Below are 130,003 nucleotides of genomic sequence, written 5' to 3'. Positions count from 1 at the left end.
GATGCAGCATGGATGGTCTGACTTGTGTCTGTGCTCCCTTTCACCCAGTTTGTGTGTGCGTTGTTTCTGTGAGTCCCTGCATGCCATTCCAATGCAGAGCAGGAACAATACAAACTCACACAGAGAGGCAGCTGATGAAAAAACATTTAACGGCTACAGTAAAATAAATGCTGCCATTAATAGTATAAAAAATTTGGTTGAAAGCATTATAAGTTTTAAATGGATTTTGGTGACCGAGCCTCACTTGTGTGTCATGTGGAAACTGCGGCCAATGGAAAGTCCTCATTTCTCCATAGATATTATTAGTGGCAACTTTCTGCCCCCTCAGCTATTAATTCCACTCTTGTTAATCACAGAGATGCTTTAACGTGATACGTACGTCATCAGTGCTGCATTAACTAAAGTTAGCGCATTAAGATAAGAAATCCTACAGGATTACTCCAGATTTTTTCACACTATTGACTGTGTTGAATGACTTTTTAGTGTTTTTGAAAATCAGACAAACAGGCTTTTACAGAACTGCGCTCTCAAACTGAGGTCTTTTTCTTGGTATTTCACTCGTGAAGAATAGTTTGGTATGACTCAAAAAGACATGGGTTAAGCCTGCATTTGAAAGGGTTATCAGATTCCTGGCAGACTGCCTCACCATGCCAGCATCTTCCTTCAAAAGCCTACAAAGATGTCAAATCTTCAGTAAGACTTCAATCTCTTCAGGAGCCCAACGTGCACAGACTGCTTCCTCTGAAATCATTTATTTATGCTTCTTAAAAGTCTCCTGTGCCTGTATTCAACTAAACGCCAGGTTTTTAACTCCATTATTATGAAGTCTTTCCCCTGATTAAAGCGCTGTTGTGACAGGCTCTGATTGATAATGTGCCAGTGCAATATCATTTTGTGTTTCAGCGCCGTACCTGTTCTTGCACTGCTGTGTGTTTATTTCCTTCCAAATGTGTTGAGTGGCTTTTTGACTAAGCTGTTTCTTGCCTGAGGGCGTATTTCACCATGGTTTGAAAAGCATAGCATGAATCACCAGCACACACACCCATCCTGAGTTATGTTTTTGCCTGTGCCTGGCATTGTAATTCGGCGTTGATTAGCTTAGATTTACTCTTGTTTGAGTTGCAGATTAGCTACAACTCTCCGCTCCACTCCATTCAGCATGAGAAAGCATAATTCCACCAGCCCTCCTGGTAATCTCCCACCCAGAGAATGTAAGAGGTCTCTTTTGTAAAGTTTCACCATAGAAGGTGGATTTTTTGTCTTCAGAGAGGCTGCTTAAGAATTTACGAAATTCAGCCCCCAGTGAATCAGCAGTGACAGCTACTTGCCCTGTGGGTGGCCTTTTCTTCTGTCTTCCAGATCAGGGGCATTTCTCCCTGGATGAGAACAGACGAGCAAGCTCAAATAAACAAGTCTCGGTGTTGTAACGCCGAACAATTAAGCACATGCAGTTTTTAAGCCTCTTTAGATAAAACCATAAGATCATGTGCTGTTGGTTTTTCATGCACAAAAGATGTGACGTACTTGTGCGGAAGAAATGTTCTAGGTGATCCATTTAAATATTGAAGCAGCCATGCTGTCTGAGCTGCAGTGAGCTGTAACAGATGAAAAGCAGCAAGTCCATCTGTTTTTAAAGGAAAAGCTTGGCATTTGGGGAAATATGCTTATTTTTTAGTGCATTCTGGTAAAGAGTTGGATGACTAGATACAGTGGTTAAATGTGAAGCTACAGACAGAAGCCAGTTAGCTTAGCTTAGCTTAGCACAAAGACTGGAAACAAGGGGAAACCGCTAGTCTGCCTTTAACAAATCCATCTGATTGCACATCTAAAGCTCACTAATTAATTAATTATATCTCATTTGTCTAATCTGTACCAAAAAAAAACAAGTGTAAAAGGACAATTTGCCATTTTTACAGGGAATTAGTTCCTTGTTCAGGCACAGAAGCATTGTTCAGAGCCAAAGCTGCTCATAAGTCACTGTGAAACCACAAATATCATTAAACTAACAGATTAAACAAGATATTAGATGTTAATCAGTGAGCTTTAGAGGTGCTGGAAGCTAGATTTTGTTACCTTTGGACTGAGCAGGTCTACCTGTTATGGCTGTGCTTTGGTCGCTTGGTTTTTGTGTTTTGTTTTGCTTGTGTTTCCTCTCTCTGCTTCTCAACCGTTTAGAGCGAGACGGGAGTTGTGCTGAGTGGTCAGCGGCTACGCCGCTGAGACGCACCTGTGCCGCATCAGCGCTCATCAGCGTGCGGCTTTTTAAGTCGGCTCCGCTCTCTCTTCATCGCCAGATGATTACTTCGTCCAGCCGCTTGTGTCTCTCTGAGCGTGGTCTCTAGCTATTGAATTTACGAGTTATTAGTATCGCTGTCTTCTCTAGTGTTGTCCCTGTTTGCAGGTGGATTTTCTGTTGTACGTACTCTAGCTGAGCTTTTTTCCCTTACGAGGTGATTTTCCGTTGTAACTTTGTTTTGTGCTATTTTTCCCCACGTGGAGATTTTAGTTCTGTCACCTTTTACTTTTGCCTAGGAACTTTTTCCCCTTGTGGAGATTTTTGTTGTATTATTTGTTACTTTGTGTTTGGACATTAAAATCACCAAGCTTCTTGTCACTGCATATTGGGTCCTGGCCTTTCTGTGTCTCGAGTCCGTAACACTACCTGTATACACCTGTTTCCTGTCTTTGTGCTATGCTAAGCTAACCAGGTGCTGGTTCCAGCTTCATATTTAACAGACATAAGAGTGCTATCAGTCTTCTCATCTAACTCTCCAACAGAAGCCGATAAGCATCCTTCCCAAAATGCCAAACTTATCATTTAAATCATGCCAACTTACTATCAGCAGTGTCTCTGTGTTTGGTCAGTGCTTCTTCTGCCGTATGACAGACCAGCCACCCCGCTGTTTGTGATGGATGGGGGAGATGGACAATCAGACTGGATGAAGCATTGCAACAAGCAGGGTGTCATCCAGTTTTGAGCACCACAGCAAAAATTCCTGTCCCCATCCTACTTTCATCTGGTTAGCTATGGTTTTAAATTAAATGAGACATGAAAAGGTAATGTATTTATTCATCATTTGGACTGAAAAACAGGACCAGCTGAATTTCCTGATTGAAATTAAATGCAATTGATTCCAGTCCAGCAGTATGCCCTCCTCACCATTAAGCCAAGTTTCCAGTTGTAGAAGCAGCAGGACCTTTGTGTGCTTGCTGAGAGACTGATTGGACTGAGGACGCAGGGTCCCATCCCCCCATCCCCACAGGCCTGGAAGAGGAATTAGGCCTTGGAGCACTTTAGAAGAGGTGGCGGCAGGCTGGGGAACAATACAACCTGGGAGCAGCTTGTGGCTCATCCATCTCATAATGTGTCACAGAGCACTGCCTGGGTGAGCCAGGGTGGATGTACAAAGGAAATATTTAGAAAAGGATGGTGCCAATCGTGGCTCATTGAAGACAGCAGAATTCACTGCACTGAAATGATCACAATTATCCCTCATTCCCACATCTCAGCACTTCACACATTCACAGTTTTCAGCAAGCCAGCAGAAAGCACGCTGCAGAGCTGTCGCTCAGTTAAAGGAGTAGCTCTTTGAAGCATGGTCATTCGCTTTCATACAGAAGATTGATTCGACTCATATCAATAAGTATGCCATCAGGCAGTTAGCGTAGCTTAACTTAGCATAGCACAAAGACTGGAAACCGTAAGCTTGGCCCTGTAGTTTTTACTGTACATTTTGCATGTTGGACAGGTCAAACAAACAATGTTAATTAGTAGGTGATTTGTTCATTTTTAACAGGGTTGTGTTTTTTTGGTCATTTTCCCTTAATATTTGTGCTTCTACCATGGGTAAGTAGGCTTTGTTTGTGCGGTATTTAACTTAGAAAATTTACTGGATTCTCCATCAAAAAGAGACTTGGCGCGTACTCTCCATGGAGCCGAGCAGAGAGAAGCTTCTGGGATGCTTCTGAAAGGCAGACGCTACGCATCCTTGGAAATGCACTCAGCGACAGGGACCTTACAAACCCAGTGGATATTAGGGGTTAGGGCTGGGGTAATCCTCATGGGTCTGGGGGTGTATTTTTAGAAGCAACAGATGCAACTGAATGATCATAGAAATGTTACAAGAATATTCTAGGAATACTACAGGCAGCAGTGTGTCTCTATGATCCTCCGGCACTTCCACGACAACGCGTTGCTACTTGTCACTTTGTCATGAAGGTGACACAACGCTATAGAGTATATGGACTGCAGCATAGCATAGAATTGAGTATTTATCATAATACTGTAAAGAATATTATAAATTCAACACTGAGTAAAGGGCAACAACTCCTCTGGCCCTGCACTCTCTCTGCTACCAGAGGTTAACAAGGCTTCCCTGCTCAAATCGCCTACTGGACGAGGGAGATTTTATTACATTAGGACAGAGCCAGGATAGCTGTCTCCATCTATGCTAAGCTAACTGGCTGCTGGCTGTATATATATTTATCAGAATATGATAAATATTATAATATTATTATAATTATATTAAGCATGCAGACACAAAAGTAGTATCAATCTTCTCATGTAACTCTCAGCAAGAATGCAAATAAGCATATTTCCTGAAATGATAAACTGATCCATTAACAGTCTTTGGAGGTGAGCTGCATCAAACTCATTTCCTGATCATACCTACGACTGCCTGATAGGATACCTCAGAATAGGAACTAGGCTTTTTAGAGCTGAGCAGAATTCCCTCCACGCCTGCCTCCAGAGTGTGTCATGGCTCGTCGACTTTGGTTAGTCCAGAAATACGAGGTGGGCCCCTTCTGAGGAGGGGAAGCACATGAACTTTGGAAAGCTTTCATCCCTCAGGGCAAGTGAGGAAAATGCAGACAGAGATCTAAGACATGGATGCCTCTAAGTGGTCTCTCTTTATGAAGACCTAAGACCTGTTTGCCCTTGAAAGGTTTGCAACTGTAAATATTAATATCTGTTCTATAAATTCCCACAAATGATTACGATCAAAGGAAATCTGTGTTGTGCAAACTGACTTTACAAAAGGGTTCTGGCTTGACAAGAAAATGATTCAGAGTCCTCAGTAGGAGAGCAGATGCATAAATTCAATTAAACATGGATTTCCCATCACAAATGGCTTTCACTCGCTGCCATTCCTAAAGATCCACTGATAAGTGATCAATTTAGTCCATGACCTTTTCACCTTGCTGAATGAGACGGTACCTGTTACGACACAAATGTGGACAGTGATTTTTTAAAATTACGGCCACATCAATTTCCCAAAGAGGACACACAGGAACACCCAGTGAAATAGCTGAAACTGAAAGAGACTCGCTGTGTGTTCATGTTAGGCTATAATGACAGTCCACAGAAAGCCCCCCACCAGGGCGTCTTCACAGCCTCTCAGAGCTTTTTAACACACATGACGCCACACAGAAGACACTCCAGATGATAGTCTGTCTTCAAGGCCTCTCCTGTCATGAGGGGTAAATCTCTAAACACAGTGATTTGTCAAGCTTTAGTCTCTTGAATATGTAAAATAGCCCCTTCCAGGCTTCTGTTTTCTTCAGAGCAGGCACTGTAACAGATACATAACATGATTACTGTGGATTAACTATTAGCATATTGCTATATGATAGACAATAAATACAAGCCAATTTTTGCCACAGGCTTACAAAATGTGTTGTTACTCTTGTGACTGTTAAACTGTAAAGATGTGACAGATGGGTAGACATTTGACGGCAAAAGAAACTTTACAATCACCAAACTGATCTGAAGTCTTTCTTTCTTTCTAGGTGCATTTCATTCAAAGATATGTTTTACAAATGCTTCATCACTGGTTTGATTTCTGTTTGACTAATTGGGTCAAAACATCAGTTTGTCCAAATGAGAATTTAGATCATGGAGTAAAAAAGTCATTACTTCCATTCTTGAGCTCATTCTTATCCAGGGAGCAATGTGGATCATGTGTGGAAAAGACAAATGGATGCATTTGAACAATCCTCAGGTTTTTCTGCTTCCTTTTGTTTTTGCCTCTTTGTGCATTATTCAAGTCACATGTTTGGCTTGAGAGGACACCAGGAACCAGATCTGTTTATTGACGTCACCGTTCATTGTTGATTATTTCTTGGCTCTTGGCCAATCTGAGGGTCAAGAAAAATATTCTCTCTTGAGTTTTAATGCGTGTTGTCTGCATGATTTCCATCCATTAAGCACTAAATGGTGTTTGCATGGCTAAAACCAGGTGATCAAACCACACAGTAAATAAAAGCATCCAACTCCTCTTCCTGTCCTTCTACGGACAGGAAGACTACGGCTGAGTCTAAAAGCACTCCCTCATTCACTGGAGGATTGAACTATGGGATTTGGAGCAGAAAGTGCTGTCCAGGCCACGGATATTACTTTTTTGGACCAAGCTAGTAGCTCTGTGAGGCTGTGCTTTGGGCTAAGTGCTAACATCAACATACTAACATGCTCACAATGACAATGCTAACATGCTGATGTTGTCTGGGTGTAATTTTCTTTTTATATTAGCACCAAACACAACGTACAACTGAGGGTGATGGGAACGTCATTTGTTTTGGTATGTGGTCAGAAACCAAAGTATTGGACAATTCAAAACTGGTGCTAAATTTGAAGTTCACCAAAGATCACCAAAGTTATGACAATTCATCCTGGGGGGGGCCATGAATTTTTGCACCAAATGTCATGTCTGTCCATCCAATAAAATAAAAAATAAGGATAAATAAGGAAAAATAAGGATATCACCAAAGTTACTAAAGTCATCCACTGGGGACCATTAATGTCTCTACAAACCTTTCACAGCAATCCACTTAAATTTCAGCCAAAACCACAAATGGCAACCTCATGGTGGCACTGGAGGACAAATCAGTGGATCGGCAGTCACTAGGATTCACCCTCTGGGAACCATGAATATCTGCACAAAAGTTTCTGTTAGTCCATCCAACAGTGAGACATTTCAGTCTGGACCACAGTGATGGACCGATCGAAAGACATGCAGCTTATGTGGCCAAAAGCAGGAAAACACAAGTTGATATTGATGATAATAGTAAATGTAATGCAGAAGAAAAAATCTAACCTCTGCAGGGATTCACTCAGCTTTGTTTGAATTGGTTCATGGTAGAAACTATTTGCAGAATCTATTAATAATGCTTCAATACTGCATCCCTGGAAGCTGTTTGTCCCTGCATTCCTATATGTGTTGTTTGCTATCACCTTACTCTACTGCTGACACGGATCTTTCATTTAAACGTGCTGAAGCACAAGTCTCTTTTAAATGGGTTTCAAGCCTTTACAGTTTCTTTTATGGAGTAATGGAAAGATGATCACACAAATCGAGCCAGCCCCTCTGTGATTCCACATGGCTGGCTGATTAGCCCTTTCTCACTGATGGAAAACACATGGCGTCCACACAGCTTGTTCAGTTCAGGTTTTGGTTGGTGCTGCTACACTCTGCGGCAAGAGCACTTGGTTTGGAGCCTCAGCCTTGAAGGGCAGTCATCATCAGAAATCTGTCCCCTCCGGTCCCCACTTGCCCCTGACTGTTATTTAGCTTTCCAATGGAGGCCGGCTTTTCCCTTGGGAAGGCATGAGTGTGCCTGCCAGCAGGAATGCATTGGAGGCAGCAGAGGAAGATGGAGGATGGATGGAGGATGGTGAGGAGCTGCTGCTGCTTTTCCCTCTGTGTGAAAATGAGTCCATTAATTCAGCCCCCTCCCCTGCCTCTCCCCCGGCCCTCCCTGTGCCTGTTGTCTCTGTTTGTTAGCGAGATGATTCCTTCTGTCATGTCAAAGGCAACATTATCATATTCTTGTTGCCTGGGAAACCAGCGCTGAGAGAGACAACGACTTAAAGCCTTCGTGGTGTTTGAAGCTGGTAAACATGAAAGGTTATCCGCAGTGCTGTGAGAGTTGGAATCCGAACATATCTGAAAGGGTCTTATTGTTGAATCTTTTTTTTTTCCCGGCTCACTGAGAGATTCCCTCTTGGTTGTTTGTTAATAGATTCAGTTCAGTTAAATTGGAACATGGCTTCGATTGTCACAACGGTAACGTGTCCAATTTGCACTGAAGCGTCAAGCTCGAGTTTTGACCTCCGTATTGTTTTCTTTTCTTTAATCAAGAGTATTTAAAGATTTGAAATTGTTGACATTCAACACAACGCACATTTGACACGCATGGAAAAAAGTGAACCAGCAATTATTCACAGATGATATCAAGGACTGCTTTAAAACAAATGTCTCCTTTGGTTTGTCCATGATTACATTCAATCCCTAAACCAAACACAGTTACAGTTTGTGACATATGAAGCTTCATGAAGTGTTTATCATAGGCTGCTTCAGTGATGTGGCTTTGAATAACACTCTGTTTATATCGGGTTTCTAAACCGCAAATAACAGCTTTATTAATGTTTAATACATCATCTACCAGTATCCTCCTCCTGCATGTCACTTGCTTTATGTTTTTAGAGAAGCTCTTTACTTCATCAGGAAGACCACTCTTCCTGCTTTGCTCTGGAAAAACTCAAAATTCACCCACTAATAAGAACATTCACGACTGCAGGCTTGGATTGTTGTAAAGACTTATTTATCTTTATGTCTGCAGCTCAGATGACTTATGACAAACTGAGGAGCCATGAACATCTATCATTGATTAATGGATTAACAGCATTTATAACTGCATTATTAACAAATAAACACCACCACACAGCTTTTTTTTGTTTTCACACAGCAACCCCCAAATTTTTCTTAATCAGTCTTATGACTGATCTATAAAGCAAGTAAATGCTTATTGACCATTAACAAAACCACCAGCTACAACTTATCAACAGATTATAAAGGGTGCCTTGTTAGAAAGTGGTGTCCTTGTTATTATTCCTTGAATCAGGACAATAAAGGCTCAGTGCTTCAGTAATGTGGCCCAATAATATTCAGCTTGATGCTTTTCCAGCTGAAAATAACACTTTCAGTTTGACTTCCCACGTAGTCATTATGAACTACACAACATCATGTGTGCTTTTCTATACCTTCACAGTTATGTAACCTAATCAGAATCTAAAGATGGGCTATTTGGTATAGTGTGATTTTTTTTCCTCGTATTTGAAGCAGCCATAATCATTTTAATCTTTTGCACTGCTTGTTGCATTTGGAAATCGTGATGGATATTTTACATTATCCTCTGATACTCTTTGGACAAAACAATTCATCGATTAATTGAAAAACAGTCTGATTAATTGATAACTAACTTTGCATTTTTTTTACAATCATCAATTAATCACTGGCTGCTTTTTAAAATTGGTATCATGAAATTTTAATCTGACAACTTTTATGTGAAACAATACAGAAATGAAACAAGGGATTTTGCATTTCCCCCTTAGAATTTCATTTCTAGCAGTGTGGCGAGAAGTTATTTTTGGTGTCCAGTCGAACTGCGCTCAGGATTTGGAGGGGACTGAAATCTTGGCTACGGCCCTGCCTCTGACCACCAGCTACCTGGCTCTGAAACTCAACACTGCCGGTGGGTTTTCCTCTTTGACAACAAACAAATGAGTTTAATCACGGTCCAGTCAGTGTGCTGAATCCAGTTCCGTGTCTTTAGCCCGCGTGCCGTGGACTGTGACAGTCCAATCCGACTGGAACACCTCATCCTGGATTTCCTCCCCGCTCCCGCTGCTGCTGGTTGGCTACATTGTATCAGTTCCCACACGAAGAACCACTACGGCGCTCATCCAGAAACGGCGAATACGGAGGAATTAACCTGGATGGGAAGCTCTTCGCTGTGGGATTAATCGGCGTAAGGTCGCGGAAGAGGACTGGACTTGTGTCGGGCTTCAGACCGCACCGATAAAATGCGCTCCGGACTCGGTTGTTTTCGATGTGGACGGTATCTCGAAGTGTGATGGCAGAAGTCCAGTGAATCGCTGGCCTCCCCTCCTCTTGTGTTGGATGTCTTGGGGAGTGCGCTGCCACTGCTTTCTGGTACTTCAGATTTTTTTAGAGGTTTTACTGTAATTCAAGCCAATTCCTCTGATTTGTTCTTTTTATGGAGTGCACACCACCATGGACATACCAGGGTTTGGAATAGGAGTGGCTAGCTAAGTCGGTAAGTTAGTACATTTTTCTCTTTTTTTCTCTCTCTCTCATTGTTGATAGTGCTACGACTCGTTAGCCATTTAACGTTAGCCTTCCGTGCAAGGCGAGCTGGCTAGCGGTACACCATACAAGTAGCCAACACAGCATGCAGCAGCAAGCAAGCAAGCAAGCAAGCTAGCCAAGCCTGACTGCACTCTGAGCTCATTGTTTCACTCTGCCAGCTAGCGTACTAGTCAGATTAGCTCATTACACCAAGCTAACTTAGCTCTGTTAGCTTCTTGAACTTCAACTAACGTGTAAACCCGTGAAACTGCTAACTTAGCCTGGAACGCAGTCGCTAACTAAAACCGTTTAACTTGAGTACGCGGGTAGCAACCAACAGCCATCACATCGAGGAGGAGGAGGACAAGATGTGTTAATGGTTAAAAAAAACACACTTTTTGGTACAGATAAATGTCATGTGAAGTGAAATTTAAGGCAGCAGAACGTTACGAGGGAACCTGAGTTTGGCAGAGTTAAAGCCGCAGATTCCACCAGTGCGACTGTTGGTGTACAGTGTTTCCCAAGCGGGGCACCGGGGACCCCAGAGCGACCGTCAGAGGCTTTTTAATGATCCCGAGAAAAACAGAAACGGAAACGTTTTTCATGATCGTGTCGCTCTCGAGGTTTCAGCTCAGAGTGAGAATATGTGACACTGACTATTTGAACCCTGCGTTTCACTTCCGCTGCTGCCAGTGTAACAACAATGTTACCCTCCTGTAACAAGTTCTTCTCCAGGAGACAAGATCTCATGAAATGGTGGTTTGTGGTCTAATAAGCCTCGAGTTTGAGCTTTCTGACGGGGAAAAAACATTTGGGACCCTTCTCTCCAGATTCTTTTCCTTGGCTCGTGTTGTTGGGGCTGTCCCATCTCAGTGAAATGAGTCATTCAATTAAAGCACAAAACATTTTTTTACAAGACCACTGTGGGCTAACCCTGTGCTCTGCCCTGTGGTCTGTGCTGCTCCACAGAGGATGACAGTGCCACATTAAAGACCGGCCAAGTAGTCTGCAGCCCCAACACCCAGCATTTTGATAAAATAGCTCCCAACTTGCAGAATTTCATCATGTCCATTTATGTTTCATGAAAAACCCCAAAGGAGAAGTTTCCACAAAAGGTTTGCTTTCAGCGGCAGTATTCGTCTAAATTTGAATTAGCCACATGAATTAGCCGCATTGGCAAAATGATGGGTTTGTGGCAACAAAAGTATGAGATTAGGTTTTAATCACCATTGTGCGGGCAAGCTTTGGAGATAAAGTTATCACAGGTTTTGCACAGCCTTGTTCATTGTTCCCAGTGCACTGCCACTAACAGTTAATCATACATGATTGGTTGTTCACTTGTAATTTGTGTTTCTGTTTGTACTAGTGCAGCTCATAAGTGCTGACACTGTAACTCTTAATATCCTCCATCTGTCCATGAATAGACATGGAGTCTCAGGGAGCATTTAGCATTACCTCATAGGGACATATTTGAGAGAGGGTCAGCAGTGTCCATGAAAAGGCCAAATTCGGTATTGCTAAGACCGATGAATTGGCCAGGCTGATACATCTGTCAATAGCTTATTGCAAATTTAGCAGCTTTGGAATATACAACAGCCAATAAGTTGCAAGAAATGGTGGTACAGCAATGTCAAACTAGTTTTGATGTCATCCAGAAACGGGGTCATGTTTCCATAGTTTTTCACTGAGTAAGTCTTGCTTAGCATGTCTCTCGATTATAGTTCTTTCCAAAAAAAAAAATATTTGGGATCCATCCCAGTTTTGTGTTTGAAGGTATGTAAACAAAATAGTATTATGACATATAGTTATTGGATTTTTGAAAACATTTGATCAGGATTGGCCTCAAAAATCCAGTATTGTTTGGGCTACAGAGTACACTCTCCACCCAAGGACCGGCTAATGTTGATTACTAGAGGTGAGAGCTGCCATAAGATGTGTAATGACATGCTGAAAAGCTTCACCTGTTCAGATAAATCCACCAGTCACAGAGAGAGAAAGGAATTTTGAATATTTGGCAGTAAAATGTGTTACTTGTTCCTAAAGAGCCTCAAGGGTTCCTAGCTAGTGCTGCAGTTAATTTGAAATATCAGTTTGGCAGCTCCTTTGTCGGGGTGTGGCAATAACTCTGAGGCGACTGATAAAGGAAAACCTTAACATTCATGCAGGCGTAAGATACTACATGCAACCCGCCAACACACAGTTGTAGTAATACGTCACCGAACTGTTAATCCACTTTGTTCCAGTGCGTCATGCAATAAACATGGATCATTTGCACCATGCACTCATCCAGTGTTTTGGATGTTAGAAGTTCTTAGTGCAGCATCCAGTCAGCTTGCCACTGACTTGTGGTTTTGTACTACTTAACGCTTTGTCACAGAGGTCAGTAGCAAACAGCAGTTGGTTTGCTTGAAGTGTGGCTTGGTGTGCTGTAGAAGTCGCTGAAGCCAGACTTGGTGGTTGGTAATGATTTCAGGTGTCGTACAGGAAGTGATGTTAACACAGCACTATAAGTATCACGCTGCTTCACTATTTGGTACTTTTCACCATTTTACTCCTCCAGCAATAGAAGGCATCTTAAGACCAGGGAGCAGTGAGGAGATCAACTTCACTAGAGCTTCTGTAATTTGTCAGCTGTGCCTATAAATGATTCAAGCCTTTCACTTAGCCCGTGAGAGTGTTTGGTCAGTATTGATTCATTACTGACTTTAATGTATTGATGTTATACATGTTAAGGGTGCTTTATGTTGAGACCTTTTATTTCTCATTCTTCTCATTTGCTTGCCATACAGAAATAAATCCTAGAGATAGGAAAACAATGCTGTCGAGCCCAGAGGATTCAAGTTGCCAAGGATTTCTGTCCCAAGGTTGAAATAATGTAGCTGACAAAATAATTATTGGAGCAGCAGTGTTCCTGTTTGTACTTGGTTGTTATTTGTTCTTTTCTATCTTTTCTAACAAGGAAAATTCAGCACCAGCTCATTGCAAGGCAGAGAGCTGAGAGCTGGAACTGCTTCCTTTCCAGCTGACTACCTTTTCAAGGCAGTTCCTCTCCGTCTGATTACCTTCTTTTTTAGTAATAATTTGTTCTAATCATTGTAAGGGTGTTAAGAGCCTTGTTGTAGCACGTCAGACACATTTTCTACAATCTGACAGGGCCATCAATTGTAGAGTAAAATTTAAGACTCTGAGCTACACATAATAGCATGACGTTGTATAGTTGTCAGAGATGTGTAAATTTGTGCAGCGCCTGGATAAGAGCCCGAGGCGAACATGAGAGCAATGCCAGTTGAAGAAACTGCCATTTCCTAATCCACCAGTTTGATTTTTGTGCTAATCGAGCTGCTGGGATGTGACCCCCATTCCATTGATTAATGTATGTGCTGACACTGTGACTTTCAGTCAGATATGTTCGTGTTGACCAAAAGGAAATACTAAGTCTTAAGGATTTGCAAAAACCAGCGATAGTTTTCTGTTATGTTTTTGTGTTCATTTCGTCCAGTTTTGTGTGTGTCAAAGGAACCGTGTGGAAGAAGAGAATTTAACAGTGTTTGTTTCGAGGTCCAGGCCATCAGATTAGTCCAGGACAAGGGGATTATGTTGGTTTTGTAAGGCTCCCGTCATCTCATCACAGCACACCAGCTGATTGCAAAGTAAGGAAGCATTTAACCTGTATCCTTCAGGGTTGCAGCTAATTTGAAGGCTTTCAGCTACCTTTAAATGATTTGGAACAAGTAATTTACTTTGGATTTGGATGAATGTATGCCGCCGTATGCGCTCATATTCTTGGTTTGTATTTTTCAAAGAAATAGAACACATGCGAAATGAAAAGTATGCATTCATTAATTCCCTTTGTGCAGTGGGGAGTCTATATTAAGCTTCATAATGTAGTTACTGTCATTAGACAGGTTGAGATGAAATGGAGGACCTTTGTAGTTGAAAGCATCGTACAGTGTTTCCTCAAGGTTGAGATTTATTTGAAGTGGTCCTCCCTACGTGGTGGGGGTTGGGCTTGTTTGAGCGTTGGTGGGACGCTCCAACATCTTAAGCGTGCAGAAGAAAAGCTTTACGTGACCTTACTTCCTGGTAACAGTCAGCAATTGTAAATTCAAGTCAGTGCAATTGCACACAGCAGACATTTTACTTACTCATCTGCAGATTCAGTTGCAGGAAACTGGAAGACATTTAAAAGGAAGAGTTAATGCTTGAAACAGGATTTCTCTGTCAAGTCCATTATTCTGATCTTAGCCCTCTAGACACAGAGTCAAACAATTAATCAATTTGTCAATCAAAAGAATATTAATGTACAACTGTAATTGTTGAAATTGTTTTTTCCAAACATTCTCTCATTTAAGCGTCCTTTAAGCTGCCTCTGAACGTTATAGATTAAGTATCTTTGGGTTTTGACTGTTTGCCACTTGATTGCATCACCTTTGGTCTCAGGAAATTGTGACGGCCATTTTAACTGTTGACTTATGTAGGCCACATGATTAAATGAGACAATAACTGGCAGATTAACTGATTATGACAGTGATAATTATTTGCAGCCTTAATATAGGCTCCAGTATTTTTTTATTGTCCTACTTACAGCTGCATATTGCACACATGCCCTAAAGTAGGCTTACATTAAGATTAGTTAAGTGTTGTGGATGCATATTTTAACAGTTGAATAGGTCTGCATTAGAAAAAAAAGCATACATCAGAGCTTTCTTGTGTAGTGTTTTGTATAGTTGCCAGAGAGTTGTCATCTGGACTGGCTGTGTCAGAGGTTCGGACTTAATTTTGATCACCTCTTCATCACCAACAGGAACAATACGCTGCAGTTCAAATGCAGCTTTCACCCAACAGCAGCGTTTGAGAGGCATGGAGACAGACTCCTAACAGCTCACTTCATGCACAGACTCAGACTGCCTCTGTAAATATCATTAATTAAAACTGCTCGTTGCTGTTTTATTTGCTTGTTAAAAAGCACAGTGAGGTGTGTTTCTGACATCTTGTGGTTTACCTGAAATGCGGCGGGTCAGAGTAAACATCTGAAATGGATCTGCATTCTTCCCTTCAGTGTTGATCCATCTGCTCATCCATCCTGTAAATTTATCTGGGTTGACCACCAAAGTACATTTTATTTATGAGAACTGTTCCGTTCTCTGAGAATATTACCTAGAAGTTGACTAGATGTGACAGTTGTCATTTGAGCTGTAAAGTTGTATCAAAGAATATGCAGCTCTGCTTGAGTTTTTATGGCGATGATTGGATTTCTCACTAGTGAATTGCCAATTACAGCAGAAACGAGCACACTTTGAATTCTTGATGCACAGTTGCTACTTTGCCAGAGACTTGTGATCCATCTTTTCCTGGGATGCGAGCCCAGGTTACACTCAACTCTCCCCCACACAAGCTATAAAGATATTGTCAGCTTTTGCAGCACAGCACAGTCTTGAGTGCTACAGAAATGCTGTCTCATTTGCCTTCGCTTTGAAGTATTATCCTCTGTGTTCTTAGAAAGAAAGGCCACAGAACTTGTGAGTCTATTCAGGCTGGTTTTGAAAGTTGAATTTTGGGTGTTGTTGTAAGAACGAAGCCCTGTCAAACTGCATTATGTTCAACATGCTATTGCTTTCGGTACAGTCTTCATTCATCCACTTATAAGCATCATGACCTCGTTTATCACTATCGCTTCACTTGTTCCTGACACTGGTGATCTTTTAACTGCAAGTTACAAATGACAATCATCCATATGTAAACAGCTGGTTAATATACCGGTGTGCACAGCATGGTATGAAATCGTGATGTTTTGAAGCTGTTCTCCAATTTGATAACCTAATTTGTTGACAGAAAACGTGTCTAATGCCCTCCCGGATGCCGTAAGCTTGATTTTAGCTGTACGAATGCCACAGCGTTTTATAGAGACACATCTTTGAGTCGAGCTTAGTGTAGAGCATGAAAGGTCTATGAAGATGTGATGTGTGGGAATTCCTCAGAGCACATCAATACTTCAGCGTGGTGGCAGTGAGTGGGTGGTTCTGTCCCCATTGCCCTAATCACACTGCAGAATCCACTGTCATCTGCAGAATCAAAGAGAAACAGTTGTCTCCCTGGGATGAAACATGCCGCACTCGTGATATTGACAAGTAAATGAGAGAACATCTGCAATTGCGGCAGTCTAAAGCGGGAACACATGATCAAGTGGAACTTCAATACAAATGTCAATACTTTCTGATGTCGCCCCCCCCCCCCCGCTGTCTGAGCACATGTGGTAACAGATGTACAGAAGTTTTACGTCCGGTTTAGTTTAAAGCATATCCCCATCAAACTAGCTCCTCTTTATAGACCACTGAAGTGTTGCCATTTCAGGCTCACGCTGCTCATGTCCAGTTCCTTTTATTGAGCATGGATAAAGAATTAACTGGGATCAAAGGCTTCAGCTGTTTGATTCTCCAGGACATACACAATAAATATCACAGGGCTAGTTTATTAGGAAATATGTGGTTTCAGCTGTTCAATAATGAAAACATTACCAAAGAAACTAGTACTGGTTGTTTTAGCACCAATGGTATATTTCTCTTTCTCTTTTGACCTAACATTTTATAGGGTGACTTTCATTAAATATGCAAATTGTAACCAAATAGTCCATTTTGGCATGCATTTACAGTTACAGGCCCTGAAGGTTGGACGGCAATGGTTGGCCCGTTGCTGTCGGCAACCACATTTTAATCACTGTCAACCATTTTGTGTGGTCTGGTTGCTGTTTTTGGTACCCAACATGCTGTCACTGCTAGAAAATCTTGCACATAGGCAAAGGAGTGCTGCAGTTGTGTTATGTTGGAGATGGCAAATTTATGTGAAACAAAGAACCACATCTTTGATAAACCCAGAACACAGTTGCTTACCCTGTTAGTAAGAGAGTGGAAGAATTTGTCAATCGACAAAAAATTAATTGGCAAATGTTATGATAATCAATCGTTTCAGTTATTTTCCAAGCAAAAATGGCAACGTTTGGTTGCTTTTACATGATAGTATCTTAAACATCTTTGAGTTTTGGATTGTTGGTTGAATGAAGCAAATCGTTTGAATAAATCACCTTGGGCTGTGGGAAATTATGACAGGCATTTCTAAAAACAATTTTTAACTAAATAATGATCAGATGAATAAATATAAATTTCAGATGAACGGATAATGGAAATGTTTCAATTCCATGTAGGTAGGGTGTGATTAACAAGAGAGGGGCGCTAACACACGGCTGGAAAGCACAGCACAACACAACATACAGAATGGGCAGTATAGTTCAAAATATTAATTCAGCAAATCTGGACATCCTGGGAAACCTTAAACAATTAACAAAACTGTAAAGTTAGAGTGCAGATCTCCACCAGGCTTACATTACAAAGATAAAAATTAGTGCTGTCAAAAATATCCCGTTACTAACGCGTTAACGCAAATCAATTTTAACTGCGTCATTTTTTTAATTGCGAGATTAACGCTCTTTGTGACCTAGTGAACTTGTAGTTTTTTATGAGCTGTGGCCACTGCTAGTAACGTAAGAAAAACTACAGGATCTGGTTGTAAACCAGAAACAAAACAATAGGCACGCCCCATGCACATGTTTGGCCTTGTCCCCTCGCTAGCTGTAAAAGTGTAGGCTACCGGTTTGTGTAGATGTCAAGCGCGAAATGCCGAAATGGATGTGAACAAGATTCTGAATGGAAAGTTTAGTTTCAAAAAGTTGCCAGATGGGTCGACTTGAGTTATCACCGTAGCACATCCAGTCTGAAATACCACTTGATGGCCAAACACACGACTAATGTGAATTCTCCGCCTCCTTGTCAAAGCCAGGTGACAATGGACGGCTTTCGATGGAGGCATATGGATGCTGTTATGTTTCAAAGGAAACTTAAGAAAGGAAAGTTTAAGCCATGGTTTAACTGCACTATAGCCTGAGTCCTAGTTTACAATGATGTGCGCTTTATAACTTTATCTTGTATCACCTGTTTTGATCCCTTAGAAATGGTTGTTGAAGGGGCTTTTTTGTTACCAAGTATTTATTTTTTTGTCATCTGTTTATTGAAAGTGTTAAATTGTGTGAGATTTGATTCATTCAAATGCGAATGACTGCTCAAAGTGAGAATGTAAGTGTGAAATATAACACTACACGTTGTTGTTTTCAATTAAAAAACATTTGCACAAAGCAAGCCGATCCACTTTTCCATGTTGATAAGAGTATTAAAATGATAATTCAAGGGACATTTAGAATAGATAAAATCGCGAGTTAACGATGACATTCATGAGATTAATCGCGAAAATCAGCAATGTATTCATCTCGTATCAAGCCTAAATTCAGTGGATCATAATATATCAAGTCTTGAATCAATCTGCTCCGGTTCAAGATAAGACCAAACGTTTCTATGGATGTCAGTTTTTGAGCCATAAGAAAGACTAACACATGCCTGCATCAGATGAGCTAAGCATTGCTTTTATTCTAGCTGACTGCTGGAAAACAGCAATCTGAAACTGAAGCAGTTGTTGACCCCTTGCAGCCCCTACTGGTTGACTTAAGGAGTGAGGAATCAGCAGTAAACGACTGTAGAGCAGTCACTAAAATAGGTTTTTCAAAAATTGTGAATCACTGCAATCACGAGAAGTCCTTGAACATGCAGTCATAAATGTGCCCAAAAATATTAGGATGATTGGTGCATTGTTTTCTTCTGGCTTCAGTGCCATCGGCGTCATGTTTACTGCACAAGATTAAAAACATTTGCAGAGTGGACATTTGTCCAAACAGTCGAGAAGCAATCTTGTCGCTTCAACATAAGTGGATTGGACTGTCCTGACTGGTTTGGAAAAATATGGATGGGTTTCACTCAGCAGCTTAAGCCAGATTTATGCCTCTGTGTTGAGATGTTGTGGTATCTACGTGCGGGGCAACGGACGGACGCAATATGGGCTACATGGAGACTGCAAGAATTGTAACTGAACAGCTTGGTCTGGTCTCCTACATTTTTCCACTGCCGGTGACATTTGTTGATATGGAAGACAGCACGGTTGCCCAATAATCCTCCCTTTCAGTAGTGTTAGACAAATGTGTTTTTTGTGATCTCACAAAACAATTTCCACTGAAAGCCTTCCTCTAACCACAATCAGCTCCGTCTTTAACAAAGGGAATAAATGAAGGTAAACCCAATTACTTTGGGTGCATAACAAATGCTCGACACTGATAATGCATGTACAACCCATCCGTCTAGTGAGGTAGCACAGCCATGACAATCAGCGGGTTAAATCCTACACCGAACCATAAATCAGTTTGCATGCTGTAAGGCATCCGCAGCAGGAGCGGTGAAACAACTCAACAGAGAATCATAAATTCAGCTTTAGTGTTATTAGTAGTAAAGTGAAATATCGAGATCCTCCAAGCTGTGAATATATCAGACTAAATATGAATATGTAGTATGACACTGCTGGAAAAAAGAGTACTTGCGCCATTGTAGGTATAAGGTGAATGCTTCTCTTGGGTTTGACTGTCACCATCCTGTAATCTAACAAAGAAAATAGATTAAACACAGACACAAAAGGGAGAATATGATGTCTGACAGTCTACCTGTTTGCTTTGCATTTTAATTTGGCAGGCACTATAAAACAAGATGGACGATTCTGGGAGAGCAGGAAAGCTGACAGGCATGTAGAGTAGGAGATGCAGATGGATAACTGAAGGAAAGGAGTTTACATTATTTACAGTCTGAGGGAAAAGCAAGCAAACCGGTGCTCTTAGTTTTCAGGGTGACGGAACATTTTAGCGCTGACCTAGCTAACTTGCAGTTTCGCAGGTGGACGCACATGTAATCTTGTCATTTCCTATAATGGATGATCAGTCAGTGGCAGCAAATATGTAAACAGACGTCAGTATAAGGCAAGCGTACGTAAACTAACATTAGACCTCCATTCAGCTTTTCTGTTTTGCAACATGGAGGCTGTGGTTGTTGACAGCAGAGTGTCGTTCAGGGGTTTAAGGCCACGTGAAACGGAATAAAGAGCTCGGTTTGTGCTGTGTCTAAAAAATGTGAACGAGGGATAATGTGAGTTGAAAAGTGGGAGTGAAGCTTGGTGAAAAGGTTAAGCAAACATCCAGCACCAACAAGCAATTATGCTTTATTGGAGTAGGAAAAAATTCGAAGCATCGTAACACACAGGTTGAGTTCTATCACTTTATGCTGGGTGTAACTGGATGGGGACGTTTTACTATCAGTGAAATGTAGCATGCTGCTCCTCCCCTGCCTTACATGCAGTTTAGCGTTTCTAATGCTGGCAATGATTGAGTGTGTACCTGAGTGTCAGCACTCACTGTCAGATGTTACTGCTTACTTTTGTGTTTTAAGAAGCTACAATTCAGTTGCACGACAAAGCCGCATGCGGTGGAAAAAGGAAGAAGGCCTGTTTAATGGGATGTGATGTACACAACAAGCTGCAGCAGAGATATTTGATCATTATTTGAGAACGCTCTGTCAAAAACCTGCAGTATTCTGATAAATCCTGAATTAGGTCTAAATTGGTGCTTACTCCTGATAGTCGTCACTTTCTGAATGTGACACTTGTGCCTCTCAGGAGCAGATCACTCTTGCATTGATTCTGGAAAGCCACCATGTGAGAGTGACAACGCTATTTGGAGCCCGGCTTGTTGACTCGGCCACTGTTAAGCAGCTGCTGGAAGAGAGGCAGGCAGTTATTTGAGGTTAATGGTTGTCCATGCCCTCTCTCTAGTTAGACATTCACATGGCAACACCTCAACTGTCCACGGAACAAACAGTAGTGCAGTGTATTAGTCACTCAGCAGCAGCCTTGTAGTTAGTCTCCCGACTGCACAGGAGCAGTTAGACCTCTGCTGTCTGTGGTGCTTTTGTTGCTGTGTTACAGATTTCTGCAGGTCAGTCATTTGTAAGGTGGTTGGTTATTAGAAGATTCAGAATAGATTAAACTAGTCTGATGGTTTGAAATGCCCACAGAGGTTACATGTAGATATTATTAACTTGACTGAATGTGTTCTGTGCAGATGGGTGTTTCAGATTTCAGAAAGAATTTGTTGGAATCCTGCCTGGCAGGCTCCCTGTGCAGGAATGCATGTAATAAACAATACACAAGACCGAAGCGAAAAATAGAGTCTTTATCTTATTCTATTACGCGCACACAGGCCCATGAAGAGACACACACACACACACACACACACACACACACACACACACACACACACACACACACACACACACACACACACACACACACACACACACACACACACACACACACACACACACAGAGCAGTGTTAGACAAGGGACTGTCTGCTGCTGAGCCTCAGGCCTTGTCCTTTCATAACTCTTCCCTCTCTCTCATTTGTCAGTCAGTATTTAAGTAGAAAAACAAGCTTACTCTACCCCACATATTTATCTAACCCCTCTCCTGTTTACATTATGGATTTTTTTTAGCATGAAGTTGATTGATGGGGAAAATATTTTTGAATAAATGTTTACTTTTTAAATTTAGTCTATTTTTTTTTACTTAATTTATCCACAATGAAATAAGGACCACATAAAGGGTTTTTTTTTGCAGATTTTTTGTGCATTGTCTTCTCTCTCTTTAAAGTTTCCACCCATAGTCTCCAACAAAAAGCAAATGGGCAAATGCTTGACTTATGTCAAGAAAGACGGGAACAAATTGAGGGAGCCTGAAAGAAAATATAGGATTTCTGAGCAAACGTGTACTCGCAAGCAAATGGCAGTAAAGTTCAGGTGTCAAGGTGTAAATAGAGTTCAGCAGCAAAATCTGTACAGTAGGCCCATGGCTGTGAAGTTGCTTGTTGATTTTCTCTTTATTCCACATGCACCTGGATTTAGCTTCTTACAGAGAAAATGTGGCACAACTATCGCTCATCTGTTCATCTTAAAACCTTAACAGAATCCTAAATTTGGCATGTGATGGTTTACAGGAAGTGTTGCTGTCTCTCTTCAGATGTGCTGCTTGTCATGTTACTTGTGTAATGGCATCTGATTCGGTCTTCTTTGCAAGCTCCCCTCTGTAGTTTTTAATTTTAAGTGCAACATAACATGTAAGCGCTTTGCTTGATAATTAACAGAGTGTTTGTGGTAGCTTGGGAAAACTCTGGCATATACGGTAGTGAAAAAATAAACATGCATTGATGGTTTAGCGCAGCCGCGTCTTCACCTAAATTAATAATCTTGACTTGAAGCCTGACTTCAGTCGAGCTAACTGGAGGCAGTCTGGCGCGACAGTCACGCTGATTATCCTCTCATGAAAAAGAGCTTGAGTCTGTTGAGCATACTGGCCACCCCAACCCCCAACATCGCAGCTAATTCCAGAGTCTGATAAAAATCAAATGTCATGTCAACATTGGAAGTCGACTCCAAGTCTGGGTTGTTTACTTTGAACAGTCCAGTGACTGAAGATTGAGACCATCCCAGGAAAAAGCCAATGAGGTGCTGAAGGGTGCCCATTAAAAAGAAATTATTGTATCATTATAGATTGCATGAGTACAAGTACAATAGCAAGGGGAGGCCTCCTTACCAGGAAATATGATAGACTTATATGGACTAGACCTATTGATAAACAGTATTATAGTATTCAGGTCATGCTGTTGGTGATTTTCATCATTTGGCCCAACATAGCTGTTGAGAAGTCATTGTGATATTTCTACAGTAGTGTTTTCCTAATGGAGTTCCTGGAGACTCAATACTCACCTTCCTGCTATACTTATCCCACAGTGCTAAACCTGTTATATCACATATTAACAGAAGACACAACCGCATCCACAGTTATCAGCACACACCAGCATCACCTGCCATTTGCCACCTCCAGAAAACATCATTTTTAAAAAGAGACTCTTCCCTCCTGCGGCTTCAAATGATCCCAATTACCATATTTTGCCACTAAAGTAACTATTTAATTAATTTAATTTGCTTTGCATGTGACTATGTTGTGCTTAACTTGCTTTTCATTTGCATATAATACAGTGGGTTGTTCCTGACAGCTGGTGTAACGAGCACAAAACACAAATCAGAAATTTATTGGACTGTTTGGAGCTCATATGAGCAGTGATAGAAAGCATCTTACTTATGAATAAGGCAATTGTTCCTGTAGTAGTAAAACCATCATACAGCCCCCCCTTTGACCTTGTCTGTGTAGTCTGAGTAGCTCCCAGACAGCTGATAGATAAGACCTGGTATTGTTTTTCATTTTCCTACTCACAGTTTAATATCATTTTCCATTGTCAAGTTTCAGGACATTCACAGGTGTAAGACCCAAATCCAGCTAATGAACGGTGAACAGAGCGCTGCTACCAAATGTACCAAGAAATGGCCCTTTGCAGGTATAATAATCCCAGGATTACAAACTGTCACACCCCAGTGTTATACAGTTGGCATGTCATTTACTGACATGGACGCAAATGTTGTATTCACTGAACTGATGACGTTTATTAAGACGACACACATGAACATTTCTCAGGAGCAGAGCATGAAAAGCATCCCTCAACAATAAATATGCCATATTAGTGTTAAACCATACTCCACCACATAGATGGATATAACGACATATTAATTTAAATTCATGACAGATTTCAACCTGAAGGCTTTCCACAGAGAGATTAAGTACTCGCTCAGTGAGCCTACTTCACAGTTGCCCACAAACGCGAACAAGTGTGCCACAGTGGATGCTGCTGTTACCATATCGACTTGCATTGAGACAGAGTGTCTCAATTATGGAAGGAAGTGAGCAGAGATAATGAGAAGTGTTTTGAGAATCTTAGTGACTGGCTTTTGTAATTCAGAAATCATGGCGGAGTGGAATGGCTGAGCATGTTAATGGAGCTGCTCTTGTTTCTCCGCTTTGAGCACAGGAAAAATCAATCTGGCACCCTGTCTGGGTTTCAAGATTCAGGTTTGCTTACACTCTGGCCACTGTGTGAGACTTTTCATCCTCTGCATCAGCTGTCACCGCAGACAAGCCGCAATTTGATTATTTATTGGTACTCACAGGTGGGTCGAATTCCCAGTTTAGACTGGTCACCACTATTTAGGCTTGACAAAATTATGATTTTTCTTTCTACAAATATTGGGGAATGATGTTGAGACTGTGCTGAAAAGGAAATATTCCTTAAGTCCTCGTCGTGGTTCATAGAAAATTTGTTCTGTGTGACAAATACTGTGTGTGTGCGTGTGTGTGTGTGTACTTGATAGTTTGCATGAGTAAGTCATTTACTGTGGCAAGCATTTCCACTGTCAAATGACATAATGCACTTCATTAAGCTGTGATTCATGTGAATGTTTGTTTACTTCCAACAATTCAACTGTGATATTCATCTCTGTTTGAGTTCACACAGAGATGTCAGCTGCTCAAACCTTTAGAGCAAGATCTTTGTTACAATGGAGGAGGTTATGCCTACGGACCTGTTTGTTGGTGTGACGGTCAGTAGGATTATGGGAAAACGACTGACCCTGGTTGGAAGGGTGTAGCTTGGGTCAAGGAAGAACCCATTAAATTTTGGAGCAGACCCGACTGACAGGGCGGATACAGGAGTTATTTTTTCACCTTTGTAAATTTTGTAAGATTGGACATAATATACCGTACATCTTAAAATCCAACAGATGGTAGTTAAGTTAATTAGTGATGAAACAGCCACATTTAGAAATATAATGGCTCCATATCGCAATCCACTCTTATAAGCAGCAGTAATCCTCTAATATAGTCACATGTAGTTGCTCAAACTTCGTGCAGATGGTTATTTAGTATTCAGTGACAGTGGTTTCATGGGAGAACTGGTACGACAATAACATCACTTCTCCCTCAAACTAAGGTGTGGCTATAACAATGTAAACACACAAATCGTAATTATACTCTCTCCTTACGTTTGATTGTGAATTGTCTGCTTTAAACTCCCCCAGAGATGTTGAGAGAAAACGTTTGAACTTAACGCTTCACGAGAACAAGCCTTTGTACATTTGCATATCAAAGAAGCGAGGACCATTGGCGTTGATGGAGGTCTGCGCTCTCATTTCTTTCATTGAATCTACTGATATCACTATCAAAGTGTGTGTACGTTGGCAAGGTAGAAAGACGGCTGATTCAAGATTAATGTTGGGTGAAAAGTAGTTGGCCTCACCCAAAAACGTGTAGTTAATTGTTAGTTAGGCAGCTAATCTGGATTTTCTCCATAACATATTTCAAACTTGACTTTTCTCGTGCTGAGGGATCATCTCCATAAAAAAACTTTTAAGTATACAACATAATTACAGTGCCTTTTTACAAGTACGAGGCAAGTACATCTTTATTTATGTCTATAGCCTTCAGTTGAATTTGTGGGCAGTTATCTCTATTTCTCCACCATTAAACATGTCACTTCAAGATGTCAGCTGCCTTCATCCCCCACATTTTCCTCATTAATGCAGTTATCTGTCTGCATTTAAAACTTAATCTCTCTAATAAGATTTGTTTTTAATATATCTCTTCACACTCTAACTCATACACTTTTGGCCCTGTTTACATGGCAGCAGTTAAGTTTTTATAACCATCAGACATTGAACTATTTAGATATTTATTTGAGTCGACTCAAGGTTAGACGAGACTATTTGTGCTTTTGTTTATTCGCGGTGTTATCCTACTCAGCTGCACCTGACGTGAGATCCTACTGGCTGTTTGAAGACATAGCATGTGACACAAATAATGCCAGTTTTGCACTGTTGATTGATGTACTGATGTCGTGGAGCTAGTTCTAGTGATAAAACTGAGCATTGTGTATTGAAGCCTGCGGAGTGATTCAGTTCACTGATTCAGGCACAAATGTCCACTTTCGTGTCACTGATTGAAAGTGACACGAAATGTTCTGCAAAAACACTTTCCTGGCCATTATTCAACACCATAAGTCAGAACCGAGTTCCACATTTGATCAGACACTGAATCGTTGACACTGATCTTTGGCGTTCACCCTGAAACTGGGGTGACTGTATAGATTGAATTGAAGGTCTGTGTGTGAAGCATCCATGTTTTAGTTTATAGCTTCTTTGCAGCAACATCCATATTTGAAGTGTTGTAGTCCGCCACTGGCTGATTGATTCTGCTGATATTGAGCTTCAGGTGACTGTTGTTGCACCATGTCATGAAGCTCTCTATCAGTCCTCTGTGCTCCTCTGTACAAAATAGCCACCTTTAAGTGACGACGGCATGTTTCTCACTGAACATTATTCACTTTAAATACATGTCAATACGGTGTAAACTTCCATTTCACCAGATAATACACTGAATTCCCTTTATTAAATTCCCTCCACTTTCAATCACATTTATGCGTATCTTGCTTTTATGTCTTGTCTTAACGCCTACTGTGTCTTATGTAAAGCACTTTGTATTACCTTGTTGTTGATCGGCACCTCACTGGCTTCAGCATTGGCTGAATTAGATAAGCACACATATACACCACACATGCCAAAGTCAGCCACTTAGCAACTGAGGTCTTGTTCATTCTCAAGTCTTTTTCAGTTAAAATAACCAAATGTTAGCCAGGCTGGATGTACTTTGCTGCTGACTATGGACCCACTCTGCACGTACACTCCAAAGCAGCCTTTGACAGGAGATTAGCTGGTCACGTGAAAACACATTAGTAGCATTGCATGTAGTGTAAACAGTATTTATGTGCCTAGTTAGCTCATAAGTGCTGTCATGTTTGACACCCAGCCAGCACGGTAATGTACACGTGTATGTTTTTTCCTCGTGATGTCATTACTGCCTAAAAAAAGCAGACAATAAACTTGATTTAAATGGAGTTTTAGAGTAGAGGTCCCAGAGGAAGGTACCATAAAACTGTTTGAGATTGGAGTTGTACAACTAACTGATCAGCAGGGACTTTAGCCACCTCCATGCTAACGGTGCTAAATTTGAAAAGTGTCTTTTTTTTATCTGTGTTTTGCCCTTTAATCCACAGTCAGTCTTTGTTTTTCACATCAAAAACAGAGCTTTTCAAACACACTCTAGAGTTGTCATGTATCTGAAAATGCTTATGTAATAAGGCTGATCAGACGTGGTGAGGAGCTAGTGGTGTCGAGAAGCCTCTAAATTTCTGTGATCACTCATTTTGAATGTCATAGCTGATCACATACTGCTGTTCTAGTTAACCTGCACCGCAAACATAAAATAGTGATTCGCTCGACAGTCTGTGAAGCAGCAAAGGGATTAATCTGGTAGCATTTATGAACACCAGTGTGGACACAAGTCGTTTTAACTCTGCTTAGCGATTTATCCACCTCAGTGTGGATGTAGTCTTAATGTGAGAATGAACACAGCATGCATACTGATAATTGGCGGGGATCAGTCACCTTTTTTATCAAAAGAAAAAGAGACAGACTGCTGCATTTCTCTTTCCTGGAAAACTGCCGTGGAGGATGATGGTCGTGCGGTGTGAGAGCTGTGTGTTTTTTTGTTTTTTTTTGCTGCAACACACCAGAGCCTGGACATTAGGACAGGACAGCCTAATCAGCCATAGAGCAATTAGCATATTTCACACTTCTTTGGTTAATGTCGATTTGAGTCATGCAGCTGCCAGTCCAAGAGATGCAGAAAGCTGCTGCATTCAGGGATGAAAAAAAATACCATTTGGAAAGAATAATTTAACCCTTTGTGTGTTTAAGGAGTATCAATCAAAAGACTTCGTTTGGGCTGCAGTTTAGGTTGAATATAATGTATTGATTAGATGTAATGGTTAGGATAACCAATAAAATCATCTTTGTAATGCACAGCCATATAAGGCACTCTGAGCTTCAGTGAGGTGGCACTTTGCTGGAGATCTTTGCGTCTCTGTTGTTGACATATTTACTGATAAAGATGCCGGCTGACCCACAGACTCCTGATTCCCATCACCTGGATTGGCTGGGTGCATTTCTATTTTGGTAATCAGCTCAAGCACACAATCCAATTACACGGAGGTTACTGGGCTCTCTGGATTGGTGCATACCTTTTAAATGACCTGCAGAGAAAATGATGCACACTGCCAGACTCGACATTCAATTCACGTTTGTTTTTTTCTGGCTTACATTGGTGCCACAGTTGCTTTTTAATCTGCTAACAACTCGTATGCTTTGTATTCCGGCCGAATGACTTGCACACAGAGGGCATACAGTATCAGATGGATTTTGTAACTGCTCACCTAGTGTTTATGTTGGTGAGTACGTACATCTCTTGTTCTTATTCTTATTCACATTATTGTCAACCAGCTGATTATGGGAAGTTATGTGGGCGTGATTATGGGCAGTTCAATAGCTTAATTGTCATCATTTTTGTCTTTAGAACAAAATAAATAAGAAACAGAGCTTAGGTCGTAAAGGTGCTTATTTTGTCTGACCAAAGTCAAAAAGACATGAAATTGACTGGAAATAAACAAGCCACCTCCTTGCTTTTGCCATTTGGTTTGTTGTTTTAGTTGTGCGTGGGGTGTTGGCCCAACCCCAGTGCTCCTGGATGTTCCTCACTGTTCAACCAGTCAGCGCTTGTTTGATACACAGAGCCATAGCTATGCAGGGCATGTAGCTGAGATTTCCAAGGTGTTAAACTCTCCTCTGTGAGCTATGACAAACCCACACTCCCTCCCTGCATTGCCGCAAGACGATTTAAAGTAACTTTGGCGAAGCATCTTTCAGCCCTTAAATGAGCTTTGGAGTATTGGGAGCAGAGATGAGACAGTAATCATTACAGCTGCACATGTACCTCTGTAAAAAAATGAAAACATCATGGCACAATGTAAGTTTTTATGTTTATAATTACAGCAGGAACAATAAGAAACAATGACTGGGGACCAGTGGCATGCCGATAAATACCCATTTATCGTGGTGACAGCAGTGCTTATGGCATTTATTGCTCTAGATGAATGTATTTCCTTAAAACTGCATTTTAAATGGGAATAAAACAAGTTCTTCCATTAAAGTAGCTGTGTTTTTAATACTGTTTGAAGACATTCATCTTACTTAAGTAATTATTGCGATAATATCATGTACTGAGTTTATTCTGGCCTGGATAATCACACAGTGAAATGTTCATGTCAACACATGCCTAATTTGAGGGCATATGTGTCTTATTTAAGCCTGAGCTGAGAAGCTGTTTTTTATGTCTGCTATTGAAACTATAATTACCTGTTCTGCTCTCTGACATATGGGGCTGGAAACATATGTTATCCATCACATGCTGTTGTTTTTGCTGCAGAAGAAAAATGTATGTTTGGTGAATTCCATGTTTCTTCGTGAGTTGCCTGCCTTCGTGTTGCTAAAAAAGGGCATGTTGATGTTTTAGCATTTTTAAAAGCTAAATGAAATTCACAGTAGGAATCACTTGTAATATTCCCCCTTGCCTCTTAATATTTTTCTTTGCACGTCACCTCCATCCACACCTTTGTCCTTCATATATGAACAGTCAGCAAAAATGGCTAAATAAGTCCAGTGCTGTGCTCTGTGCCTGTACAGAGTCGGTGCCCAGACGTAGCCAGAGCTCATCTGAACCCCACTCTAATTTCTATTTTATGCGCACATGGTGTTCCTAACAGTCACATGCAGAAAACTACATTACGCCAGGTCTGATTTAGTTGTGTTCCACAGCAAATTGACCAGAAATCGCCTTCCCCTATCCTTTTCTGCACTTTCATTGCAGCTTATGTGGCCTCTGTGATAGATGGCTGAATGAAACTGGATCTGTGAAAAAAAGGACAAGCACTCTGGGAGTTGCACAGCCTGCATGCCTTTTGCTCAACGGGGCACTCGCTGGGACATTTCCTCAGTGGGGCTTTTTCAAAAGGGCTTGCGCTGCAGTTCCAGCTAAGGGCAGTACAGTAGGTCAACTGCCGATAGAGTTACAACCTCTCTTTTGTGGAGGTGTTGGACAAATTAGACCTCACAACTGTTTACCCAGTCAAACAGGGACAGCTGCATCTCTCCACCCTCCAAACCTGCCACTGACTGTTGTTCCTTTGGGGAGCCATCTGTGAGGAATAAGCAGGCACAGCGATCAAATGATTGTTCAACAGGTTTACCTTTGTCACTACTGGGGGTGATATAAATGGCCCCTTAACTGAATCAACATGAGCTTTGTGCATTATGTGATCCAGCTGCCATTTTGGACTGCCGTACTAATGAGGGCAGAGTAATGGTAGATGGTGCAAAATGACTGCTTTTTCTATCCGTCAGTGGGAACAATCCATTTTAAAGACTAGAGCATTAATGTGCGTACTGGAACAGATGCACTAATTGCATTTTACATCTCTCTTAGACTTTATTTCCAGAGGAAGATAAAACTGGGCCTGTGAGCACAGGCTGGTATGTGGTGTCATAACTGAACAAATGGGCATATAGAGTGTTCCTTTGAGCTCTTCCATTATACAAATATTAATTTAATAGTACTACCAACAATAATGAAACAGAAGATATGCCAATTACCCCATAAAATCTCATTGGATGCTGTCATAGTTACTTGAAAAGCTTCAGGATTTGACTTGATAAGCCCATCAAGATGAGCCATATTTACACAAGGCTAATAATCTTGCGGTGAGAAGGGAATTTTTAATAATTTCAATATTGTGCATATTCCTAATGTTTTATCAGTCGTTCTTCCATTCACTTATTTAATTGTCTTTAAAGTGTGTGCCAATGCCTTCATTTTAAAGCCGTTTTTACTTAAAATGTATGTAAGCAATTTGTCAATTAACAGTAAAAGTGGGAATTTGGGTAATTTTCTCTTCTGAAACAGTGTTGGTGGTGGATTCTAATCAAGGATTCGTTTTGAATTGAACCATTTAAACTGGAAAATACATAAAAAAAAACATGTCCTGAATACTGACACGTTTATCAGCAAATGTCTGCAAGTCTCTCTCCAGAAAATATGTCAGATATAAACTAAAAAATTTAGAATTCAGCTGTAAAACATAAAACATACATACATTGGCTATGAATCATAAATAAGAACCACATACGCGTACGCCGTGTGCTGTTTGGCTGTATTTTGTCAAGTCGAGTCTCTGCAGCACAAAGAGAATCATCAGAATTCATGCTTGTTTGAGGCAGTATTGATCTCATCACCCTTAGCACCACTCCAGAGTCGTTTGTGCTCAGGCTTCCTTATCCTTCATGTTCTTTATAGAAAAGAGAGACGAGAACTACAGACATGTTAATTATTTACCTGCGTACATGGAGTGAGCTCTCGGGGAACTGTCAGTGCAAGGTTTTCAGAAAATGGACTCTTTCTGGTACCAATTCATCCTTGTGTTCAAAACCAGTTTATTCTGCCTCTGTGGAGTTACATTGAACCAGTGGTCTGAATATTCTTCAAACCTACATAAGGTGCAATGATACCTTTTTCCCCCAGAACATACTGAACTATGAGGTGTACGGCAAAATGAAACCGGTACATGAATATACACATAGGTAATGCAAATTTGTACCAGAATCTATTTAAAACCCTCATTGTGTCATTTACCAGATGATGCATTGTAATTGCGTTCTCAATTTTCAGTATTCACCAAAATATTTTAGGAATCACCGCTCAGAAGGTTACCATTTAAAACGGCGTTGGTTGAGGTTTTTAAAATTGACAAACTAATTGGTACATGCTGAAGGCAAAAAAAAAAGAGCAGTCATGATGCAGCTGCCAAGGCAATCTGTATTTAGAAAGCACGGCTTATTCCCGAGGGAAGCTCTATGTACTTTACATTTGAAATTTTCGTTTCAATATTGCATGTTAAAGAGACCTCTTTTCACAGCCGCTCGCTCATGACGAACACACAAACAACAAACAAGCTGGTGTTACATTGATGCTTACAGTTGCTCCCGGTACTGGTTGCAATCAATCACTGTCTTATTTTTATAGAGGAAGCGTTGCCAATATTGAGATCCAACAAGGGGACCTTCAGTATTATCAAAACCCATGCTAATCTTATTCCGTATTTGATCTGAATCGTGAAAATTAAGCCCACGTAACCTTAAATTCATGAGGTTCCATTTAAAAGATATTGATCTTTTATTTCCATGTGAGTATTCAGTATGTCTAAAATGGCACCAGGGATCTGTGCTTGAATTTATTTTCTGAAAGATATGAAACACGGTGACCTTTTTGGTCATATTGTGTAAGCAAATACACCAAAGTGACTGTTCTCCTGTGGCACACACTGGTTCATTCATGGCTTTAAGCTCCTCTGTTAAGACAAGATTACCATTGTGTTCTCGAGTTGAAAAGGCACGGCTCCACAAACCGTGCGGGGGTGTCTGAGGCCAGCTACTCCTTATTTATCAGCAGTGACACTATCAGCAGCGCCTTGCGAAAAGAGAGCCAGTCATTCAGAACGGTGGGGCCACCTTGGCTGTCAAAGCAGGATTTAAGCTACATTTCCCACGGTTGCCATGACAACAGTGGGAAGTGATTATGAAGAGAGGGTTTCGGAGCAGTGCTGTCACACCAGTGGGTATTACCATAGTGGTTTGTGCAGTGATCACCAGAGAATTACTGGCTCATCAAATCAGATCAAATGATTTTTTTGTGTTTTGTACCCAATGAAATACTCTGTTTTGGCAGAGCTGTAGTACTACTATTTATGTCCGAATTATTCGACTAATTTAACTCCTTTCTCTTTTCTTTCAAGGGCAAAATGTGGATAAATGGGACAGGGACGAGTAGACCGTGAGGATTCTCTAACCCTTGCCCCTGAGTCCCAACCGTCTGAGAGGGTGTCGGACCTCACTGAGGCAATCCTGGGCCGTTGGCACTAAAATGTCCCTAAGTGGTGGCACTGCAGGCGGGAAAGGTGTGGACTCTAATGCGGTGGACACTTACGACAGCGGGGATGAGTGGGATATCGGTGTTGGAAATCTGATTATTGACCTTGACGCTGACTTAGAGAAGGACAAACTTGAGATGTCTGGCACCAAGGACGGCATGGCGGCACCACCCAGTGCAGTGGCAGCATTGCCTGACAACATCAGGTTTGTTAGTCCAGTGTCTGGCTCTCAAGGTAAGGAAAGCAAATCCAAATACAAGCGCAGTAAGAACTCTAAAGACAATAGTAGCAAAGCTTCAGCAGGAGATGGGGGCAAAAAAGAAACTACAGGACGGACTCAAGGCGAGCCAACAGGCACCGCAACGGGTGCAGGAGCTGCTGGCAACAATTCCACCTCTGGGAAGAACATGGAAAAAGGGGGCAAAGCCTCCAGAGGTGTTCTGAGCGGCAAAAAAGAGAAAGAAGGAGCTAGTGGGAAAAGTAAGAAGGACAAAACAGATGGAGCCCCAGTCGTGGCAATAGCTGCTGCGGAGAAGGATGTTGTGTCTCAAGCCCAAGTTTCTTTGGGGAATAGTCGTAATACGTCCTTTGAGAACACACAATCAACAGACTTGGCAGAAGCCAATCAAATGGGGAATATTGCACTTGAACCTGTTGGGATAGTACCAGCATTGACCACAAAAACTGAACCAGAGGAGGTGGAAAATGGTAATAGTGAATGCAAGACGCTAAAGAAGGTGAAAAATGAAAAGGTAGGTTTTTCTTTTTGCTCTTTTGCTGCTGCATGGATTCGTTTGGTGTTGTGTCACTCTGTTTCAATGACTAAACTTTGGTGATATTTGCATGCCAAAGGAAATGAATGACTCCAGGTTTCATTGGAGACCTGCCGTTGTCAATTGGCAGTCTTACAGTGCAACATGATCCTAATGTTTGTAGAGTTACTGTTGAAAATCAATAGTTTTATATACAATTCAACATAATGTACAGTTGCATTAAAAAAGTGGTAATTAGTCTCTTATAATCAACATACCCACATACAAGCAGAGCTGTGTTTCAAAAGTTAAACTGGCTGGCTAGCTTCCCAGTGTATTGTGGAGGTTTTCTTGTGCGTGCTTTAAAAGTTTACTTGTGCCCTGAACTCCTTTTGAGCAAGCACAGTTGTTGCAATGTGTTAGCAACAACTCAGTCATCACTTTCTCATGCAGGAGCAAGACACGAATAGCAACTGTGGAGTTTGTTTGTCTGTGAAAAGTATCTTTGAAACAAAACAGGCTTTCATCTGCCGAGTTATCGTGGTGTGAATTAATATAATGGGACACAACAGGACCGAACACTGTCGGGTTCTTCAAGTTGTGCTTTGTGATAGCCTGTCGCTTACAGCAGGCTTGGAGATGCACTGTATTCCCTGAAGCTGCCTGAGATGTGATGCATAAAAAGACCTACCACTGTTTTCTCTTTTATTACCACACAGTGAATGAGGGCACCCTTGACGAATATGATGCTGAGACCAGCTACAGGAAATAGTCTGCACACTAGTGTTTTTCCAATCCCCCTCTTGACAAAGGAGGCTTGATTCATCTTAGAATTGTGCATTCATGTTTTAAATTGTATTTTGCCATGTTGAAAATTAATACCAATACCAACATCAATTGCAAATAACCATGAGAGTATTATGTACTGTACATGAGTCAGTGAAACCAAGCACAAATGTCAAATAGGATTATAATAGACAATGTCAGCCATATACATCGCATCACGCCTGTGAAGTGAAGTAAATGTCACATCGTGTTCCTTTTTTTTTTCTTCACACAATTTCAGCACTGACATTATCTTACAAGAACAATATAAAGATTTGTGTATCTATTCACCCACACTTATCTTGTTCACTCATAGAGTTGATCTATCACTGTGTCTATTGTATGCCTCATAGCAGCCTTTTCATGCTCTGGCAGTATAAAAGACAGCAGAGCAGGGAGGTGCTGAGGACTGTTTTTGTCTGTCATCGTGTTCCATTCTTAATCCCACAAGCCCCAGCAATGCCTGGTGGAGCAGAGTGTGGGGGAGGGAGCTGGTGCAAAGCACGCCTTCGTCGTTTTTCCTGCTGCTCTGAAAGTGGCGTGGGGGATGGGCTGTGAGGAAGCCTGTTTGATTCCTTAAATCCAGGACACCCAGTCATGAACACAAGCTGTAGAGTCTCCTTGGGCTGACTGCTATGAAAGGAAATTTCTGGAAAGTCTTTGTAATCATAATGTGTTGAGAATGAAAAGGCTTTTGAGGGAGAAACCACATGAATTGGTTGATGGCACTGAATAAAGGAGAGAGGTCACAACTGCTTTCAAATAGCTGGTGAAAGGTATCCTTGAAAGCGTGATGGGAAAAATACCGTGATTATATTTCAGCACACATCAACTTTGGTTTGAATAGCAGTTTTAAGGTTGCCAACCTCAGTTAATGGATGCAGTAAAATGCGTTAAAAGGTGCATTTTTTCTGCCTAATCCAACAAAATGTCTATGAACACTAAGTCAGTATGCCATGCTTACCTCAACATGGAGAAGCTGGATTGTTTCATCACATGAGGAAGAGGAGCAAAAGAGGTCAAGCACACCAATTGTAAGGATGGAGCCAAACCTAGTGTTGACACCAATGAAGTTGACTACACATTTGAATGACCACAGCCTTACGGGAATTGGTAAAAGGCAGCGTTAAGGAGAAGTTAGATATTGCAAGAAAATGAAAAGTGGTGCACCAATCTGCTTTTTTTCAGTTCTTGAATCTGGATGCCAATACCAATCTTAATATCTTCACAGTGTGGAAGAGACTGGGATCATTCTTTTATGTGTAAGGCAACATCAGGCTTCACCTAAACATTGCCTCCCCAACTCAACTTAATCAAAATGGAACACATATGAGGATATCAATGTACTGAAATAATAATCACGTACCAGCAACTTAGTCGACAGTCCTCAAAATGAACAGGAATTACAATTCAAGTGTAAAACTTCTAAATGCAGCAACAAATTGGTCAATAATTAAGATTCCAGTGAAACAGCTGAAATCTTGTTAGCTCCTCCTTCGAGCAAAATGGCCAGGTTTCCCGTCATTTGGCGTAGCATGCCTATGAAGAGGTAAACATGAAATTGAATTGAATATATCAACCCCATTGTCACCAATACATGATCCAGCTATCTGAGGCAGTTTTGAACCGATATCTGATATCGGCATCGGAGTGGTACATCCTTAAAAATGAATTGTGAATAAAGAATCCTGGTTGTAGAAAAAGAACTGGATACTGTATTTTAAGAAGCCAATTTGCTCCAATTTGCTCAACAAAATCATAAACCGGTTAGTTTCAAAGGAATTTACCTTGCGGGACATAACAGTCAAAATATACAAAGTAAGAGAAAAAACAAGTTCTGCAAAAAGAGAACCAGGCACATAACCCGTAAAGGTTCCTAAAGCTGCCATACTGTACTAATACGGGCCTTTGTGGCTTTGCATATTTGGCCCATTGGCTCAAATTATGATGTTACACTCAGAAAAATGTGTCTGTTGTTTTCCAGGCATATATTTTGTAATGTCTGCAAATGGAAAAAACTAACCTGCAGTACCAACTGTGGCCACTACGCACACATCGCAGTTCCTTGGGGTTTGGGAGACTGACACTTTGCTCAGTATGAGTGACAAGTTTGCTAACACTTCTTAAAAACGTGCATTGTTTACACTTAGCTAGCGTACGGACTGTATTTCACAGGCTCTTTGAACTGAAACTGCTCTGTAACAGATATTCCCTCTGGCAGCAGTAAAGGTTTCGCAGCCATGTGGCCGAACAGAACAGCACCACATCAGTCTCATACAGACTCATTCTGGCTGTGACATCTCATCTTGCGCTCCACCATAACATCAGCCAGAAACATAATCCCCGTGCCGAGAATGAACATTTCACATGACTGTTTTTTGTCACAGATGTGACAGTAGAACCCCGTTCAGCGTCTACAGGCGAGACTGTTTGGCATGCAAAGAAAAAAAAAATATCTTGATACTGAATCTAATGAAAAGAAGAGGCCAAAAATGACTACTGACCTCATTCACAACTTCCCATCAGTGCCCTGTGGCAGGATCAGGGGATCACACTTTATTATGTGATATCACACCATTTTGAGGATTGAAGTTAAATATTCTCAATGTTTTTTATCCTTGCGGCTTGTAAAATGTAAACTCAGAAAAGAAATGCTTTCAGATTGCTCTTTAAGGACCTTTCAGCGATGTGACAGAATTATACCAGGGAATATGGAACTTAATTACACTCCAATCTCTGTTCGAAAATTTCCGTTTGCTTTAGATATTGTGTTTATGATGAATAAATTAAATAAAGCAAACCAGCATAATTTAGAAAACAATTACTGTTGGGAAGTAGAGTGGGAAATTTTTCGGCCTCATTATAACTTGATTTTGATTTAAAAGAACTAGCTGTCCCATGTCCAGTGTAATTCATGCATTAATCAGTATATGTCTCACCAGCAATTTGTTCTCCATGGTAGAGGTGTTATAGCAAGGCCACATTGTCTGTCCTAAGTTAAAGCTCCCCAAAGCATTGGCTCTCTGATGCTGAATAAATCATCTCTACTTCCTTCGTACAAGTGCTAACCACCTCTGAGTGTGTCTCACTCTCCCACCTCTCATTATACAAATCTAGAGGAGTAAGGCATTCGTCAGCTGCCTCAGTGTGCCACTGGCCTTGATAAATGGACCAGCTCTCATGGAAAATTACATTGGCAGTGTTACTTTGAAGAGGGGGAAGAGAAAGGAAAGGCAGCGCTGAAATGAAAGAGCTCAGCCACCGCTCTGCGTTGCCGCTGATGTCCGGCTCGGGGAGTGGAGGGATTTCATCAGAAAGAGCTTGAGATCTTTCTCTTTGCCTGTGCCTGCCTGACTGTTGCTATTGTGTTACAGCTCATTCCTTTAAAGTAGTGCCAGGGCTGGAATAGAAGAGAGGCTGTGACTTATTTTAAGAAGGGAAGTAAATTACATCAAGGAGCTCACTACATATTGAGGCTTTTAGCATACCTGTCCGTGTGCTGGTAAAACTCGTTGTGTGGAGATAAGCAGAGCTGTTGCTTTATGAACAGAAATAATTAATCAGCAGGATTAAAAAGCATCTCATTCTCTCAGTGGACTAAAGAGCTTGTGTGATTGTCCAGACATGTTTGATCTCCTTTATGTCTTGCACAAACATGTGTCTCAAGCTTTAGATCTTACATACAACCCTGATTCTGGAAAAAATGGAGGCGCACCGTGTGAAACATAAATAAAAACAGAATGCAATCGCTTGGAAGCAAACTGTGTGCCAACAGTGGTTGAACGAAGTGCTCCTAAGCCCAAGTAGTAATATCCTGTGGTGAACCTCACTCCATCCTTACTTATGAATGACCGAGCCTTTCATAGCCAATCATGATACTATCACCTGGTACCAATGAATGTTTTTGTTTGAAACATGTCGCTGTATCAGATTCAGAAACCAGCATATGTTTACAAAAAATCATTGAAACCGTTGAGGTAACACATTAATTATCTTGTCTTTTTACTGTCTTAAATTGAGCATATGTCAAAATGGATTAGCAAAATATCATATTGTGTTTTATGTTTTACACAACATTTAAGCTTCTTTGTAATTGGGGTTGTATATTTATTTACAGTCATTAGTGATGTATGAAGCTGCCTGTACGCTCGTGTCAAAGCTGCTTGTCGAGTGGTCTAATAGCTTCGGAAAACCTTGTCCCCTCACATCTTTAGGACATCAGATTAGGTTGATCTGTGTCCGATAATTTCTGTCCAACGATCCGCAGTTTACACCCACTTCACAACGTGATTGGTCAGCTATGCAGTGCTAAGAAAGCTACCACAGTTTGAACTTCTCTCTTGAGCGCTCCTGTTTCTGCAAGTAGTGTGTGATTTCTTCCGTGGTCGGATGTCTCATCTGACAAACTGTTTCTGCTCGAGCATAACGCAGCCCTTGCACATATCAAGAGAGGGATTGTATCTGGATTTCATTATAGAGTGTAGCAATATGGTTGAACTCAATATGAAATAGAACGAAAAAGATTCAGTGCTGTTCCTCAGGATGTTGGTATAAATAAATACACATAAAATCAAATTTAGGTTCAATGCAATGATCGCTGAATAACTCCAGTTTTAATCACATTTGGGAAAGAGAGTTTTAAACACAACATATTCATGTGCTCAATGTTTGAGTCCAATAAAAGTTGATGAATTATCTCTTAGCGTTAGTTCACTGCTGTTGTGATTTGCTCTGCCTGCTTCATACGTTCACCCTCAGGGAGTCCCTCACTACTACAGGAAGAAAACATTTGACACTAATTGTTTTCCACAGCTGCCATTAGCCGCTGCCTTCATAATAACATGAACTGGTTTGAGCTTGTAGGCAAAACAAACACTACATTACAGAAAGTATAAAAATCAAATGAAAGAAGTTAATAATGGACCATCGAGTTCTTTTTAATCACTGAACAGCTGTTAGAATGCAGCTTAAAATGTCATTGCAGCAACATAAACATTAGATGTCACTTTTATATTTTCTTTAAATGTGAACGTCCATGTCCCAGGGATACTCCTTTTTTTTAGCAGACCAAGACACATACCGAGCATACCACACATTTTACAGTCTTTTATCCCTCACTGACATGCAACTGCAAATCAAAACTGCTTGTAGAATCAGCGGAAATCAAAATAGCTTGTGTAATTTGAGGGTGGGGAAAAATAAAGTACAGCAAAGTGCTGATATTTTCAAATGTCACAGTTAAATGGCAGTTGCAGAGCTCATGGATAGTCAGGGAAGGAAACACCGTTTCATCGGTTACTTGGTATCCATTATTTAAACCTTCACACTTTCACAGTTTAGTGCGTCTGATGGAGGCCCCTCTCACATTCGGGCACCGCTCCTCCATGTTTACGATGCTTTACCAGAAACGGAAGTAGCTTTTCATTTAATCCACCAGAATATCTGACTACGATGTGGTTGCACTTCTGAGAGTTTGTCGAAGTGGTGAGGTCTTGCTAGCGCGCTGCCTCCCTCTCCTCAACATTTTTTAAATAAATTGTATCCACATTGTTGCAATTTCCATCATATTTCATGTTGTACAGTTGATTCCATTTTTATGATAAAATTCCAGCATTCTGTCTGTACTTTCTGTTGCACAAATCACAAGGCCGTCATTATGTACAGTCGATAGGTGGGGGCTTATCTGATGAACACAACCTCCCAATAGTGAAAAGGAAATTGACTGTGATGATTTTAAATGCTTCCATCTCACTTACACACAGCATCCAAGATTAGTTGGCTCGCTCTCGTCGTTTGGTACAAACCCAGAATGCTGCCAAATTAAAGCAGTTTCAGTGTTTTTAGCATCCAGTTTGTTTGTCATTGGAGGAAGACCAGTCAGTGATGATGATGAAAATGAAACAATTGAAACATATTTATCCCAAATACAACCACCCTCAGTCTTACATTTTGCATTTTGTTCATTGCTGGGTGTTGAAAGACAGTTACAAGTCCTTGTAGTAATTTTATTAGCATATTTCCTTCACATCATGTGGCTGACAGTGTTTAAATAGGCCATAGGCCATTCTATAGCGATTCTTCACTCAGCTGCAGTCAAGCACCTTTTGCATTTACAAACGTTTTCAGATTGCTGTATAGACTACTCATCAACCTTAACCCGAGAAATCCATGCTGGAGATTCATTACAGCATAAGCCACCAGTATACCAGATTCCTCAGCCCACACAGCAGACCACATATTCAGATATTGAATTAGAAGAAGAATGCCACGGCACACAAAGTTTATAGCCTTGTTGCTCAGGAAATCCTTGTCCAGAGGGTTTTTGTTTGGAAATGTTTAGTACTGGAACCAGATCTTTCCAGTCATAAACACAGCCTGTAGTCACCTTGACCTTAGTGAGCCATTGGCTTGATTTGTGTCCCATCTCACCGTTTCCCGAAGGCTTTTGGGATTTGTTATCACTTTTGATATTAAGTTTTACAGTAAGCTTGCTTTTACCGCAAGTGCTGCAGAAGTTGCAGAGTTGTGGTTGGAATGAGTGCAACTGGTCTTAGCAGTAAAAGGATCAAATTCTGCCGTGAGAGCCTTATTGGCAGTTTTTCGTCAATCCTTTTGATGTTTTTTCTTTTTTCTTCCCCCTTCAAAATTCTCACTAACAGGCCGTTTCCTCGTCAGTTATGTTATCACTTACTATTCATTTGTCACGTGGGCCTGGAGGCATGTATTACATCCATCTAGTTGATTCATGGATCTTCAAAAAATGGGTAATATCTGTCTTATCACAAGTGTTTTTCATAATAGGCAGACTTAATCAACAGAACAGTGTTTTTAATCACACCTGACAATTTCTCCAAAGCTAATTAAGGTGCATATAAACCTGGAGACTCCATGCTGGGAGTGTGAATGCCATACTGTTGCTCTTTTATTAGAAAAGCTTGGTGATTCAATGAGTAATAGCCCTCTGTGACTCCCACTTTCAAGTCTTTTGCTTTCATTAGGTTTTCATATTCATAATTTGAAAACCAGCTCTTTTGTGTTTTGTGACATAAAAGATGTGAGATTTCTTTAATTAGTCTTTATAATTGTATTAATGCGTCAGGTTTTTTAAGATTTTGATCTCTGAAAAGTCATAATTGATGGTTCAGTTTTATCAGTTCAGACATTATTGTTGTAATTTATTTCATGAAGTGCACCAGACGTAAGAGGCTCTTGTCTTGAAATATACTGGAACCCCAGATATGATTTTTGAATGCATTTCAAAAAATACGTAAGCGGGGGTCATATCTGCAGTCTGTTACAGCTTCCAGCCCCTTGAAACTTGATCAGAGTTTATTTTAACATCAGTATCATTTTAGAAACTTCATTTTACATTCCGTTTAAAACAACAAACAACAAAGCATAACAGTTTAAGAGTTGATGTGATGGTTTCCTACCGGGACACGAAACATATTGGGCTACTTTTACGAAAAGAAATCACAGATCTGTCAAACAAAGCCCCTGTCATGCTTTGTCTTTCCCTCCCCGTCGTTCCCTCTCCTAAGCTTTCCACGAGGTGTGCTGCTGCGTCTGGATCAGCTCGCTATGAGGGAGGCATGTGTGGGGGGAAGGGAGCGAAGGCTTGTACAACTAATTCAGCTCATGAAAGACTTATGCAGCAAGAGCAGCTGTCTTCCATTGTCAGCCTGCAAATTTCCAGTGTGCCTCATTTCGCCTCTCAATGCGTGAGTAGCTAGAGAGCCAGGGAGGGGAGAACAGAGAGGAAACAAACCAAAATAAGAAGGGGGGGGGACAAGCAAGGGAAAGAGAAAGCCAAATATCAAGACTTTCATTGCGCGAACTCGATGTAGGCTTAGTTCTGTTTCTTCTATTTAAAACCGTGGTGGGTGTGTGGTTGGACCATGGTCTAATAATAAACCATGAGCCTATTCAGACCCAGTGTGCAGTATGCAGATAGATAAAAAGGACTGTGCCGTGGTGAGAGGGGAGAGAGAGGGCATATGAGGGGTAAGGGGAGGTGGAGGTGGGGGGCTAAAGAAGTGCCTGAGATTAGGAGAGGAGGGGAGGGAGCGTTGAACAGTGTTATGAATGGATAGAGTCTTTAACCCCCCCAACACACTGAATAGTTTGTCACAGGCTGCTGCGGCTGTATGTGGAATGAGAGGAGCTGGCTGAGAGCTCTTGGATTCCTGAATCCTTGAGGCATGTGGTCTGATTAGCAGAACAAAACCCACACAGTGGGGAGGAGCAGACATGCCCCCCCCCCCCCCCCCACTGGAATTTTCTACCAGCGAGGGAAGAGGTGGCTCGAAGTTTGTACCGACTTGCTACGGTTGTAAAGGAGTTTGCAGACTATGTTTGGGGATTTCTCAGTCGTCGCTGAAGGCTTTGTTTCTGCACCATCTCCATTGTTTTGGCCACGTGAAAAGAATTTTCTCCCCTTGATTCTGTGCTCATAGTAGTTTTCTGGTGCACATGTTAGATTAATTGTCGGTATCGAAACAGGTTTGACCGTGAATAGCTTGATGAGAAAACATTAGCAGCTCCAGAGCTGAACTGTTTGTGAAGGGTTTTCAGGTTTACAAAGAGGAAGTTAACAGCGAGGCAGTGTTTGAGCAAGGAGTGATTATAGAGGATTACGTGTCCTGCCCTCCCCCCACAGTACGTTTCTGAGAGGATTGTTTGCAGCCAGTTTGTTGTTAAATGGAAGTTCAGAAATTCACTAATGATTCTGCTGTAAAATTCTTTACTTCTGTTTCTTTTTGTCAAGCAGTATTTCTTTCTACTGAAGCATAGTTTTCACCACTTTATGTTCTTTGGTTTGAATGCTGTTAAATGTTTTATTCACATGGAGTACAGTGAAATTACAAATATGTATTCTGAAGCTCATCGTAGACCTCCAGTTTCATTGGTAATCTGCCATCAGAAATTCAGAATCCTTCAGTTGCTGCTGCAGAGCGTCAGTAAGTTCTTTCTGCCGTAGTTTTAAATTGAGTACATGAGAACAATGACATTAAGCTGATTTACTTGCCCATTCTCTCTCATTCACTCATTATGGTCCATTCTTCATTATCTCATCATGAAATAGTGAAAAATATTCAATTTACTATAATGTAAGACCAAGAAAAGCAGCAAATTCTTACATTTGAGAACCTGGAGCGATCAAATGTTGAAAAATGACTTAACTGAATACTTGATCATGAAAAGAGTTACTAATTTTCTTTTGAAGAATCAACAAATCATTGCATCTCTAATAAATAAACCAACTCTACAATAGTTTGAGCTTGGAAACAAATGGACAGATTCTGGCTTGACTTGTGTTGGGTGGGCTGGGAAATAAGGAATGAGATCATGTTAAGATAACGGCCAAATGCCACAATACATGTAATCTGGAAAAAGTCATTTTTTTGCATACTGAAAGACATTTTAGATGCTTTGAACCAAACAGGCTGCTCAAGTTCACCGTATAGTTTAGTCAGATTCGTAGTTCAGCTCTGAGCACCGGCTCCCACAGTGTGATTATCTGTAATTGTCCTAAAAATACCACTAGACTGGTTGTGTAGTCTTTTGGGAAAACAACACATTTGTGTGTGGCTTGTTCGGTTTCAGTTTTGGATGCTTGCAATGTGGTTTGATTGGAGTGTCTCTTCTGAGACACTGGACAGCAGAAACTCGAGTGAAGTGAAGTGTCCTCAGTGTTTTTTGACTAAAACGAGGAAAGGACGTTCTTTTCCGGGAAGTCTGAAAGATTTTGACTAGAAAGCCATTTCTTAGTGAATGAATAAAGCACAAATGCGAGGTTTCGCTACAGTTTTACAAACCTCATTATTGTTTAACTTCCTTAAAATTTGGTGCAATAAAACCATAATATCTTCTAGCTATATGAGATATTTATGCTCTTAGTTACAGTCTTTTTAGTGTCATCTCCTGTCACGCACAATTAGACTCTTTGTCATGTTACTGTCAGTTAAACCCTCACAAAGGTAGACAACTGAGCAAACACACATAATGGCTAATCCGTTTTCTTATCTGTCAGATGATGTTGTTTGGGGGGTGTTTTTCTTCTGGCTATTTTCTGGCTGAGGATGTTCTCTGGGCTTATCCCTCTCGTTACATTTTGCTGTATGTCAAAAGGCTGCCAGCCAAAAATAGAGCAGCAGTCCACATTTCAGCATGAGAAATCGGAGAAGCAAGTTAGATCATGCGCTTCATCTTGCCTAAGAGCCAAACTGAGAGGTCAGCCTGGAGAGCAAAGCTTTTATATGAGCCTTTCTCTAATCCAGTGACTACCAGGCCCATTTTGAGCATAATTGAATATCATCTGTTTAAATATAAATAACTGCCTCTTGTATATTAATTTGACTTTATTTTGTGAGAAGTATACGTTTGAGGTTTGCTGCGCTGTGTCTGTGCATGGGAGAGTGTGCATGCCTGCTTCCAAGCTTGGAAGTACAGATCTGAGATGAAAGGATTTTCTTTCCCATTCTAATCCACACAGACAGCTAGGCCCTTGTGATTATTCCCGCCCCCTTCTCTCCACTCGTCTCTTTGAATGCAGGGCCTTTCTAATTCACCCTAAAAAGGGTTTCAAAAGGGGATTATACCGCTGATAGAAATTAAAGGGAGAACACGTCCGTCCTTTGGGACCAATGTCAAACATTCATGAGTCGACGGATGCTTGCACAATATAGGGCTGAATTTTGGAGCTGGTTTGCATTTCACAGGGCTCTTTTTTCAGTGCTGATATAACTGTTTATTAATGTTATTGTGGTTGCTCGTTCTTAGTGAAAATTTTCTCAAAGATTAATTTATCCATATCATGCAGACAGCAGCACCACAGCATACGCTTACATGTCATTTGTTTGGTCTGCAAGGCTCCCCCTTACATAAAGAAACAAATAGTATCCTCCAATTAAAACAGTTTTCCTGAACTCGTAGATGTTCTATTATTCACATTATGCAAAATTAACAAGGAAATGTCATCATTATTAAAAATGACTTTTTTTATTGGCATCCTCTGAGAGTATCATAAAAGTTGACAATTATGGGGAGAAATTATGTTCCAGTCAATTTAAAAATTATTTTAAATTACCATAAATTAAAATGTCATTATGGTATAAAAGCAAGACATCAATACTTCATTAATATGAATTAGAAAATCTAGGCAAAGTGATTTATTTAAGTCTTATTCCTTTTGTTTTTTACTTCTTTGGAAAAGGGGGACTCTCATGAGAGTATTACATGGACACCCTTCATGTTAAACATTTCGGGGAAAGAGGGTGTTTGAGAATGAGGTAGAGCATCTTGTGTCTCACTGACCTGGGCCTCAGTCCAACAACTTCACGCTTCATCACCACTGAATCCCTTAAATCCTCACACCAATCTAAAGCTCTTCAAGAGAAATAAATAGATAAATAAACTATATATGCATTAAGTGTACAAGCGCTGTTGGACTGTACTGTTCTGCTACCTTAGCTGAAGTGTTGTGTCGCTGCCAAGTCCTTTCAAACTCGATGACATGGAACTATTTGACTTTGGCATCGAGGAGTTGGTCACTGTTTACACAACATTTTAAATTTATGCATCTGGCAGAGGCCCTTTGACCAGGGCCAGGCTCGAACCATGAAGGGGCGGAGAGGACATTAAAATAACAATATATAAAGAGTTACGATGACGGTATTATCAGCAGAGAGACCATATAAACTCAACTCGACACTGCAGATGACTCAACCAAACATTAACTTCAAACTGCGTGTTAAGTTTGGGAAATATTTAATGCCAAACCAGAGTCATAACAGTCAGAGCCTAGCTTGTCCCCCATCCAGTATGCAGTGAGTTCCTAAGCTTTTTATGGACTAAATGTTAAAAAATAGTGGAATTAAAATATTCCTGTTTCCTCCTCTTTGTCCCGCAGATCAAGTCTTTCTTACACTGCAGACTTTCATTCCAGACTCTGTGTCCTTGTGTCTTATAGATTATCTGTATATACGTGATTTACTACATTAAAAGCTTTAATGCCAGAAGTGATAAATATAGGTTGTCCTCTACTTATACCTCTGCACAAAAAATTGGTTGTTTGCCAATGACTTTTAGAGTCTCAAGTGTGAGAGGATTTGATTTTCTCATGCTGTTTCTTTTCGTTAAACAAGAGTACCACATGCATCAAAGTCACCCCTGCCACAGCAGCCCTCTTATGAATGCTGATACGCTCAATGGAGACTGCATCAGTGTCCTTGAATACAGAGGCGTTGCATTATCTGTTGTAGGCAGAGAAAGACTCCCCTGTCAAAACGATGTTCATCCTATTTGCTGTTTTTTTTTTTTTTTCCCTTCTTCCCATCCCTGTTCTAAGCCCATTTGGTCAGCAGTGTTGTCAGTTGGTTTTTATTTATTGCAGTTATGGGTGAGGCTGTGATGTGGGAAGTACTGCTGGAAATAATTGAGTAGCTATAATCGTGCAAAGGAAAACATTTAAGAATCCAGGTGGATGTTCCTCTTTATCAGAACCCCCATTGATTGACACCTCAGCAACTATTATTCTTCCTTTCATTTTCAGTTTTATGTTCCCCAATACACTCAAAATTAATGTCTTCTGCAAGGGGAGAAAAGCAGAACCACCTGAAAGAAACGCATGCAACACAGGGAGAACATGCACCATGCTGTATCCTTTGCTTCAGCCCTTATTGATTTCAGTGGGACCAGTGGATCGACCAAGGGGGCAAGACCATAGAGAGCTCTGGAAAATAAAGGCAAAGTCGAACCTGACTCAGCTTTTGCCCCAACACAATGCAATTTGATTTGGCAACACACCCGAACAGTTGCCGTCAAAATTGTCTATTTACTTCCACTTCCTTGAACATGTGGAACAGAAATTCTAGTGCCCGAGTTTTAGAGGGAATGTTTTGGCAGCGCACACGCTGTTGTGTATTAGCTGCCCCATGCTAATCATCTTGTCGTGTCGCTGCTTCAGTGTTTTCCTGGTTAGCTGCATTAAAAATTAACAAAGTTTTGCGTCAAACATTGTTCAACCGAAGTCGTTTGTCTGTCGAAACGCTTCAAACACGTCATTTATGATGCCGTCACCCGAATGTGACGATCAGCAGAACGAGACGAAAACATCCTGGAGTGCAAGTTCTTCTTCCCTCAGTGTTCAGGCAGCCTTTCACCTCATATTCAGACCAAAGCAGTAACCAATACTGTTGGAGTTTATATCTCTGCAGGTACATTATGTGAACACTCAGTCTCAGGTAAGCAGGATTTCAGCATATGGTCAAAGGGCTTCAGCTCTGCTGCAATGCTAGTCCGTTGTGCTGTGAGGAGTTATTTTTTCTGATTGACAGTATTAGTATTTGAGTATTTTGACTGTTTAATAGTAAGAATTATGGACAGTGAGCCACACTTGAGTGTTGAGTGCAACAAATGTTATTTTCTACACTTTTTTTTGTTTTGTTTACCGAAAATGTTCCTAACCGTGACTCTAAAACGGAGCTTCGTCCAGAGCTGTCAGTTTGACCATTACACCCATATGGCACACTGTTACCCCACTGAATACTGACATGTACACATTCTTCTTAGATTGCTTTGTTATATGAATGTTTTACTGTTCACTTACCGGTCCTTGAGTTGGAGAATAAAGGGATTGTTGTGTGATAACTTTCCAAAGTTGTAAAATCCTGCTTCATAGTTTTATTAACCTTTTGTGCAGTCTTGGCATCTGACAAACTCTTGGATGAATCACTCAAACTGGCCTTGCAGATTGTACTGCGTTGGTGTGGCTGTGAAGCCAGTGAAGCAACAACCATGCTGTTGGTGTTTCTGAATCGATCGCTGTGCATCTACAGTGTTCAATAAAAACTCAAGATAAAGATTTAGAGAGGTTATGTTGCTGTTTCAGATTTTTACCATGTAGCTGACCATCTTAGTTTGCCACATAAACAAAACCTAATTACTTAAAAATGTCTCCTTTTGTAACTCCAGTTTATACTTTCCACATCTGCACGGCAGTTAAGGTCCATGTGACATTTTGTCATCTGCTTATGTTCATGTCCAGCCCAAAATTTGTGACCGTGCAAAGTGTGCAAGCGAATGGTACGCACTGACAAACATGTTTGAACGTGTGTGTATACAAACACCCAGTGCAGTATAAGCAAAACTGTGCAGCAGACGTGGAGCATCTGCACCTTTGGATCCTCTTGTTGGAACTGTGAAATCGTTCTGAAATGTAAATAAATCAAGTGGACAGACTGGCATTTAGCTGGGTTACTGTTTTTGTCTCAAGGTACTTCACTGGTGCACAGATGGGCTGAGTGGTTGATTGCTTGGCATGTGAAGAATAGAGATTATTTCCCTGCAGCTTGATATTCAGAGCAAGCTTCGTCAGTTCGTGGTCGGTATAGTTGTGCTGAGATGACTTTTCACCCCCCACCCAAAGAATGCACAAACGCTTATGTATACACTGTTTTTCCAATGATAGTTAAATAGTTGTAGTGCTTTTTACCCCTTACACCATACGATTTCTAAATATCCCAAAAGGACTTCAGGGTGTTTGTGTAGCACCAAGAGGAGAGGATGTGTGAGTGGATCAATAAAGGTGAAGTTAATATGGAAATGAGTTCCTCTTTGTAGTGGAGGCTGGGGAGTTGTTTAGTCCTTGGCGATGAGCTGAGCTCGCACATTCAATTATGTTTCGTAAGTGGGGCCTCTCAGTCCATCTGGAAAACTAAATTATACTTAATCATATCCATTAGGTTTATGTATCCCTTGAAGAGTGAGACATTTTGCTGTTAAATCCATTCACTTGGGTTGTATGTCATACTTACCATGTTGTTTTTTTATTGTTGATATATAGCTGAGGGTATTACTGTAAAGGTCCTGGCAATTTGGTTATTGCTGAATAATGGGACATTTAATAAACTAAAAAATATGGCAAAAGAACTCAGGCTTTGTTTGTGTTCTGCATGACCTTCAGACTGGACTTCCCTGTCATTATGATGTGGGGTTTTATCCTCATCTAGTTCAAATGAATGTCAAAGCTGTTACCTCAACGTATCCACTTGGTTTTTGAGGACCATATTTATATACTGTTCATTGTATTAGATGTGCTGTTGTTAGCCACTTCCAGGGCTTGACTCCTCCGAGTGGAAATCAAGAGTAAGCATGGAAAAAAAAACCATCAATGCTGGGTTTTTTTTTTTGGAAGAATTTCTAATAAATACTGTGAGTTTAATTATTTATTCCAATCTCATCTCAAATCTAGCATTGGGTATGAATTATTCAGCTCTAAAGAGGCACAGTGGTGGGAATAAATGTACTTGAAAAACCTTAGAATAAAAGCCAAATATTGTGTGAAATTAATCTTTTTGCCTAGTGGCTAACTCATGTTGAAAACAAGGCACATACGCAGTTTTGTGATTTTTAGAATATTGTAACTCATTCTTAATTAAATCTTGAAATTTCTATATCTAATATACATAAGTCACGCTCTCTTAAACAGCATTTATCTTTCACTTACAGTACATAATTCTGACCCTCTGGCTCTTAAGATCCCCAGGATAAATAAAGATGGAGGTATCATCTGTGTTTATGGATAGCAGCTGCAGACAGGGAGGAGGGGGGACTACAATGACTGCACTGACTGTTTATTTTTATCAGGGCATTAGCAGATTAGGCACTCAAACTAACAAGGTCATCAAACTCTGATGGCTGCGAGCAGCAGACCTCTGCTAAGCGGCTGGCAGAGTGAGGGGAGATTTGGCGTGTTATAGCGGGTTTCACTTTACTCCTGCTCCCTCGACATCACCACAGCCTCACTTATTAGTGCTTTTAATGATCTGAGGGGCACAGAGATAATAATTTGTTTAGAGATTCCCTACCAGCGGCCGCAGCGTGATGGCTTACTGTATTGTGCTGACACGTCGCCACATGTCCTTTGATTAAGCAGGTGTCTCAGGAACATTTGAGGGCTCAATCTCCTTCTGTTGTTATGCCAAAGTGCATCCACTGAGTACTTTCAAACAGCTTTTAGATTGATTTGATACTTGCTAAAGTAGATTGATTTCCAGGTCGGCCTGTTTTGGCAGGTTTTTCACTCCAGAAAACACTTCTCACATAACTCCCTGGATTATACTCAAGGCAGCTCCAGACTATAATTATCAAAACAAGTCATAGGCATGCTGCTTGGATCAGAAAATAAACTCCGGTGTAACTTACCCCGCTACGCTCTTCTAGTGATCTGCCTTTACAACTATTTTTCCTTCTCGCCAGTAAGTGTTGAAATGTCATGTGGTGCGAGCTGCAGCATTCATTGCCCCAAGGTGTATTAAGGTATAAAAGTCTATAGGGCTTTGAGGCTGTAGTCCAGGAACTGCTAGCACTCAGTAATAGTGCACATCACTGTCCATTAAGATAGACATGGTTCAATAGGAGCTCTGTGAGACAGCCAGCAGTAGAGGTCAATCAGAGTAGCAAGTTCTAGTTAAAGTGGCAGCATGAGGGACAGCGCAGTGAGTGCAGCTCAGGCACAATCTGCAGAACAGAGCGCAGTGCACTCCTCCACATGTCCAAACACATATTTCTACTCCTACAGTCATGGCCTTACCCTCCACACCTTTATCATCTGCGTTTCAATCTGAACAGCTGAAACCTCTGCTGCATTTTTTACAAGTTGACAAGCCCAGAATAGATTTTGGAAGCCAGTCAAAGGGATTTGCGATTATCTACTGACTGTGATGGAAGTATATTGGATTGGAAGTAGCATTTTATCAGTGCTGAGTTATTTACACTTAGCCATATTGCCAAATTCAAGTTAATTTGTCTTCCTAAACTATTTTAGTCATACACAAATTCCCACGATCGGGAATCCACAGCGAAAGTCATCAGTCCATGTTGTGCAAAGCATAATATTCCTTGTTTTCTCTTGCTTGTGTCAGTCCCAGAAACACAAAACAAGAAAAGTAATTTGGTATAATTCAGTTAAAAAAACAAAGTATCTTCATTGATGTGTGGCTTAGGATTGTCTTTCTAATGTTTGGAGAAGGCACCACCCACAGAAGAGCGTCAACACAAGGGAAACAGACTAACAGAACATCTATAAATAGTTTGAGGTTAGGGGCTCTAGGGAAATCTCACAGCCTGAATAACAACTTGTTTTCCTTGTATAATATGCGGAACTAGTAGAATATCCTTTGTTGCTTAGTTGGTAAGGTTTCTGGATCATATGTCTAGGAGCATTTATTTTTACTCGACTCCTTTAGGCTTTTGAATTCAGGAAGGTAGGTACCTGAAACTGGAGTTTTGGTCACGCCTGTCAACGTTATAGTGAACTGTAAACATTAAGTATAGTACACAGGGAGCTAGATTTCTTTCCAGCCGGATCTCAAAGCCTTGGTCAAAGCCTCAGACTTGTAAGACGACAAATAGTGAATCATTGGTATTTGGGCGGGAATCTAGGTGGCTGAGCTGTTGATGACAGCCTCTCAGTTTGTTGTCAGGTTTCCCTTTGCTGTGAGATAAGATTTATGACTATGGAGAGGGCTGGCGAGAGAGAAATCCTCCTAGGCTCAGCTTAGTTTATCTGGATTTCTGCTTCAGCGCTGCCTCTCTCCCCCTGTTGGACACAAGTGGGTGACCTTGGCAAGAATGTGGCTTATTGTTGTAATGGATACTGTTGTTGTCAACTGACCTGTGGTCAGAGTGGGAGGATGAGAAAGTGGAGGAAGGGAAAAGGGAGAGGATCCCGGTGGCACCTGGCAGAATCACCACGCAGATTAACTTCAAATCTGTCCCGGCTGATGACGGTGTAAGCATCTGACATGTTGACAGTGTTCTAATGAATTGACGGTATTCAGTGTTGCACTGCGGTTAACTCGAGTTGCAGTGTCACATGTAGGGCGCTCTGACTTCTGCAATACAGAAAACACAAACTGAATTGTGGAATTTGATGATAAAACCAGAATCAGTTGTAGAACACTGAATGTTGAGGAAACTGCCAAAATATGGTTGCAATTTCTAAAAATCAGGTTTGATGCTTTTCTTTGTCGCACATGATAGTAGACTGAGTATCTTTGGAATTTGAACTACTGGTTGCATAAAACAAGACATGTGAAAGACTCATACTTTTTACTGTTTTCTGACATTTCACAGATAAAGCGATAACTTGATTAGTTCAATAAATAACCATCAAATGAATAGATAATGACAGTAACTGCTAGTTTCAGCCCTACTTGCCAGTATTCAGTCTTGCACAACAGTAGGATGTGTTATTATATGTGTGTGTATTTCATTGTGTCGCAAGAACATCCAGCCACTAACCGCTAACTGTGCAACCACAAACGACCTTAAAAACCAACCAGGCAAAAAGAATAGTTTCGTTCCTGTTAATGGAGGACAGATACAGTGTGTGCAGGCAGTTCCTCATGTAGGCAAGCAACATGTTTTATCAGCAGTTAACACAAAGAGATGCTCAGGTTGCCCTGCTTCCCTGTGAAGAGCTTTTAGTCCTCATGATACCCAGCAGCCCACCCCTGAGCACTTCTAACCCAACCCCCACCCTGTCATCTAACAAACAATAGCAGGCGTAGGCTCAAGGGAGCCGGCTGAGTCTGAGAGAGGAAAGGAAGGAATTAGGTTGACAAGGTCAAGCTGAGAAAAGTGTACCAAACCACCTGCTGTGTGTAAGGCAGTCAACAAACTGGGCATCCAGCCTGCCTGCCAGCTCTTTGAGCTAAGCAGGTACCACTGATGAGAACTTCTCTTAGAAGGAAATGTAGGTAATCTTTCCAGTTATTACTTGTTTGGGCATTGCCTTGTAACCGAGAGAAAATACTGACTCCCTCAAGGGGTCATTTACTTTTATCTGTTTGTTAGCTTAGCTCTGTTCATAGCATAGCTAGAGATGAAGGAAAGTTTTAGTAAAACCTACATGATATACAGGGAAATTAATTAACTTGTATTAAGCTCTTTACCTGCTTCATCAGAGAAGCAAAGTGCTGGTTAAGTAAATTGGTTAAACCCCTTTCATACCGGATGAAAAACCCACCAATACTCACTAACACATAGTTTTTGTCAATGGTGAGAAAGGGTAGAGCCAGTATTCATTCCCAGGTCAAATGACTGCAGTAGTCACGGGTATCAGCTCCTGCTCAGCACAGCAGGGATGGAAACATGACACCTGGGTGGACTCGCTAATTTTCACCCCTTATCCAGCACAATGCTATTGAAGTTGTGAATGATGCCGCGTAACTAGCCAGAAAACTCAAAACACTCAAAATCTTTCAGTCGGCGTTGAGATAATTTATATAGTAACCAAGGTAGCATTGTCACTGGCCTCCGAGCTGCTTTCTGTTGTTCCCTGTTTTATGCTGCGTTTGTGATGTTGAACATGACCCACCAGGAAAAAGAAACAGAAAGGCAAACTTGTCTACTGGCAGCGAGAAAGGAGTCAATCGCAGTTTTTTAGCGTGTTTAGCTGCATTTAAAAAGCCTGCATCTACGTGCTAATTTTGGTGTTAAACTGGTGTCAGTTGTCATCTATCTCAAATGCACTTTGTGTTTTTTGCTAATTAGCAAACTCTAGGATGCCAACACACTAAACTAAGTGAATGGTAAACATGTTTTACATGTTTTAGTTAAACATGAGGTCATTAGCATTTGTTAGAGCATTAGCATGCAGACATCTGAGTCCTGAATGAATATGCGAAGGGGACATGCTCAAGCTAAAATAGGGTGTTAAGTTTCTCTTTAATGCTCAGCTATTTTTATAATACACTGAAAAAGCATTTTAAATTCAGGTTTTTTTGTAACAACTTTATTTTCTTAGTTTCTACATTGCACTCCCTGTTAATTGCTGAAATCTTGGGACTCTGCCAACCACACCGGGGATTCAAGCATTCAGACAGTCACAAAGGTTGTAAACAAACCCCCAGTTTTACCAACCATATTGGTCTAATTTGACTTTTGCAGTTTGATAGCAGCAGTAAAGGCAGAGGAGTTTTTCCTCTGTGTGACTTTGCTTTACCGGGCAAATTAGGCCACCGCTTCATAAGTGAGCAAATTGGTAAGCTCCACTTATCTTGGCTCAGTCCTCTCCCCTGCGGTCCCTTGTGCCTTCTGTCTTTTTATATCGCTTTTACTTCCCATCATGCTGCTGGTAGCTGTAGGAGCAGTCTCTTGACTAATGTATGTTGTCCTTTCATCAGCAAGTGCATATGTCACCACAGGTGAAGCCTCCCCTGCTCTATGAAAAGGTTTCTCTTTGACAAAGCCTTTTGTACTTCTTGCCTTCAGTATAACCAAAGGCCTCTGTAAAATAGTAGCTCTGAAAGTGAATGAATGTGTCACACTTAGAAGATATTAAACTTGATTACTGCTGCAATTTACAGCAAACGTGAAAGCATTTCTTGTCTTCTTAACAGTTAAGCTGTGATTCACAGCTGTTGTTAAAGGCTGTGAGATGAAAGTTTTCGCGGTGCTGCATGTGAAGCTCTTGCTTTTACAGACGTTTTTCATCTTTATAGCTTCGTCTTTCACTGTTCTGTTTCTGAACTCGGAGGTTGTGTTGCATCATAAAAGTGAGCTGTAATGTTAAGTGTAAAAATGTGGGCTGACACTAATCAGTATTTCCTGGAGATGTCTAAAAAGTTATGTTCTGTAAAGGTTGACTGTTTTTAGGCTTTTTAAAGGAAAATACATGTGTGTTGCATAGATTTAAATGTAATTCAGATGCTGCTAGTGTGTTATATGAAAAATGTGTCATTTATATGCATGACATAGGCCTGTAATGTTAAAGAGTCACTTGGCAAACGGCTTCTTTGCCAGACAATAACTGTTTCCAGCGAGATCCTGGCTTACTCATTATGGCTCCAAAGAGATTGTAGGTCGTGGGTGAGCGACTTCATCACAGCTTAGTTTCCTCTCTGTATTATTTATGTGTGGTTATACTTTCCTGAAAGCACAATTAGCAGCTAAAACTGAGAGGAGTTGCCTAGAAACTGAGTGCCTTTCGGCAGCTGGTGGTCTACAATAGATGTCAGGTGTTCCCGATTGTGTTTTCTCTCCCAGTTTCTCTGATTTACTCTGAGCTTCAAAGAAAATGACAGTGTGGTTTTAGTGAAGGAATTACACCAGTGTGCAGTGTTGGAAAACAATCGGATTGGCTTTCACGACTTGAAAAGGAATCCAGTCATTTTAGACCCTTTTTTTTGTCCTCTGGCTGATTTGAACATTTTAGTCATCAAATTAGATGAGGCTCGTCCATTTGTTTTCAATTGTAGCTTAATGCTAATAACCATGTTACTTCAGTCCACTCAGTAATACAGCTCACTTTAAAAGCTGATTGCATGCTGATAATCAGACTCTGCATTGCGATTTTCTGGACTGGTTCGAATTTAAATGCTGCTCTTCTGAAATTCATTATGTGGATTCAATGATGTAGTACAGATTACAAGTCCTGACATTGTTTGTATGACAGCTGCATAAAGGACTTGGATCCCCTTTTTCTAATGTTTCTTAACAGTGTCAGTGGTGCTGAACGAAGCTCCGACCGGAGCCAGTTAGAAGTGTAATCTCCACTGGCCTTCGACCTCACTAACTCACCAAAGATGTTCGCAGGGTTTGCCCCCGGTGTCAAAAAGAATTACATAATTGAAGCGGGAACACTGAACTCAGCCAACTAAGAGCACTTCAGCAAGGATTCCCTTTTACTTAATAATGGCACCTTGTGTCAGGAAGAATTACATTTTCTCTTTTCAAGACAGATGTTTTCTTTCTTTTGATGTTGGAAATGATGTTGAATTTCCCACGCTTTATCAGGCTGCCAAACCTATACTGATCAATGGTTCAGCAATCAACGGGAGCCAATTTAGATCAGTTATAGTTTTTCTAGACAAGACTTTGGTTCAGTTTGCTACGATTCAACCGCCAAACGATTTTCAATGAATCTGGATATGCCACAGTTTTTGATTTCCTTATTTTTTTTCTGTGGAAATCATATAATCATTTCTCATAATCATGAAAAAAGTCAGATAAATGGGCAACACTTTCCTTTACGTGTCGATATTTAGCATTTATAGGCAGCAGACACATTTAATAAATTATGACTGCCTATGATTTAAGTAGATATAGGTGTTAATGTATTTGTCAATAACTGACTCCCCATGTGGGCTCCTTTAAGTGGCGGCTGGTATGTAAACAGAAAATTAATGACAGTGAAGGAAAGCAATCTTCATAAATGTTTATATACTGCTTGTAAATACTAAATAATGGAACTTAAAGTGATGAATCTTCCATTATCACCTCTTAATTGGGCTGGGTACCAAACTACTTTAATGGCACCAACTGAATTCCTTCAATACTATCAAATACCGACAAAAATGTGTCTCATTCAGTACCAAATTTCAGTACTTACCTCCTTGAAGTGAGCAGTTGTACTCTTATGTGTAATGTCATCTTCTTTTTGTTAAAATGGATTTTATAAAATTGGTATTGGAAAAAGTATGGTGTAAGAATTGGTACAGAAGTGTATCGGTACTGGTATTGAAAATCTTTGAACAATACCCAGTCTGACATTTTAATCCAGCATAAGTATACTAATGGGCAGGTTGGGTTAATCCCATGCTCCACGCTCTCAGGAAGTGATATTGAATTCTGTGCCTTTGTAAACTGCACGTTTCAGTTAAAAACAAACTCGACCCGTAAAGCACTATTTAAGATGGAGAGTACATTGTTTTAGGAAACAGTTTTCCCACCCCTGTTTCATTCAAAAACAGATGATAATCCCTCATCTGCAGTCAATCCAAACAGTGCGCATTACTACACTTGACAAAAGAAAGAAAGCATGAGAGAAAGAATCATAGGAGAAAGAGAAACTGCTGATGGTGCTGATTGCTGCTACCTACTGATGCATAAACAGCACCAGAAGAAAATGGAGCTCTATGGTTTAGCAGTGATGCGTATTGAGCTGCTGTTGCAGACATGATTCTCTGTGACCTGTGACAGCAGCCACATATGAAACTACAACCCCAACACGCATCCATTAAACATGAGGTTTGTGTGTTAAATTGAAGGCGGTGCATTGTTCAGAGTGAATGACGGCTTTCCGATCATAACCATTTAAGAAACGATAATATCTGTAGTAGCCACATGATTTTGAATCCAGAGAATAGATACAGTTCACTGGGTTTATTACTGTCTAATGACTCGAGATAACAGCAATCATCTTTTGGCTCCATTGGTTTTCCTTTGTTTTCATTGTTTTTCATCACTCAGAATTTCTGATGCATGATTAACAAGCTTATTTTCAGATGTTGTGGAGAATACAACGAACTAACTCTACCAGACCAAATCAAATTACAAAGCAAATCATCCAGGTCATTACTTGTGACATTAATAGTAATTTCTCTATTTTTCCACATCTGTATTTCAACAAGTTTAATAACAAGTGGAGTAAAAGCGTGTCAGCCATTTCAGTGGTTGTCAGAGTCAAGTTAAGGCACTTCCACTGCTGCCTTAAGTACGACGTACAATGAAAGGTTGGAAGCATAATTTGGTCAGCTGTATTCTAGGTCCACACCACCTACTTGAGTGTAGCCAAGACAGGTGTCTCCGTATGACACTGCAGTATAATCCTTTAATGAGCCTCACCCAAGATCAGTGCACAGTTTCTTAATCCAAACTCTAATAAAGAAGTTAAAGCTGAAGTTAATATGTCCAGTAAAAAGTGCAGCATGTGTCTGTCTGTCATGGACAAGTTACCATCCACAGTTCCTCCTCTGTCAGCATCAGATTCATGGGATTTTTCTCAGTCAGTTCAACATTATTCATGCCAGTGTGGCTTTCTCAACGAGCTGGCATTGGGTTTCGGTTAAGGGAAGGTTTGCGTGACACTCAAACATTGTGGTTTTGGTGGAGATGTTCGTAAAGTCTCGCAAGGGGGGAAGAAATCATGGAATTTGGCATCATCTGTGTATTGGATAGAGCCTTGTGTGATCTGACAAGTTGTGTAGTTCAGTCACATGTGGTTTTCTGAAACCCCGGACAAGACGTCAGGCATTTCACTGTGTGGGTTTACATTCTGCAGCCCCGCAGTGAAAGTCCTTTTGTTCACTCATCCATTGATAGAACTTGGAAATAGAGCACCACTGTTCATGCACATTGTGCACTGGTCCCATTTCCATTGTGATTCTATTCTAATTATTTTGTACCCTTGCATAGTGAATGCTTCGTTTATTGTCTAGAGGCATTAGACTGGCCTGTCTTTTATTTGTGACAGTTGAAATGGAATAATTCTCCTGTCTTTTTAACTTGCTTGATAACAGGATTAAAGTGGAAACAATAAAGTCAGAGCTCATGCAGACGTGGTTATACTCAATCTGAATTTAAGATAAGGCTGTGAAATTCATCAAGACGATTTGATCATAGAGATTGTTAACCTTCAGAATATGGGGGGTGGGGGATTTCTCTGGGAATCAACAGTTTGGAGAGTTTGGAGGAACAAAAGGCTTCTGATACTAAAGCTTCACATGGAAACCAGTTTGAAGGGTTAGAGTTTAAATCACGATGGTACCCTACGAGATACGTAACCTGTTCTTTTTTTCTTAATTCATCCAAATGTGATGAGCCTCCTGTCATCTTAATTTAAGGTTTGTAACTCATCACCTGGTTGTCACAAATGCGTTTTGTTTGAGAATCACAGGCAATTAGGTCTTTTGTGTCAGGCTGAAGGTGCAACAGAGTCGATCGACAGAACCTAATTGGTAACTATTTTGCTAATTAATAAGTTGCCTATTTAATACTTTAGAATGATTTTTTTTTAAGCAAAAATGCGCAAAATTCTTTACCAGCTTTTCCATTGCCAGTCTTTGCTGGTTATGTCAAAAAGGACTTTCCAGAGTGACATTTCTGAAAGTATTGATAAGCACCGCCCACTCCCAAGCAGCTAAGACTGAAACTGACACTCTGAATTTAATAAAGTGAGCCTATTACTCAACCTAACTGTTTCACAAAGGATAGGAGGTTATTTCCAGGTCATTGTTATGTGACCTAACCTTGGTCACAATTTTTCACAAAACGTCAGTTCCCAAAATGTCAGTATAAACAGTTTGAGTTTGAGGAGTTGAGTCAATTTAGAGGAGGCTCCGCATGAACCTGTTTGCACCTTTCTCCGTTTGCTGTCACTCTGAAGCAGAGTTTGATGTGTGGTCTCGTCTGCGGTTCTCTGTGTCTCCATAAGGCCCAGGAACAGTGTGTGGTGACAGCTCGGGTGATTACCTGTCCTGTCTCATTCACTCAGCCGGCCCTGCAGCTTGGCCCTATCATGCATCAGAAACTGACACACAGTGATTACGATGTCGTTAGGCTCGCCTCTCTGTCGCTCTCTGCACACATTAATTTGCTCTTCCTCTGAGCACCGGGAGAAATGTGCTATCCACGCTCAATTCTGTAAACCATGAAATATGATGCTTGGGCGATGACAAGTCTTGTGCTAATATTAAATTTCATCAGGGACTAATGTTTGGTTTTCAAAGCATCGAGTTCATCACCGAGTCAGATTTCTCACAGATCACAGATTCAGTGATTGATCTGAAATGTCTCAGAATAGTTCATGGCAGTATTGCTCTCGAAAAATTGGTTTTATAAAACAAGATCATTTTTTATGAATCTCGAATAATGAAATCAAATAAAATTCTATCAAAAATATTGTTCACCTTGAGCAAAATGTAATAACAATAACATGAAATTGCACATTCAAAAATTACATCTTAAACTGGAGACACAAGTATAAAGTAAGAATTAAAATGCAAACCTTTCTTTTCTTTTATGTCGTAGGTCATCATAGCAAGCCTTTGCTCGACTTGCATAGTTAGTACTGCAAAGTGTGACTTAATCTTAAAAGATTTCAATCCTTATACCCCCCCCCCAAGAAAAAAGATGGAAAAGACAAAATAATAACTACAGTAACCCATTATACCCTCTCCCCTCAATACATGTCAGCTCTACTGGCTGATATTAAAGCAAATAAAGACAAAAATACTTTAAAGCAAGCATTTACAGTCATGCTAGTCACTCCTCAAAGCTATATTTGAGCACAGTGGTACTTTCAGCGGCATGCTAACGCTAGCATGGCTAACTGTGATAGTGCTAAAATGCTGTTGTTTAGCAAGTATAATGTTTACCATGTTCACCATCTTTAGCGCGATAGCATGGTAACATTAGCTAATTATCCCTAAATACAGCTGTATACGAAGTACTGCTGAGGCCGATGGAAGTACACTTAGTTTTGCAGGTATTTGGTCAAAAAACAAAGTACTGGTCAAATGGAAAGTAGGATTTATTGTCTGGGAAACGTGAATGTAAATTTTGTGCCAGCCCATCGCAGTACATGCTGAGATATTTCTCAGTATGAGGAAAACATTTGACCTGCAGGTGGCGCTATAGGAAACGTCAGTAATAAGTAGTTTTAGCTCCTCATCGTACTCAGTTTGGAGCCGTGAGTAGATTAAAACAATTATTTAAAGGGTGTACAGGCTTATAATCCAATGTGTCAGTTGTTATTTTGTCTTCTCACTCTAATTGGATCCAGCATTGGCAGCATATTCCTGAGCACTGAGTGGTTTATGCCCAATTAATAAATGTGTGTTGTTGGCTGCAGCGGCACATTCCTCCTGCAGTTCATTGCTAATGATTTGGAGTGCTTTAATGTCGACTGCTTTGAATGAAGAGCACTAAGCCTGGTGTCACAGTGGCTCTTAAATCACCATCAGTCTTCCTTTCTGTCTCTTTGCCGCCTACACACTTTTCTACCTCCACTTCTCTCTCTTGCACGTTTCCCCTCATCGTCTCCCTCCCCTCCTTGTTCTTTTCATTTTTGGTTTTCACGTGGGCCCACTGTCTCTTCATTGCTGTCACAGTGTGTCAGAACAGGTGGAATCAATTACTGACCCTCTGCAGCCCGCTCCCCTACCACAACTAGCTTTTTAATTGAGGGAATTAATGAGTGATCGGCCTGTGAGATGATTTGGTGTCACGGATCTCACTCGGCTGTGTGCGAGGGAGGAAGGTTGGGGAAGGGATTGTCTGACCAATCCTGCATAACTAATTCTGTCCTTCCACAGAGGCAGTCGAAGCAGTTCACGTCTCTCCCTGCCTTCGCTGCCTGCTAATCACCTCTAAGGTTGAGGAAAGACACATTGCTATATTACAACACTAACTGCTGCATCACTCTTTTGCTGATTAGGACTGCTCTCAAGGGCCACTGGTAACCAGGATGACTTCCACGCGCTCAGCGCTTTGTGACCCCATTGTGGCGTCCATTGGCCGTATCTTAACTTCTGCTCTGTATGTGTTTATACAGTAGTTCTGAAGTGTCTCATGTGTTTCTCTCTCTCAACCCCCACTTCTTTCTTCACAGATGGAATCTCCTGTCTCCACGCCAGCACCTCCTCCCCTCCACCTCCTGGCCACAGTAGGCAACAGTGAGATCGCCTCACCATGTGAGCAGATAATGGTGCGCACACGCTCAGTGGCGGTGAACACATCCGACGTGGCCCTGGCTACTGAACCTGAGTGCTTGGGGCCCTGCGAGCCGGGTACCAGCGTCAACCTCGAAGGCATCGTGTGGCAGGAAACTGAAGACGGTAAGTGAGGCGGTTTAACCTGCTGTCAAGCAGGGGTGGAAGTCTTCAGCGCATTTTGAGTAAAACCGTTCCCACTTTTAGTCCACCAAATCAGAACATGAAATATAAAATGTGAAGCTAACTGGTCTCGCTGAGAGAAAAGTGTGTGGATTGTGGAACCACAGCCTGTTTTATTTTCAGTTGTTATGATTCATTGTACACATACAGGAAGACTTTGCTAGAAAAATGCATCGATCTAAGCTAAGCTAAGCTGTCATGTTGAAACAGATTTATATTTTTTTTTAAACAAAATTAGGGCCTAGGGTTATTTTCTTCACCTGATCAGAAATGGGAAAGTGGTGCACTGTGTGTTGGTTTGATGGTGCCGGAGTTCGGTGCACTGCTTCATTAATGTTAGCCTCTGGGTGACGGCGTCCTAGCATACTTTGCCTTCATCTTGCAAAGCTCACATGCTGTTTGTCAGGTCGAGCCCGAGTTTTTCGTGTCTAGATGTCTTCACTGCAGACGGGGCTGGTTGGATTGAATCTTCTTCTTCATTGCAGCAGAACTCTTGCTGTGCTATTAACGGTGTAGAATCGAATTTTAGAATCTATGAATTGAACCGAATCATCGCGAATAAGAATCGCAGCTCTGTACCTGAATCAGTTTTTCCTCCACCCTCCTGTTTGGTGAATCTCCTCCCTGTGAAACAGCTCAGTCCTGGATTTTGCCTAAAAGTCAATAAGCTGGAGACACATGTGATAGTTTATTTTGTACTTTTGTTTACATAGCCAGTGTGGTTGCATTAATGCGTCGAAGAGGGATGGGTTTGTCAACACTTTAATGAAGCCTCTGTTGTTTAAAAAATTATCATCATGCTGTCATTACCATACATATTTTGTCTGCTAAAATGTAATTGGATATGCCCCGAGTGCCTCAGGAGCTGGTGGTGGTACTAATGTGTGCTTTAACAGCACACATGCTGCATAATATTGCCAACAAGAATAGCAGTTGGCAGGCAGTTCTTAGGTGACCTTGATTTGTTTTTTTGCTCTGGAGTACGCAGACAGGAGTTTGTTGCACAGAGATATCTGGTCTCAACAACAACATGCCTCATAACACAAAGCACTTTTTTGCAAGTGTGCCAGTTGGGAATTGAGTTGGCTCCTCTCCTGCAGCGCAGTCCAAGTGAAATCTTAGACCCGTTCAGTTTTCCTGCCTTTGATCGAAACCGCATTCAGCTTATTTAATTTTAAGATGTATCACTAGCACTATCAGGTTTTGCTGGGTCTGAAAAACTGCCCTCTTTTTCTGTCGTGCATGTGAAATAACGCAAACACCTAATCTTCAAAGCAGCTCGAGCTCAGTTGCTCGGCGGGCATGCTGAGTACAAATCGCCCACACATCTACTGTGCTGCTTGTTGGTTCACTCGGAGGAACCAAACAGAAAAAGGTCCCTGCCTCATCAACATTCCCAAAGCACAGTCCCTGCTATTGAGTCCCCCCTCCTCCCTTTTTTTTTGATTTTTGCTCCAGCCCTGGGCTGTGTCTGATTCACCCCTGTCCTCCTCTCTATTGCAACTCTTTTCTGTTACCAAGCATCCAGCCAGTCACCCCTTGACTCTGTTTCCAAGCAAACGGGGAGAGAGCGAGTGCAAGGCAGGGGGTTGGGGCAGGATGGGGGGGGGGGGGGGGGGGTAGACAAGGCTACTTCTGTTAGTGACACAAACATGGCTCAGAGCCAACACCAGTACTATGTTTGTGCTCCCTCATTCTCTGCCTCCCACAGAGTGATTGACCCTCCCCCTCGCCCTGCCCCCTTCCCTTTCCCCGTCCAAGTCTGTCCTTTGCCTGCACTCACTCTCTCAAAGCTGCTATTTTGGCTGAAAAGGTAGTGGTTTGGCCTGATGGGGCTGTGTTTTCTTCTGATTCTACTCTATCTGGCTCAGTGGGAGGGGGCTGGTGGGAGCTTTGGAGTGGTTTTAGAAGTGGAGAGGGGAGGTGGCGGGAGTTTGTATGGAGGGAAGGGGGGGGCTTTGCAGGTGTAGCACACAGGTTGTTATGGCCATTGGAGCTGTGAGGCCAGTAGGGTTTCCAGAAACCAGCACATTTTGTTCCTTTGAAGCCTTTTTTTATCCCAGACAAACCTCCACCAGGGAGGTATTCAGGGAGGAAACCATGTGATAAAGGATGAAGAGATATATTTGATAACTGCAACAGTGGCCCTTGGTCATCTGACACCACTGCTCGTTCAATGCTGACAAAATCAGCTATAGTTGTGTGTGTTATTCCTTAACAGATATGTGATTGTCAGTTTTTACTGTCACAAATGGCCATCAGTGTAGCTGGTGCTCTTAAAGAAAAGGTTGAATCTGTATCTGAGTTTCTAAGGAGGAATTTCTCAATGGCCTCCATTGTATTGCATTTTGCACACTACATTAAGCAACACAAAGATCTGTATTCCTTCTACTGTACATCATTGTAATGGTACGAGCCCCTCACAGCCCACTGGCTAGTTTTACAATGAAAGAGACCCAGATGCTGCTTACTTCAAACTGCACTGCCATTCTGCTGTTTTTCCCTAAGAGACCTATGACAGCAGACTTCTCTCATTGTGGGGCATCTGAGCAAATTAGAACCAAATGAGGAAATCAAGCAAATCCAGACAGAGTACCAAGGAAGAGCAACAAACAGAGGCCCCAAAGACATAGCAGAGGCATCCTGATTAGCAGTGAAGTTGAGCAGTCCCCCACATCTCTGCATGACAAGTCTCATACAGAGCTGTTTAGGCATGCACTGTGTGTGTGCGCGCGATTCATTTAGCATGCCAACCAACAGCTGCTTCATCACCTCCGCCTTTCGGCCTTGTGGGAGTAAATGAACAACAGGCTTTCAGTAATTGTCTGTGCCTCACCCGACTCACAGAGTGCCAGAGAAAGAAACAGATGAGGAGGAAGCAAGCGGCACCTGACACAATGCGATCACAGGAGCTGAACCTTCGGTCAGAGCTGACAAGAATCTCGTCTGATGAGGCCGAATAAATTTTTCATCCTGTGTAATTTGAGCGCAGATGTTGCAGCCCGTTCAGCCGAATCTGGATAATGGCGAGATCTAAATAGCAGCCTGAATGTATGTCTGGATTACTGAGTGGACAGAGTATCCCACAAGACTTTAAAAAAAAACAAACACACAATTTGGTGCATTTAGTCCTGTGGAGGAGAAAAAATGATAATATGAGGTGAGGTAAAGTGAGTCTGTGTCATTCAGTCAGTCTGGGGGCGAGTGAAGCGTAGACAGGAGGAAGGGGGGGGGGGGGGGGGGCAGAGCTGTGGTATTTTAAGGCCCGGCACTGACACAAATCCCCTCAGCGCAGACGAGGCAGTGGCAGCTCCCAGGGTCGTGTCAGCAGAGCGATGGGCCAACCCCTCCCAGGCTTAGCATGCTGATACCTCCAAATGTCATCTCTGAAATGCTGGAGAAGTTTATTGCTCTTGAAACGCAGCCCAGAATGCCTTGGCTCCTGCTCCAGGGTAGAGGGAACACAGAGGGGGCCCCTTTGGCCAAACACTGCAGCTCCAAAGTGCCAGTGAACTCCCCTCCACCCCCCTTCCCCTCCAGCCTCACACACACACACACACACACACACACACACACACACACACACACACACACACACACACACACACACACAGACCCTCCAGTACACAACAGTCTATTCCCAAAGCTGGTCCCACAGCTTCTTAAGCTCCCTAATAGATAAATAATACAGGCTGTTTGTGATAAAATGTTTGTCTCATGGATTATTTATGCAACACACATTACATCATTGTAGCGCTGGCTTTAGCACAGGAGTTAAAAGCTGGCTGACATCTGAATAGAAGAGAGGTCAGTGTGAAACATATTCCTGTATAAACATTTGAGAGATGTCTTTTTTCCTCTATTCCTGCAGCCCTGTCAGTGAGTGGAGAAGGGGAATGCTGTATGAAAGGAGCACTTGGCTCTGTAGCTCACTTGCCAGCTATGCTTCCTTGCTCTTTTGAAGACCACCTGTCAGTGGCCTCATTGAAATGTTTTTTTTTTTCTTTTACAAAGGCGAGCACTGGCTGCTCTCTGTGAACTCACCATAGAAACTGTCCTTGAAATAAGAGTGAGCTTTCTCAGGAGGCCTGTAGCCCTCTGCCAGGCCAATGAGCAAGAAGAAGAAGGAGTGAGGAATCAATCGTGAAAGGACCAACTTCGGCTGACAGTAGAGGACGTAGTGAAAAGAAAAAAAACAAGCGATGCGCATTCTTCCCTCCCCAGCCCACATTCTGGAGATTTTCAGATCCTCAGCCATGTTTACTTTCCAGCCTGCCCAGCCAGTCTTCACCCTCATCGCTGTTAACTATGCAAGAGTGGAAGTGACCAATTTCCAGGGAAAAACACTCCCATGTTCCTAAATATGTGGTTGAAATAATACTCTGCAAGGAAATTAAGATAGCTGAACTGCCATTCCTTGAGGGGGGAGGCTGGTCTTGTTAGTCCCAAATTTAGGACCCTGGGTGGTGTTACCAAGATGGCGCCTGAGCGAACCCAGATCTCTTAAGAGGGAATTGGTTCCTGTTCATGCTGGCTGACAACTGCATTTTTTCAAGCATTTAAATGGTCTTGAAACATAATTCATATGCCTGGTGGAATTGTAGGCTTTGCCAGTGGTTGTCATAAGATATCATGTTTGCTATATACACGTCAGCGAGAGCTTGAGTAATGCGCCTTTGGCAGGCTTGTCTCTTAATCTCAGCACCATCTCCTTTAAGGGAAAACACCAGAGGGTTTGTTTTAACAGAGAGATTGTAGATTTACCAAGATGACATTTAAGGAAACAGCTCCTTGCCTCACTACAAGTTATTTACAGTAATAGATGCACATGAAGTTGGTGGAGTTATTTTGTTGGGAGCTACATTTGTTCAACATGTTTTGTGACCTACTACCGCTGTAGGAGCAAACATGTAACTGCTGCACGATGCTGATAATGCTGCGACGATGTGGAAGGCATACTAATGCTTCCTACCTTTGCCTCTCAGTGGTATGAGAGAACTGACCTTCTCACAGGCTGTTATTCTTGTCAGTGAGAGTGACTTCGCACTTTTACCTTGTGTGAACCGGACTGCAGCGTGAACTTTTCCGATACGGCTCACTCTAAAATTCAAAATATGATGACCAGGAGTTGGTCTTTGAAGCCTTCTCTGGAAACATTTGTGCAACTGTGAGAACAACAAATTCATGATAGAGATTACAAAGCAGAAAAACATGATACCATAAGCAAGAGTTGGATCTAATGTATTCTAAAAATGAAGGATGGTAACAAGGAAATTAGATTTACGGAAATATGAGTTATTCCTGACACCAGGAAGCAACACAGTATCAACACAGAAGATCAACATTATGTCACCATAGGGAGTACAACACAGTAATTAATCGAGGAAGCATACGCATAGATTTCACAACAATGAAAAGCAAAGGTAAAAAGAGTAAACAGCCCAACAGTAATTAACATCTGCTTTGAATGTTGACTTAGCAACATATTGGCCTCTAGTGTAAAGGCTAGGTTGGATAGCAGGAAGCTGATCCTGGAAAAGCTAAACCAACAAATGCATAACAGCTGTTATAGTAGATACCTACTGTTAATGCTCCAAGGGCATGTGGGGAGTAGTTAAAGGATTCCTGTCAGTATTTGCTGCTCACGGATCTGACAAAATGGTGGATGCAATGACACCAATTAAACTGCTGTAGAACTGTGCCGGTGGTGGTGTTCAGTGTTGAATGAGACTGACTGCTGGTGGCAGAATGCCCACAGTGACGTCTTCAGATTGTTTGTTTTGTCCAACCAACAGTACAAAACTCAAAGATACTCAGTTTACTCTCATATGAGACAAAACTGCAAATTTTAACATTTGAGAAGCTGGAAATTCAATTTAATTTAATCTAAACAGCTGCAGATTAATATTGGATTAGCTAATCAGTTGATGCCACCAATCATTACATGCAGTGTAACTTTGACTATTACCTCCACTTTAGCATAACAATTAAATGCACTGCATTCGACTGTATAACCAGCATTCCTCATGCATTTCGTCCTAAATTCCTGTCAGCCTCGGATTTAAGAAAAGGTCAGTCTTAGGTCTTTGTATTCTGACACTGACATAGCCGGACAAGCTCGGCTTCATTTTATGCACCACGAGTGCAGAAACACTCTTAAAATGGACTGCTGGAAACATGCTCAGACACTTGAATGCTCAAACGCTTCATTTATCAGTGTTACAGTTATTGCTCATGGCAGCACCCAGCTATCTTTTATCTTCTCTGCGTAATGAATACTGACACTATTTTTCTCATTGTTCTCACTTTCATGTCTACATGCAACCTTGATGAGTGCTACTTTGAGTGCAGAGAAAATGGAGATGAGCAAAGAGCTGTTTTCTACTAGGATACAAAGAGGGCTGTAAAAGCTGTCAATAATTGCTTTAGTATCTGACTGTGCAAAAGGTGATGATTGCAAGTGCTGTAATTGCTCACATAACTATTATTATCACTTAATCAAGACTTGTGTTGTTTTAATCAGAAAGCTCTTAAACGCATTTAAAGATGAATACAAACCTTTAATTTGATACTCGCAAGAGCAGTCTTATAATGTCACACCGTCATTACACAGGAGTGAGCTCCCATTTTCAAAGATAACAAAGGGTTTTTGACAAGGTCAGTCAGTGAAAATGCCGTTAACCCCACTGAATTCCTGTTGAGTTGAAGCGGAGCAGAGGTCAGCCTGTGAACCCACGGCCCTCACCAGCAGCACAGGACCTGATATTTTGCCCCCACTGCAACCTAATGAAATGTGTTAAGGAGGGAGGAGGGGGGTTGGAGGGCCGGAGGGGGCAGTCACCCATGCAGTCGACGACCTACTCCTGACTTAATTTGTCCCCCTACATTACCCTCTTGTTCAAGTAATCCTTTACAAGTACGCGGTGGAGTTTGCTGCGCAAGGAGGGCTGCCATTTGTTGTGCGACAGCATTGAAAGGGAGTGAGTGGTAAAATTGCAGGCCTATTCCTCCCAGTGATGTGGGCTTCACTCAGCTGTCATGAGTGACCCTAATAAGGCCGACAGAAGGGGAGGGGGCGGGAGCTGGGTTTGCTCCAAATCAGTCTGTTTCTTCCCCAGAAATAAATCTAGTCAGTATAGACAGAGATCATGGCTCACACAGGCGCTGATATGTAACTCGCCGTGTGTAAACAAATCATCATGCATGGAAAGTCATCTCAGTTTCTTGTGTCATTTGCTTTCTGCCACAGGGAAATTTGTTTGGGTTGTTTTGTCAAGGGCTTTCTGTGTTTAGACAGACTCTGCCTTGACATCTTTGTCCCAACAGCTTGAAAATTATTCAGTGGATGAAAGTGTACAGATAATTCAAATGGCTTTCAGCTTTCAGCATTGAAACTTAATCTTTTTGAAAACCCTTGAGCATATTTCTGTGATAATGCCAAGAAACTCTGATTTCACATCCCCCTGTCAAGAGACTTTATTAAGTAGTGCAGTCAAAACAATGTGTTGTAAATTATGTTAAAAGTAGATTCTGCATAGAAACATTTGAGTAGCTAATTTTTACAAAATTTAGTAATATTACCAATAATTATTAAAAAAAGTCTCCTCATCTGAAAGCGTCCCATCATATTTAATCACCACACTCAGAAAAGGAGTGATGGCTTCCCCCAGAGAAGTTGTTAAGCCAGGTGGGAATTATCTGTTTGATAACCCACGCCCACATGACTCAACACACAATGAGGGTAAAGAGCACTGATCTCAGACCTGCTCCTGTAGTGCATTCATGTTTTAACCAACAGATGTTGCTGGCGAGCTTTCGTGCCATTATATCTATGTTACCAACCAAGCCGCCCCACTGTAGTCTAAAAAACATCTTTAAAATACGCTGCATGGAAAGACAAATCCTGGTGCTTAGGCTTGGCAAGCTGGATGTGCAATCGACATATCAGTTCATTGTTTAACATGTCAGTATCAGCACAGTAATAATAAAATAAGTTGCTTAATGAGGAGAAACTGTCATCTGAACAAGGTGCATCGTTGATGAGAAAATCCATCTAATTTTGTATGCAGTAGGGTAGAACTGATCGTTCTACTTCACTCAGAAATAATCATTATCTCCAGAAAATAATCAGTATGATTTAAGGAAAGAATCAGGTAGAAATGACAGGATTGCAGTAACGATGCAAAAGGATTTTCAGGTATCTGTCATTATTTCTACTCGTTGGAATAATTCAGGCTCTGTTTACCTCCTTCTTTTAAGTCATGCGCGAGATGAGGAGTATGATATGATAACTTGGTCTGTCTGTTTCAGTTTCAGTTCAGCGTATACACGCTGAAAGCCTTGAGCAGCATTAATTCTGCTTGTCCTTTTAAAACCAATTAAATAAACATGAAGTGCTGCAGCATTTTTGAGTTAGTAACCACGTTTTGGTTTTTTTTAGCACCATTCCCATTTGACTTGAGACGCATCCAGATTTCTTTGAATGTCCTTGAGATGTCCCACATAGTGTTCTGGGAACTACTTTATTAGCATTCACAGAAAGTATTGCAGAGGCAGAGAGATCTGAGGTGACCCAGAAGCCTAAAACCACTCTGACAGGATTACAGAGTTCCTTGGCTTCAGCATAGGAGGGTGGCCAGAAGGATTTCAATCTAAGGAAAAAGCAAAGATTCTGAAACTGAAGCAAAGAAACTGATGTAGTTTAAGTTAAGCTATTGGTCTGTAATGTTAACTTTTCAAGGTTTTCTGTTGCATACTTTTTAGTCATGTGGGATGGTGCATGTCCATTAGCAGTAGCAGTTGTTAAACACATTTCCTATGGCTGCCCTATCCATTAATTAGTTCAAGGGTGCTTGATGATTGAGCTTTTTACTCACCTTTTGCCCCGATGAGAAATAAAGTATTATTTAGAGTTGAAATGCTCAGCAAGATTGATTGATTTGGGACCTGTCGTCCATTTTTGCATGTATGAAGCTGTTTGCAACCTGACGCTGTGGGCTTTTTTATACTGGCAAGCCCGAGAGTTGTACTCAAGGGAAGTGCAGGTAAATTCAGATTGTGCTAAAGATCTGTGTTCCAACAGGACAGCGATCCATATCGCACAGCTTAATACACCGTGGAATTTCTTCAGAGCAAGATTGTGAAAGTCCTTGATGACTGAGCCGAAGGTCAGACTTGAGTCATGTTTAAAGAAAACCTTTGCAGCGGCTTGAAGATGGTTTTTGAGATACTCCTGGTTCTGCTTGACTGAGCTTGAGTAAATCTGTGGGAACAATTACAGGAAATCCAAAAATACTGATGTGCTAAATTAACAGCCATAGCTACGAGATGGGCCAAAGCTGCATCAGTGTCACCTTTGGTTGAAATACCAATTTAGATGTATGGACTACTGTATTGTCCAGAAGTTTTGGAATAAAATCCGGTGTCCATTTCTAGTTTGTTGTTATCAAGTATGAAAATTAGGATCCTTAAAGAAGTTGTGAGACATTTTGGGCAATGTGTTAATTGCGTTCTTGCCGAGAGTGACATGAAAACCACTCTTGTGTCTGTCTCTTAAATACAAAGCTACTCCCAGCAGCCAGTTATCTTAGCTTATCTCAGCAGTAATACTAAAATTCCATCCATGCTCATCCATTGTCACGGCTACTGAAGTGAGGAGACAGTCTAACATAAAGCCCCTAATTTAAAATAAAATGATTAAAGACTTGTAACAACTCCTGGTATAATTTCTAAACCCCTCGCTGGAGAAAGCAGGGAAGACTATATCCTGCACATCATGAAAGGCTACTCATTCATTTGCCCTGCCTTGATTTACATCCTGCCACAACCAGCTGCCAGAGCCATTTTGTGTTGGAGTGTTTGGAGAGCTTAGGGGGGCGGGCTGTTAAAGGCGTTTTAGAAAAGGTCTGTGTTATTTTAATGTGACAGAAATCTGAACTGGAGAAGCTCTCCACTGCCCTGCACACACATCAACGACATTCGCAGTCGGATCTAGCCTTGACCAAGTGCTCGTGTTTTCAGGCCATAGGGTGAAGGAAGAGACTTGTGGCCAAGTGTCAGCAGGTTCCTGTAAACATATATAAATGCCTTATACTCTCGCTGTTTTATGCCAGAGGCAGCGAGAGAAAAATGAGGTCTGAACTGTGACTTGTGTGTGGGAGGGAAAAAGATTGTAAGCCGGGGATGGTTATACCATTGAAAAGAGGAAATGAGGGTGAGGGTGAAGGAGAGAGGGAAAATGGGGTGAGCAAGAGAGGTTTCCTAAGCTAATAAAATGCTCGGAGGGACGGAAGCTGCCAGCCAGCATTCCTGTGCCATTAGATAAGTTAGCTCGCTGCAGCCTCCAGTTTCTCTGCAGTGCTGAAGTGGCAAGCTAAGGTCACCACTGGGGAGTGAGGGGGATGGTGGGGGCAATAAATTCAGAATGCTTTTGTGCACGGTGGTGGCTCCTAATCCTCTGAAGCGATTTGGTTGATGATTTACTTTTGAATTTACGGGCAAAAGCTGCAAATTAACATTCATCTGTCTCTACCATGCTGTCCATTTAACATGGCCTTCAACAGCAGCCATCCTGTGCCATTTTTTGCATTAGCATAAATTGTATTTACTGCATTTAAATGTCCACAGTGGAGCATGGTTTTTAGTTTAGTGATTTTGTGCAAATTTGCATAGTTGATTCTGACATTTCGATGACAAGCTCTTGCCAGATGAACAGTATTTGGTTTCTGAAGGAAACCAATACATAGAGAGTTGTGCGGTCTTCTGGAACTAATTTTAGATTTTAAATGCGAGGTCAGGTTATCACGCTCGGCGCAGGTCGGATTGTGTAGCTCACACTGAGTGCTACCAACTTCACGCTAGCCAAATGGCAACACAGAAGCTTCTAAGTGTGACAGATTGCAGCAATACCGGAGAAGTCAAGGAGCTTCTCTTGCACACTCAGTTACAGTCTGTCAAACTGAAACGTTCACGTTGAATTGGTTTAATCCAGGATCTTGTTGCTTGTTTTTAAAAAGCTGTTGTGTGTAGATCCATATTCTCCCCAAGGTAGTACATTTCTGGGCTGCAAAGTGAGATAGAGGACTGAGGAAAAAAAAATTACTTCCAAATAATTCTCCTTTAGGGAAATCGTCTGTGCTCTGAGAAAGCTTATTTAAATGGAAAGGGTGTTCAGTGAGTATTCCCCAGTAACCTCAGTGTGATCATTCTCAGTGAGACCTTCTGCCAGTATCCAATATAGGTTCTACAGCACTGACTGCAGTTGAATCTGTCCCAAGTCATTTAGAAGATATCAGTCAATCTTGGCCCTACGGCTTTACTGTGTGAAGAAGATTAAAAAAAATGATCTTTGACTTGTATAATTGTCTTGCATGTGGCCCCCTTTAGCAGAGATCAACACACTGACGCAGCAGCCATGATGGACGGTTATATATGAATCTCACTGTAAAACATCCTTTGCTGTGTTTTTTTTTTGCATAATCTCAATCACTGTCTGAGTTAACACAGAGTAAATGACCTCTCTGATTCCTTGTGTCACAGGCATGCTGGTGGTCAATGTTACTTGGAGAAACAAGACATATGTGGGCACCCTGTTGGACTGTACACGACATGACTGGGCTCCCCCCAGGTAAGGAGCATTGTTTGTATTTCAGCTGGAGAAAGCAGGAAAGCATATAGATATATAAATGTGTGTCACCTGATCTACCATTGTTCTATTAATGGTCCCTCCCTTGTTTGGTGTTGTTAAGACTAAAGCTACACGCACTGATTTTGCACAATATGTGCACTTTACAAGGACTTCGCTGTCACATGTGGTAGTTTTAAATGTCAAGGTAGAAAAGAATTCATGATTGCAATGAATCATTGATGCGCTCTCTTTATCCAAGCTGCACTTGGTCTCTTAACCTTTTCATATTCTGTGTGATATGAATCTGCTGTAGTAGCATCAGCTCAAGGATATATGGCCCAATGCACCAATTCGCCTGTGTGCAGCTGGACCTTCCAAGTCCATGTTAGTCTTTATCTCCTGTCTGGGGAAACAGGATTCATTGGCAAACGTCTGATGTCCCAGGAGGTAGTTGTGGAAATAGAAAGCTACTCTAACAAGCCAGATTGCAGAATCCAATTATCAGAGTAATAGCTTTTCCTCAGCATTGTATAACATTCTCTATCACAAAGGCTGCAATTTCTTAGATCAGTGTTATGTGGGCGGTAGCTTAAGGTGTTTGTAATTTCTGGGTATTTGCCTTTGTTATGCAAAATACACAAGTTGTGCAAAATGCATCTACAAGCACTTGCTTTGATTTAGAACACCTGCACTTTATCTAAATGTAAATATAAATCTAAATTTGAAATGCATGGTTAAGTGCAATATGAAAAAATCAGGATTAAAGCAGTGCTAATGGAAAACAAGGACAGGCTGTATCACACTAATGTATCACAGAACAGTAATGTTCAGTAAGTGCGGTTTGCACAGTAAGTGAGGTTTGCTGGGCTGTATTTGCACCAAGATAGTCTTACAGTTTGCAGCACGACTACATTAGGGACACACCATGAATAATTCAGAAAGCTTTCAACGGACTGAATATAAACTTGGGCTTGTAATGAGTCTAAATTCCTCTACCACTGTCAGACTACGGATGTATTCACATCCCCTGCTGGGGTTGAAATTGTTTGGAGAGACTTGTAGAGGAAGCTGTGAGTCATACCAGCCCGGTGTCTCTCTTTGTCACAGATTGCTAACCTTCACTGCTGTGCAGAAAGATAATTACATTACTGTTATAGAGAGATAAGGCCAAACTGCTATTTTAAGTATTTGAATGACTCTATGTTTTGATTAAAAAGCAGCCAGAGTGTTCACTGCTGTCTTTTCAAATGATGTTTACGTGTCCTTCATTTGGAAAGACATGTGGCTTTGTTTAAAGAGTTTACTCACTGATAGTATACAAAATATCCAATGGGTATGTTATGAGAGGACAGGGGCAGAACAATGGTGTACATATTTTGATATCATTGCCATTGTTTGTTATGGGTTTGGAACTAAAAAGCACTCAAACCCTGCGTAGTCTCATCATTGGTGTTATTGTTATGACTTAGTTTCTGTTTTCTGAATTTCTTTTAGACAGTATGTAAATGTGGTATGTTATTTGGCATATCATATCTGGACTTTCCAGTGTATTTAATAAGATAAGGTCACATCTTGATTGCACACAGGTGATCTCCATTACAGTGAAAACAATTGCATGCGTAGGTAGATTTAGGTTGGTGATTGTAATGAGGTTAAATACTTAAATACATTTTTGTTTTATGTCTGTACTTATTAAGGTCAATTAGTCGAGATTTTATGCCATTTTTCGTGTTGATTATCGTCAAAAAACATGTTATGTTGTACAATAATAAAATGATTTATAGTAAAAAGTCCAATGGGGAAAATAGATATATGCATTACATTATTTAATCCACACAAAAATGTTCATTTTAAAATAATGAGTAGGTTATTTTCCATCAAATAATTTCAGAACTGAAACTAAAACATGGAGTTGTATTGAAATCAATTGATACTTTGATATCACTAATTCTTATACTCAAATTTTGACACTCTTGCAGGTTTTGTGAATCCCCTACAAGTGATCTGGAGATGAGAAATGGCCGTGGTCGAGGTAAGCGAATGAGACCGAATAGCAACACCCCTATCAACGAGAACAGCAACTCATCAGACAACAAGGGCACCACCAACAACAAGACGCGTGCTGCGTCTAACAGCAAGGGCCGGAGGGGCAGCCAGACGCCATCAGAGCGCCGCACCCCACCTAACAGCAACACAGAGGACATCAAGGCCAGTCCCTCCTCAACTGGAAAACGCAAGACCAAACCAGCCTCAGACATGGAACCTAATTCCAGCTCAGAGGACACCAAAGGCAACAAACGTATGCGGACAAACTCCAACAGTGGAGGTGCAGGACCAACAGGTCTACCTATCCCTTCTATTAAGACTGAGCCACTTCCACCTCCCCTCGATCGCAGCTGCCCCTCTCCAGTTCTTATTGACTGCCCACACCCTAACTGCAACAAAAAGTACAAGCACATCAATGGTCTCAAGTACCACCAAGCCCGTGCCCACAATGATGATGACATAAAGCTGGACTTAGATGGAGACAGTGAATATGGAGAGGACTCAACTCTCCACCCTGAACCAGGCAACTGTAATGGAGCCTCTATCTCTCAGAAAGGATGCTTGTCTCCCGCACGGTCTGTTACTCCAAAAGGCAGGAATTTTGATGCTCAGAGTCCTTCCCCGTCTCCTGGCAAGTTTGGTTCAAAGCAGAGTAAAAAGAAAATGGCCGAAGCTGATCCAGAACTTGTGGGTACACCGACAGATGGGTGTGAAGATGGGCTATGCCTCACTGATGAGGCCAGTAACGATGGAATAGATGACAAGAGAGGATCAGACAAGTCCAGAAAGGGTAACGCTGGGACAAAGGCTGACAAAATGTGTCAGAAAAACATGAAGTCGCCACGGCCCATTGGCCCTGGCTCTACAGCGACCCAGCAGATGTATTCTTTTCCTCCTGGAAACCCAAATTCTTCACCGGGGCTTACCCCAATGATACAAGGAATCCCCAAAAGTCCCCAAATGAAAGGCACGCAGCCTAAGCCCCCTGCCATTGGAGATCCTGCCTCAAGTAGCTCCAAAGACAAGAAGAAGAAAGACAAGAAGAAGAAAGATTGTGGGAAGGAGGCAGACAGCCCCAAGCCTCCGGGAAAAGGAGGAAAACTGGAGGAAGGAAAGCTTCCATACTCTGAACCTTCTGAACAAGGAAATAAGGGGGAAGGACTCCTCAATGGCTCCTCAGATCCTCATCAGAGTCGCTTGGCCAGTATCAAGGCTGAGGCTGACAAGATTTACAGCTTTTCTGACAATGCCCCTAGCCCATCCATTGGTGTAGCTAGTCGGATAGATGGCACTGGAATGCCACAGCCTCTGACGCCACTTCACGTGGTGAACCAGAATGGTGCTGACAATTCTTCAGTCAAAACCAATAGCCCAGCATATTCAGACATTTCAGATGCTGGTGAGGATGGTGAAGGGAAACTCGAAGGTGTTAAAGTCAGGACAGAGGACCAAGCCATTAGGGAAAGTGTCAAAAAAGCACTCTTTCCAAATCAGACACCCAGCAAAGATTCGCCGTACTACCACGGCTATGAGACTTATTACTCACCCAATTACGTCAACCCCAGTCCTGCTGGGCCCAATGCCGGCACATCAGTGCCTGAAGGTCAGGTTAAGCTCAAAAAGGATGATGACCAGGACCAAGGTGAGGAAAAAGTCAAGGTTGATGTTCATGAAGACCGCAAACCAGACAGCAGTGCTCCTGGTCAGCAGCAGCAGCAGCAGCAACAACAACAACAGCAGCAGCAACAACAGCAACCCTCAGTTATCCAACAGCGATCCAACATGTACATGCAACCTCTGTACTACAACCAGTATGCTTATGTCCCGCCATACGCATACCATCCTGATCAAGCCTACCATAACCACTTGATGAACACCAACCCAGCCTACCGGCAGCAATATGAGGAGCGGCAGCGACAGATGGCTGAGCAGCACCGCGCTGCTGAGAAGAAGTCAGATGTAGCTATAAAAGAACGAGAGGCCTCCATGAAGGAGGAGTGGAAACAGAAAAGCCCAATGCCGCCAAGCCTCTCCAAAGCCCCAAGTCAGTCAGATCTTGGGAAGACGCCGCAACCCCCAAGCAAATCCAGGGACTCGCCCTCTGAGCCGCCCTCCAAATCCCTGGGAAGCATAAAGGGGGAGGATACAAAGTCCCAGCAAGCTGAAGGGCTGAAGATGAAGCTGACTGAAGTAGGCCACCATGGAAAGGAAGACTCTAAACAAGCATTGGAGTCCAGAAGTCAGGCAGGGATGGAGCAGGCCATGTGGTACAGACAGGTAAATACTAGTCCTACAGGTTTAGATATATGCTTTTAAATCTGCTGTGGGAATGGTTATTGAATTAATCAATACGTAGATGCTGATTTTTGCTGACTTGATCCGTCTTTCTTGCCTTCAGCAGTACCCTGAGAGCCAGAAGCCGCAGGCAGAAGACGAACACCAGCAACAACCACCTCGATGGAAAGATGAAAGGGACAGAGAACGGGAACGCGATCGTAAGTTAAAAGAAGACAGGCCCAGGCCCAAGGACAGTCAAAGTGGGCCCAAGGAGGACGGCAAAGAGGGCAGTGATCCCAGAATCACTTCTGAGGACCACCGGGTCATGAGCAAAGACTCTCGTTCTAATCCCCACATGCAGTTTTCATCACCACTAGCACAGCACCAAGGCTACATGCCCTATATGCATGGTTACCCCTATGGACAAGGCTATGACCCCAACCACCCTGGATACAGGGGCATGCCCTCAGTCATGATGCAGAATTACCCAGGTATGCATGTATTGCTTTTTTAAAATACAGTGGCTCTAAGGATTTGTTAATGCTGCTTTAGATTGTCCATCAGACCTTTGTTACTCCAGTCTCAGCAGGACCTCAGAGTGCTTCTGTGATAATTTAATTCAGAACTGACTGAAATTTCTGCATGAAAACTCGGGTGTAATTTGAAGTAATTCTTGTGCCGTTTTGCTGGAAATTGGAGTAATATTTGAAAATTGTGAAGCAGCATGTAATAATGATACTGTGGAGGTTATTGGGGGAGAACACAGCATGGGAGGCATCTGCAAATAAGTTAGATAGGTCAAGTCAATCAAGGGATAATTTTGTTTGACCTATTCTGAAAAGGCTTATTATATATGGAAGACAGCATACTAGAAAAAATTGCAGGCATCCTGCTATTCTTAAGCTGTATGTATTTGTATTTATTTATACATATATTTTTAAGGGATTGGAATAATGGCAAACCACTGGGGAGGCTACTGAGAGTGGTTGAATTTGTGTTAATCCACATATTCTTGAAGCGTCTGATATATGTGGCCCAGAGAAAATAGTATGCATGTATAGTAAATGTGTGACAATATAAACAGTAGAGTTGTTATCACACTAACATAACTGGTGATTCACCACTAGATATGGCAACTACTACTACTACTACTACTACATACTACCGATAAGCTCCTTTCCTTTGTAAATTAAATGAAAACACCAGAGTTGGGCCCACTGTGGTAGCCACGTGGCAATGTTTACGGTGTGTGTTTTTATTTTCATGATCAAAATGATCCCATGTAGAGCAAATATGCCAGTTCTAGACTGTTGAATTCTCGGTACCTGGATATAGGAGCACTATTAAGGAGATGATGTGACATTTTGTGCAGAAGTCAAAATTGACTGGTCGGTGCTCTGAAATCAATTGTGTTGACGATTAAGCTTGATTGATGTGAGCATTAATGAGAATAATCAATCATTAGTTGTCGCATTTGCGTTCCATACCAACCTAAATTTGAACCATCAATTTTCTTAATCACTTTTAGGTTCGTATCTACCTGGAGGCTATCCGTTTTCTCCATATGGCAGTAAAATAGCCGGCGGTGAGGAAGTCAGTGACAAATCTCGTGCTAGCCCTACTGTCACCAAAACAGCAACGGACTCCAAAGCCCTGGATATCCTGCATCAGCACGCCAGCCAATACAAGAGCAAATCCCCCACAGTAGGTGACAAGCCACCCCACGACAGGGAGCGGGAGCAGGACAGAGGAGCCGGTGGAGACAGAGACCGGGAAAGGGAGCGCGAGAGGGAAAGAGAAAGAGACGTGGACCGACCACGATCCTCCCCCTCCCAGCGCATCATGCCCTCTCACCACCACCTGGGATACCCCCTGCTCTCAGGCCAATATGACCTGTCCTACGCCACAGGTCAGTCAGTCCTCAGTCGTCCCACCTCTGCTGCTCGACAGCGGATTCACTTAACTTTATACTGTTCTGACATGCTCAGTAAGGTACTATACGTGCAAAGCAGATTAATGCCAGTTACTTAAATTAAAAAAGGCCCACAGCCCAGAGTGCTTACTGTAAGTAGATGCAGACTGTTAAATTATGGCAGATCAGCGATCTAAGTTCAGAACCTAAATAGGAAATATCACTGATAGCCGTACATTTTCCAACTCACCATAGGTCTCTCCTCATCAGCTATTGTTGCCAGCCAACAAGCAGCAACCCCCTCCCTCTACCCACCACCACGGAGGTGAGAACGGTAAGACCCCCTTAGTTGGAGAGACATGCAAAAGGCTGACAGTGAAACAAAACACAAGCCTAATGAGACACGGATGAAATGCGAACAGTGTTTGCAAACCTGACAAATACAGGTGGCAGACGTTGTGTTTCACATCGACAATGTACATATTTGTAGTTAAAGACATTTAACTGATGAGTTGTGAGTCCTGGCACAGATGTAGATTGTCCATTTGAGAGTAAAACCCAATGTTTCTTTGTCTTCCGTTTATTTGAAGGGAAAAGAGCTCCCTGCTCGACACTTTCTGTACAGCATTTATGTTGCAGACTCAGTGGCAGCAGCCTGTAAAGAAAACAAATCCCAGCCAAACAAAGCCTTTACTACTCTGCTGCAATCTAGCACAATATGCAGTGCAGCATTTAGCCCCTCAGCTCATCCATCCTAAGTAGGTCCTCTGAGGACAAGTGGATCACAGTGTTGATAATAGAGACATGGAATGAGCCCGCCAAGACACTCAGCCAGAGCAGCCTGCACTGACATCTAGTGAAAGCGCTTTCAAATTACAGCTCAGCATTTCAATAAGTGTACTTAGAGCAGCCAGTTTGGGTACTCCTGGCTAAAACGAATACAACAGTCCAACATTAGCAAGGTGCACTAATGAAGTGGTGGAAGGAATTTTCAGACCCTTCAGAAACAGCACAGAAAATAGTCAAATGTCGTCAAAAACAGCACTTTTTCTACTCACATGCAACCCAAAGTGTTTCACAGATTAAAACAGCAATAAATATAAGTCTGCAAGAATACATGACAGTCAATAAAAAAGATAAACACAGTGATTAAAAAGTATAAAAACCAGTGATTGAGACTCAAACTGAGGTGAGTTACAAGTGAAAGTCCTCCAGTCAAATATTTAAAGTGAAAGTACTCATTATGCAGAGCACTTCATTATTGTACATATTATACTACTGTGTCACTACATTGTATGTGTTAATGGGTAAACAGCATTTTAGTGTTGGAGTTGGTAGAGTGGAGAAAACAATTTCACATAAAAATCATATTTTTAAGATATTTTGAATGTAAAACCTGAATCTACTAAGTAATAAAAGTTGGCTCTCATAAAACTCATTCCATCTGAAATGTAATGAAGTACAAATACCTTCATTCAGCGCAGCCTACCTCATGCAGAGAAGATCTTTTAATAACCGAGTGTTTCCTTTGTATCTTCCGCAGGGAAACCTGACCGTCACACCTCAACCCTGCAAAGATTCATGTGACTGGCTCACATGCGAGCAAAATCTCCCGGGTGTTACCTTTTAGACATCAGTTGAATGGTGTTTATATCTATATTTTTAGTTCTTCTGCCCCAAGGCGAGGCAGGTTGTCGTTTTTTCCCCCCCTCCCCTCGTAAATGACCCCAGATTTTCCAGACCTTGGACTGTAACAGGACTGATAATAACCCAGGTTCAAAGCCATCACTCTGCCTCATCACGCAGAGGAAACACCGACCCGCTGATTATCTAGTCTTTGCACTGTCAACAAATACAATGCAAAATAAGACTATTGGACTGCCAGAACAGCTCTTTTCTTGTTTTGTTTTTCTTTGACTGCATTGTTTTTTGTCACACGCAGAAAGAAATTGGCAGGGGATGTAGAGTGGCTGATGGGAAAGGGGAGTCAAACTAAATTAAAGACTGAAAAAAAGTGAATCATATTGAAATGATTTCAACTCTCATGTCTTTGGCTTATTGTATGCCGTGAAACAACAGTATATCCTTAACTTGACAAATGTTTGGCTATATTTCGTGGGGAGAGGGAATATGGCAACAGCTGCTTTCATCAGAGACTTAAGAGCCTGAGACTGAAGGTTTTTGTTTTTTTCATCTTCCATCGTCATTGTTGATTCCCATCCTCTTTGAACCCTCAGTTCTTGTTTCAGGGATGATGTCGTCATGTTTCGCGAAGGGACCGCACACACCTCAATGGAGAATAAACACTATTCATGTTTTTTTTTCTTCTTCTTCTTCTTCTTCTTCTCTCGATGATACTTTAGTCCATATCATTGTGTTCATCCTTGAATGTGTCTGACGCTGGTGTTAGTCCAGTTTTTCCTCACAACGAAAGGGTCTCTGTCTTTACACTCACTCAAACGGTGAAGCCACATCAGCAAGCGATGAGTTCAGGGGGCATCGTCATCCCCGCATTCGGCCGCCTGTGAGGGTTTTGGTGTTTTACTGTAAGATTGTGCTTCGTTCAGCTCGTCAAGTTTGTTTCTGTAAACAATGTGAAATATCACTCGACTCATGTAATTTTCTGCTGTAATATAGACTTTTAGCCTACTTTTATGTGCATAAATGTTTATATTTATCCCAGCACGCAACTGTTTAAGAAGTGTCACTGTTAAATAGCTTTTGGCCTCCACAGAGTTTTAACATTATGTGCTCGGACATTAACGCTGCAGAGTCCCTGAACGTCTCACTGTGCTTCTTCTTCGCCCCAGCTTCGATTTGATTCACTTCACCTCTATCAGCACATCACGGGCTTGGCTCTCATCTCCATCCATCCCAGCATGCAGTGTGCACAGTTAAGACCGGTTCCAGACCTCTGGATCGCTGTCCACATCTCAGATCTTTATCAGCCATTGAGTGGCAACTCAAACTTGATAATTCAGTCAGATTAACTGAAAACCAAACTGCAAATCGGTCTGATTTTTGGTGAGAACATCTCATGGTGCTTCATCTCTTGCTCGTGTGGCTTCACCATGACACACCGTCACCTCGCACAGTGGTTAGCATGCTCCCCTCACCACAGCAAGCTTTGGATCAGTCCTGAACTGGGCCAGTGAGTCTGCTACCTCAGACAGCACGTTGCTTTGTTCAGTTTGCTGCCTGTGCTGTAAACGCAACTACTGGCACATTATACACACGTGCATGAAATGACCCAAAACATCTTCCCGCTCTCACTATGACAGAACAAACACGAACCAATCAGATGCAGACAATGAGCTTGAATGGAAAGGAAGGCTGAGCCAGCGCAGAGCTTGGAGCAAAAGATAAAACGAGTGAATCATGCCCACAACTGGAGTCGGCCAATCGGCTGAAGAGAAGCACGTCGCTCGAGGCTTTCCTTTGGATCTCCAACTGGTGGTGCCACTCTGTAAATTCACCCAAGTCTTGTTAACTTTAAGCGACTGTCGGCACGGCCGGTTCTACCAGAGGGACCCTCTTGGCTTTAAATTACAGTTCTCTTATACCTCAGGGGTTGCAAGTGAAATTCTATCCATATGCTGTTTGCATTGATTTCAGAGGGCTTCTGTTTATAGTGTGAGAAAAGCACATTTTCTGCTCTGAGCTGGAAGTGCTGCAGCGGTTCATTCAGAAATGATAAATTGGCTCAGGATGTGGAATTATTAAAGGTTTTGTGCCACACCGTGCTGCTGTGTGTGGTGTTGTGAACAGTCTTTATGTTCCTCCGATCCATAATAACGAGTAGAATATTGACCATGTTGTCATTCAGTTAAATTGGATTGATTATGCTTTTACAATCACTCTTAATGTTCCCACTGTTGTAGGTTTTTTTGTCATTTAATACTGTGTGTGTTCAAGTCCATAAGCCACCGGTTGCTCTCGTCTGACACCTCTGTTTGTTGAGACACTACTTATGATTCTGAAACTGCAGCTCTTCATTTTGAGGTTCTCGGACATTCCCAGTAAATAAGTTGCCAGTTTCTCGTCCCACGGAAGTTCACAAGATGGTATCTTTTGACTTTTTGCGCATTTTGAAGAAGAATGGCTGACATGAATAAGCTGAATGTGGTGGTGTTTGACTTGTACTTAATCTGTAAGGGTAATCTAGGCAGCTGTGATGTTGTCATTAAAGTCAGTGGGTTTTAGTACCAGCAGACTGCATACAGTACATATAGTTTTATCAGACAATGGTTGTGACAAGTGCATTTGTTCTCTCTCTGAGAGTAGTAATGTTATCTCAGTAGTAAGCAAAGCCCAGTGAAAATCATATATACTAAAGTGTATGAAAAGCCAGAAAAGTAATGTTTGCTATCAACATATTGGAAAGTGCTTGGCTCTTGTATTTTGCAGGACTGTATTTGTTTCATGGTGAAGAGTATATTTATTGGCCAGCAGTTGTCTCAATTGGTGCCTAGTTGAACATTCTTCTGTGAAAACGCAGAGACACTTGCTCGTTTGTCTTTTCCTGACCCACCTACTGTCACACAAACCCCTCCCCCCAACCCCACCCCCACCCCCCCAGGAAAAAAAAAAAACAAAAAAAAAATCAAGTACCAGTTCTGGTGCTTGCAAGGATGTTTACAATGTCTTCATTTTCTTTCTGTGTGAGAAAATTCAGAACTCTTTGCCCTCTCCTTTCTCCCGCCCTTCAGGAGTTTGTGTAAAGTGTACATTACCATGGTTCTTTTTTATACAATACTCTGTAACTTGCCTTTGTAAATTTGGGCTGGAAAAAAATAAATCTTTTTATGAGACAATCTGTCCTGGGAACTGCTCAATGGCGTCTGCTCTGGAGTGAAGCTAACACTGTTAAATGATGCTGATTTCAGTGTTCCAGTGTGTTTTTGCTGGTGTTATCTTCCAAAAACTAAACTTAATTTCTGAATGGGTCATGGACAGTAAACTGATTTATAGTTTAAGTCACCAGAATGCAGGAAGTGTCCAGCATTGCTCTCTAACTTAACTTTCCTGGAGAAGTTGAGCGGATGATGATCTCAGTACAGGAGCTGCACTGTGGCATTTGGCCACAGGGGAGCAGCGTCTCTGAAGAGTCAAATGTCACATTTTAGCCTGTTTTAGGGAGTTTTACTGCCAATGCACTCACTGTCCCTGAGGAGGTTTGCTTTAGCACAGTGTACACACCAATTTCAAACAATATGCAAGCTGCTGTTGCTGTAAATGGAAAAACTCTTTTCCAGCTAAACTGTTGTTACTCCGCTGTGCTGAAGGATGCATGCACACGTCTGTCTTCATGTTCTCCTGCGCTGTGCTCACTGTAAAGGGGCCCTGCGGAGTTTAGTTATATTTAAAATGCACTGCATCTTTGAGGTCTAGCAAACGTGTTGAGGGCATTTCCTCCATGCCGTCTTCTTCACTGCCTTTGCTGGTGCACTGCAGCATATCTTGCTGTGTGATTGTCACAGCGGAATCGTGTGGCACCATTATCATAATCAAATCATGGCTCTGTGGTGCTACTCAAGGTCAAAAGCTCCATGGGGAACCTTTACATGTGTGTTCAACATGCACCAGCAGGATTTTGTGCCAGTCTCCATTCATAGACTCTAGATTTTTTAATAGGAAGAATTGGGGAGGAGTTAATGATATTAGTGAGTGTATGTCTCAATAAAAACCCCATCAGACGAATTAGTATTCAAAGCAGAGTATTTAAAGTCTGGAAACATGTCTGAGGGCGTTCGCTGAGTCAATAAACATGCAAAAATGCCGAACATTTGCATTTAAGCTGTATATACTTTTAAATTGAATATCTTTGAGTTCTGAACTGACAAATTAAGCAATTTTAAGATAACCTCAGGCTCCAGAAAACTGATGAGCATTTCAATTAACATAATGGGCTGAAAATTAAAACGCTCATGAAGCTGCGAGGCTTGCCGCACGTCAACAGTTCACTCTCTTCAGAACATCACTTCACGCGCACGCTGTTCAAACTTTATCTGCACCCGCTGCTGTGCCATTCACGTCTATCAGTCACCGAGGATATTTTTAACTGCCCCTAATGCTCCTGAACCGAGAGGCCGCTCTGTGCATTAGCATAATGCAACACCAGTGACGGCCAGCGATTACGCCGGGGATGATTTTGTTGAGTGTAAATGTGAAATCTGATTATCCCCTGTGCTCTCGGCTCGGCAGAGGGAGGAGGGCCGGAGAGAGGGAGAGAGAGGGAACGAGGTTGGCTGGAGGAGAGATTCAGATGGGAAGGAGGGGTTAAGATAGCAATGTGCTGAGCCAATGGCTTTTCCACAGAGCAGCTGGCTGGCATCAGCGCAGGACGGGCCGCTCGGAGGAAGGATACCTTGAGGACGGCTCTTCTCCGCTCGCTGTAGGACACTCGCTGAGGGTGACTTCCAGGAGGTGTTCATGGGATGCACTATCTACGCAGCCAGCCCTAAGGCCCTGCCTGCCGACGAGGCCCCAGGCCAGGACAGATACTGCCAGCTTCCCCACTACCGCCACCCTCATGGTAACTGCAGTCAGAGGATAGCAGCCAGCAGAGCCAGGTCAGTCAGCACCACACAGGAAGTGCCCTGACGGTACAGCATACATGGCATGCTTGTCATGAGTTAGCCTTGCAAGCTGAATCCAGGTAAAACTGGCGGCCTTTATTGCACCTGAGCCAGTGACAGAGGAGGAGATGTGATTGGAGGAACTCCCTCAGATTTGTATGTTTCTAAATCAGAACAAACATTTGGATTACAAAATAAGACAAATTTACAAGTAGATATTTTACCCTGAAGTCACATCCTCCTGATTTTTATTGATTTTCACAGCCGTAGTTTGTACGTGCAGTGTGGGTTTGCAGCTGAGGTGTTTTGCCTCTGGATCTCAGTGCCTGCATGCACAGGAAGGAGACCAACACTAAATCACCGCTGCAGCATCTGCCATCTGTTTCATTGCATCGTCTTTGTCAGCAGTTTGCAACATTTTCTCATGATATTTCCAGACTTCTTCTCTTTTACACAGTCAGTGTTTTTGCTACACCTGCAGTCTGGACACAGGTGATTCAGCCGTGATTGGAACTTTATTTAAAACACACAGTTTGTGATTACAATGCTGCTTACTGGCACAATGGGTCACATAAGACTCTTTTCTCATTTTACAGTTTTTTCCCAGCACCGTGTACTCGTCCTGAGGATGAAAGCTTCTTGAACCGCGTCTCTGTCTTTTCACCTGAGTACTCTCTTCAACATGACAAATGGCTGAATGAATGAATGAATGAATGTTTGCAGCGGTGCACTGAGAGAGGAGGTAGTTCTCATACTGTGGGCACGACTGCAGATAAAGGTCTTTACACATTAGCATTCAGTCTATGATGTGTGCAAATGGTTTCCCACTTTGGACTGCGGCTGCACGAACCTCGTGGTGGAATGTACTCAAATGCTGTACTCAAGCATTTCTTCTTTCCGCTACTTTATACTTCACTACATTCCTTATAGATTCACAGGTAAAACATATGGTTGATCTGAGAAATAAGATGCATTCTTACTCCAGTCAGCTTTTGAATGCAGGACTGTAATGGAGTACTCTTATAGTGTGTTATTAGTACTTTTACTTGCTTAAAAGATCTCAACAGTGGAAGCATAAAAAGTCCAACATTCAGAATATCACAGTAAGTATTATCACCAAAACATACTTCAAGTACCAAAAGTAATGTTCCATTTCAGAGAGATTTTCACCTCATCTCTGGATTCTTATTATAGATGCATTAATGCAGAAGCGTCACTAATGTTGCAGCTGGTAAAGGTCATTTCAGCCTCTTTACATACTTCTGCTGAATACATCAGAATTTATTTTAGTAACTTATTTTAGTATAAATAATTTAAATCTGCAAAATAACTACAGTTATCAAAATGAATAAATTAGTTGTTTAGTCTCTAAAATGTCAAAAATATGATGAAAAATCCTCAGCAGAGCCCAAAGTGACACTTTCAAGTAGCATAAAATGGAAATCACCTCAAAATTGTACTGAAGTACTGAACCTGAGAAAGTACTTTCCACCACTGTCAATACCTTTTATGGATAAACTGACCAATCAGTAACACCACAGCAAATACTGAGACACTGCCTTCATGATTTTAGTTGTAAATAAGAAAAATAGTGTATTTTTACACACTTACAAATAAATAAAAATAAAAACCCCGACTTGCGCTGCACTAATGGGTTCATTACTGTCGGTAGCCCTGATCTCACTGTTAATCATCAAACTGCAAAAGCTCCCGCTAGTCTTGCAGGAGTAGTGTAAGAGCAGTGGTTGTGTTATTCTGGGCGTCTGTGGGAAGAAAATAGCCGCCGTTTAATCCCCTGGCAGTGAGTAAACAGCCCACACTGGGCCAGCCTGTAGGTAAGCTCAACCCACCTCTCACAAGACGCACTGGAGAGGAGGTCACCGCTGCGCCTGCACCACTCTCTGCTTTAGCTTCATCATTTGTGTCGGCCTCGACTTTTCTGTCCGCTTTTCGTGGATATAAAACATAAAATGACTTCACCGAGAGATGCAGCACAGACCTGAGGGGTGTCCTGGACCCACAAGGCGAAAATACGGTGGAAAAGTCGCGGCAGTTTGTGAGCTACAGGTAGGAGCCGTGAAGCGATGTTAAGCTAGCGAGAGGAAAAGTACAACTTCCGGTGACGATTTCAAAATAATAGCACTCGACGAATTCGGAGTGTTGCCGAATAGCAGATTAGGCATAGCAATATTGCCTCTAATTATGACACTTGGTGTTTTGTAGTATATTTAAACCAATTGTTATGATCTGGATTCATGCTGAAAGTCATAAATGAAGAGTATTGTAGACTAGTTATCACCAATGAATTTTATTAGAATAGAATTACGCAATAACAGCCTCTCTATTATATTAAGTGAAACACGATTCAACAAAAATTAATTATTGTGTTGCCCCTTATGCCCTGTTACACTGTTAATATTTTTTGCAAAAATGAATGATTTCTAGATTTTGAAAAATTGCTTCATTCCGCATGTGAACCTGGTTTCTTTTGAAAAACTTGATACTGTTTCTGTTTCAGTAGTAAAAAAAAAAACAAAAAAAAACAGCATTTGTTCAAAAAGACTGGTGCAATCGATGCACTGCACATACATTTCAGAATAAAATGTATATTTGGCAATTCATATTTAAAGTGGTCTTTTATAGTGGAGAATGTATAATGTAAAGTATGATGGCTTTTGTACTGCAGCATTGCGTTTTGACACAATAAGACAGTCCTATAGTTTACATCAGTCTGATCTTTACTTAAACCTGTGGAGCTGCAGAAGTCTTAATATGTTTTAATAATGGACAAATAACTTTGTGTCTGATGTCTTCATTAGGCAAAACAAACACTTTACAAAACTAAAAGTATTTCCATGAAATACCCCATGAAATCCCTTTGGATTTCACACCAAACAGTAATTACCGTGCTCCAAATAGTCTTCAGTCATTACATTTGGAGGCTTGTGGCGGCTTAACGACACACGTCTGTCATCAAAGGCTGTTTTGAGGTGCTTACACAATGGGAGGATGTTTCAGAAGGTCTCAAGCAGTGGAGAGTGCATAGTCCAAAGTCAGTGCGCCAGTAAGAGGTTCGTAGACTGTTTGTGTCTGTTAAATGAGGACCAAATAAAGATAATCTACATCAATAAAGGACAAGAAGGAGCGTCAATACTCGGAAAAAGAGAGTCACAAGAGCTCTGAAAATTATTTACAGAATATATTACAGCCATCGTTTCCCTTTTTGTTTTTATATTTGAATTTCTTTATTTCTCACAAGCACGCTCAGTTTTTTTCCCACCCACACGAGAAACCTCCCATCTGGACTGCTCCTAAGATCGCAGACAACTCTAATTTTCTCTGATAATAAGACAAACCCACCTTCAGCTTTGCAGACAAATTAAACCTTTGCTTCTACACTCCCACTGTGAACAAAGCTGTGTGCCTGCTGTCGCGTTGGGAAGCTTCCTTAAAGTGGAGACTCAACAATCTAACACACACAAAAACTTCTACACTGTTTATTTTAGCTCATCTGCTGAACTTCATGGCAAATCTTGGAAAATCTGTTGACTCATAGTGACCTTGCCTGAGTGAATGAAGACTCAGCTGCCGTAATATGCCGTAATATCTCTATTAAACTGATAAAAGAGCACCTTCATTCAAAGAGTCAGAGTGATAAGTGATAGCGTCGGTAGATTGTGCTGTATGTGTGCGCGAGGTGGGAGGTCATCGCGGCTATAACAGATATAGAACAGCTTCGCCTCCTAAACTAATTTGGACTTTAGATTGTGAAATTATTATGATGTGATCATAATGACATGCATCGGACAACAACGTCTTAATGGCACAGAGGTACGGGGAGATAAGTGACCGGAAGCAGAGAGAGTGCTGTGACTCAACAATTCCAGTGGCGAGCAACCTTAATAAGATTACAGTTTATTGGATTAGAAGATGTCTTGTGACAGCACAAAATGCTTGTCTCCTGAGATGAAGAAGGACATGGAGGAGGAGGAGGAGGAAGAGGAGAGGCATGTAAAATCCAAGATCCAGCAGGAGAGCATGAGGGAGGTTCGAGGGGCTGTGGGGTTCATGTGTCGCTGAATGTCTGCTGATCTCTCTGTTCATAAACATAAAGCCATTGTTCGCTTGTTAGTTTTGGAGAACAGTCACAGCGCCGCCATGCTGGGTCGTGCATGTGTGCATTGTCTTGGGGAAAAATGCAGAGTTGCTATAAGGCAACTTTAAACCCTGAGCGTGTTTAGAGGAGCTGCTGCTGACAACAGATTAATCATCATTCCTGTTCATGGAGACGGAGTGAAGCTTTCATCTGCGACTGTTTCCACCTCGCTGCTCCTGCTACACTGCCTCTCTGTTGCAGCTCGCATCCGGATCAAGACTCTGTTTTAGTCTGCAGGGTAGTGACAGGAACTGCTGCTTTCTACATGAAACCCCACACGCCAACGCAAACACTGGCCATGCTGCGGTGTTGTATCACCAGCAGGCAGACAGGTGACTGCCCAGAGCTCCCAAAGCCTCCAGAAACCAGACTGTGTGGCAATTCTTAGTGGTAATTTCCTCAGCTCAGTCAGAATGTAGCTTGAAGATCTTCATTTTTTAAAACTGATTTGTTGAAATTTCCACATAGCAAACTTGCTTCAGGAGCAAGAATGCAATGAACAGACACTGAGGAATGGGGGATTAGCAGGGGCTCATTTTTCCCTCTGTGGGACCCGGTGGTCACTCATCTCAGTCAAAACCTTCTGATTCAGATGACAGGGGGACAGTCCATGCTAGTACTGACCAATGTCTCATTTCTTTGAGGGACTCTCCTTATTGGATGTGTGCTTTAGCAGCAGCATGGCATTAAGCGTAATGGCCAAGCATCTCACTGCTTTTATTTATATTCTCTCTCCGTCTTGGTCTCCTGACCAACAGCAACAGTAAAACCTAAATGGCTGTTTCAGGTGCAGACAGTATTATGCTGACGGAGAGGAAGTCACAGGTTGTGATGAAGCTGAGGGAACATTTTGATCATTTGTTTAAATCCAATTCCTGCAAATCTCATGTAATGAGAGGCCTGTTCTGCGAGCAAACATGATGTGATCAGGGTAACCAGAGAAGCATCTGAGGACACAGTGAGGCCTCCCAGCTGTCAGCTAAAGGGTCATAAGGAGTTTTTTCTTTTCTATCTAAATAGAACATGAGGTGACAAACTGTCCACTATCTCGAGCAAGTTCTTCTGCAAGCTGGTTGTCACATGAAAGTGAACCAGTGGCTCATTGGAAGGCAGAAAACTCATCTCTGAGCTCACAGTGTGCTTTAGAAAATGGGCAGCGGTTGTGTAACAATATGTGCCTTCTAGTTTTTGTAGTTTGCATCGTCCAAAACATTCACCACTCGTTGGTACGGCCCTTGTATCTGAGCACAACTACAAGCACCTTTTGAGCATTGTTTCCACAAGGCTCCATTTTGCCCTGAGGGCCACACATCTGGGATCAGATACGCTCCTGAATCCCTTAACCTCAGGCTTAAGGTGAAAAGACCCCACAAACCCTTCCCTTATCTCACACAATAGGCCCTTACCTCCCATTCAAGCCTCTGTGATCACAGATAACCAGTCAGATGTGAAACCTGTAGGATCAGGAAGGCCCTGTTGTTTGAACAGGTCAGTGGCTGATGCCAAGCTTCAGGCCAATTAGAGATAATACATTGGAAACCGCATGCCGCAGCCTATTTCCATCAGCACCTGTAATTAAACCAAGGCAGGTGGTAACGACTTCCCCTCTCCCACAGGAAAATATGGCACAGGGCCAGTGGGTGTTTGTGTATGGATGCATGTGAGGAAGAAAGAGAGATTTCATATGCAGATGAGAGGAAGAAACACAATAGATAGTGTTTTGTGACAACACTGCAAAGCATTTGGAGGATAATTTCAGCTTTTTCTTCTTCGGTATCATTTAAATCAATAACTACGTTTACATGCACAAAACACTCCGTTTTTTACCCTTTTAATCTGAAAAAAGACAACACTCCTTCTCAGCTGTTTACAGTGAATATTCCACTAATATTTCCATTACATGCAGCTGTTCATGCTTCGATTAACAAACACAGCCTCCCTCTTTTATTTGTTCAACCACGTTGCGATATTTGTGCGTATCCAAGTCTTTCATGATGTTTGAAAGCGTAGATTCTGAATACTGTCATACTTAGAGTAGTAATGAAGTATTAGTGCACATGTGAACATAGTCAATGGTCTCCAACCAGGGGTTGTCACACATTGTGGCCATGGCCATAATTTTACGTAACTTTGAGCCTTAATGTAAGTTAATGAGTGAAATCCGTCCAGTGAACACATTAAAAACATGACGGGTACTCGAGCCCGTCCGAAGATTCGGGGGTACGGCATCATGCGATCCAGTCTCATCGCATGATGACGACCACTCGCCTGTTTGTCGATCGCTTTTGTGGTCTCATTGTAGACGGAGGCCAGGCTTGTTTTCCCTCCCATGGGAAATCGTTTGCCGCCATTCATTTCAAATTGTATGCAAAACAACGTCACCAAGCACCCAAAATGAGCTGAACTATATAATCCATCTCAGTAAACACTGAAGTGCTTTGATTTGATTACCTCTGAGTGTTTTCATATCAGCGTGCGTGGTTCGTTCTTTGCACCGTAGGAGGAAATCTAGGTCTTTGTTTGAAGACATACCCTCATCTTTCACAATTTATCCTTGTTTTCTCCTTCCTTTGGTGTCCGTAATAGTTAATTCTGAGAGATGTTTTGGTGCTAAAAACATTCAAAATATTTGAGGAAATGTTGGAGTCAGCCCGCAGCAGCACATCAGGTCAGCCATCTGCACAACCTCGGAGGTGATCTATTTCTTTGTAGACAGTGTGGCTGAGAGCAGACACTGACCTCATTTACACAAGCAGAACGCAGCCTTTTTTTGCTGAGCAGAGGTTTTTAATGTAGTGTAAACCAGCAGAATCAGACTTTGAATGTTGCATCATCGCTGTGTTGATTTTGGAGAGCCGGACCTCTTGTTTGCCCCAGAAACTTTTTGGAGAAGAGCTCTCTTTGAAGCCAAACTGGACACGAAAACAAACATGTTTTTTTTCCCAAGCGCACATGAGTGTCCAGCGGAGAGGCGGGCGCTGTTAACATGGAGCTGTGTGTTTGTGTATTTAGGGCCAGGAGCATGACTGAGCAGCAGGAGCAGAGCGAAGAAACAGGCCTGCTCCCAACACAGGACCTGGACCCCTCCAAAGACGACGACACACACGGCCACTTCAGGCAAATCTCACACACACGCTGTTCTGCAACACTTGCTGTCTTTCCATGCTCTCCAACCCCCCCCCCCCCACACACACACACACCATCTGTATCCTGTGCATGGTCATGGCTTGCAGCCGTAGGAGATTTATTTTCACAGCACTTATGTTGTGCTTTTATTTCAGCCGTATTTGATGTCAGACAATGGTCAAATGTACGCACACGAACACAAAGAGACCGCAAACAGAGGTTAAAAAAGGACGTTTATTCTCCCCCCCCCCCAAGACCTGCAAAGTAGATATGTGATTGGAAAATGTAACTGCTGTAGTTACATTATGAAAAAAGCATTTTAATCCACCTCAACATATATTTCATGCATGCATTCATATGCACAGTGTCTGAGTGTGTCTACAGCCAGAATGCGTTTGTGTGTTATATAAGAAGGATTCGAGGCAGCGGCAGTGTAATCCCGAGGAATCTGTTCTGGGATGGGATTTAGCACTGAAGCATGGTGAGAGACTCGAATGCTTTTTGTACACGTCAGGCTTGCAGCACTCAGCTGTGTGTCCCAGTGCCTAACACACTCCTGTGTTGCTGCATGTCATAGCTCAGGTTGGAAATATTTGTTTACAGAAATATTTAAAGCTGCATTAATGGATTTGTGGCCACAAGAGGGATGAAAAAAATCAAAACAAGCCGTCAAATAAGCAACCGCCACATGTCTTTGGTTCATGAAGTTGTAATGGCTGGTGAGTTTACAAACAATCGGCCTTTCACACATCCAGCACTGGCAAAGAAACATTAACATGATATTGAATTGGAGCGTAAGTCTAATATTCGTGCTCCTTTCAGCTCTGTTTTGGTCTCCACCAACTTATATTTAGCATCTAGCTCTTTAATTGCTCGTGTTCAGTTGGCTGCCTATATGTTGCACAGGGCTGATCGAGCCAGGCAGGAAGTCAGACAGAGGACCGGCAGACAGAATCCAGTAACTTTTCAAAATAAAACACCCTGCGCACACTCCCAATCATACATCAACAATGCACACAATTAAAACAGAATTAAAAAAGAAACCATTTAACTACAAAGCCCACTTGTCCATGCTAGAGGCACTTATATCAAGGAAAAAGGATCAAACAGCTAAATTTGAGCAATTCAACAGAATCAGGCAGGCAAATCGCTCCTGGTGGAGTGTGAAGCTGCGTGGAGGACGAACAAAACTGTGCAGCATCCATGCCCAGTGGAATCTCCCGATCAGGCATAAATGTGCTCAAAACCAGAACTATGAGCTAAACGAGGCTAAAAATCTAGATCTTAAGAGTCAGGTGATGATTCGCTGAGGGTTTGTCACTATGAGCGACCACTTTCACGTTACACAGAATCATTTGACTCAGTGTTCACAGTAAAAATCGTATTACATGATGTGGGTTAGTAGTTTGCCTCTCACAAACACTACACTTCAGTTTTTTTCATGTGGCAGACAGTCTTTGGGCTGCACTTACTCTTGAAATATCACTAATAAGGAAATTATGACGCGTACTGAACTTTTGTTGTCCCAACATTTTACCATGAAACTCATAATAAGCATAATGATTTTCCCTGCATCTGTAAAAAGAGCAGCTCTGCTCACCTGTGCAGGTTGAAACAGGGCTGAGGTGAAGCTGCAGGTGCTCACTCAGTGTGTCTCGGTTGGCTGTACAAACAAAATATCAGCTGACAAAAGAATGACTTGATTTTCACATCTGTACGAACTGTTTCTCTCCATGTTTGATTTGAAACTGAGGAAACAGTTCGCAGTTTCCTCTCCTGCTCTCGTCTTCTCTCGTGGATGCTTTGAAGTCTCATCGTGAGTCTATCCACTTCTGTCTGGGCTCTCAGTCCCAATTTCTTCTCCTCCAGCTAAATTATTGACTGGGAGTCCACTTCCACTCTGGCCACCGATGGGAGGTGTTCGCTTTCTAATTTAGGATTCAATTTAGGATTCTTTGAGCTTGTAATTAGTTTCACTATTCAGCCTCGCAGCCAAGGGCACTGAGATACGCTGACAGAGGCGCATGCGCATACACACACAAAGCAGGCAACATTCTGCTTTGCTCACGGGGGTATAAGATGATGTGCAGATTTAGTTTCATTTCTAAACCAGATCAAAGACAACTGTTGTTGCCGTGTGAGGATTTCTGGGTTATTCTGCCTCATTATACCTCATGCGCAGGACTCACAGGCTCACTACATGTGCACGATGTGATCTGCGGTCCACTGAGGGCACGCGGCACCTGGAAAACCACCTTATTTTGGTGTTGTTGCTGTGTGAAAACCCTACAAGGGCTGCTCGAGTGATTTTCATGTTTTCACTTCAGCTGGAAAATTCCATGGTTCCTCCTGGGCCTGTGAATTCATGCCCATCCCTCTGAATAATATCCAAAATAAACCTTTGGAGACACTTTATTAATGCTAGATTTCACTGCTGTATCTTTGACAACTGTCCATCATTTCCCCCACGCTTCATCCCAGTGTGACCTTGTTTATACCCTTTGTGGAAAAGAAGAAAGCTTTACCTTGACACACCGCGTTCACAGCTCTCCGAACACGGCGATGGGAATTGCCTGAAGCAGTTTTCTTATTACACTCACCTAGATGCACCAGCAGTATTGATTAAGACCTGGATCTTGTGTAAAAGAGAGAGACAGATGGAGAGCGAGGACTGGAGAGCCGGTTAGTCCCCACAGAGCTGCCTGTGTTTTTAATAATCACTCTCTTCTCTCCACCTGGGAGTGCAGAGCCACTGTGGATCCTATTTATAGGCAGCAACCAGCAGGCAGAGCAGCACACATGCACTATTGTTCATAACATGGTCACAAGATAATGGGTTTGCTTTTTCTAGGAGGGCGGCTTTAATGAGGAATACGATGAATTTGCACATCTAGGACAAGCCACATGAAATGATTAAATGTTGGAAAGGTTAAACAGAGGGTAGCCTTGGACACCTCTGATGACCTGATTTCTGCTGTAATTTAGTTTGGTTGTGGATCACTTATTAGATATCCAGTTTTTAAAATTCATCTCAATTGCCCTGAAATTGTTGAGGAGTTCTGACCTTTAGAGGTTTACATATTTACATATTTACATTTATTTACACTTATTTTCACTTATTTAATGTACACGATATGTGGCTTTTCTATGTCAACACACCACAATATGTGCAGGGAAGAGACTATTGTGGCATTGTGGAGGATGTGGACGGGTGCAGGGTGGATTTTCTTACTGCTGTTTTGAAGATTAATTGTGATGTAAAGTGGAGGATGTATCACTTTAAGCGTCTGTAAGGTGTCCAGCAGGAGAGCTGCCACAGCTGCACTGCTCTGCTGTAAACAACAGCCTCGTCCTGCTCTTACACAAGCATGCACACACACACACACACACACACACACACACACACACACACACACACACACACACACACACACACACACACACACACACACACACACAGCAGGCAGCCATAGCATCTGTCTACCCCCTCTGCTCTCTGACACTTTAACCCTGCTTGGGTCTCTTTCCAGCCTGAGCCATGATGGAAAAGATGATAGTAGAACGACAACAGAGATATAACAATAAGTGACCTCACGCTTGAAGACCAGTGGTGGGAAACTGCTAAGTACATTTACTCAATTACTATATTACAATTTTGTCCAAATTTCTTATATTTCTTATTAGCTTATAAAACACAACACTCTGCCAAAAAGTAAACCAGTGGCTCTAAGCCTTGTCTAGTTGGGACCTTTGTCATGTTTCAGACGAGTTGTTTGTCAGCCAGACAGAGATTTCCTCTCTAAACTTCTCTCATGATTTAATTTGCAATTTAAATAGCTCCTCAAGCCCTGAAGAGGCAAAACAATCTACTAATTAGAGAAAAGTCAAATAATACAAAAAAAATCAATACATATTGGGTGTCAGAACTTTTTTTTTCTTCTTTATCCTCCCAATAATCATCTCTTGACCCATCAGATTTGGACTAAACTGTATATACAGGATTTAAAACTAGCTCCACCTCAACTAGCTGTAAAACAAATGCTGCTTAGAAACTGATGTATCAGTGTTAATGATCTAAAATTTCACATATATTAAATGTATCACCAACAGGAGCCATTTTCAAGTACATTTGATGATAATACTTCTGTACTTCTACTCAAGGAGGATTTTGACTGCACGCTTTGGAGACTCTGCCTGCATACATGACCATTTGCCCTGAAAATAAATTTTCATTTATCCACATAATAAACCACAGATCTCCAAATGTGTCGAAAACAACCAGCAAAATGTCAGTTTTGGCCAAGGGCATGTGACTCAGCACAGGAAACAACAGACGCAAGTTAAAACAGAACTTAAGCTTGCTAAATGTAGCTGCAGGGACAGAGCAGAGAGCACGCTCAGTCCTGCTACTTCATGTATGAGCTCAACACTTTTTTCTAATTGTTTTTCGTGATTTTAGTGAGTAGGAAGAGTTCCCGAGCAGAACAGCTTGCATGTGGGTAAACTTTTCTGAGGTGTAAAGAAAAGGAGACGTCCCAGCTCTGATGCCACGGCTGGTCGAATTGTTAAGAACTGGGCTGAACAGTTGGCAGATATATTCTGTTTTATCTTGTCTCTCAAACTCCAGAGGGTCCCTTGTCTTTGGAAGGAGTCCATCATTTCACATGTGCCAAAAAAAGCTCCACTTAAGGACTACAGGCCTGTGGCGTTTCCCTCTCTTATAATGAAATCATTTGAGAAGATTTTGAAGGGTGCTCCTTTGAACACAGTTCAAGCTATTTTCCAGTTCGCTTACAGGTCAGGCGTCAGTGTTTATGATGGGACAGGCGCCTTTTCATTTATTTATTTTTTACTTTTTTAAGAGCAGCATGATACACACAAAGGACCAGAAGAGCAGCTATTCAAACACAGCGACCTCTCAAGAAAAACATCCTCGTGCCTCCTTCACCACATCCTTTCCAATGCCCTTAAAATGTCTAATTTAGATCCTTCTGCAGATTATTCTGTGCTGAAGCTGCATATCAGGAAAATACAGTTTTCTCCAGATCTGTCAAAACTGGCAGCACATTAAAAAAAAAACAACCTTTTAAACATGATTCTGGCACACCTACAGGGTGCAAAGACTTTTGTGCCTCTAGTTTTTATTGATTTCTCCTCAACTTTTAATTGTATCCAGCCTCACACTGTGGCAGGAGGGCGAGAGAGCATCCACAGCTTCGATCCTGGCTGATTCTGGCTGGTGGATTTCTTAACTGATACGTTGCAGTGTGTGAAGGTTAACAGTGTTTTATCAGATGTTCTTTTTTCCTCCACCGGATCGCCTCAGGGGTGCGTCCTCGTGCCTCGTTTATTGGTTTTGCGCACTAACGCATGCCAGAGCCAATATGTGAGGCATCATATCACTGAGTTCACAGAAGATTCATTCAGTCATTGTAGAGGCAGATTTCATGGACTGCTTGAAGTCATCCTTCTTGGGCCTCACTGTGTCCAAAACTAGAGATGGCAATGGATTTTTAGAAAGAATACGGTCATCGCTTCTGTGGTGCTTAATGATGAGGGTGTTGAGTTGGTGCAGCAGTGCAACTATGTCTGATGACAAAATGACCTCCCAGCTTCATGTAGATGCAAAGAAAGCCCATTGTTGTGATGTGATTACTGTTAGCTGTACACGAATTGTCCTTTGACCTATATTACAGTCCAGTACAGCAACCATAGAAGACTGTCTCCCTTGTGATGCTGATAACGTTCTGTGCTGTAAACAAGCTTTACGTTAAGCATGAAAGTTCGCTCTCGGCCGTGGAAGAAGCCGGCCCACATGTTATCTTCAGGAGCATTCGACCATATCTCAGCTCTCATCAGTGGAGTTTGCTCAGCTGTCTCAGAGGTGGATCATGTGTGCTCAGCAGTTGTTTCTGCTCGCAGCACTTTCAGTACTTTGTCATCTGAGAACTTTTAGCCAAAATGGATAAGACAAGTCCTACAAGTAACAGAGTTGAAATCACGACTGAGCTCACATGTCAACAGATCCATCGTTATGACAACTGAGCAAACTCCAACCACTGATGAAGAGCGTATCACACAGTTAAAAGCTAGTACTGTGAGTAGACCTTGAGTTTAGATCATTTTGACAAATCCCTTTATGTTGTGCATGTAGTGCACATTACACTGATTTTTTCCATATCCCCTCACATGGTGTGTACTGCACTCTATGTATTAATGGCTTTATATGATGAGTTTCCACTCCACTTTAATATCATTTACGATGACAGTGAAGGCGATTTTCCACTGCTGAAGTGTTATTTATCTGTGCACTCAGACAGAGAAATCAGCATTTCCTGGTCATAATTATCGTGGTGCCATCGTGACAGATACCTGGCAGTCAGTTTTATTTCCACTGTGTTTCACCATGAGGGGAAGAGTGACATGGAAAGAGGCAGCAGAGTCAGGGAGAGTTGTTTGGGGACAGAGGTCACGCTATCTTCTTACCCAGAGGAGAGTCTCTCATGAGAGCGCGGACACTGACAGTCCTGCTGCTATACAGGCAGCAGTGAGGGGTATTTTAACATAATGGCACCTTGCTGTACGGCGGTAAAGGACAATGTTCAAGGAGAATACAAATGCAGTGCTGTTGCATTATGATGTCCCTGGTGAGTCATAGCACAGCCATGTTGAGACACACATTCATGAAGTATTTCTCTGAAACAAGTGAGGATGAAATATTGATTTTTTTTTTATTTTATTTATTTATTTTGTTATTGCATTTGTATTGTTAGTTCACTGTAGTTTTCACAGACTTCTGCTGACCGCTAGAAAGGCTAAGCTAGCTAGTAAGACTCGTTAGGCGCTAGCTAAGCCCCCCTAGTTGCCGTTGCTATGTCTGTCTCTCTTCTAGAAGTCACTTAAGTTTGCAGTAACAGCAGCACATTTACCATCCAGACTCTCAGCAAACTACTTTTGAAAAGGTCCTTGACTTCAGACAAAGTTAAACAAAAGCATTTGGATTTATAGCCAATGACTGATGATTTTGTTAGCTGAAATAACAAATATGCTAGCACACTGTGGCACCTGGTGATAGCTAGCTAATGAAGCTAACACTAGCTTCATGAGTTAGCTAGCCGAAAACGCCGTTGCTGGCAGGCGTTTCAGTGTTCACAGTCCAGAGGACGTTTAAATCTTTTAAAAGGGTATTAGATATTCACTTGATGACTACATAGCTACATGGTGTTGTGCTAAAAGGCTAAAGCTGCATATCCCGGGCAAAACATTAGCATCCTCATCAGTTAATGTTCATATCTAGAGATTAAGAAACAGCCTTGTTATTGTATTGCACAGTAAAGCTAGTTAGCCCTGTATTGTAAGCAGTGGTGGAAGAAGTGCTGAGACATTTTACTTTGCTAAATAAAAGTAGTAATACCACCTTGATAAAGTCTTGAATTCAAACTCTTACTTGAGCAAAACTACATATTTCTGATTCACTTAGGTTTAGGCTACATGTAAGGAAGGTTTTAATGTTGTCAACTGTATTAAATGTTGGGAAATTTAATCTATAACAATGCATACTTTATGAACTGATTATAGGTGTTATGTGTGAAATCTTCATCTTACTGTCAGATAAGTGTAGTGAAGTAAAAAGTTCAATATTTCCCTATATAATAGGTATAGTAGTGTATAAGTATATAGTATTATTACATAGAAATATCGAAGTAATGTACCTCAAAATTGTACTTAAATGCAGCAGTTAAGTAGGTCTTAGTTCCAGTACACCTGTGATTGTAACTATGAAAAGAAACCATGTGTATGACCATTATTTCTTTCATAACATAATCCCAGGTGCTCATAACTCTATTTTCAAATAGTCAATATATTTTCATATTTAGGGTTGCGAGTGAAAATGCTTGAGGATGAGGACTTTAACCAGTGTGTTTGACACATGTAGCAGCCTTCCTGTCTCCTTCACATTAATCCCTGTTGGAGTCTGCCGGGTTGAAGGCATCAAGGCTCACTTTCCTCCCTTCATTTGATGCCTTTCTCTGTTGCACAGTATGAAAAATAGCTTCCACGGAGTGAGATAATCCATCACAGTAAACATGAAGCAGTGATTTAGTTTTGCCGGAGCTTCTGTTTTATCAGTATCTCCTTGAACAGGAGGAGTGTCTTCATATCAGCCCTGCGATGCGGTGTGCTCTCCTTGCTGTCAATCACCTACAGCAGCACTCACACAAAGATACGGGTTGAAGGGGAAGTTTCAGAAAATCATTCCTCAAAAACATGTAGCCTTTCAGATTTTCATTGTTGCATACATATCTTCTTAAGAGCATCTTAACTGGGACAGTAATTCATTTCAATGACATTTTCCTCAAAGGGCTGATTATACTGTATTTTTATCTGCTGGGTGGTTTTGTGTGTATTAGCAATAGACATGAGTATCATGCTGTGACATCTGCTGCTCTGCTCTGACTAGTCCTCCTGAGGCAAGCTCGATGCCAGTCCTGCGTGTGTGTGTGTGTGAGTGAGTGTGTGTGTTCATGTGTTCTGACTATAAAAAGAACAACATAGATAATCTCCTGGCATGGTCACTATTTGTGTTTAAACAACTCAATATTTATCTTTTATTATGTTGTTTTGCAACAGCTTTCGTCTTCCTGCAGTAATGCACACACTGATGATTAACTTGTCATGTGGGAGCTTTGACCCAGTTGGGATTATCATGCAATATACATATGATATACACAGATACACACATACTGTATGCACGCACACAAGCAAACAGGCCGCATGAATTCATTAATTCAAACATGCTTGTAAGAATATACCGAGGTATGCTTTGTTTTTTAAATACTGATTTTTGAGAAGACTTGCAGATGCATGATATATTGTGCATACAGTAGAGTTATTGTTGAGTGGTAAATATGCATGTAAAGAAATGTTAAGTGTGTTTTTCATTTTCATCACAGATTTCAGCTGATTGAAGACCTGTCCTATGAAGATGTGAAGAAATGTTACCGGGGCTCGGTGAGTCTTTTTATTCTAATTCTTACTGTATCTGTGATTGGAGCAAGTCCAAGCAGTTGTATCCAGTTTTACCTAAATGTTTATTCTATAGTAAAAGCAGCACTAACTGTTAAAACACTGCTTTCCCTTTGAGATTTAATGTGATGAGTAATTATGTAATGTGGTTAAGATGGCAAATTTACCCACGTTTTAAAAAAATACCATAATTATGCCATCTGGGAACAATCGACTTGCTGCAATCCTGATCAGTGTCCTCCAAAGAAAATTTCAGCCATGATATGAGCCAAACACGGTAACAGTAACAACCACACCTCAGATTTATCAGCTTAGACCATCTCGCCTATGAATTCACTCAGTAAATGATTCAATTCACAGATTGATGCTGGGCTTTTCCCCCATGGCGATCAAGCCCTCTGCATTACTGTAACCTACTAGAAGCGACATATTCCTAAGGACAGGAGCTGCTCTTGCCTGAGCTATTAATAGAAAGCCAAAAACAGGAGCGGCAGACAACAGCAAACTGAGCAGATTGAGTTTGAAGGAAGGAGAGACGAGACGCAGGACGGGAAACGAAAATAGGGAAAGATCGTCTGATGGCAGAGATATTTAGAACTGGACCATTTGAGCTGTGAGGGAGGAGAGCGAGGGATGAATGAGACCTCTTGTGTGTTCAGGGAAGAAAATGTATGATTTGCTCTGGAAAGTGAGGACTTTCAGCCTGACACTACAGACAGGAAGAGAAACTGACAGATAGAGGGAAGGAAAGGCAAAGGCTGAGAAAGAAAAGACTTGAAGTGAGAGTAGTGAGGAGTACTTCTGTGTGCTAGAGTGGGTGTTGTTTTTTTCAGCTCAGAATGATGAAGGGCAGAGACTGTGTATGTGTGTAAAGGAGCGAGAAGGAGAGGGAGGGTGTCAGCTGGGTGCTGCAAAGTGTAGAGTCACTGGAGGTGTATTTGAGACAGAGAAAGAGAGCCTTGTAGTTTCTGAGAAAGAGCTCAGTGGCTGTAAACTGAGGCGTTGCTGCTGTAACTCTGTAGCCGTGGATGTGCGTGTGTGTGTGTAGGTGTATACATTAGAGTCAGGTGTGTGCTTGTACGTGCACGTAGACTAGAAGTAGTTGCTCGGAGGCAGTCCTCCGCCTCGGCCCAGCATACTGACCGGTGTCAGGGGAACAGTGTGTGTCTTGCAGCAGCTTGCTCCAGGCCTTGGATGTGCGCGAGTGTGTGTGTGTGTACGGTGCCAACGTGCTGAGCCTGGTGCAGAGCTCACGTCCGTTGAGGGAGAGGGTGGTGTCTGCGGCGAGCGGAGCCAGAGTGGCCGGTGGTGGTGGAGTGGCCGGCGATGCCGGTGGTGCTGGCGCTGTGCAGGCTGGCCGGTCCGCCAAGGAGCTGCTCATGACTCTGCCCTGTCCCTCTGCACAGACTGTCAGCAAGTACAACTCGCAGTACCACAAACTGTTCCAGTGCGTGCCCAAGGATGAGATCCTCATGAAAGGTACGGTGCTTTTTACCCTGAGGAAAACTTAAGGACTGTGCTTTTCTGCTGCAGCATCATTAATCAACCTGCAAATATTCTTGGGCATGTCGTGCTTCAGCTTCTCTATAATTTACCTGTAATGCATTTATACTTATTTCCATTTTCCTAATCCTCTCAGCCTGTTTTGATTGTACTGTTTAATTCTTCTTGCAAGCTGCTAATGTACAATAACAATGTAAGACTGATATTAGCTTTTTATTAAATATATGCTATTGGCTAATGAGCTGAAATGAGCCAATTACTCAATTGGTCACCTGACAAAAATGAATTGCCAGCAATCTTAATAATAATTTCATCACCAGGTCATTTATCAAGCAAAATTAATCAAGTTCTCATTTTCCAGCTTTTCAATTGTAGGAATGTACTGCTTTATTGTTTTATATCATACATGCAATTTGTCTTTTGGTTTTGGACCATTAGTCAGGGAAAACAAGCAATTTCAAGTCATCACCTCTGGCTCAGGAAAACTACAGCCATTTTAACAATTTTCTGATATGGTAAAGGCTAAATCATTCCTTTATTTATGTAATCAGTAATGAGTTATTAGTTGCTGTAGTTTCAGCTGGGAGATGTATGCAAGCGGTGACTTTGCTACATTTCATAAGCTGTCAAGAAAGGAACTATTCTTACATCCGTTTTCCTGATTAAACAAAAAAATTAGTGCTGTCATTCGATTAAAACATTTAATCGCGATTAATCTCATGAATGTCATAGTTAACTCACGATTAATGGCACATTTTTATCTATTCTAAATGTCCCTTGAATTATCATTTTAATACTGTTATCAACATGGAAAAGTGGATCGGTTTGCTTTGTGCAAATGTTTTTTAAATGAAAACAACAACGTGTAGTGTTATATTTCACACTAACATTCTCACTTTGAGCAGTCATTCGCATTTGAATGAATCAAATCTCACACACTGTCAATAAACAGATGACAAAAAAATAAATACTTGGTTTCTAAAAAGCCTCTTCAACAACCCTTTCTAAGGGATGAAAACAGGGTGATACAAAATAAAGCTACAAAGAGCACATTATTGTAAACTAGGACTCAGGCCATAGTGCAGTTAAACCATGGCTTAAACTTTGCTTTCTTAGATTCCTTTGAACATAACAGCATCCATATGCCTCTGTCGAAAGCCGTCCATTGTCGCCTGGTTTTGACAAGGAGGCGGCGGAGAATTCACATTCGCCGTGTGTTTGGCCATCAAGTGGTGTTTCAGACTGGAGGTGCTACGGTGGTAACTCAGTTCACACCAACAATACACACAGATAACTTTGGTCTTGTCAGTCGACCCATCTGGCAACTTTTTGAGACTAAACTTTCCATTCAGAATCTTGTTCGCATCCATTTCGGCGTTTGGCGCTTGACATCCACACAAACCAGTAGCCTACTCTTTTACAGCTAGCGAGCAGGCAAGACTAAACACGTGCGTGGGGCGTGCCTATTGTTTTGTTTCTGGTTTACAACCAGATCCTGTAGTTTTTCTTATGTTACTAGCAGTGGCCACAGCTTATAAAAAACTACAAGTTCACTAGGTCACAAAGAACGTAAATCTCGCGATAAAAAAAATGACACCGTTAAAAATTGATTCGTGTTAACACGTTAATAACGCATTATTTTTGACAGCACTAAAAAAATACAACAGTTCAAGTGAAGTGTACCAAACAAAGATGGGCTTAAGTGCCTTGTTAACTCATCGTAAAACACACTCCATTCAACCTGGACAAAAACAAAATAAAACTTGCCAAAACCATTTTGGTTGGTCTTTCCATTATTCCAACAATCACCAGCTCTGATTTGGTCAAAATAAACTCTTCACTTGCTGAGTTACATGTGAAAATCTTCACTTCTGATGCCCGACCTTCCTCCAGAGTCCTGGTCAGAGCCGCTGTAAATCACCTCTGGACTTCCTGTCTTGGAGGCTGTGTTCGGTTTCGATCTGGCAAAGTTTACTGGGAGGCTGCTGAGCCTGGTTGGGCCACACCCCTGTCTGCTAATAGGGCCACTAGCTAAGTGAGCTAACTAGGTAACGGCTACAGCCAAATATCGGTATAGCCGAGTATAGTGAGCAACAGTTCAACATATGGCCGCTTCTTACTTTGTACCTTTAACATGCTGCACACTGTTTCAACAGCAGTGTCTGTAGTTGCAAACTAAAGTCTTGATACAGCCTAACAAATGCCAGTAAAATTGTAATGTATAGTTGTTATTTTTCTCTGCTTTTAACTCACTTGAAAAAGGGCTACCTTTGCACTGCTTCCAGCTTCAGCTCTGCCATCTGGTTAAACAGAGAAACTCATAAACAATCAGTTTTCAGGATGACCAGCTTTCTGCTGCACAGTATCAACTTCTGCAATGGTGCAGTTCAAGCTGGCTTATCATAAACTTTGTTATGTGCAGCCATCAAAGTTAAACCAGTGATGTGAAACTTTATGAATGATGAATGATTCCATAGTAATGAAAAAAGTCTGATAATGTTTTACTAATCCTGTTTGTTTTTCTTCATCCGTTTTATAATTATTGAAAGAGGATGAAAGCTGAAAGTTTCTCTCTTCTGGTTTCAGTGTACTCCTGTGCTCTCCTCAGAGATATTCTTCTACAAGGCCGGCTCTACATTTCCAGAAACTGGCTGTGTTTCTATGCCAACCTCTTCGGCAAGGACATCAAGGTACGAATGACTGACAGACAGCTTAAAAAACTCAAACTGACAAACAAACTTGAACTGAGTGACTCCCAGTCACAATTTGACAGGCTGATTGGACAACTTGTCAGATGATTTGACTGAAAGTCAGTCGGGATAATTGGCTGACTTTCAGTGTCACAGTCGTAATTCTCCCATATAGAAAATGTCTCTCTCTACGCCTGTAATGTGAAAATATGTACCGAGTGACAGGTAGACTGACCGAACCTTTACCCTTAACTGTTATGTGACTTTCTCTTTGATGTTGTGCATTGTTCCTTTTACTTCATTTCCTTGAAACCAAACCTCTCCTGACATCTGAGTGACAATAAGCTACTTATTCAGGCTGCATTCAGGCTGCATTCCTCACATTCTGACTGGAACAAGACACGTTTCATGTCCACCACTGATTTTCCCCTGGGTTTTTCCTGAGTGTATTTCAGTACCTTCCCTGTCACCATTTACTCAAATCACAGAGGTGTTTTTATCTTATCTATAATTTTCTCATCACCAGCTTTTAAGTTTGCTTCCTCAAATCTGAGCGCTTCCTTTTAAATGTTTTTTTTTTGGGCCTTTTTCCATCTTCTTTAGGTGGCTATCCCTGTCGTTTCTGTGAGGCTGGTGAAAAAGCACAAAACAGCGGGACTTGTGCCTAATGGCTTGGCTATCACCACAGACACCGGCCAGAAGGTAAACACTTCCATCACAGTCACTGCGAATTAAAATACTTGTGCTGATTAGCGCAGCCTGGCTGTACGCGCTGTATGTTCCAGGAGAGGTGTGATGGAAAAAACAACACCATGCTATAGATAGAAGCAGAGTGGAGTCCCAGCCTGGTAGCGCAGGAGAGCAAAGGGTTTTTCCATCATTACGGCAATTTGTCAGAAGGGCTTCTTAGCTTTCTATCACTTCAGACTCAGTCTGTCATCAAGTGGTGTTTTCAAAGACATAATGTGCTGCTCAGCGTCTGGTCTGGCCGCAACAACCAATGAAGAATGATAGTCAGCAAGCTAACATTAGCACAACATTAGCACGTGGTGACATCTTTTACAAAGAGCAAGAAGAGAGCAAATTAAGTCATTTGAATGGAAGATTTGAGGGCTCAAATGTCTAAACTGAGGGTATGACATAACTAATTGGAAGTACACAGAGGGCTACTAGTCGGACATTAGAGAATAAAAAGTCTTAGTAGATGTTTTCATGCTTTTTATGGTGCCTGTCTGACCCTCAAATGATCACATGCTCCCCTTCTCTGTCTCTATTTAAGGTTACATGTTAACTCAGCTAGTCAAAGCGTAAACCAGCAGTGCAAAGAGTCGTTGACATTCTGTTTGTGCACAACACTAATATTTAATTTTCTTGCTGAATTACAACTATATTCCCACCTTTGTCAAAACACGGGAGACAGAACATATGGATTGCATGCTGTATACTGCACAAGAGTAAATATCCTTATATAGTATGTCTGCATGATTGTGTAATGTGCATTGCACAACCATGTGCACATATATGGTTCTTTGCGGTGCAACTATACTGCTAAAAAAGACTGAGGTGGGTTCTTCTGTTTATGAGGTAAAGGCTTCACAGCTCTCGTCTGTCACAACAAAGTTCAGCTCCTGTTTGTAATTTTTCAGCTCGTTCACCAGCACGACTGTGTGAGGAGAAACAACAGGACTGTTAAAAAACTGACAGACAAGAAGTACACACACGATAACCTAGGTTCAAACGCTTACAAGTAAATTCAGAAATACTTTAAATCGGTGATATTAATCCAGGTCAGAGGGATATTTGGGTAAGCTGCTGCTGACCCGTCGTTCATAGTTCTTCATGAAAGAATAAAATGTGATTAGAAAAATATCCTCTTTGTGCCTCAGATTAAAGCTTTTGAATCCCTCAAGTGTTATTCGCCCAAATTATTTCTAGCAATAATATCCACACATGCCTGAATGAGCTGAGTGTGTACTGACAGCATGAGCAGAGAGTTCGAATAATGCTGGCTGGACTTCGTGTCGGCGCTGTGTCTGTGATATCTGTGATATCAGCACAGGGAGTTTAAGGTGTAAAACAGGAAATCTTTCCCCCACACACAGAACTCATCGAAGTTAAACATCTGTTGTCTAATCTAATTTTGATGATACAGGAAACTGAGTGTATCCATGTTTCTCAGTAGAAATCTCTGTGACAACTGTACAAATATAGTTTTTTTTTATGTGTACGGGTAAATTCAGAAACGTTTAACAAGACTTCAGAGCAACATGAAAATTATAAGCAGAATATCAGCACAGTTTTTACATCACCCTTTCCCTTGTTTGTTTCCTCAGTATGTATTTGTATCTCTGCTATCGAGAGACAGCGTGTATGACGTCCTGCGTAGGATCTGCACACACCTACAGGTCAGAGGACACACATGCGTGCTATGCATTTAGTCTCTGCACTGTGTGGTGTGCATGTCAGCTAAAGAGGTGATGTCCTTTCCCTCTCCAGGTCAATGGGAAGAGTCTGAGCTTGAAGCAGTTCATGGAGGAGCCGACCTTGTCGTTGGTCAGTGACAGCATGTCTTTCACAGAGCGAAGCGTAAAGTCGTAAAATTGAAAGATCAAATTGGGTGGAACTTCAGCATCTGCTGATTCAGACGCATTAAAATGACTTTAATGTTTCCTCGTCGTGTTTCAGCCTAAAGGCCTCTGACAAGTCACTTACAACTCCTGCTGACCTGAAGGCTGACTTACCTTCTTACACAGACTGGATCAATAGATCATTGTGTTGCTGCTGCAGCCATGCAGTGAATTATCCCATGAGTCAGAAAGATGCTATCCACGAGCTCAGTGAAGTCACCTTGTGTGTGCGTGCACTGCAGGCCACAATGCAACAGAACAGCTTTTGTTTTATTAATTATTAAGTCCTATTAACATGCGCGTCCTTGGTCACGCTCCAATCTAGATTGAAATTATTTGAAGAGAAAAAGGTTTTTGTTCACGGTGCCAGCATTGAAACTCAAACCCAGATGACCGATCTGTATTTGCAGTTTGCATCATATTAAGACATGAATAGAATAATGTTCAGATCATGCAGAGTATTTGTTTACCTTGCTAAATATCTCTTTGCATTGTAGCTTCCATAGGGCTTGATAGATGGACCCTCAAACTTTTAAAAAGGATAGGTGGGGACAGTTTTCTAATAAGTCGCCCTTTAGGAACATTTTCTAAGTTCTAACTAACGGCTTTATTGATGCTCACTCAATAACTTCATTAACAAGAACAGCGTCTGGGCTGCCATAAAGTCTAACTTATGAGAATGTGGTATCAAAGCTTTGAAGGTGCTGATTTATCACCCAAGTTACTCAATACATCACTTTATCAATGAGCAGTGATCACATGATGTGTGGTGTAGACATAACTCAGCAGCTCCCAGCCTCACAGAGCAGTCACAATATGACTCAAGATAAGGAATAAAAATAACTTAAGCACAAAAGTTTTATTTATTCTTGACTTTTTTTCCATTTCTGCTTTATTTTCTTCCTTCTACATACAGGAAACTTTAATGTTTTCTGGCCTCTAAATCATTCAGATATAACAATTGTGAATTTCCCTTGGGGATGAATAAAGTATCTATCTATCAATGAGAAGGAAGGATCACTCTGTGGTTCAGCTGCTGACAGTGTGTGTAATGTGAGGCCACATGTTTATTTTCAGGAGCCACAAGCAAAAAGGTTTGGGAGCCACCGATGTAGATTTCAGCAGCACAAAACACAACATTGAAATCCGCATAAAAAACACTGAATTATGAGTCTTGGTGATTTTTTTTCAATCTCAGATTTCGATGAATGAACTACTTGTGTGCCAGCGCCTCAGATGTTCAGACTCCTTCAGATTTGGATCACCATCTGTTCCAGCTGTGCCGCCGTCTTTACATTCTCCTCTTTCCTCTGGGTCACAGGACGAGTTCCCGGCTCCAGACGAGTTCCCAGTGGTTGACGAATTCCCATCAGTGTTGAAGTGGAGAAGGAAACCCTCAGTGGTGTCGGTGTCCTCCTCCCTCCCCGACCTCCTGGGGAACTCCACCAGCAGTCTGAGCCCCGCAGATACGCCGTTCAAAGCAGAGCAATTACTGGAAGGTGATGAAACTGCCTACAATGTCGATACAGTGTCATGCTTATGAGCTAATTGATAAGCATGCCACAACTACTATATGATATGAGAGATAAGATATGAATGTGAGAATTATTCATATCACTAGTTAGTACTGTGTATGCATAAACAAGAAATTCATTTGCACATGAAAAGTAGCTCAAATTACAAAAGATGATAATATAAAATACATGAAAATACATCAAATGATTTACAGGAAACAGAAAACGGTGCCAATTATACAATTCATCTGTAGGAAATGGAAAATATTGATTATATAATAATAATAATAATAATAATAATGATAATAATAATAATAATAATAAATAATAATAATAATAATAAACTTTAAAGACATCATTATTTTTTTCCTCTCTGATTGGTCGAGTATTCCACAACAGATTGCTTATTAATCTTGAGAATAACAAGAGCCTGTGGTATGTGCTCTTCAGTGCATGCGAGCGAATAAAAGATTGAAAGGAGGTGATAATCCAGGAGGATTTCATAGATAATACGTAACAGTTTGCTGTCTGACCTAGTTAAAAGAGGAAGTCAGTGAACTGAGGACAGAATCAGTGTTACAGCTTCAAAACGCCACTTTCATTACAGGGCAACAGCGCGGGAGTTTGTTGTCGTTAAATCACATTTATACTGTGAGACATGGACACAGTTCAGCTGTCTGGATGCATGTGTTTGTGTGTCTTAGTATGTGTTTTCACTTAATTTGAATTTCGTGGGTCTGTGTGTGTCAGAGAGAGAGTGCACGAAAGACAGGGAGTAATTGCTTTTAGATGGCAGCGTCTCTCTTACGCAAAGACACATTAAGCTCCACATGGAGATTAAATCGTGTGGGGGCTTGTATTAAAAAGCTTTGGGCGGATGCAGATTAAATAGAGATTAACACAAACAATGTCTGCTGTCAAAGTTGTCTGAGGACAGTTTCACGGTTACACGCTGACAGGCTGCAGATCATTTCTGAATGCTAACCCACATGAATGTTGTTCTCCATTGCATGCTGGATATTTGCTCAGCTTGAGCTGTTGTGTGCGTTATCATCACAGCTCATATATGGAGTGGAAAGATGGGAAGTAATGTAATTAAAAGATTTAAGCCTACTTATAGTATTACCTGAGTCAATACCTGTATTATAGTAGCTTTACATCACATACATACATTATAGGAGCTGTGCAAGAACAAACAATGCATTCATGTCAGCTAGCATACAATAATGATAGAGACACTGAGATATAATAGTCAGATTTATATGATTTAGACTATATATTGTTCAGTGGTTGCAATATTTTAATGAATGAAAAAGCAGTAAAAGCAGCATCTTGTTAAAGGTTCAGCTTCACTGCCGTTATACAGTACAGGATTGCCTGATGAAATGCAGCTGTAGACCCTCCACGCCACATGCACAGAAAATGCATCAAAATAAAGCAATAAAACAGAGCAAAGGATATAACAGCAGCACTAAAGTAAGAGACAAAAAAGGAAAACTAAACAGTTATATACATATGTCCAGTTTATGTACGTATCTAGTACCAGTACCTGTACATGCATGCATACACAGAGGAAAAGTACAGCATGTGTACATAAGATTATTTATTAATTCCTCCTTCAAAATAAAATGTGCAATCATTGCAAATACCAATAAAAATGCAAATAATGAAAGAATTTACAGAAAAATTACTTAAAACAATTTACATAAAACAAAGTATCACTTTTTGAACAATCACAGGTGCCTGAGGTACAAAGGAAATGATGTAAAATGCATAGAAGAGAATGTCCTCATCATTCACATTGTTATTTATAGGATTTACCTGCACCCTCTGGCTTTTCATAATATATAATAGCGTAAACAAAAACAAGACCCTCAGGAAGCCATGATTTATAAGATTTACTTTAAATTGTGATTCATTCTCGAGGTCCAAAGTGCACGTTGTCACACCATTAACTGTGTGAGAGCCCTGAATGCTGTTCAGTCCAAATGCACTCAGATACATAAAGAGGTCAGTCAGCGCTATTAAAAGTGAAACAGTGAAACATGCAGGACAGCCGAGCCAAGTACAATTAATGGTTTTATGTTATGTTGTATATGTAATAGTGTGTGTGTGTGTGTGTGTGTGTGTGTGTGTGTGTGTGTGTGTGTGTGTGTGTGTGTGTGTGTGTGTGTGTTACAGAGCGAGCTCTGCAAACAGACAGAGGTCTTTTATCAGAGCCAGTGGCAGAGCTGGGCCAGATGGAGTACCAGCTGCTCAAGTTCTTCACCCTGCTGTGAGTATACAGAGGGACACACAGACACCAACAACACCACCTTCACCTCCTCCAGCAGCTGACTCACAGCTAGACACACACTGTGAGCATTAACATGCAGATATAAATAGTAGGCGACTCAAACAGTCACACTGAACACGGGGGATCAGAGCCGTTAAAACACTTTTTACTTTATATTTTTCCACAGAGAAGTCGCCTCCCGTGAGACTTAATTATTCCAACTCACCGCAAAGGATCAAATAATTTGTCCTCATGAGCATCATGCTCTCCTTACTCCACCTGCCCTCTATCATAGCAGGGCAACACAGTGGCCATGGAGACTGTCCTTCACCCAGAGGACATGAAGCCGCTCTGCTAAAATGTCCTTGAGAGAAATGAATTCTTATCTGCTCTGAAGGTCTGTCATATTGCTGACGGTGCACTCCCACCCCCACCTCCCACTGAGGAAAAGAAGGAAAAGAATAAAGACAAATTTCTCCCGGGTATATCACCAATTCTAAGACATGTCAATTATGAAACTCTGTGTACCTTTATGCTTAAAAATATAATACCCAGTGCAAATAAAGCCAAACACGCATGTGCAGTTAGTTAAGTGAAGTGAAAGATACATAAATGCATTTTTTCATTTCAAAGTTTCACTATGATTGTAATTTATTTTTAATAATATCCACTTTAAACTGTATTACCAAATAAATGAAATGTAGACGTGATTTTCTCTGATTTTACACTCAAGTTTCAGCTTATTGATTTTACAAAAAACACATTCAAGACAATTTAAACGCTACTTGAGAATTGTTCAGCAGGAATTTAAAGTGCAACATTATTTGCAGTTGCGGAGTGAAAACACTGCCTTGGTCCTTTAAGACAGACATAAACTGGGTTGTTCAAGGACAGCGCTGTGCCTTCATGTGTTGACAGACGGTCCAACGTTGCCTCCCGGTGTTCATCAACAGACATTACAACTGTCCTCCTCCACTTCCACAGAGGATTCCAGTCTCTACTGTCAGAACCATCCGTAAACATAATAATTTAGCTAATCTGTGCGTCTCCTCCTCTGTCTCCAGTATTATTCTCCTCATCCTGTCATCGTGCTACTTGGCCTTTCGTGTGTGCAGTCTGGAGCAGCAGCTGTCCTTCCTCAGTAACCCAAATCTGCCCCTGAGAGAGAGGTAACACTGCACCGTTACATCAGCAGTACCTTTTAATATTTGAAACAGCTGATTTTTTATTGAAAGAAAAAAAAAACACATTCATATGTCAAAGGTGAAGGACATCCAGTGTTCATGGAAGTTGAGATTTAGACACAGGAGACAAAATAAACCAAAGGTGTGAAGCAATTATTGTACTTGTACCAAAAGTTCTGTTTATGTTGGAAACTGGCAGGAGCAGTCTGGTTATTAGCAGATACTAAGGATAGTTATTGATGCCAAAAATTGTATTAATCAAGGAATAATAATGGAGCACCACCCTGAGATCAGAGACCATTATCCAAACCACAGATACAGTCACTCTGAAGGGCTGCAGTGAGCTCCCAGCATTTATTACATTGTAGTGTATTATTTAATAGGGATATTTGAATAATGAGTCTGTTAATGAGAAAATAATATGGCGATAAATTATGTAAAATTGTGGCTGGATGTGGCAATGAAGTGAGGGGAAAGCTCACACAGTATAAGACACTGCCACACACCACTGACACTCCACAGAGTGAAGCTGTTAAACAATGTAAGACGGAGGTCCAGAGTTATGTTCACTGGGGCCTTTTCTGTCATTGTTGTGGGTGTAATAACAGTCTGATCATGTACCAGCTGTAATCTCGACAGGGCTTCCCCATGAATTTTCAGCTCCTTTCCTGCACACAGCTTTTAAATAAGTAAGAGAAACAAATGAGGTTTGAGTTGAGATATTTATACGTTCTCCTGGTTTGCACATGTACAGCATTGTTGTATGTGTGTGTATGTACTGGGATCAGTGCGAGGCTGTTGATTTATTCATCCGTTTAATCCCCAGAGTTTGCTGACGTGGCTGCTTTCTTCTCCACCAGGTAACCACTGCTCCCCGCTGTGACCCATCGAACTGGCTTGCTGTTTCCTCTTCTCATGCTTTTCGTCGACATTGCCCTCCTGCACAGATCCAGGACCAGCTTCAGAGCCCGATAGAGGTCGACCCCGCACCAGCCGCAAAACATGAAGGAGCAACATCGACCCGAGTTCAGCCATCTTACGGACCTTCTTTCCTCGGAATGACTTCCTGTTTAGTGATCACTTCCAGACTATGCAAACAAACTGTATTTATTTCTGAGTTGAAAGTAGGTTTTACTGTAGATTATGACCATCTACCATGGCCTGACCCTCTCATAGACATTTCACTTAACCCTATGAGTCTGCAGTGTAAAGCTCTTTACCCCAAAATGTTTGTGAACGCTGATGAAGTTTAGGCGCGGTGATGAGACGATGGAGGTAAGAGATAACTCAGTACATTAATTACTTGAAAAGACCGATAGTAAAGATATTTCAGGTGAGTTTTCAGGACTCATTCTACTCATGTCAGACATATTCTGACTCACGTGTGGTCCAAACCAAACGTTTCATGGCGGGATCATAGGGCAAAAACTAGTAACGACGATGCACTTTTTAAATTTTGTCCACGTTATTTCAAATGTATGTCACTGTCTCAAGAGTTTAGATCTGTTTTTTTCTTGACAATAGGTACTCAGTCGTCATTGTTGAAGGTATTTATGGAAGGAAGTAATGTTATGACCACAGACACTCGACTGACCGAAGTTACATGTCATTTAACTGTACTATCCTGTTAGCTGTAATGGGAATGGCATGGTTAGAGGACATGCATCATTTTGTTGTTCGTACAACTAATCTGCTGTGTGAAAGGAATATCAGGGTGTTTTAAACATTTCAGGTGAAGTTACCAAAACTTAAAATGTTCTGAGTCTCCATGTTATCATATATTTGTCGGAGGATATTTTACTGAATTGGCAGACGGATGAAATGTAGTCCTGGACTAGTTTGTGGAATCCTTATGAATTAAATTGGCGTAGAGCGAAGAAAGTTTGCGGCTTCTAATTTATTTTTCGGTCATTTTGGGAGCCAAAACTTTATGATCCAATGTTCCATGCTGTCGTTTTGGCTTGATACAAGACCACCATGAAAAGCCTCGACTCCAAGAGCACAGCAAATTTTAGTAACCTCTGGAACTCGGGCTAAATTATAAAGCTGGAACACGATGTTGGCAGAAGCACTTAATGCTTAATACATTACATATGGAGCGTTGGCTGAACGCTGGTGGGACTCATTTTCCTCCACCTGTTTCAGTTTAAATGTACTAAGTTGTCGCTGTTTTCATGGGTTTAAAATGTGTATTTTCTTAAATGTCAAATGTTCAGAAGCTACGAAAACCAACCCTGACTTAAGTCAAGGAACACATGAGTGGAAATACATGTTTGACTTTAACTGATGGGGTATGAAAAAGCTCCATAAACTCGAGTTTTCTAAACCTACAGAGAAACCATGTGACACCTAACCCGACATGAAGGGAGCCACAGCAGTGATAGCCTTTTATATGTCATACGTGGTTTAGCTCAGTAGGATTGTTGTGAATGGACGCTGTCCCATTTTTAAAAGAAAGTACTCAGGACAGGACCCAGAGCCAGCGATTAGGGATCTTAGTCTCAGGATTTACCTGACAAATGCCCTTAAAAGAGCATCTGCAGCCCAGATTGGTCAAATAAGAGTTAAACAGAGGTCATTCACACTGCTTCCACACCACAGTATGTACATCACCGTGCTCCTATGCTGTTGAATAGAGCAAAACATGAAGTACAACAAGCAAATACTAAGAGCTGGAACAATTCTTAAATCCTTAAGATACAGTCTCCCCTTTAATTTACTGCTAGCTTAAAATTAGTTTACCCTCCTCCACACTGACAGTTCACTCTGGACCAGCTTGTTCCAGCTCTTCATTAAAGCTGTGTGATATTTACACTGAATAAATATTCAAGTCCCAGTTGTTATGGCTGTGTCGCTTCATCAGTGGTAGATAAAGACCTCGTATGGATCATTTTATGCAAATTTACCACCAAATTAGCCTGAACTGTTTGGAAATTTTGTCTTCTTTATGATTTAAAATGAAGTTCTGTTAAAAGGAGGTTAGAGGAGAATAATGATGTATTGTACAGTCCTGTGCAAGTAGTATGCAGTGGATAGGCGTGTGTGTGTGTGTGTGTGTGTGTGTGTGTGTGTGTGTGTGTGTGTGTGTGTGTGTGTGTGTGTGTGTGAGAAAGGAGAAAGAGAGAGGTCATTACTGATTTATTAATTTCAAAAACACCAAATACATTAACTGTATACATTAACTGCAATAACAATACGTTTCATCATTTTGGCTTGAAAAACAAATTAAATGACAGTATGAATCAACCGGTTTCAATCGTGTAAGTTTTCAAGCAGTGTGAAAGAAATGTTGTTTGAGCCAATTGTGTGGCTCTGAACCTCATCAGAAACTACACTGACACCTAGTGAACGTTCAGCACAGAGCACCACACTCCTAAATACACTCACTCACATCGTGTAACAACATCAGAAATGACCTACATCCATCCAATACATAATGAGAATGGATTAAACAGTACTGATTTAGAAAATAGCTCAAAATCTGCCCCAAACTGTGCATCGATCATGGTTCTCTGAAGTCTCCATATTGATGAAAACAGGCCTTATATCTTTTCGTATGCTCTATCATACAATTCATCATCGCACCTACTCGATATTTCAGTCTGAAAAAGCCTGTTTGCCACTTCAAAGGCTGGACCACCTGGATACCATGACAACCTCAGCAGCCTCTTTCACACAGAATGACTGACAGGCGGCTTAGCTCCTGCAGTGAAAGGGGGGTGGGAGCAGAGAGGAAGACACCTGGTTCAGAAGGTCCGAGGAATATTCCAGGAATCCAGAACAACTGTTCCTGAGCAAACCTGACAATCGAACCATGAACTCACTGATTTTTAATGTGTTTCAGGTAATAAAATCTGAGTATTTGACCTAGAATTAGACTGATGCCAAGTCGCTATTTTTGTTTTTTATATGCCGTTTGAAGTTAGAGGGGAGACCTGCTGCAAGAAGCTAAAAGCAGTTTGCGAGATATGCAGTTCATCTGTGTGTATCTGAAACCTTTTGTCTGACAAAATATGCGTAATTTAGTGTATAATAAAAGCAACAAGTTTATTATAATTATAAACTCATGCAAGGCTGGTTTATCGGCCTAAGTTGAACAGCAAGCCTTAAAAAGCACAGAGGGCAAGGGCCAACTGAAGTAAGTGTGTAGCTGTGAGCGTGGAGTCAGTTTTAGCTGTAGAGTAACGGGGGCAGGTTGAAGCAGATGGCCAGACAAGCTGCAGCCTCATCCATACCTCCAGGGAGCCATACTGTCTGTCCTGGAATGCTCTGCAGGTGACCTTTGACCTCTGTGGTGTGAAGGAGAACGCTGACTGTGACTTCATGGTAATGGCCCGTATTACACACAGTAAAATCTTCACACACAGGCCGCATTACTGGAGGCTGTCCAAGAATGCATTACCTCAGCGGTGCATTAAAAGTGTCCACGTCTGCACAAGAGCACAATCCAAGTGCTTTACAGTTAATCAATTTACGAAGTGAGAGGTGCCGTGTTTCACTCCAAATATTTCTACATATCCAAGGGGACTCTGGATTTACAAGTGCAGTACTTCTTATGCAGATACACTGAGGCAATAAAATGTCAATAAAATCCTTAAAAAGTTAGGTGAGCGGAGTTTTGTGCTTGCTTATATTTCATTAAAAAGATGCTAATTTAAAAAGTAAGGATGCGCATGCATTATTTTACCTGGTAAGGCCTTAAAACTGCATTAGATAACAGATTTTCTTTAATATTTCATAACATGAATCAAGCATAATGTGAAAATGTATACAGTGAGCAGGTATTTGATTTAACAGACCTCCATTAGCTACTCCAGGTGTATCTACAGTTCTGTTTCAAAAGATCAAAAATTAATCCTAACTGTGAGAAAAAAAAATGTTAATAGGAGATATTCATCTTATTTCCATGGAAAATCAGTCAAGAAGAAGACAGGACGCCACTCCACAATTGAATTTGATGGAACAAAAATACGGTCAGCTACCTCAAAGTTCAGTGGTAACACATTTCATTTATCCCCTGCCAGTAGACCTCAAAGGACCCGAATGTAACGCAGCCACATGCTAAACTGTGTTTTGATTAACGGAGGTTGGCTGTGACCACAGACACACCCCAGCGTTCACAAACAAGTTGTATAGCTTCGCTATATTTATATGTCCATAAGCCCACCATTGACTGAGAGCAGCAAGATCACACCCATTCTCTGAGGAGCTGTTGAAAGTCATACTGGGAGTGATGGGAAACCACTCAGAGCACAGCAGGGCAATACATTACGACATGTCAGCACACATTAACTCCTTGAATGGGCTGAATCATACAAATGCATGTTATATAGCCTGTTAGAGTATATAAGTGAGGATTTGTCCTTGAAGGAATTCTTTACTGGGCAAAATCCGTCTGGTTGGGAATTTTGGTTCAAGTCTGCTTTAGTGTAAGTTTCATGGCATGACTCATTGTTTCACAGGTTGACCTGCAGGCCCTGATGTGGGGTAAGACCAGCCATGTCGATCTGACTCCTCGTGGCTGGATCGACTGTCATCTGTATGAACATTATGGAATTAAATTTACAGTACCTTTTCATTTTCCTCTTCACTCTCATCTTCTCCTCTGCCTTGTTCTCTCTGTGTTAGCATCTGCACTTCATCAGCTCTTTGGATTTCTTTACTTTTGCTTCCAGCAGCAACTAATTCAACCCAGCAAGTCCACCGCTGAAAGAGCTGCGGTCCCTCATAACTCAGCATGGAGACACTTTCCACTGAATGAGTGGCTTTGGTTGCAAGTGTCCACCGAGTGACACAGGGTTCACAGTATGTTTATAGAAGACACATGTGTGGTGTAGCTCAGAAAAATTTGTTTTCATATTTACATTTTTTTAATTTGAGCCACGAAAAACAGGGTTTTTGTTCCAATGTTAGATAGTTCAACGAAAAGTAATGTAAAAGTCAGAGATTTTGTTGGAAATACACTTTTTCTCTGTCATGCAAAGAGTTAAATGATATTTTAACACTCCAATATTTGTATGATAAATCTAAGGCTACTGCCTGCAGCCAGTTAGCTTAACGTAGCATAAATACTGGACAGCCATGAAATAGATAGTCGTTGTTCTAATGTGCAATGTAGTTCAAAGTTGTGAAGAAGTACCTTGAGATTTTCTCTGTCTTGTCAACGGTTAGAGGATAAGATCGATGATAAGATAACGCTCAAACTCTTGTATGACAAATCTAAGGCTACTGCCAGCAGCCAGTTAGCCTAACTTAGCACAAATAAGCACGGAAACAGCTAGCCTAGCTTGATCTGAAGGTAGCAAAATCCACCTACCAGCAGCTCAAAGCTCACTAATTAACACATGATACCATGTTTGTGTAATTCATACAAGAACTACAGCACAGAAATGACATGTTTAGATTTGCTGGTAGGTGGATTTTGCTACTTTCAGATCAAGCTAGGCTGGCAGTTTCCCCATTTATTTGTGCTCGGTTAAGATAACTGGCTGCTGGCAGTAGCGTTAGATTTATCAAACAAGTGTTCGAGTGTTATCATCAATCTTATCATCTAACTCTTGACAAGAAAGAGAAAATCAAATTTACACCTTTGAACTATCTAACACATTAGAACAACAACTCTGTCTTTTATAGCCTTCCAGTATTCATGCTACGTTAAACTAACTGGCTGCTGGCAGAAGCAGTAGCTGAATATTATAGTGTTAAATTATCATTTAACTCTTGACAAGACAGGCAATAAGTGTATTTCACACAAAATCTCAAGCTATTACTTTACATCTTTGAACAACATCTCTGTCTCTCATGGCTGTCCAGTATCTATGCTAAGCTAAGCTAACCAGTTGTTGGTTGTATCCTTACATTTACAGAACAAACCTGAAAATGGTTTTCATCTAATTCTGGGAAAGAAAGAATGAACAGTAAGTTTGTTTCCCAAAATGTCAAACTACTGCTTCAATATCTGTTAAGGTTCAATATTCACTGGTGACTCAACCTTTCATTTCCCCGATGCTGATTTCTGATATTATTTTTATTACTTATTTTAGTCATCATGCATCATGCTTTAGAGGAGATGTTGCTCCAACTCCCTGGTTACCAGCAGAGGTTGATAGAAGTGAGAAACCAGATTTCAGGATTACTTCAGATATTGAAGCTGAAGCCTCCACTTCCTTATTCTCTGCTTTGTTGTATTTAAGATTTGTAATTTCCTGTGTTTTCTGCAGGGACAGAACATTAAATGAGTGCTCACACAATGACTGACCTACATACCGACTCCAGTTTACCACCTGATCCAAGGAAGTGAGACGGACAAGCCTGGCTGGCACTTCTGCATTTCACCGGTATTTTGTTAGCATGGAGCACAATGGCAAGCCTTATCTCAGGGGAATCATGCTGCACATGCGGTGGAGCATCTAATTCTAGCCTTCTCTTTTCATTTCGTCTGTGATGTCGTGACCTCACCCGCTCAACCTCCTGAATAAGAAAGACACGTCACGGTGCAGTTGGAAGCGGTGCCATCCAGGATGCAACTGCGTCGGCTGGGGCCTCTCGATGGGATGCTGCTTGCTTTAATCAAGCTGATTCTCACGCATGCTGCTGTGAATGAGGCTGAAATGGTTCCAAGTTGTTGTAGTTGGTTGCAGATGTGTATTGACATGATGTAATGTACAAGAGGCAAATTTTACTTTCAGAGGTTAAAGACAGGTCTGAGCTCATGTTGTGGAGCTGTATGGTTTGTGTTTAAGTGTACGTGCGCATTGTGTGTACCTCCTCCAGGCCTGAGGGGTTCAATCTGACGAATGAATATGAACCACCTGGAAGGGAAACCTTGGCTGCTGCTCCTGAAATCAATTACACACAACAGTGATGAACAACAGCAGTGAGTGAGTTCATTAATGGAGTTCTGCATTTGTTTATGTCTAGAAATGGAGGTATGTCTGCTCATAGATTAAAGCCACATACATGCGTAAAGCTTTTGTGTTTTTGATGCAGGATAGATTTCAAACATGCCACAATAATGTGAGTTTGGAGGTTTACTGCTGTCAGGAAATAGTGTATGTAGAGAATGGATGAACATATAGGAGGAAGGTGTTTGTTTAGGCTGGTCCGTGAGGGAGGGGGAGACTCAGTATCAGGTGTTGAGTTTGGGCCCCAGACAGTACCTGAAAGAAGAGATGGGAGAGGTATGCACAAAGGAGGATGAATGGATGTGAATAGGGACTGACAGGCTGGGTTGACCAGGTGTGACTGAAACCAAGTTGTTTCAATACAAGTGAATGATTTTAGCTGGCCAGAAATGAACTCTGTAATGTTTTTGCTTTATTTGGCTTATGCTAGTCTCAAGCTAAGTCAGGTTTTTAGGACGAATGCGTGAAGTCTCACAGTAGTAAAGTCCAGAATCTCCTATAACTGTTCAGTTGATTTGAGACCTGCTGAGTGCAAAGGTCGCAGCATATGATTCATGCACTTTTCACACTCATCAAATGAGTCAGAGATCGAGTACAGAAGCGCCTGTATTTGTTATGTTTCTTCACTCATTAACTCGGGTTTGTCCTTTAATCTGCCGCCAATATGTATGAAGAAGTTTGATGTGGTCAAAGTGAAGGCATGGACTGTTCAGCTGATTGCCGATAATTGATTTTTTTTTATTGCATTTATGCATTTTTTAGTGGCAGCCCAGGCCATCACAGCTCCATAGTGACCGACATTAAATCCACCATTTTGTCAGATCTGAGGCTAAACAGCTGCTAGCCTGGTGTTTATTATGGCTGATGGCTCATTTTTATTATGTTTACACTGAATCAGTGGCAAGTTTACTGGAAACAAACCACTGCCCTCGCTGTCTGAGGCTAATATATTTCTAAGACAACATTCTAGTACCTCTTACCTGAGACTATCGTCATATTATCCAGTGATGTTTCTGACATTAATATTCACAGTTACTTCCAGTAAAGATGTAACAGGCCATCAGCAGCCTTCAGCCTTTGGTGAATGTGTGTTTAGCTCACTGCATTACTGTGAGGTCCAGGAGAAACATGGAGACTGAAATCTGGGTCCTGAAGGTGAAAAATGGCCTTCTTTCTAATTACGACAGCGATTATCTGTAAGCCTTCTGTTGATTCACAGCAGAACAAAACCACCAATTCTGAGAAGCTTTGTTTTATGCCACAGAACGCTGTCTATCATTTGCCAAAAGAGCAAAGAGCAGGGTACAGGATTTTGTAGGATTTAATTTGATCCATCTCAGTTGAGCTTATCCAGCACATAACAAAGTGCCCCTGTGTGATATCCCTTCATATTCTGACACAAAAGCTCGGTGCACTCCTGTAGGTTTAGAGACCCAGCGCCTGAGATGACAACAGACAGAGTCAAGGTTGGTGTCCTTGCATGCACTCGTGGGGAGGAGTTGGTAAATTGGCCATTTAGAAGCAAATCTGTCTAAATTAATGTGCCTCTCCCCGGGCTCTTTGTCTCTCTGATGCAGTGCGCTGCTTGAGTGCTGAATGACCCAGCTTTGTGGCATTTTATTAGGACAATAGTAAACCCTGAAGGCTCGTCTGACTGGTTACTCCAGGTGAAATATGCCTGTGGGATGTAGATGTGTTTGGGCTGCCAGAGGAAGGAGAGCAGAGGGTGGAAACAGTCCAGACAGTGTGAATTGAAGAGCAGCGCAGGGCAGACGGCCAGATCAGGAGACCGTTCCTGATGAGGACTCCTGTTTGTGGTCAGTGAGCTTTTGGAGTTCATTTTCGTGTTGCTCGCTCCCTCCTCCTGAAATCACAGAAACTCTCCGTGAAACATATTTGTTCATCCCAGCTCAGATCTAAATATGGCCGATCCATGTTGAAACCCTGAACCCTGAACCCTGATACAGTAACACTCGCTCATAAATGTGTCAAAGCCTGCAGTCTGACTCTGAATGGTCGTAAATGTTTGGCCTTCCTGTGTGCTTTCTTAATTTCAAGTACAATGCTGGATGACAGTTTGCACTGTTACCCACATTCTGCTTTGGGCCTTGATATCAGTGGATACTTCCAATGCTTTTCCTAAAATAAAATCTGTTTCCTTTAATAGACAAACATAAAACTATTTTTAAAATGAAAGCTCTGTTTCAGTCGTCTTGCAATTAGAACACAATGAAGTTTGCACTGTTTGTGTTTCAGCTTCATTGTTCTGCGGCCGATCGTGTCCTTTCCTTCAAAACCACAACAGGAGCATATTTTTCAGTTATGAGTGACTGCAAAGCAGGCCTGCATACCCAACCTTTCTAAAATGAAGGTTGCTGCTGCTCATCAGTTTCTTCAGTGAGGTAAATTGTGTTTTCAAACTGACTGAAAATTAACTTTGCTGATGGAAAATGTAGGAAAAATGTCAACATGAAGGGCATGATGGAAGGAAGATGGCAGAAACACTAAACAAAACCACAAAGCAAATTTACCGTTTTGTCAACAAAAATGTGACAAAGGTAGAATTTATTCGACTGAGTTTGATTCTTGCTTTTTGTGAGAGTTTACATTCCACCGCTCACAGGGTTCCCACTCTTGTCTACAGATAATTTTCCATGACTTTTCCAGGACATTATCAATGATGATCCAGGTGATATGACAGGCAGGGTTCGTCTGTGGAAGTCTTGTTTAAAAGAGTCTATGGACAGAAGCTTTAGATGTTTTAATGTAACTATTTTTACTACCATCTCCTCTCCTCTCGCCTTGTTTTAATATTCTTATTTTTCACAGTGTTGCTTCCTTTGGGTTTTTTGCTTGTCAAGGACCACATAAGTGTGTTCTCTTTATTTTAAATTCATAACCCAAATCAGTTTTTCCCCATGAATCATATTAACCTCTGCTGCCTGAACACCAATAACGCACATAGTCGCCTATAACTTTGCCCACTGACAAATCTAGACTGAACTTAACAGTTCTGAATGTACAATTCAAGGTTAGTGAGCTGAATCACCAACCTTAAACCTTTGCAGGCAAAACAAGCTAGCAAGCTCGTCAGTTTTAGCAACAGAACCAAACATGCTGAACACTTAATCATTGTTCAACCGTTTAAAGTGGGAAGAAGCAATTTTAATCTTTGCACCTCATAAAAACTACCAGTTGCCAGACAGCAGTGACTAATATTTACATTTGCAGGATAATATAACTTTGATGCAAAGTTATTTGTTTTGTGGCTCTGATAGATGGCCTCGTAGTTCTCTCTCAGCTAAAGGAAAATAGGAGAATGTTGAAATAATTTTCCAGGACAACACAAGCTTTTCCAGGAGATTTTACTTTTTGTCTCATTCCTCACTTGTTTTCCGTAACTGGAAACTTGATCAACTGTTTTCCAGGTTTTCCAGGATGTGCAGGAACCCTGAATCAACACAGCCATAAACACTCACTTCACACAGTGCAATAAAATGTTTCAAAACTGAAAGTTTGCCGCTGAATACACAACACCTGTTCAAACTGAGAAACAGAACGAGTACGTGACGTGAACAGATGTGATGTAAAGTAGGAGCCAAAATTAAGATGCACATTCTTATTGTCAATTCTAGTTCATTTAAAATGACCCTGAGCAATAATCTGTGTAAACATTTCTACATTCGCTCCAAACTAATACAATGGAGAAAGAAAAGTCTGTGCCTCCTCTTCCACATTACATTCTCCACTCTTACTAAATATACAAGGGAGTAGACTCCTGTTACAGGCATGCTGGTGTTCTTGTTTATGTATTGTATTTAGCTGTGCATATACAAGGGATAAACATAACACCAAGAATTCTGTAAATCCTTACAGATTTGAAACATTGCTTTATCTTTTTAAACTTGTTGCTATTATGGAGTATGATAGAGACTGTAATAGAAATATACTTCATATATAGTTATATACTGAATTCAAGGAGTGCCTTCAGATGCTCCAGCAGTTGATATGTAGAGGCTGACAGCTGATCTGCATATAGTGAGGGGCAATCAGCGTGCTAAGGAAAAGACAGAGAGCAGCAGAGATCACTCTGAGCAAGGCTCTGGATCAGTCTGCACCATTCAGCCCTCTTCTGGGTGATATAGGCAGGGGTGATGATCTGCACGGGAAGGCGCGGCGAGCCCTCTACCCTGGCCTTCTCACATAAGGCCTCGGCGATACAGATAACATACATGCCACAGTCATAGCTGTTCTGCTGTGGTGGGCAGGGCTCCTCCACAAACAGCGCTTTTCTTCCCGCGCCCAAGAAAGGCTCGAGCTTGCTGGCGATGCGCCGTGCGTGCAGTGAGTTGCTGCCATTTTGAGAGTCATAGTGGGAAAAGTGGTTGGAGTTGTGATGGTAGACCAAAAGGCTCCAGTGGGATCCTCCAGCAGTTTGGTTGGAGTTGTCGTTCACGGCTAGGAAGACCCAGTGACGAGAGGCAAGATCCAGCGGCTCCAGAAATAGGGCTAACTCATCAGGGCAAGAGGCACACTTGATGAACTGTGTGACCTCCGGACTGATGAAGACGATGGTCTCCCCCAGGGCTCTGAAGCGCTCAGCAGCAAAGTACTCAAAGGCGAAACCAATGACTTGGTCATTGAGCCAGTACGGTCCTTCCAGCAAGGACACATCAGATCGCCGTAACAGGCTGTCCTGGTAGCTCAGCACCACAGGGTCCATCCTCCAGCACAGTCAGAGAGGGTCAGTCTGAAACATACACAGGAAGAGATTAATGACAAGGTTTTAGCCAATAAATCAGTCATCAATTAATTCTTCTAATGAGACATGGCTGCTTTCTCAGTCTTGTGTGATTGTAAGCTAAATCTCTTTGGGTTTTGGAGATGTCAGCTTGGGCTTTAAATGTGATAGTAATGTGAAATTTCCACTACTTCCTGAACTTTTGTAGGCAAAACAATTAATCCATTCATCAAGAAAATAACTGGCAGATGAATCGATAAGGTGGTCGAGCTGCAACGAGATGAAAAGTATTCAGACTGGACTGTAGGTCAGACAGAACAAATAATCAGAAGGGGACAAAGCAAAGGGCATTTTCACTGCTTCATGTAAGTTTACACCAAATGATTAGTTGGAAAATGAATCCACTTATTCAGGAAAATAGTTATCATCTATGGCAGCAGAATATCTATCACTGGTCCAGGACTGATTTTAAGCAGCTTCACTTTCAAATCGCCTTTTGCTGCGACATGTCGCAAAACCTGAACTCGATCATGATGAAGACCCAATTATTGATCTTCACTGGTTGTCGATCACACTGCGCACAGATGAATCTGTGTTAAAGCTATATCATGTAGACTCAACCTAAAAAATAAACTATTAAAACCTCGGCCATGACTGACAAACTGCAGGACGACGGTGTGGTAATGTCACTGCGGAGTGTCACACTGCTGCAATGCGTTTACTTCATCGTTTTTGCCAGCAGGCAGCTCACCGCTCGAACGGTTTTCAGCTTTAGCATGAGCGAGCTAGCCGCCACTTGCACCATCGCACGAAGCTAAAACGCTCAGCCGATCAGTCATTTTAGCCCACAGAACATATACTATGTGCTGCCGAATTAAAATACACGCTGTCGATCCAATAATCATACCTGTAAAAAGACACATTCAAATAAAAAGTATCACGAAAACCGCAGTCTTGTCCCTCATTGCAATCACTAACGTAAAGCGCTACGGGAAGACAGAACGTAAACATTTTGCGACAGTTTACCTGCGCAGTACATTTACTCATTTACGTCTGTTTCTTTACCTTCAAGGACTGGAAAGTTATCGTTATCTTCCATTTTACATTTATGTGGGAGAAAATACAGCCACGTATGTACAAATCAAAGCAACTCCTGTCATGACAATCGCACAACAACTCAGGCACTCAGACTTGTTTTAACCATCATCTTCCAGACATGTGGTGTGAGGCGTGTTCATCGCTGCCGTGTTATTTCCTACTTGCTTCCTGTAACGTCGCTCGGCCCATGGATGTATTACAGATCTGGATACCGCGATAAAGATGGCGCCCCACTCCTTCCAATGAAAATCGCTTACTCCGGCAAAAAATAGAACTCCACGCGCATCTTCACGCTTCCGCGTTTTGGGGCGCATGGAGCATGCGCACTAGAGTCTTCTCCAGCCAGGCCGGTTAGAAGCTCCGAAAAATGTTTTTACGTTCCTAACGGCTGTCGCTCCTTTCCAGAGAGAAAAACAGGCTTTTGGAGGTGATGAACTCGGAAATTGCAATACCCTGTGCGGCCACTACGCCAAAGTCGTCTCCTAAAAATCCAGCTCCAGTCCTGGGGGCTTGGCTTCGTCCGCCCTCTGTGTTTTCTCCCCGCCCAGGAGCAGTGTGAACGCGCACTGCCGCGCGTCCGAGAGCGGCGGCACTGATTAGCAAAGCGAAGTAGAGTTTTCAGCGACCGTCACCAAGCTGCGAAGGACTGCTTTTTAATTACATTGAACCAGCGAACACGCACGGATAAAAAAAAAAAAAAAAATGCGCAAGTACTCAGTGCGGACCTGAATCCCGAGGAGTTGTTCGGAGGCGAGCGGCGGGAGCGAGGAGGAAACAAATTAAATGAGTGGGAATGCAGGGAATTAAATAGAGACTTGGACATTTTGTCTGGCTACAAGTGTGCGTGTGTGGCTGCGCACCCCATCCCGACAGGACACGAACAACTTGAGCCGCACTTCGCAGTTGACTTCAGCGTTCACGTCCAGAGGTAAGAGCATGATGTTTGGTGGTTGGACCCCCGAGCTGCGGTGGGCTGCCCCGCGCTGGGAAGAGGGGCTCCGGGCTGGAAGCAGCCCAGGAGTCACGGAACTGGTCCCTTTAATCTCCTCTCGACTGCAAGATAGTTTTCAGATCCAGTGCTTGGAAGGTGTGTACGGACTGTGTCGGTGCTTTTGTTGAATGGTCACAGTCAGAGGTGTGTGTGTATGTGTGTGTGTGTGTGTGTGTGTGTGTGTGTGTGTGTGTGTGTGTGTGTGAGAAAAGTTTGGTGCTCAGTGACATGTCATTTCACACTGAAACTCCAGGCTGCCACCAGTGTCATCCTGATGAAATGAAATGAAGAAATAAGGAATTTATTTGTCAGGAATGACACACAAGCAGCATCAGTATGATGTCAAGTGTGTGAGATTTGCTTAATTTTTGTTTGTAATTCACGTGCAAGTTGATGTTGTTATACATTAAAAGCAAGAAAGTAAACTGAATCAATGCACACATAGGATGATGCAGCATAAATGACAGGAAGCTTTACAGAACCTTACACACAAACTGGCATTTTGCATTCATATTCATTGAGGGATGGGGTGA

The 130,003-nt window shown here is 41.7% G+C and overlaps 4 protein-coding genes across 15 annotated transcripts in view; 3 read left to right on the top strand and 1 right to left on the bottom strand.

Moving 5' to 3' along the window:
* The first annotated feature begins 9,691 nt into the window (after positions 1-9,691).
* On the top strand, positions 9,692-84,872 carry znf609b (zinc finger protein 609b). 4 transcript variants are annotated; one of them, XM_070971528.1, is made up of 9 exons: positions 9,692-10,116; positions 32,801-33,687; positions 61,913-62,138; positions 73,734-73,821; positions 75,801-78,144; positions 78,269-78,635; positions 79,673-80,053; positions 80,312-80,390; positions 81,600-84,872. In XM_070971528.1, the coding sequence occupies exons 2-8, from the start codon at positions 32,929-32,931 to the stop codon at positions 80,383-80,385; spliced, it is 4,239 nt and encodes a 1,412-aa protein (XP_070827629.1). In that variant the 5' UTR covers positions 9,692-10,116; positions 32,801-32,928; the 3' UTR covers positions 80,386-80,390; positions 81,600-84,872. The 4 variants fall into 4 exon arrangements, with proteins under 4 accessions (XP_070827629.1, XP_070827539.1, XP_070827800.1 ...); XM_070971438.1 differs by having other exon boundaries at positions 78,266-78,635; XM_070971699.1 differs by lacking the exon at positions 80,312-80,390 and having other exon boundaries at positions 81,600-84,636.
* Positions 84,873-86,242: 1,370 nt separating this feature from the next.
* gramd2aa (GRAM domain containing 2Aa) lies at positions 86,243-117,575 on the top strand. 7 transcript variants are annotated; one of them, XM_070961225.1, is made up of 12 exons: positions 86,243-86,628; positions 93,803-93,907; positions 102,871-102,928; positions 104,350-104,422; positions 107,033-107,136; positions 107,740-107,838; positions 109,470-109,541; positions 109,633-109,689; positions 111,085-111,262; positions 113,459-113,552; positions 114,617-114,721; positions 115,597-117,575. In XM_070961225.1, exons 1-12 carry the CDS (start codon positions 86,489-86,491, stop codon positions 115,598-115,600), a joined length of 1,089 nt encoding a protein of 362 aa, XP_070817326.1. In that variant the 5' UTR covers positions 86,243-86,488; the 3' UTR covers positions 115,601-117,575. The 7 variants fall into 7 exon arrangements, with proteins under 7 accessions (XP_070817326.1, XP_070817300.1, XP_070817344.1 ...); XM_070961199.1 differs by having other exon boundaries at positions 86,379-86,628; positions 104,104-104,422; XM_070961251.1 differs by lacking the exon at positions 86,243-86,628 and adding an exon at positions 88,451-88,701.
* Positions 117,576-125,989: 8,414 nt separating this feature from the next.
* senp8 (SUMO peptidase family member, NEDD8 specific) lies at positions 125,990-128,934 on the bottom strand. Of its 3 annotated transcripts, none has more exons than XM_070963005.1 (2): positions 128,641-128,934; positions 125,990-127,390 (listed from the first exon to the last, which is right to left on the bottom strand). In XM_070963005.1, the coding sequence occupies exon 2, from the start codon at positions 127,361-127,363 to the stop codon at positions 126,698-126,700; it is 666 nt and encodes a 221-aa protein (XP_070819106.1). In that variant the 5' UTR covers positions 127,364-127,390; positions 128,641-128,934; the 3' UTR covers positions 125,990-126,697. The 3 variants fall into 3 exon arrangements, with proteins under 3 accessions (XP_070819106.1, XP_070819098.1, XP_070819089.1); XM_070962997.1 differs by having other exon boundaries at positions 128,447-128,689; XM_070962988.1 differs by lacking the exon at positions 128,641-128,934 and adding an exon at positions 128,289-128,601.
* A 100-nt stretch (positions 128,935-129,034) lies between these two features.
* Positions 129,035-130,003, top strand: part of myo9aa (myosin IXAa) — a 102,322-nt gene continuing 101,353 nt past the window's right edge. The window contains exon 1 of the mRNA XM_070970976.1: positions 129,035-129,407. The gene's annotated coding sequence lies outside the window, so the exon portion shown is untranslated. The remainder of the gene's footprint in view (positions 129,408-130,003) is intronic.

This window comes from Chaetodon trifascialis, chromosome 1 (genome assembly GCF_039877785.1).
Source record: "Chaetodon trifascialis isolate fChaTrf1 chromosome 1, fChaTrf1.hap1, whole genome shotgun sequence".
Taxonomy (NCBI): domain Eukaryota; kingdom Metazoa; phylum Chordata; class Actinopteri; order Chaetodontiformes; family Chaetodontidae; genus Chaetodon; species Chaetodon trifascialis.
The sequence above is the reverse complement of the archived record's forward strand: the minus strand, read 5'-3'. Positions and strand labels throughout refer to the sequence as shown.

Excerpts from the sequence above, each read along its gene's own strand:
- znf609b (XM_070971438.1), top strand. The coding sequence starts at position 32,929 with ATGTCCCTAAGTGGTGGCACTGCAGGCGGGAAAGGTGTGGACTCTAAT. Across the intron at positions 62,139-73,733 it reads GTGGCAGGAAACTGAAGACG|GCATGCTGGTGGTCAATGTT; the intron begins GTAAGTGAGGCG and ends CTTGTGTCACAG. Across the intron at positions 80,054-80,311 it reads TGACCTGTCCTACGCCACAG|GTCTCTCCTCATCAGCTATT; the intron begins GTCAGTCAGTCC and ends AACTCACCATAG.
- gramd2aa (XM_070961199.1), top strand. The coding sequence starts at position 86,489 with ATGGGATGCACTATCTACGCAGCCAGCCCTAAGGCCCTGCCTGCCGAC. Across the intron at positions 109,542-109,632 it reads GGATCTGCACACACCTACAG|GTCAATGGGAAGAGTCTGAG; the intron begins GTCAGAGGACAC and ends TTCCCTCTCCAG. Across the intron at positions 113,553-114,616 it reads CTCAAGTTCTTCACCCTGCT|TATTATTCTCCTCATCCTGT; the intron begins GTGAGTATACAG and ends CTCTGTCTCCAG.
- senp8 (XM_070963005.1), bottom strand. The coding sequence starts at position 127,363 with ATGGACCCTGTGGTGCTGAGCTACCAGGACAGCCTGTTACGGCGATCT.